Source organism: Nesoenas mayeri, assembly GCF_963082525.1.
Source record: "Nesoenas mayeri genome assembly, chromosome: Z".
In the NCBI taxonomy this organism is placed as follows: Eukaryota; Metazoa; Chordata; class Aves; order Columbiformes; family Columbidae; genus Nesoenas; species Nesoenas mayeri.
In genome coordinates, this window is record NC_137542.1 from 73,789,927 (window position 1) to 73,934,105 (window position 144,179).

A 144,179-nucleotide genomic window follows, 5' to 3' on the forward strand; every position below is an offset into this window, starting at 1 on the left:
TATCTAATGTCAATCATGTAATTTTATTTTTATTTTTTTTTTAATTAGTGTAAAGGTCTTAATACATGAATGTTACACCTTCTACTAATAACATTACTGTAACTGAAAGAACTGTGAGCATCTGGGATGAAATGCTGTATGCTGTTACATGTATATGAGTTTTTTAGGCCATTTTAAATTAAGGCAGGCTATCTTTCTTGTTTTTTACCAACCATGCAATGCATTTTCTTCAGGATTTTTAGGTAGGGTAATGCCTAGAGGCTGTGAGCACATTTAATCATATATTTAGTGACACTCTGGTAAGCTTATGAAAGACAAATAGGAGAAGAAACAGGCTCGGTGGAACAGGAATCCCAAAGTTCTCTATCCAGTGCCTGTTCTGTACAAAAATAAAAGACGCAATTTCATTTATTTTCCCTGTTTTCATAGGCTACCGTCTAGCATGCCATATTGCCATTTGAAATAATAAATACTGCATCAAATTTGTCATCTTTTAAGATGAGAGAATGAAAATGAGATAAAAGAGATTTGTATTAATGTCAGGCTTTGAAAAGGTTATTTCTTTAACATTTGAATTTAAGACTTAAATTAACCTGCCCCAGTCATTACAAATGCAACAAATGGAAAATGAAATGTAAAAAACCATTCAATTTGGTGATCTTCTGTATTTGCCTTCATTCAAAGGAGCAAAGAAGATGTTTCCCATAAGAGAACATCCCTCACAGATATCTTTCTGCCAGCTTAATTCTCTCAAATCCCTTTTCCTGTAAGGACAAGTGGTTTAATGTTCTGTTCAGTTTAGTTCCAGAGGGGTAATTAGCAGGGGTAAAACAAAGATAGTGAATGAATGGGAATACTAAATTCCTCATCCTCTTACTCCCTGGAGGCAGGTAAGCCTTACATGAAAGCACAAGAAAAACACTTCAGAGACAAAAAACACTAGTAAAACTGCTGAATTCAGCCCTTGGAAGACTTCTCCTGCTGAGAAGGATCCCTGAGCAACATTGTGTGCTCACAGCAGTTTCTGTGCTAGCTTTTCCCAGATCTCTCATCCACAGAACAGCACCTGGTGAAATCATGGGTTTTCTTAATCCTGACATACATGGACCATCAGGAAAGTTTTCAGCAGCAAATAGTAAACCACAACTTCTTAAAAACTGCTATATCTTATTCCAGAGGTTTGATAGCTGCTACCGACAGAAGGTCATGCAGGTAATTGAGCAGCGGGACGTCTTGCTGTCATTGGCTAAACACAGTTACACCCTTTTTTTTCGTTCCTCTAGGTTACTTCAGTGACCTGTAAGCCAGTTCAGAAAGCCCATGTGTAGTCTTATCTGGTTTCTGAAAATCAAGCAGAACCATATTTGTTGCCAGTTAAATAAAAAAAAATAAGCTTTTCATGCACACACAACCCTCACCTTCCTCCCTCAACAAACATCACACTTCATCATTTATGTTTCAAAAATTAGAGTCATGAATTTTATTTTTTTTTTTTCCCATTGAGTTTCTGTTTTGTGGAACGTCAAAACCTTATTTACTCAGAATGATAGGCTTACAATGATTTCAGATGGCATGATATTCATCTTTGTTTTCTGCTTTCAAACTGTAGCTCTAGGAATAATTATTAAACTTGTATATTTCAGAAAACTGACCCCGTTTTTTCACCCACTGTCTGTTACCTTCTCATCTCAGACTCCCATTTCTCTACCCTCTACTCTGTATTTTGAGCTTTTCTTATATATTCCTCTTCCTTTCTAGAGCTCAGTGTTGTCTCCTAACAGACATTTTAGTACAAAAATCTCTTCAGTGTCTGGATTACCTCCATGCACTGACACATGAATTAGAGAAGTAAAGAGAAAGGATTTTGACATGAAACACGAGAACAAGAATTTACCAATTGCTGTGCAGCTGTAGTGGATTTCTTTTGTTGTGCCTCTGGGCCCCAGTAGATTTTTAGGAAAAATGACATTTCCGGACATACATGTTTTTTAAAGCCTGCCTTGACTTGGCAGCTGTTGACTTCTAGGCAACTTTGGTGGCATCTTGCCTGTTCCTTCAGCTTTTCAGAATGTTTTCTGTGTTTTTGAAGAGCTTTTTCCATAGCTGCTTTGAGACATTTGTCCTGAATTCTTTCCTCACTCAGTCCTCTCCCACTTGTATATCCCTTGCTTATGAAAAGAGCTCTTTTTAATCTCTATCTTAAGGCTTACAAAAATCTTCCTTCTTTCTCAGCTGCTGTGAGCAACACCATCCTCTTCCCCATTAAGGAAAATATTACTGATTTGACCTATGTATGGTTCTTAGTGAGATTTTCATTCTACCAGCATTTGAAACACTCATGGAGATATTAATCATCTTGTATCTTAAATGTTGGTGCAAAGTTACACTTTTTTCCACTTTCTTCTCAAATTAGATAGGAGACAGTTTCCCTGTACGGTAAGAAGGTGCGTATTTCTAATATTTCCTGTAAGCTGGCTCCAGGCTAAAAGTCAAGACTGCATTTAATAGAGCATACACATGTATGTTTGTGAACTGAATTTTTGATGATTTTTTACTGAAATAAATCAACACTTTTTTCTTTTTTTAATTTCTACAACTTTTTTTTTTTTTTTTTTTTTTTTTTTTTTTAAGTCTAGGCAAGAATGACTAAACTGTTTTTCTGGGTTCTTTGCTTTCACCTGGACCAGCTCTCTGGTTTCATTCACTGTGAAAATGGTAGTGGGACCCAGAGTGGGATCCTGTGGACTGGGAAGACAGCCCTTTCCTAAGCATCATGCTTCTGGAAATAGTACAGGATAAACTGATCAGGGAACTATGGGTGAGATCTGAACTGAGAATGTGTTCATTAGTGTAAAATTAATGTGGTAATATCACTACCTGTATCTCTGTTCAGAGCCATATTTGCTACAAATCTGGTCCTTCAGGTAATCCCTGGTTGCATCTTTACAGTGTACTGTGTAAGACTCGGGGAGCAACATCTTTCCCTGCATCACATTTATTCTGGTTTACCTTGAGTCTGGATAACTGAGGAGCCAACAAAGCAGGACAGAGATGACAACTGCCCTGAGGCTGGGACTTGTCCATGGTGGGTCCCTAGGCTTTAGGTCTGCAAGTGTAGCAAGGAACACAGTACAGACACCATTAGCCTGCTCTAAACTTCCAGCAAAAATAGAGGTGTAAACAAAAGGAAGAATTAATAAATATAATTATTTAATAAGAACCTATTTAACAGGAAGGAGTGAAACTCAAAAAGTAATAACAAATACAAAACCAAAAAAACCCTACATCACAGCTTATTTGACTTGATGATCTTTGTGGATCCCTTGCAACTCAGGACATTCTATGATTCTATGGTAAATATTACACTGAGTAATCAAGAAATAGCAGGAGAAGAGACAGAATACATTCTTATGCATTTCTTTTACACCATGTCCTAAAGATAGAATCTCTATCTTACACCATAAGACAGAATCATAGAATGCCCTGACTTGGAAGGGACTCCCAAGGATCATCCAGTCCAACTCCTGTCCCAGCATATGACAACCCCACAGTTCACACCATGTGTCTGAGGACCTTGTCTAACCTCTTCTTGAACACTGTCAGGCTTGGGACTGTGACACTTCCCTGGGGAGCCTGTTCTAGTGCTCCAGCAACTTCTGGATGAAGAACCTCTTCCTAATGTCCAACCTAAACCTCCCCTGATGCATCTTTCTGCCATTCCCTTGGGTCCTAAATAGGTGAATGTAGAGCAATTTAGAATATAAATTTCTGTCCTATGGAAAGTTTAAATTTTTTGGAAGCCACTGTTTATAGAAGGAAGTGTGGAAAACAAAGGGTTTCTTCATAGCCAGGTACCATGGGAGATATGTGTCAGCCGAAGAATCAAACCTACATGAAAGAATGCAATAGAAGTGCTTCTGAATTATAACCCATATGAACCACCATGGAGAGAAATATATTGAACTTTGGCTTCAGTATTTCAGTCCTGGACCAGAATATTCTCATTTTCAACCAAAGGATGGAAGATTTACATTTTCATGGGATCATAAATTTTCTTGTTCACTTTTTTTTTTGGTTTAAATATTAAACACTTCCACAAAGCAGACCCTTGTTAAAAAAAGAAAGCCAAAGTTTATAGAAGTCTTTATAAACTCTACTGTCTTTTGCACACAATAAACTCTTTTTATCTTCACTGTTCTCTAGTTTTGTTGTTGTTGCTGTTCATTTGTCCAGCTGGTGGCTTCTTGTTACTTTTATTGTGGGTGATTTTCTTGGTCGTTTTTTTGCTTGTTTGTTTGTTGCTGTTGTTTTTTAGTTTTTGTTTGTTTGTTTGTTGCTTTTTGTTTGGGGGGGGGGGGGGTGATGCAGAGTTGAAGGAGTTGTTGTGTTTGACTCGATAGACCTGGTTTGCATTTATCTTGAAGATGAACACCAGAAATCCTTTGCCTGTGGCATACACATATAACTGTATACACACACATACAAGTGTATACACACACATACACTCTGTCTGTCACACACACATATTTTTCACAGAATCACAGAATCGACTGGGCTGGAAAAGACCTCAGAGATCATCGAGTCCAACCCTTGATCCAACTCTAGTCTGTTTACTGGATCATGGCACTAAGTGCCATGTCCAACCTCACTTTAAAAACCTCCAGGGACGGCGAGTCTACCACCTCCCTGAGCAGGCCGTTCCAATGCCTGACCACTCTCTCTGTAAAGAATTTCTTCCTAATATCCAGTCTAAATTTCCCCTGGCAGAGTTTAAGCCCATGCCCCCTTGTCCTATTGCTGACTGCCTGGGAGAAGAGACCAATCCCCACCTGGCTATAACTTCCCTTCAGGTAGTTATAGAGAGTGATGAGGTCACCTCTGAGCCTCCTCTTCTCCAGACTAAACAACCCCAGCTCCCTCAGCCTCTCCCCATAGGTCTTGTGCTCAAGTCCCTTCACCAGTCTTGTTGCTCTTCTCTGGACCCGCTCCAGCACCTCAATGTCTTTCCTGAACTGAGGGGCCCAGAACTGAACACAATACTCCAGGTGTGGCCTCACCAATGCAGAGTACAGGGGAAGGATCACCTCCCTTGTCCTGCTGACCACGCCATTTTTGATACAGGACAGGATACCATTGGCCTTCTTGGCCACCTGGGCACACTGTTGGCTCATGTTGAGCTTCCTGTCAATTAGTACCCCCTGACTGCTCTCCAGCCACCCTGCGCCCAGCCTGTAGCACTGCAGGGGGAGACATGCATTTATATGTACGTATTTCAACTAATGGTTTTCAATCTGTTCCAGGGACAAATATGTTCAAATGTTTCTTCTCATGGTATGTCCTGAAGAAGCCCAGCTTTATTAACAACAAAACTATTGCAATGTCTTAAAATTAAAGGACAAGCTTCAGGTGAAAAGATATATGTGCAGCAAAAATCCACTACTTACAAGAACATACCTGCCAGAAGGCAAATATTCCTATGCTCAAAGGCAGAATAGAGAAACAATGTATTTTAGTTCTGAGTCTTTTTAATGTATCTCCCTTACACAGACAATAAAGATTTTTGGATCAAGCTGACTGCTTTCTTTCTACCAGAGTAATCAAGCTCTACATCATTAACCTTTCTGTTTGCCTGGCAGATAATCTGGGTGAGTAGCGAGTGACTACTCCTCCGGGCTTTGGAGGCAAGCCAATACAATTACTCTCACTCTGTTCTTTGAGGTGGCAGCTGCAATGAGATCAGGATGCAGAAAACAACCACAAAATCAAAGAGTTACAGATTTTGGAGCCAACTCTTCATTCATCTGCCCATCAGACAGAGCTCCTAACTTGGACGACAAAATCTTGCAGCTCACTGTCTGTGCTGAATGGTTATGAACCATCAGTCAAGCAGAGTGCCCTCACAAAGATCTAATGTTAGCTCCACTGTCCTTCCACCTGTCTTAATTTGCCAGTAGTAGCAGCAGTAGTAGTAGTAGGAATGTGTAACAGAGCCAAAAGTATGCTGTCTTGCAGATTCTGTACTAATATGTCAAGTTGGATAGTGTTATCGTATAAAGTCTACTGACATTCTGCCAAATGCCAGATTATATTTTTTGAAAATGGTTTCTGTTCAGAAATTTGCACACAGGAAGGAAAAAAAAAAAACCTTCCTCACTGAAATGCCTCAGTTCCCATATCACAAATATGGCATGTCTTTTGTGTCCATGATGGGTGTTGTCAAGGAGAAGCTGGTTGCCTGTGAGAGACAGGTAGTGAGAGGGAATGACACCCAGGTCCCTTGCCCATGATCTGCAGAAGCATAGGAAAAAAATAATTTTATTTGAAGGATGTGATGACTTCAAAGGAGTTGCTGGAGCATTTGGTAAGAAGCAGAATAAATAAATGTACAAGAAGGAAGAAAAATAGGGAAAGGTGAAGCAATTTATCCAAGTCATGTTAATTGTGTTGGGCAGAGAAAAGATCCCAGACTCTCTGCATCCTGAGCCTGTATCCCAGTTGCTAAGCAACTGTCCTGAATATGAGGGTGCCCAAAGCACAGTATATTAGATGCTATAACATTAGGACTCTGACACCTTCTGCTTTGATTCATGCCATATATAAGAAAAGAAATGGGCCTCCTCATCTGTCTGTGATTTCAGCTCTTTTGTGTTTAGTCTCTTAAGTAAGATTCTCAAATTAGGAGGCCAGTTGTACTATAAGCTTTCTTACGAGCAGATATAAAAGAGCAATTCCAGTGGGTGACTCGTACAACCTAAGTTTTGAATGACCACGTAAAGGTTTCACTCTCTCATGTTTTTCAGAGGGAAAGAGGAGTGATTAAGCTCCTAGTTTAGGATGTATCATCCATAGGCATCATATTATATGAGTTGAATCTTGGCTTTGCTGTCTTAAGAAGCTGCTGGAATAAACCTTTCCTTATAGTAAAACTGGCTAAAATTCTTAATATCTAGGAAAAATGACTGGGAATTTTCTAATGGATAGAAATAGATTCTTAGAATTACGAAGCCAGTGTCTGGAACCCTTAAATGATAGCGTAATTACATGGCACATCTGCTATATCTGACTTCTGGATGATTTTCAATATGCAATATTGATGCAATATGCATCAACCAGCAAATATGACTCTTAGGCCTAAAATGATAGCACAGCCTTTTCTGAAAGACATCGAGACCAGGCAGGTGATCTCCAACACTGGCTTCCATATGAATTCATGAGTGAGACAAAGATCTGTCTGGGAAAGTGCTGAAGAACAAACAATGAAGTGGTCTGAGCAGTCTGCTCCCACTAAGTGTTCACCTAATGGCTTTTGTTGTCACAGTTCCCATGTGTTATATTCCTGAAGTAGTAACCACAGAGCTTTCCAGGGCACCATGCTGGCACACAATGAAGGTGAGTTAGATACTGAGCCCAGAAATCACCTGAGCAAAACACAGACCAAAGAACTAGAGCTAAGAATGAAGGAATTTCAAGGAGATGATCTGTCAAAGTCTGGATGAATTCTGATTCACATAAATTTTCAGAACTACCAAAACTTATGGGCACCTAAACTCATTGAGCATTTTCCTACACAGTCTGAAAAGACATTTCCATATATACTTCTCTATACATTACGATGAGATCTGTACTGGAGAAACTACCTGTTTTCCATTTTGGACTTAATCCTAGACTGGTGGTCTAGATGAAGTTGAGTGAATTCCACACGTTTCTTGCTCCAGAAGTTATGCTCATACATGTACGTAGACATAAACATACACCATAACAATAGACATACACATACACATATACAGATATCTATAAATTTAAATGAAAGTTGAAAAGAAAATGCAAAATTACATTCAGAGAGTTGAAACTGAAATTCTGATTTACCTCTTCACAGATAAATGTTCTAACTGTTAAGCTGCAATCAGTTTTTCACTTGGCTCTCCTGTGGGTCTCAGTACTGTTGCAGTTCTGGATGCAAAGAGACTCAGAGTCAGTGGAGTGGACAGGAATTGCTAAGGCCTTGTGGTTAAAGAGGTTTCTGAGTCACTGCAGGTCCAGTAGAGCCTACAAGCTGCACTGCCTACTTCCCGGGACATTGACAAGATGTTTTTTTGAGGGATTCTGTGTCTCTCCATAGGAAGAGAAACATGGGCAGGATTGTTCTTTGCTTAGCTTCAGAGATGTCAGTCTGCATACTCACTGTACCAGGGCAATCATGTTAGGCAGACACACTGGATCATAGCCATCCAGGATCAGGTATCTGGAAGACCAAAGGACATGATGACATTTTAGCTAAGTTATGTCACATTCAGTGATATAGATTCCCTCTTTGTGTTCTGTGCAAAGTTTTCACCATAAACCACGAGAATTTTTTAAAGATAAGGTTAAGGACAAGTAAGTGTTAAAAAAACTTCCCTAGGCTCTTTATCTGCTCAAGCCTCTAAGTAGAAACTTGATAGTTTCCTCAAATATGAGCTCATGAAAACATTAACGGCCTGATGCAAAATTCTTCACCACTCATCATGGAAAAGTCTCAGCAGATACTGAGAATAATTCCATTTACTTTTAATCTGCTTACGTACTTTACCTTAACTATGAAAGAGCTAATTGTCAGCTTCAGTGAATCTATGCTGCTTTCATCAACTGAGAAAGTCATCCATGCACTATGCATATATTTCTAACCCTCAGCCGTATAGAACAAAACAAAAACCATAAGGCTGAAGGTTAGAAAAACCCTGCAAACAGAATACTAGAAATCAGCATTTAAAATGACATTTTATATAACTAAATCAATAAATTAATAAAACTCCATGAGTTTCACTATTCCTGAGATTTTATATAGTGTTACAGTGGGTTTTCTTCATTGTTTAGATTTGTTTTTAAAGGCTTGTATTTTTTGCTGTTTATTGTTTTCTGCTGTCTGCTTTTTCCATCATGATGTAGCAACAACATAACAAAGTTGGCCGAAAGCCAGCTTGAGAGTAGACTGAGCCTTCAACAGACTCTTGATGCATGAATATTTTGAGGGGGCATTTAAATGATGTTTGTGCTTCTCACAGTGTGAAAAAACAACACTGCCAGGTTTCTTTGATCTACTGGAAACAGGCTATCATAATACAGAAATAGTTAGCTGAAATAAGTACATTCAGGTAGCTTCATTCTACTTAACTCTGTATCATTTGCTTCTGTGCTCACAAAGGAGGTTTTCATTCAGCTAGGGCAAAGTGCACACAGTTATTGATGGTTCAAGTATTTATTCCTTAAAATTACCATTCTGAAAACATGTTTCTCTCACCACACAGCAAGTGGGAGGGCAGTGGAAAGGATGAGATAATTGAGGAAGCTGGAAGTGAAAAGACATTCATGGCTGTCAGATGCCATTTCCATTTTAATGACTGTAAAGAGGGATCAGAGAGCAGCCAGACAGCGTAGGTCTGGGTGACCACTCACAGTGTCAGATGTTGGGGGACTCTGGGTTGGCATGCACGATTTGAAGGAATGAATAAGTCTCCTTTTCTTCTTCCCTGGCATGGACTGAGACTGCTCTGAGTTTTTGATGTTTCATAATTTTCTGACTAGCACAACCTCAGGCTTCAATGAGGTGGAAGTTGTGTTGTGTTTGACAGCCTACAAACACAAAGGCAATCATCCACTCCACTTCATAAACCTGCGGTCTGAAAGATAAATATTGATGATGTGGTGAAGCAAGCAGTCAAGGAGAGGAGGAGGACAAGCAATAACAGGCTGTGTCAATGTAGACAGCCTGGCTCTGTACATAGTTCAGAGATACATGCATGTTGCCACACTGGTTCAGATGTTTAATCGAACTAAGCTAGTGTCTTATCTCCATGACTAGCCAGAAACATGTCTTAAACAATTTGAAACAGTAAACACAGGGCATGACTTGGGTCCTTACTGTCCTTGCTAAATGCTTATGACTATGTCAAGAAACTCTGTAAAGCCTGTACTGCAGAATCAGTGTCTGAACAGCAGTTCATGAGTGTATTTACCTGTACGTACACATATCTTCCAGGCTGCTGAGTGTTTGGAAACAAATATTTAGTGCGTAGAAAAAGAAATATATTGTGTATAGAACATGAAGACTGGTGTTTAGCATTTGAAACCATCTCATATAGAAATCACATTACATGAACTAGCCCCAACATGAGCCACTGTGTCCTCAGGGCCTTTTTCCTCCTAAAGTTTTTGGATTTGGGTATAGGCCTAAGAGATTCCTTCAAAGGAGTGTTCAAGAATTCTGACTTTAAGAAAAGAGCTTTCTAATCCTTCCCAACAATATTTGGCTTTTTAAATTTCAACTTCAGCAGTCCTTGTTATCAGAAAATGTTTATTTGAATTGTCCTTTAGGTTTCACTTTCAGTGTCTCAGAAGGTTACCCAGCTTAATCACTCTTTGTAGAAAAAAAAAAAAAAAGCACTATTGCCTTTTATCTGTTTTGAACTTGCTACCCTCGTTAATTTTATTACACATTCTCTTGTCCTACCACAAGTTGAGGAGAAGAGAAGCACCTAATACATCTTCTCTAAGCAATTAATTTTTGTCTTTCCACTGTGTCTTTTTGTTCCTCTCCTTTCTAAGGTAAGTCTTCCCAATATTTTCAATTACTATACATGACAGATTAGTTTTTTTGTTTGTTTTTAAGGCATGGATAACTTTCATTTGTCACAGCTAAGTACTTTCTAATTTGATTTCATTTTCTTATTTTTTCTTATTTTGTTTTATGGTAGTGTAATAATACTTCTCAAAAATTTCCAGATGAGGCCACATTTTGATTTATAGAATGGCTGTGTAGTATTTACTGCATTGTTCTCCATCTCAGTTCTAATGAACATCTTGTTTGAATATTTTTTTTTCTTGAAAACTACAGCTGCATATGGTGTAGAAATCTGTCTTCATTGATACCCAGATCCCTTTCCTGAATTGAGACAGTGAATGTAGACCCCTGTCAGATGTACAAGCAGTTTAATTTTTTTTTTTCCCCTTCAGTTTGCCTTACTTTGCATTTATTGACATTGAACTTAATTTGCCCCCAGTTTAGTCCTCACATGGTTTAGCTAAGTCCCTTTGAAGTTCCTCATGGATCTCTCTGGTCAGTGCTAGCTAAATAACTTTGTGTCATCTGCAAGTTTTGCTAACCTCGGTATTACCCTCTTTCAAGATCATTAATACAAATTTCAAACACGAGATATAATGCAGAACAATGAGGCAAGGCATCCTACTGTTCACCTTGTGCCACTGACAATTTATTCCTTCCCTTTGTTTCCCATCTTTCAATGATTTTTAGCCCATGTTTGATGTACTCCATGAGCACATCAAATAAGTGAAACCATAAGTGTGGTTACGTATCAGTATGTTCAGTTTTTCTCACTGATTTGAATACAATTTGTGTGGTAAATACAGTATGCTTCAATTCCTTTCTCCAAGACATCCTCTTTTATTGATTTTTTTTATTTTTGACAGCTCTAGAAGTCCTTTTGCTAGTCCCAGTATTTGTCGTGTGACATAGCTCTTCTGTTCTTCTAGTCTTTCACTCTGAGGAGTAAACAGGAGAACTATGTCACAGAACAAATCATACTTACAGAATAAATGGATCAAACTCAGCAGTCAAAGGGTGGGGGTGCTGACTTCGGTGACACAGAGCAGCTGGACTGTGGAACCTGGTGCGAGTAGTGGACATGGGCCCCATGTCCTGCCATCTCAGGACTGTTACTACCTTCTGGTGCTGCTGCACTCACTGAAAGCTCCTTTCACCACTTTGTTGTGTAAATCAAGCTCATAAATGCAAGTTTACTACACTGTGGATACTCCCCATTATGAATATTAAATTCTCTTTCTTCTTCCCTTTTTCCAAATTCTTCATAGTATGAGCTTAAAAAATGAGCAAGTTCTGCAAATAGTATTTTCAGTTAACTAATTTGCTGTAATATCAAGAGAAAATGAGTATGAACGATGTATGAGCACAGTCAAAACAAATGTGTTTATTACTTGGAGGAATGCTCATTAAAAATGTTTGGTTATGTTCAAGAATCTCTGCTCAGAAGCCTTCACAATAGGCTGAGAAAAAAGGGAGATGTTAGCACTCAAGTATCAGAGTGCTGACACTGACGGTGATCTTACTTCCTGCTTTTATCTTGGACACATTATTTTACAGTAACATTTTACATTCTACAAACATTAAGGCACTGAATGAGTTCTTTGACATTGCCTAGGAATGTAGCTTTGCATACAATGGTGCTTTAGCTCATTATTGTTTGTTAACACAGAGTTTAATTTTTAGGTTAGTCACTGCAGCAGTATCCATAGAATGGATTTTGTAATCAGAATGAGGAAAATTGGTACCTTCTTAAGACAACCTGTAGGAAACGCTGAGGGATATCCCTATCATTTCAGGATTTTGCCATCTTAACTTTGTCTGTAAAGTGGAATCTACTTCCAGATGGATGTTTAATCATAATCCCTTTGTCTCTAATGAAAACAAATAAACAAGCTCATGTAAAACTCTATTTTTTAAAGATGGAATGAAGAGAATTAATTGTGTTTTTCTGACCAAGCAAGTCCTAGATCTACCTTCCAGCATGTAAGGGATCTGCGTTCAGCTCCCTCCTATGCCTGAGGAGGTTCAAATGTACAGTAGTTATCTCTTAAAGCAGAAAAATGTCAACAACAGTGATTCATAAAGTCTCATTTTCAAATACTCAATATGTCTGTGATGTTGACATTTTGCTAAAAAAACAGGAGAACTGAATTTAAACCCCTGCTTCAAAGTAGGCAGGATGAGCTTTCAGTAACAGACCTCCTCATTCATGTGAGTGCACAGGCACTTTTTCCTATCATATGCAATGGGTAAGGAGTACCTGTGATTCCTTTCTATGTGGGTTGACTTCCCTCAGACGTTCAACACAAGGAGAAGGTTAACTGTTTACATAACTATTTATAGTGGGGTTTAGTTTCTGATTTTTGCTTGGTATTTCTTACTAGAAAGTTTAGGGGACTCATATAAGGCTGATGGCTTCCCTGAACTTAATTTTAGTCATTTAACACTAACCATGGCGAAGTATAAAAGTTTCTCTACAATTCAGAAAATTAAGTGTGATTTGTCTTTGGAAACTTAGCTGTGGGTTGCCAAGACACTTCTTAAATCATGAAATAATATAATGACTTCTGAGACTCACTTCAGTCTTAGGCATCTGTGCTTATCTCCTATCTTGGACTTCATGAGAAACTGCTTGTATAACTCCATTCAGTTTTGGTTGAGAGTGCACTTTCAAAGCAAATCTCCTGATTTCCTCCATTATTACCTCTCAGTTCTCATCCCAGAGAGGCTTCAAGACCTTTAAAAGGAAGCAAAACTAAAAGGTGCTCTCCAAAAGCACACTTGATGCACTGTAACACCTATTGGCTCCTAATTCATAGGTCTAGACTAAAGCTAATCTGAAAAACACCCCTTTTAAATATAAAGTGGCCCTCAAAAGTAGTTGTTTCACTCTTTATCTGCTGTTGCACTGTTCTTCTTGTTTGTATAGACACAACCTTGAACTAAAATAAATACCCGCAGTTGATTTCATCTTTGTCCTGATCTCACTAAAGCACAACAATTTTATTCTTGCAAGAAGTGGATGACCCTGTCTTCTTCAGTGAAAACTTAACTGCACATCATTCAATTGTAAAAGAAAAAAGTTTTTTGTGCACACTGGAATGCAAAATGCCTTTGTGATCTTTACTGGGGCAATAAGGAAAACAAAGCGTTAAATAAAATACCAGAGGTGGACTATTAACCATGTACTTGCCATTAATAGTTCCTTTTCTACAGATTGAGAGTCACTTAATAAAGAATGAATACAACCAGTAACATTTGCAAAATTGGAAGGATTCATACGTGACAAGATTCATAAATATTCTTTTTTCCTCAGATACACTTTTTATCATAGATTTCCTTCCCAAGGCACAATTGTAAAATTAGGAAATCTAATAAAACATATGTAGTCATTTCTCTTTTCTCCTTTAGAAGTGAAACAAACCTCTGTGGGATTTTTTTTTTTTATTTTTATTTTTTTTTTTTTCTTTTTCCTTCTGGAGATAGAGAAATTAGACTGAACTAATCAGCATCAATTGTATGAGGAACGTTATGTGCCATCAGGAGGAAATTCTGCATCATCTTTGTTTAAAAAGAAATAAAAAATGAGGATTTTTAAAATTACTGAAAGAAAAGGAAGATTAACTGTGCTCTGAATGCAAGAGCTTTCCAGGAGACCAAATAAGTCTTCTATAAACTGATTTGCCTTTCTGACTGCGATTTAGTAGAGTGACACCTAATTTGTTCTGAGAGTCATTGATGCCTCCAACACAATGGAGGATGACAGCTTGCATAACCTCTCTTTCAGCTCTCATCTCATTTATTCCGTTTGAAGTCGAGTTCCGACAAGAGAGAGGCACAGAATTAATATTACCTTAGATCAGCTCAGTCTCCAGAGGGAGCAGCAAAAGCTTTTCTGGAAACAATAAACCCTTTAAACATGACAGGAGGAATAGGACCTTAGGAGGTATCTGAAAGTATCCATTATTAAAGAAAGAAAAAATATATATCTATGTGGGTCACTTTGATTGTGGTGGTTTTTTTTTTGTTTTGTTTTGTTTTGTTTGGGTTTTTTTGTGGTTATTTTTTTTTCCTTAAATGCAAAAGATGAACTACTGTGGGTTTTACATAAAAAATTTAAAGATTTTGTATAGTTTATGGTTAACTTCTATAGTATACACACACATACATATGTTTTCTTTTTTTGATATTGTAGCAGAGTCCCTAGCCATGGATGGTATTTGTTTTGACTTTGAAATTCCCTGCTTGTTTGATCTGGTTCCTTTCCAATTTAAGATAAAAAATCAGGAAGGGAAATTCCTCTCACATCTGATAGTTTATAAGGTCAAATTTAATTATTGCAATTTGCATTTAAAATTAATGTACTGCTTTTAAAGTGAATCAGAGGAAACCAAAGAGATAATTTGTGCAGACAGCTTTGTAGAAGGAACAAAAATAAAAAAGCATGACAATTTCTGTGTAGCTGTGTACACTTTAATCTGTGGCCTACAGAACATCGACTTGGGGAAACTGGCACAATTCCATTCAAACAATAATGCTGCAGTGAATTATGCCAACATGCCTTCAGACCCTATATATATGCATGTGTGATTGACAGATATTTGAGGGGAAAATATGTATAGGAAAACTAGAAATGTTGCTGTTTGTCTAAAACCTTCACATCAAACTAGAACTAAAAAAAAAGAAAAGAAAACCCCTTGGGGTTTCAACAATTAACAGTGGACAGATTTAATATAGGGGCTATCCATTAATAAATAATCTACTCAATGGATAAGCCTTGCAGCATTTTCTTTTTGTGAATTCTCAGTGGACTTCAGATTTCTATCAGTAGACATCTAATTTACATGTGAATCGTGACTTCATCATATCGTATCCTGTCATTCCACTAGGAATAATTTCCTGTCATTCCACTGTAAATCATTTCAGGAAAGTATAGATGACTTAATAATTTACAATTAAATAGTTCATGCCACGCTGGAGCAAACCAGGCAAAAATAATCGGTGTATTTGCCACACAAATGCAAATATCTTTGGGAGATGCAGGGTGAAGCAGATAAAAAAAGAAGGGAGAAGAGGTAGAGAAGAAGAAAATATTGTAATCTAAAGATGGACGGTAGAATGGTGACATTTAATGGGACTCTGGAAAAGGAACCTGACTTTAATTGAAGTCAGAAATGTAGAATCTAAATGCAGATGTTAAGTAGATTAGAGAGAAGGCAGAAGAGATACTGTGTTTTTGGGAAGGGTGATGTAAACCTTTCCCATTTTGCTGAATACAGGAAATATAGGAGAACATTTAACCTCAAGGGATGAGCTGTAGGCCTGAGATTACACTTGCATCCTCACCGAACAATTTAGTAAATGAATGGCACTTGTCTTCCCCCTACTCCCTTCTCTTCCATCTCCCCATCCCCATTCTTAATTTTTTTTTTTCTTTTAATAGGCTTTGATTTTCAGCATTTTGTTAGAAGTTCAGCATTATTTGTCAGCAGCTTTGAGCAGTTCTACATGTGGCTTTGTGTTAATCTATTCACTTTGGTTGTGCCTTTTATCTTATTTGTGATGTGTGGCCAGCACTGCTGTATTCCTCTCTGATTTGAAGAGCAGAGAGAGGAAACATATTCTTGTGGTCTTAGATATGCTAGCATTACTTATCATTTCTGGATGGGATTCATCTTTCTTAAATTTAGATAGTTACAATACAGATGTCCCCATCTGAGATACTCCTTATGGCTCTCCTTAAGACTTTCTTTATGGTCTATGAAAACAAATAGATGTTTTAAAGCAGGACTGATATGTCTTACATTAAATTGCCTAACCCAAGATGAATTGATTTCACTCTGAAATTGCCTGTTTCTTTCTATAGTGGAATGACTATAGAAACTTTCTGTAGTTTCTTTCTACAAGTTAGATGTTCAAAATTAGGTGTAATTAATGCTACACTGCAAGTCTGCTTATTTTGGTAATTCAAATAATGGAATGGATGCTGCAAAGAGTTTTTGAACACGAAGATTAATATACCTCTCCAAAGCAATGTCAAGAAACAAAAGGTGACTTTCTGGGATCTGAAAAAAAATTGCTTACCTACTAGACAAGCATCCCGTGGGAAAACATTCTACCAAGATGAGTCACTATGAAAAAGATCAAAACTTAGAACACAAGACTAGAGGACAGATAGAAAAAATTAGTCCTTTGTTGAAATGTAAAAGCCAGGGTAACTTAATTCCACTCATTGCATTAATTTACTTACAGATGATGAGAACAAGGCAAAAGGTGTCATATATCCCTACGACCAAACTTTGAACCTATTATTAAAAAAACATAGAGTGAAACAGGAAAAATAAGGAGTCAATGAAAAATGCAGGGTTTCACTATATTAAGCTCTATTGTAAAGTTTGTCTCTGGCTTATAAAGAACTTTGAACAATTCTATGCATAAATTCACAGTCAATGTTGGATAGTGGAAAAGTAAATTAACTCCCATGAGAGCTAACTTCCAATTTACACTATGCAATGTTTGATAATGGTCAAACAAGTTAGATCAGTAAAAGACCTCACATATTCAGTGGAATTTATATCAAAGATCACACAGTAACTAACAAATAGCAATTAAGCCTTATTACATCAACCCAATACATAATTGATAAAAGCTATTTAACCTGTTAGTGGACTCCCAGCTTGGAATGAAATAAATAAGAATAGAACAAATCCTGGCTCTCACAGCTGCATTTCAGAGGAGTACATATAGTGAATTGAAGTTACATTCTTTAAGTCCTTCATCTAGTTTCCCTCCAGAAAACAGAATTGAAAAAGTAATGATAGAACCTGTCCTAATAAAAGAAATTCTGTGGTTACAGCATCCCTCCAGGACTGGGAAAGCTATGTTCAATTCATCCCTGTAGGAATTTGTTCTCTTTTGCCTTCATACATCTGAAGAACCTTGAATTGTTTTTTTGCTAAATGACAAAGCTTCAACAGGGCACCAAGAAAGTTTTCCTGAGCTGCTCGGTTCATAATAAGAAAGTATCCTAGCCATTATCTTACAAATGAGATTAAGGTAGAAAAATTCTCAGTTCTGCAATCATTTTATTTTTATAGGAAGGAATTAAAGATCAGTTAATTGTGCTCAAGAACAAGGAATAAAAATGAGTGGGTGTAACCTAGGATGTCCAGACAGGAATGGACTGTAGTGCTCTAGTGCTTGTTCTTAATTCTCTATCTCATGTAGTTGATTAAAAATAAATAAATAAATAAATAAATAAATAAATAAATAAGTAAAGTAAGTAAATAAATAAATAAATAAATTGAGTTTATTCTGTGTATTAGTAGGTTCTCCCAGGAAGCTGAAGATGGCATTTGACTTATTGTAAGAAAAAGAAGAAGTTAAAATTGGGTCATCCACTACTTAAGGTTTGTTCTAATCATCAAACTTTCATAATAATGTCATAAAAAAGACACCTCATTCCTTTGGGAAAAATAGATAGATAGATAGATAGATAGATAGATAGATAGATAGATAAAGTGTTTGTAAATAAATATATTCCAGGGAGATTTAGGGTTGCAATCCTGATGTGTTATGGCACATCCCAGAGACTGAGTGAAGTACTTAAGACTCAGAAAAGGATGAGATCTGGAATATATATTCTTATCTTTCATGCCTTTTACAGGTTAGCTTTCTAGCTTGTTGGATATTTTTGATATGAAGTTGATCCAAATGGACTGTGCAGGTGGCCCAGGTACCTAACAAATTATTCTAGCTTTTACTGCTGTTATAGGATCTACCTAAAGGATTTGCATCTCCCCATTCCTGTATATTCCTTTCTCTTTTACCACACAATGAGAGGGAAAAGATAAAACCTTTATTTATTTGTGTGAATCTGAAGTACAGAGCGACTAACTTGTCCAATGTGACAAAGGGAGATGTATTAGAATATTCTGCATCAGGTTCAGTACTGTTATTGTCGTCTTCTGTGGTACTGGATCTCTTTTTGATATATGTGTATCACTAAGCATTATTCTCTAGCTAGAATGTTATCTCATTACCACTGCATGTTACACACAGGCTGGATAATTGTATTTCCTTCTCTTGGCAAAGCCTTGGACATACTATTTGTCTAATAAAATATATGTAGTATTAATTATTAGTAGTATTTCATGTCACTGTTCATTTCCTCATTACAGGGTGAAATACTAAAGTGCATGTAGCCACATTAATTTTCATTAATGATGCCAATTAGCAAGTGGTTATAAACTTATAATAATATTTTAACTATATAAATCCTTATTGGGATATTTTCATTAATTTTTATCAGTCACATAATCAGCTAAATAACTGAATTCTTCTGCTGTAAATTTGTCACTTCTACCACAAGTTCATTAAACAGTGTTTAGGGTCTTAGGTAATTTTCTCCTATACTATACAATTAATAAGAATCTCAATCCTTTCCTAGTGCCCTGAACTGCATATACCCTTCAGAAAATCCTGCCACAAGCAACCCAGAACTAGAAGGAAACCTTGTCTGTAAGGCTGTTTTTCATCCCACTTCAATTTAGCTGGCTGAATGTTAGGCATCTGATCACAGTTTTTCATGTAAGCTTTCTTTATATCCAAGCAGAAATGAGCAGCTCTAAATGCAGTTATTTGTTAACACCTGTTTTGAAATTAGGTGATTCATATTTGGCTAAACTGAAAACATTTGAGGAGTGGAAAGTAAAAAAAAAGGTTTGATTTTGTTTCATTTTGGAAGGCAGGAAGACATGGGAATGTTTTATCTCCCAAATCCCCAAAATAATCTTGGACAGAACAGAATTTTTCAGTCACCTCAAATGTGGTGAATTGTTTCAATTTTTGTAATTTATTTTATATATTTTTTCCTGTTTGTTTTTTTTTTTTTTTAAAAAAAAAAACAGCAACAACAACAACAACAAAAGGAAGGAAGGAAGGAAGGAAGGAAGGAATAAAAAAAAAAGGAAAATAAAGGTCATCTGAAACGAGGAACTGAGGAACTGAGATATTCTGGGTGGGATTATGCTGCTTAACCTTTTACATTATCTAGGTTTCCTCACCTGACCTGCAGCTGTCACTTTGCAAAGATGCAGGGCTTCAGGAGCTCCTAGGCTGAATATCAGGCCCATGTAGGTGTGTCAGACACCCCAAAGTATTTAAGCAAACTTAGACATCTCTGTTCAGGTGTCTATATTACTCTGATGAAAGGAAACACATCAGCTCTCTCAATAAAACAGCATATTATAGATTTATTTGAGAATTGTAATTTTTTACTCAGACCTTTGTTTTCCGCTGATCCAAATATGCTTTTTTTGGCGAGGTTGGTGGGGAGTTTACCCCTGAAGTTTCACCTAGCTCCAGCTGTGAGAACAACAGATTATCTAGAAATGTCTCACTTCAGGTGTCTGTCTAAGAAGTATGCTACCATCCAAAAGTAAGGATAGATACAGAATTCCCAAGGTTGATGACACGAAGGACGGATTAGAAAATTGCTACAGTCTCTTTAAACCTTAACATCTATTAACTACAATAATTTTAATAATTCTTTTCTGTAAAAACAAAACCCTGAAACAATTACTGACCATTACTACAATCCCAGAGAGATTGGAATAAAATAATTTACAGAAAAAAAAAAAAAAAATCCCAAACTTTGTTCTCTAGAAAGCACATGAGAGCAAAACTGGTGTTTAGCAAACACGGAGGCAGCTCTGCTTTATCTAATAATCACTGAAGCCATAGGTTAGTAAGTAAGTAAAATATTCATGTCAGAATAACTGTGGAGAGTCTTCTGGAAACATGCATTACATGAGAGATATTCCCTAAAAGTTCTTACACAGCACTGCCATATCCATGTAAATATGTTATAGACTAATCCTCTCACCACAGAAGGAGCACAAAGACATAATTTTATCATTATTTCTAACCATGACCACATTTTGTCTGTTAACTAGGTTTCCTATTACTCCCCCCACCCCTGCCAAATGTAATCCCCACATGCAGGTTTTGCATCCTGCCACCTTTCAACTGAAAAAGCTAATAATCAAAATTATTCAACTATTGACACTCTTTTGCATTCACTCAGCCCATCTGTTTAACACCTGTAATATGTTTTTACCCTGTGGCACTGTAACATTCTTGTTTGTTAATGGAAGAGATATCAGCTTCCAAATGCCTCTGGCTCAGCAAAGAGAAATGGAGCTATAGCAATTAGCATGAATCAGTGCATCCAGCACTGTTCCGTGTGCCTCATTTTAACCCAATAGTAATTTTAATAATAGGGTTATGTCTGCCTAAAGCAATTGGAGACATCCCTGAGTCAGTGCCAATTGAGATGATGTATACACTCAGGCCAGTGAAAAGCCATGCACAAGTACTCATTTATGCCCCTAAAGCAGGGAAGCTTCATTAGTAAAGATTTCCATCAGACAGGAGGACTCATTGATGTGGCCATAGTGGGTCTGGTTCCAAAGGTTGCTCTGCCCATGCTGCCAAGGGGAGTGACTGCTCTGTGGGGTTCGCTCAAATGCTGTACTTTTGCGGTTACATTTGTGATTAGACGTTAATTCTTCTGAATACATCTTGCAAAAACAAAGGTTTTAAGTGAGGTACTAGATAGGGAGCTTGGTCCCCCCATTCTTTTTTCCATGGGCAGTGGGAAGAAAGAGATAAATGTGTATAAACAGAGGCTGAGTCAAATCTCAGATGGAACACATCATCCTGGTGATGCTGAAATGACCTTCTTTCTCCCTCCTCATGGCTGAAAAGGAAGCCTGGGATGAACAGGAACATAAATTGAGAGCATAAATCAGGGTAAAGGAGTCCAGGCAAAAATGACTGAAAGAGCTGCCATTGGTTTCTTCATGTGACCAGGATTTTTTAAATTTGTTTGTATCTGCTTGCGGGTCAGCTGGCATTAATTAAAGTTTAGTAGTTTAATATTCAATGAAAAAACACGTAAGATGTCTTTTCCTACACTCTCACATTCTGCAACAGGACACTGCCTGTTTGTTTACCTCATTAGAAAGCTACATCCATAATTTTTAAGAACCATCCATTACAAATCACAAACTACTAGCACATAATTGTATGTATTTTCAGATCAAGGCAGAAGCGTGTGTGCTGGTACCTGTTAGATTTGATTGGAGAAGGTCACACAGGAGAGCATTAAGAAATAGAGACAGAAATGTCAAAGCATTTCAAACGGCAACAACTACCGCCCCACTCGTATCAACAGGGGGGAAATGGAAGCATAAACCAAATTGCATCCAAATGATTGCGATTGGAGCACATGTGTTATGGGAAAGGTTTGAAGTTAGCACATGTGCTGATATAGCAATATGATGATGAAGGGAAAAAAAAATCCAGCATTCAGTGTCTTTGCAGCACAGATGGTCGGGTTTGCTTTTCTGGCCTAGTTGTTCATTAAAATGAACCAGATGAATCTGGCTATCCCAAACTGTTAGTATATGTCTCTGCCTTATTATTCTGTGCTCTGCAACGATGATGGCCCATGGGCCAAATAATGCTTTGATATGGATCACATGATATGGCGGTGGGCTGTCGATATTTTAACTAACAATCCATTCAGCAGTGAAATCTAGGAAAGGGTACAAAGCACCAACTGGATCATATCTCTGGTCTACCCATGTTTTTAAAAAATCACTTAGTACATACTACACAGACTGTAAGCAATTATGTGTGATTAATTACAGCACCACATATAACACACATTTTTGGACACTTCTTTGCCTTTCACATTTTGACAGTACTGAGTGGTAAGCGCTAGCAGAAGCTTTTTTTTCATGTGGTAAAGGATCTGTATAATGCAAATAACACCAGAGCTTTCATTTATTTTTTTTTTTTCCTTTTCCTTCCGGAGAATGAATAACAGTTATGAAGAACATGATGATATATGGCTCTACTAGACAGCCATAAAGTGTAAATTTCCAACATGAGATTCCTGTGGAGAGGGTAGATTTTCCTTCAGCCTCAAAAGTCCTGGTGACGTTAATGAAGGAGGCATGTCTACAGCACCCCTCACTGAATAATTAACATCTGCACAGACAGAAAGTCAGACAGCAAAGCTGGAGACACAACAGAGAGCTGGCTTTAAATCAAGTCAGAAGTTTGCCTGTGTTTGTGGGTGGTTTATTACTATAAAGTGACAGCAATGCAAAGTGAAGTTAAACTATCTTTTCAGCTTCAACGGCTTCAGGATATGGGGACAGTGCAGGGTCCACTGGGAAGGGTGGGAAACTAAAAGATATGAGACATGACTGAAAGATAAAGAGGGGTTTAAGGAGGCAAACAAAATGTAAAGGTTGATTGAACAGCAAACAGTACTGTGAACTGAAATCCAAAGTTAGAATAGTTTTCTTGAAATTTCTTCCACAAATACATTATTTTGTTAGTCAATGCAGAGCAAAAAAAAAAAAAAAAAAATCCAGGAAGGTAGTTACAAATAATGGAGATTTGAGAATCAAGTATTATTTTAAATTAGTGGCTGTGATTTAGACAAGCAATTAGGATCAAGCTTTTGAAGGAATTTGCATGCCAAGAGGCAGACTGTCAGGAGCATCTGTAAGAACACATCTTATCAGATTAGGCTCTTAAAGGCACATAACCAAACAGAAATTCATGTGATGGTACCTACACCAGATTTGGCTGGACTAGTTGCCGTGCAGAAAGGTAATTACTCTGTCAGTGCAGCTAATTCTTACTGAGCTTAAGATGTATTTTCACTGAGTACCTGGCATTAGCATCCTGCCCAAGCCTTAACTAATTTCCAATGGATGACCCAAACTGAATACAAAGCACCGCAAATACGAGTTCAAGATCAGTAGGTGCACAAGGTGCAGATCCCCACAAAGTGGCAAATTCTAAAGGGCTGGATGCCAACAGTACAAATACTGTCTTCCTGGGTAGATTTTGAAGATCAAATAATCCAAATCAATTCAGCTCTTTAAGCAGTGGGTGATCTTGGACCTGTAGTTTCTCAAAAGACTTAGGAATCCACCCCTTACAAAACAGTTCCCTCTCAGAATCTAAACAAAACCAGACCAAGAGCACTCATGAGAATACTGATGCAGGATCAGGGGAAACCAAACTTTGACTACTGTAGATTAATTGTGTATTCACAACACAGTTTCAACTAGACTTAGTTTCTGGGCTGGACTCTTTTTATCCAGCTGAGAAGACTCAATATGCCAGAAGGCATATTGTTTGACCAGTCTTCGATGTCTGTCCCTAAACAAGATGAATCATTCTCTGGAGCTATTTTTCTCCACTGATTATAGAAGGAGTTTTGAATAACTAATCTAATATTGAACACTGAACTTTCAATAATTTTGCTAGAGAAAGAGAACCCAGATTCTGGAATCCTGGTGCTGCCAAACTGCTGGTTCTAGTTATACTTGTAGTTTTGGGACTTCATACTGTTGTCCCTTGCTCAGATCTGTCTTTTTCTGGGCGTTAATGTGTCCCCTAAGGTAACCACAAAGCCATCTGCTAAATAGTTCAGCCCCACCAGCTGCATTCCTGGAGTGCTGCTGCTGCTGTGTTTGCTGGTGCAACACCAGTCTTAGAGACCTGAACTGGCCTACAGAGTCCTAGACTGGGTTGCCTGCTGTTCACCGCTAACTCCAGGACTGATTCTAATGTTGGTGGTAGAAACATATCTGTGACAGTGATCTACTCTTCTTTTGAGGCTTTGTTTCCTCTAGTCTGTCCCTATTATTCGCCCTGTTCTAGCAAAGCAGAGTAAAAGTTTCCATGTCCTTTAATCTCATCATGAGGAGGGGAGAGCTTCATAATTTCTGTTTTCATTCAACATTGAGAAGCAACTGGATTAATGTAAACTGAAGAAGTGACCACTGTGGTGGAAGGCTGACACATCCCACATAGCTCTTCTCCCCTGTTAAACAAAGAGTTATCCATTCCCCAGTTAAGTCACAAAGTGATGTTGATTTTTTTTATTTATTTTTTTTTTTTAATAAGCTACAAAGCTTGGTGATACTTCAGTTGAAAAATGCACTATCTGAACAGATGGAGGAAAAAATCTTTCACTGAAAATACGTGCCTATCTCTTTAACTGATGTGTAATTTTTTTTTTTTTTTTCTGGGAAAAAAACTGCTGAATATGTAATGAGGTTATTGTTCTGCTATTATTGCTATACCATTATGAAATTATAGAGTGATTAAGAATGAAATAAAATAAAGTTCACAAAACGGTTGGGTCACTGTTTATGGTGGCAAATTGATTGTTCTTAAACCAGATGATTTCAATAGGAACTGGGCTGCTTTTCTTCAGTGCACTCCTTTTTCGTTCTGAGCAAGGAGCTGGGAAACAAACAAACAAACAAAGCAGAAGAAAATTGTGAGTGGTAACTGAGCTATTCCTCCCTAATTTACTGTCTACTTTTGATGTCAGTATCACCTAAGCAGGTTTGTATCCTGAGTGGAAAGAAAAAAAAAAAAAAAATCAGTGATAAGGAATTTGCGTGCATTCTAAGTGTAATTTGTTTTATTTATAAGCCTAACATGAAACAGTCAAAGAGCAAGCAAGATAATCTATTCCTCTTGGAATCTCAGCCCTGTGTTAAGTTTCTAGGAAGCCATTTAACATCCAGAGATAAATCTAAGCAAGACCCCAAGAGGGAGGACAATCTTTTCTGATGCTTTTATGTCTTCTTGCTCCTTCATGTCCCTTTATGATACCTCTACCTAATTCCAACCTAACAATATTTATATCTCCTCCAGAGAATCAAACTTTTTTTCAACTAAGTGCAGGAATTTGGAAGAGTACACTGATACATGCCTTTTACATAAGTATCTTCAGTGCAGGTACCTACACTTGAGCTAATCACTCTAGAGTCACTCTGCAGTTTATGGAGAAAAATAGCTGCTTGTAGAAGCAATCTGTTACAATCTATTTAGTTGTCAGGATGGGGGGCTGTCTGAATAGAAAACAGCTTTGCAGAAAAATAGCTATTTCTGCTGGACAAGAGGTTGAACAGAATTCACCAATGTGCTCATGCGGTGAAGGTGGACAGCTGAGCTGTGAGCAGGAGACAATTAGGGGAGTAGAGTCTGAGAGATTCCAGGAGAAGGTGGAAAATTTGGTTTATTTAACCTTAAGAGAAGGTTGATCTGGATATTACTGCTCTCTGCAACTACCTGATGCACTGAAATTTGAGTGGAAGTAACAAATGCCAGTTGGATGTGGGTAATTTTGGTTATATATTTAGAAAAAATTCTGGATGGTGATGAGGGTGGTCAAGTATTTATCAAGTTGTCCAGATGAATGATGAAATCTTCTTTACTGGAGATGTTCAATGCTCAGTTGGACTATGCACTGAGAAATCTCATCTAATTGGACATGCTTTGAGTTCTGGTTTGGACTAGAGACATCTATAAGTCCCTTCCAACAAACCTGAATCTATTATTTGTTTCCTACAAGTATGTATGGACTTTGTTATGATAAAAAAAAAAAAAAAAAAAAGCCAAAAGGAAAATACTCACTCATATCTATATCAGTTTTATGTATAAATCCCACTTTTAATAGTGGCTTTTGCAACTGCTTCCATCACTGTACCTTTCAAAGCCAAAATTAAATACTATTTTATCTCTACATTTATTGGTATGCTATTTAACAGTCTGCCAGTGTACATGTTTATCATATCATCAGTGCATCTATAGCACTTTAAACGTCTCTGTTACTGGTGTTTATTGTATTTGTTAGTCAAACACAATTATCTTAACAAGACTACAAAGAGAAAAAACCTATTGTGGTTGAGACATAGCCATTTTTATTTAGTCAAGCAAGAAAGAAAAAAAATGCTCAAAAGGAGCAAAGCGCTCCCTAACATACAGGACTACCCTGCCATCTCTCCTTTCTTCTGAAGAATTTATAGCCATCCATTGCAGCACTCCAACTGTGGGAATTATCCTACCATGCTTCCGTGATTGTAACTGTACAATAGTTTTCATGCTTTAGATGGCTTCCAACTCTTCCTGTTAGTTGCCCCTGCTACGTGCATTCGTGTAGATGTGCCTCAGTTGAGTTATTGATCCTTCCACTGTTTTTGGAGGTAAAGTCCTAATGCTTACATGACCATTCTCAGGTATCACAGAATCACAAAATCACAGAATGTTAGGGATTGGAAGGGACCAAAAAGGTCATCTAGTCCAATCCCCCTGTCAGAGCAGGAACACTTAAATGAGTCTACATAGGAATGTATCCAGGCAGGTTTTGAATGTCTCCAGGGAAAGAGACTCCACAACCCCCCTGGGCAATCTGTTCCAGGCTCTGTTACCCTTACTGAGAAGTTTCTTCTCAAATTTAAGTGGAACCTCTTGTGTTCCAGTTTGTACCCATCCCCCCTTGTCCTACCACTGGTTGTCACTGAGAACATTAATGAGATCACCCCTGAGTCTTCTCTTCTCCAGACTAAAGAGACCCAGCTCCCTCATCCTTTCCTCACATGGGAGATGCTCCACTCCCTTAATCATCTTTCTGGCTCTACACTGGACTCTCTCCAGCAGTTCCCTGTCCTTCTTGAGCTGAGAAGCCCAGAACTGAACACAATATTCCAGGTGTGGTCTCACCAGGGCAAGGTAGAAGGGAAGGAGAACCTCTCTCGACCTACTAACCACACCCCTTCTAATACACCCCAGGATGCCATTGGCCTTCCTGGCCACAAGGGCACAGGGCTCATGGTCATCCTACTGTCCACATGGACCCCAGGTCCCTTTCCCCTAAACTGCTCTCCAACAGGTTGTTTCCCAACTTATACTGGAGCCTGGGGTTGTTCCTACCTAGATGCAAGACTCTACACTTGCACTTGTTATATTTAATTAAATTTTTCCCCACCCAACTCCTCAGCCTGTCCAGGTCTCTGGATGGCAGCACAGCCTTCTGGTGTGCCTGCCACTCCTCCCAGCTTGGTGTCATTGGCAAACTTGCTGTACACTCTATTCCCTCATCCAAGTCATTGATAAAGATATTGAATAATACTGGCCCCAATATTGACCCTTGAGGCACTCCACTAGATACAGGCCTTCAACTGGACTCTGCCCCATTGACCACAACTCTCTGGCTTCTTTCCTTCAGCCAGTTCACAGTTGATCTCACTACCCAATCATCCAGACCTCACTCCCTCTAACTGTAAGGATGCTGTGGGAGACTGTGCCAAATGCATGTACTTTCATGGTTTCTAACACATCAAAAACTTCTGTGTCTTTACTAGTACATGGTTCCCCATCCCCTATCTTCTCTGAAATGGTAGACCAAAGCATTTCTCTAGTACACTGTCCATGGAAATCAGGCTTGCCACCCCCAGGCTTATCTCCAGTGAGCCTGGGTTTATCCCTTTCTCCCTTCAAATCTTGTTCAAAGCTCTTTCAATGAGCCTTGTTAACTCCTGTGTGAAGATCCTTTTCCCCTTTAAGACAGGTGTTCCCTGTCTGTCATCAACAAGCTTGGTGTCATGTAGACCAATCCGCCACCAAAAACCACAAAACTTTGTCAATGACAGCAGACTCTGAGCCAGGTGTTGGTCTGCTAGTTCTTCCTGTTTCTTCCCTCATCATTCTCTGCAACTGAAAGGACATAGAACACTACTTGTGCTCATGATCTTTTGACTTGTTGTCTCAAGGTCCTGAAGTCTCTTTTGATTGCACTCAGACCTCTCGTTGCAGCTTCATCACTGCCTAACTGAAAAATCAAGGATGGATAATAGTTTGAGGGCTGTCCCAGGGTAGGAAACTTTCTCCCCACATCTTATACTCAGGCCCCAATGAGGCAGCAGAATTCCCTAAGAATCCAATCTGCATATTTGACCTCTTGTTCACTCCAGAAGAGAGACTAGTATGAAGAAGACACACCAAGTTTTTTTTATGAAGACAGTTTTGATGCAGTGCATAGTACAATTTAACCTCAGTGACACCTTCAAAATAGCTGAACTATCCTCATTATTGTACGATTCCACTTGCAAAGCCTTATACCTATCATGCAAGGCCACCTGGGAAGATGAGGTAGTGTATGGGAATTGTGCAAGAAGGGTGAGGAGGCTAATTGTAAATAAATTCAAGCAACTGCAGTTGGGTTGTAGAAAAAGACCATATATTACACTAATTGTTTTACTGACCTTGTATGCTTGACAAGTAAAACCTGTGTTAGATAACATAGACCTATGAGAAACTCTAAGGCATCTTATGCTTATCATTTTGCCTGAGACTCCTGCTTTGTTGTGAGGAAGAGCACGAGGCTGTGCCTACTTGAAGCCTTGAAATACAGGTGAACATAGCAGGCCCAGCAATCTTCTACCAGGGCTGAACTCTGCAGTGTTTGCATCCCTGCTTGTGTCACCTCTGCCCAGGAGCCTAGGTGCTACTTCAGAGATCCCCCAGTTGCAAGGTAACTAAAATAAAACATGCTCTTTCCAAATGCATTCGTGGCCTTTGGCTCTTCTTGCAACATGTCTGTGTTGGTTCACACAGGTAGTCCCAGAGGAGATGCTTCTACTGTGCCATGCAGCAATTTGTCAACATTGTCCCCTATCCCTTAAGTTACTGTATTCAAGTACGTGGAGAGAAGATTGGGAATCATCCGTATCATGCATCTTGTCTGCCTGCTGGGCCTGTCCCAGGGAATGAGTGGACTGATTCCAGTAGTCCGTCTCTCTCTTGCGTTCCCTGATACTCCTCAGCATACCTTCCCTGGAGCTCTGTCACTGGGCGGAGAAGTTCTCCTACCTGGGTGCATCTCCCACAGGGATGCTCACTGCTGCCATCAGGAAATGGTACTGGTACCATTTCATATTGGTCTGCAGGGCAGACCCTGCAGCATCACACCTTGGTGACTACATGTTCCCACCAGAGGTATGTCTAGGAAACTGCGTCACCTGTGATGAGTGTAGAGCTTAGAGAAGCCATGGCCTTCTGCCAGGACAATACCATTGCTCCCTGGTCAAGCTGGTAGAGTTTCAGAGTCCTTCCTGAAGATCATGCCAGCACTGGAGCTTCTCACCTCTGTAACTGAATATCTTGTATCTTCTAACACAAAAAGTGTCAAAGGAGGTTGTCAAAGACAGGGTTTTGTAGAAACAAGAATGATTTAATCTTTGCACAACGTGCTCCTAAGATGTTGTGGGATGCTGTTGGTGCTACAATTTGATGTCAGTTCCAGGGCAGACAGGGCTCCCCAAAGCACTCGGTGAGGGGAAGTATATTAAATACAAGTAAACAGATCAAGATTTACAGGCACTGAAGTTTCTAAGTTTCTTACAGAGTTGGACATGTTCAGGCCAACCTCAATGGGGACTTGTCTGGTCTTGTAGCCGTTTCCTTGGTTTCTAGTCACCGAACTAGAATGACTATTCATATGACTGTGACTATCAAGAGGTTCTTCAAGTTGTGTAAAATAAATGTATGGAAGGAAATTGTTTTCCTCAGAAACAAATGAGAATCATGTGGGACAGATCATTGCCTTCATAATTTAGAGATTTGGCACAACCTTGAAACACAGCTTCAGCTTTTGAAAATTTATAATTTCAGTTATTTCAAAATCAGACAGCAGTGAGAAACATTTATTTGAAAAGTTTTAGCAATCCATTCTTTTTCATTTTCTGATTGCCATGGCTTCTTTCCATTCGATAAAACTATTATAGGGAACAATTGTATTGGGAAATTAGTATTAATAGCAGAAAATATTTACACATCACTGTGTAAACAAAAATGATAAATTGTTAACAAAAATGATAAAAAAAGGCTTTAATCTGTTGGTTGTGGAAACAAAGCCAATGCTACATCCACATTCTGCTTATTTTGAAAAGATAGATGAAAAGAAGATCTCTAAAATTAAACTTGTAAATCCATATTTAGAAGCCTATGTATGTGCTTTAAAAGTTTTCAGCACTTCACAGGTTACCCACAGAATTGGCAATAGCATCCTGGAAATTGGTACAGTACAGGTTTAAGTGGATTCCTTCTTTTCTAGGTAGACTGTGTCATTTCCACAGTCGGTCTAGTGGACAGCTCTTCCATGGTAGATGCCTTGAAGCTTATATCTGTCTTCAAAATAGCTAGATAATTTTTTTTTTTGCTGAAGCAGTATTTTAAGGAAAACTCATCAAAACATATATTCTGGTCATGCCATTCTCTTTCTGTTTCTGTTTCTTACTATTATTTATTTACTTGTTTATTCATTTTTAAGGCCAGACTCAAATTTCATTGATTTTCATATAACTCTAAAACCAAAATGTGTTGTTTCTGTCTTTTCCTAGATGCTTCTTTTATTTATGGCTATTGTAAGAAACATCAAGGATGTAAAACAATTCTCTTTTTTTCTGGGATGTAGCTTATGGAAAGAAAAAAATTAAACTTCATATCTATATACCTGAGTTAGTCACCTTAGGTTCCGTTGCTTTCAGTTTAGGACAAGTCAGACTAAGTTGCAGTTCATGTCGTTCTTTCTGGACATTGAAAATAGATCTAATTAATCATTCTTTTCAAATGCCCATTCCTCTCCATTTACTTTGTTAGACATCAGAAGTCATACTGAACCTCTGTATGTTCAATCCCTTGTCACCTTGTTCAAAACGAAACAATTTCACTTTGAATATTTAATATCTAATCTATTTTTTTAATGTGACATTGCAACTGGAATAATTAACACAAAACATTGAGCATAAAACATCCCAAATTGCATTGGAATTATGCTTCACTATTTTACTCCATTTCAACAGTACAATAACATCCTTTTCTTCTCACACAAGAGTAGGTCAGAACTAGAAAGGATGATAGAAGACAGTTGCAGCACAGAAGCTTTCTAACAGCAGGTCCAAGTTAGAAATAATATAAATAAGGTCTGAAATTTTACTGTTCGGCTGAAAAGCAATTCCTTTGCCAGAAAATATTCTTTAACACCTGCCATCTGTTGGTTATAATTTTTGTTGACTTTGAATGAAGCACTGCTGGCTGTAAAGGATTGCTGAATTCAAACATCAAAGGATTGATGCCTGAATTCAGCAATCCATAACAGACTGGACTCCTAACTAGTTCTTTAGAAGTGACTTGTTTGTTTGTTTTTTGTTTTGTTTTGTTTTAAATAATTGTATGCAAATATTATAATGGACTTCTTAAAACAAAGTCAAACATTTCTAAGTAGCTTTTTCGTAAGTCAGAGGTGTTGAGTTCATGAATGTGATTTTTACTTTAAACAGAGCAGTAAGTGACCTGCACTTCAGAAAGTGCAGCTCTCCAATCTGGATTTAATTTTGCCTTTGCAAAATAAATAGATGAATTGTTTTGTCATTTCCTAAACATTAAAACAAACAAACAGGTGTTGTTTTGAAATAAAACAAAGACTCTAAAGGAAACATTTCAGCAGCAATCTCTACTTTTTATATTTGTCTTTTAGTAACTCAAAAAAAACAAAACAAAACAAAACAAAACAACATTTACTTTCAAATGAGGATGAGGTAACAGAGGTTTCCTGAAAAACTGAAGAAACAACCCCAAATTGACATTTTCATGGAACAATTAATAACACTTAGAGAAAGGAAATAAAACTGCATGATACCAATTCCATTTCCTTCAACACTCTCACTTGTCTGCTGGCCACACAAGACTCCGTGTCAGCTGCAAAAGCCAAAACACTCACAGCACAAGCCAGAAGTGTGGCATACAAGTCCCAAATTACTTGTTAAAACTGGGCAAGAGGGACCTCTAGGCTTACCTTGTGTTCTGGATTTTGCCATCTAAAAGTCAACATGTCGAGCAAGTATTTTGTTTCTTTGTGTTCTACTGATAAAATGTTTTGTGGTTTGCAGGGGAGGTCTAATTTTTAGGTTGAATTAATGTTTTTAGAATATATTACAGAGACAATTCCTTCCAAATGTTTTAATATGATTTCTTGGTGTTATTGTCACTGATAATATATTCCTTTAACAACTGTTTTTCAGTTTACGTGTTCAAAACATCCTGTTTTTTAATGGAGCTTGTTTTTCAACACCCTATGTTCCTGAAACCCCTTACTGCAGGTCTGAGGTTTTTTTAGATAATTTTCACTATTATTCCTTTTTAATAATGGAGGTTGCTTGAATGGATTATTCTAGATGTGGAAAGAGTTTTCAAGATTCCAAGCCAGGTGTTTTTGAGACAACATTACCAAAAAATTTAAACTAACTTTTCACTCAGGTGAATATCTAACCTAAAATTCCGATTATTTTATTTTTAATGATTTTCTGTCTATCCTTTTCCTCGACCATAACAACCATAACATTTGGGTATGTCTGTCAGAGACTGAAAAGGATAATGTCTCAAACATTGTGGTAAAATCAGTTCATTCAGCCACAAGAGATGAGACATCCGTAGTAGCAGAAGATGAGACATTCAGGATAAGGTGCATTGCAATTTACATAACAAGAACAAACTCTTCAGGACCCTTCCATCTTTCACAATCACCTCAGAGTGATGCCTGCACAAAAGACCAAAAATTACACAAGCAGGCAATCCAGAGGACTATAAGAAGCCCACCTGTGCAAACAGTGGACTGGCGCACCCACCATCTTGAGAACCTCTCCATCCACCAGTCTCACCTCATGAACTGAACAAGACACTGGAGGACACTGCACATCTCTGGATCCAAGACTATGAACTCCATCATACACAAAGCAGAGCCATAAGGATGGTGAAATCTTTCTCTCTCTCTCCCTCTCTTTTATGTTTTTCTTATACTTCTAGTCTTTTGCTTTAATTCTTCTAAATAATATAGTAAAGTAAGATTTACAGCTCTACATGTGCTGCAAACTTTTTATGTTTACCAGTTGGACTAAAATAATGTAAATACTTCTGCCAGCAAATCATTTGCCAATTGGGCCAAGCTGCAGAATAAAACGATTTTGTTTACTGACCTTAAGTATAATGTATATGCTTTTTCTACCAAGAGGAGTAATGAACTTAAGTCTGCTCTCCCCCTACCCACACCTCTGAGTGGGAAATGACAATGTCACACTCAGGCACAGATTTTTTCTTCACAGAATCTCTGACATAAGAATGAACTATTATCTCTTTCCATAACTGAATAAAACATGGTGGACCACTTGTCTGTAGTCACATATTCCAAAGAGGACACAAAAGGTCAAATCTGTTGTTATCCATAATAACTCAATCTACCTAGTAGCCAGACAAATAATAACAAAAAATTTACATGAGTAGCTCTTTAGAAGTTTGTTTGTTTGTTTGTTTGTTTGTTTGACAGGTAATATGCCCCAAACACTTTTAATATCAAGTGGTAAATAATGTCCTTACATAAACGAGCTGGCTGGATTCTTTGCACTGATTTTGTTTGGTGAAAGACACAATCCTATGGAGACTGACGATTGTGTTCTGTACAAAATACATCTTTCAGCACTAAAACAGAGCCGTTTGTATCAGTGCAGGGTGGCGTGTCTACAGCAGGGATCCTGCAGAAGTAACCGGTGACATAATTGCAATGATACTTATTTCCTCAGTCTAAATAACACAGGCAACTTTACAAAAATAATCCCTATAGTTTGAGGAAAATTTCCACATGAGTAGTGAGCTGTGTATCTGTGTTCACATGTGTCAGATTCATATCTGCAAATAGGTGACACATTTTGAGACAGCCTTTTCTAGACACAAATCTAATTTCCTTGGATGCCTTTGGATATTTGTACAGATGGATGAAACACCTGAAAGTGTTTTCCCAGGTTGAAATTCCACCTACATAATTTGAGCTACTTAAAAAACATTTATCTGGTCTAAATTAAGTCATACGGCTCCTTATTTAGTCCCTTCATGAGAGCAACTCATGCCATATGAATATCTGTCTGAGACATGCAGGTTGAACTGACCAATCAAGGTCTTTTCCTTGGTGGGAAAATATTTTCACCAAACTATTAAGTAATTTTTAGGTGCATAAAACTTAAAGATGATTTTTGTTTTGGAGTGGCTTCAAAAATTTTGGCCTAAAAGTCAACTTGGATCTTGCAATCAACTTACTTGGTAAAAAATAACTTTCTGATAAATACAGTTTTCAACAAGACCTGCTATGAGGCTCTTTCTCCTTAGGAAGCAGCATTCACAAGAGAACATACAGGTAACATTTTCATAAAGTGTATTTAAAAGATCCAGTTAAGAATTTTGACCAAAATAAATTCCAAGGTTAAGAAGCAGCAGAACATCTTAGACAAATCTGCTTGAGCATTTTTGTTTAGTCACGGGAGGTGTTTAAGAGGATATAACTTCAATCTCTACTTCTCTGTACCAAGGCAAATACAGATAGAAAACAGATTTTGCAGGGAGGTGGGTGGAGAAGGGAAACAGGGAGCTCGTTTGTTTGCTTATATGTTTTTAAAGCCATTTTTATTATAACTGAAAACTGTTCTATCACGCTGCATGCTCCAGAGGTTTTCTTTGAATATTTAGTCCTAAAAGTTTACTCGGAAGTAGAAATCAATTTACAGGGTGGATAGTACACAAAAATAACTTCTCTCTGATACACTCAGTCTTTTAAATAACATCCTCTATGAGGCACTAAAGCTTTAATATCAACAATATCCCTGAAATTAGGAGAGCTAAAAAACAAAACATGAAGAGCAGAAACTGCTATCAATTCCATTCACAGTGGCAGAATGACTCTAATAGCAGAGATGTTTATGAGTCATAAATTACCATTTATAAATGCAGTGTTTAGCATTCATTTCAATGGACAACATATGGTAGCAACATTTCTAAATAGCTTGAACTGATAAATAGGCCAGTGAAGTGGCTCAATTTGTTAAAATGCTAACACATTAACAACTGCATGCGGTGGTGGTATGTCTGCATCCCTAATACTGTCTGCCTGCTTAGGCCTTATGGAAATAGACATTTGCCTTGAATTTATGAACTGGCACAGTCAGTCTGTTTTTCATAATGATTTATGAGGAATCACTGTTTGCAGACTGGGTGATCCATCTATGACTGTGTTAACCTCATTCCTAGCACGTTATATAGCATGACCACTTCCCACATGTTTTAGCCCTGGTGCCTTGTCTTGAGAGACTGCCTGATTTCTTAGGGATCTTTGAATGTTATATTTTGTCCTTTTAAAGGAGATATACAGTTATTTGAACCTGATCATTATTACAGTGAGACTGATTAACACAAACTGTTCAGCCAAAGACTTATGTGAGGTCACCTCTGTTCCTATCACAACTGTGGTGTTATATGCACATCATTTACAGCTGCTTCATTTTTCACCTTATGTAATTTTCATCAAAATACACAAAAATTAGAATAAAAATCAATCCTAGGTCTCAAGAAAATAAAAATGTGCTAGCAAGTGCAAATTATAGTAACACAAATTTGACTAACCTTTATGGGAACTTTGAATTAGTTTGTTTCCACTTTATCTGTACCTAATTAGTTTTCTTTGGTCATGTAAATGAATTCTGAAAACAGTCTTGATACTTGTATAAAACCAAAGTAGCCCCTCAGGCTCCAAAATATAGTGCAGATTGGTGGGTGCAGAGGCTCTAGCACAGCTGAACCATAATTACCTAGGAAGCTCAACATAGTAGTTTCTTCTTTTTTCTTGTTCTTGTTCTTTTTCCTCCTTCTTCCTTTTCTCCTTTTTCCTATCTGTCTTTTTATTTTACCACAATTAACAATCACCTCCAATGTACAACTAGCTGTTGTAAAGGAAGAGAATGGTCCTTCATAGTTTCCTTTTTTCGTTGCTGGTCATGTAACTACAAAATCACAGTGCTTTTCTATGATAGCTTAATAATATATGTGCTGTGGTTTATGAAATCAGAAACAGAGAAGAACAGTTTTCTGCATCCTGATAACATCATAAAGAACTTATTTGATGGGTTGTACAGGACAAAGTGGTGTAAAATAGGTTTATAGAGTTTTCTTTGGAAAGAGACTGTCACCTGGAACTCATGGGTGGGATTTCTGTTACCCAGGAGAAACATCTACAGTGGAGACCTCTGTCTCCCAGCTTGCTAGGTAAAGATTAATCTCATTATCAGGTCAGGTGAATTTCTCTTCATTAGATAGAAAGACAGTCCAAAATTCAGGCCAGGTACTAACTGAGCACTTATTCATTTTTTCTTACTGAGATTTTTATGCTGATAATGTTCTGTTTTGGGATGAGGATGCTTTAACAACAATGACAACTACAAAAATAATAGCAGGAATGGTGATGATGATAGTGATAATGATGATAATGATAGAGAGGTAGATGCATCATAGGCAAACTCGATCCTATTATATTAGGTATCATGGAAACTTTAGGGGTTAATCAAACATGCTAAGTTAAATCAGATATAGAAAAAACACACTAAACACACTAAGCACAATAAAACATGTGTTTATTCTTCATATCCAAGGATGGGAAGAGAAGTTGAGTACATGATTGCAATGACTTGATAGGGTCTCTGGTTATATTTAGATTTCTAATAGGGAAACTGTTGGCATCTAATCTCAAAATGAGTCAACCTAAAGACCTCTGACCATGTCTACATAATATCCTTCAAGAAGACTGGCTCTGTTAAACTTGTTTTTTCAACTTTTTCCTATGAGGGGCTGAAAGGCTAGGGTTTATTGAGTGTTTATGGTTTCAAAACCTTGGAATATGTAAGGATTGGATGAGCTATTGATTTTGAAGCTGTAACCATTTGAGAAGCAACACTGTTCAATAGCTTAAGGAAACAGCTTAGATAGATAGTGTTTCAATCTCAACTGCTAGACAGAATAAAATGAGTAGAATTCAACCATTCACACTGGAATTACTAAAGAAAGCAAAACGGATGTAAATTTTGCTCTGCAAGTATCTACAGACTGCTCTTTGTGTTTTATCTTACATTTAAAATAATTCCTGTGGAAATTCCAAACTTTCATGAGTTGTTACTGCTAAGATAAGTGAATCAAACAACATTTGAGGATGAAAATTTCTAAGTGAGAAAGAAGAATCTGTGTTTGACCATGTTCAAGTTCAAGCATGATCTGAAAAACAGCAATATATGACAACGTGCTCTGAAAGAAATATTGCCTTCAAATACAAGCTTCTCAGCAAGCTAGATCTCCTCATCAGCTTGATGTCCAGAGAACCTGAGCAGGTTTACCTTTAAACAAAGCCTTTAGGAATAATAGCTGGTCAAGACCTAAAAAATCAGACTCTGAATAACTGATCTAAAACCTGTCAGAATGAAGCATTTGGAAGTGTATTTTATTTAAGAAATCTCAATATCTCTTCATATTGTAGTTATATTTTTCCTTTATGGTTGCCAAACAGTCAAGACAGGATCATCTTTGCTGATCATAAGTGCCTCAAGGTGGTGCAGAGCTGAGCTTAACCCAAATGTGTGATCAGGAGCAAATGGCTACAGAAACAGGACTTCTGTCTCTTTTATACTTCATAGATTACCCTATAGAGTCCTTTCACATTGGCATAACAGTTTTACCACTATACAGCTCATTAGTTCTTGTTATTTCTTAACTGAACAGCTGTGTAAAACATGTTTAATTTATGCCCAGCTTAGGACTGAAATATATTCTCCATAAAACTTTAAAGAGGAAAAAAATAATATAAAAAATATTCCCTCCAGCTTAACGTCACTAACAAATAATGAACTTGTTTATCATTCCTATTTTATGTCTGATACTTCAGGCATTTCAGAGCCCTTTTCAGACTATTATCTACTGCCCTTCAAACCCTTCATGTTGTTATCCTCTCTTTTATATCAGTAATAGGTTTTAAGACTCATAGTAATGAATGCAAATATATTACAGTTTTAGGCAATAAAATTGTTCTTTAGCAGTTAACTACACTCTTTGCAACAGTGAAAAGCATTTTAAATTAGCAGTTGGAGAAAACTAGGACATTGGAACACAAAGACAATATAAGACTACAGCAGTCTATTGGCTGTTACCTAATGGAAAAGTTAGTTCATTAATGCACAAGTCAGTTGTTGATTACAATGGGCTGCCATGTGAATTCTGACCCCTGTCTAATGTCTTGTTCTCAGCTGAAATGGTTTTCTAGAATTCCTGGATAGAGTTATTCACAAGTTTTAAAGAAAGGAGATTTTTTTGTGGCATTGAGAAGGCCGTTTGTCTAGAAAATGAGTAAGCATTTTTTTCAGCTCCCCAGAAATCTCTATCTGTAGTAACATCTCAGCCCCAGTTATAGGAAAGATCCGAGAATGTGCTTATCTCTAAGCAAATACATAGATAAGCTTGATAAAGCAAAAGGAACTATCTATCTAGCTCCTTAGAGACAAGTAGTCCATCCAATAAGATAATAGTGTTGAAGTCATAAAGCTAGATTCAGTATTGCCATACACTGGGAAACTGATAGGTAACCTAATCAAAGATTCTTAAATCTACACTGCTTAACAGAGAACAACCATTTCCAAGTTAGCATTACTCTGAGGTGGTGTGTCCATGAAAAAACAAACAAATTAAAAAGTAAAAAAAAAACCCAGTGCTACACTATGCAGGAGCTCTATTTCAGGGCTCAAAGCAGCATTACAGCATTAGGATGATGCTGTGCCCAGGCTATATAAGCCCTGTTTACAAGCAAGCTCAGCTGGCAGCAATTCAGATCTCTCTATACTGTGCTTCATTGCACTGTGCAGATCTATAGCCCAGGATCCTAAAAAGAACAGAACTCTGTGGGAATTAGAAACCTACTCTAAATGTGTTTAAGTTCCCTTCTGTAAATCAGGAATAATAAATAACACTTTCAACTTTGTGATGGCAAGAGTAAATACATTAAAACTAGGAAGCTACTAAGTTTCTATCACACTGAGGGTTATTTAGTTCTGTTTCTGTGATGGATGGATGAAGTTCAGCATATGTTTTAATTCTTTCCTTGAACATAGTCAGTGCTATTGGAAACTCTCTTCATAACTGGTCTGTCAGCAGTTGATCTGTTTCACAGACTGTAATGTTCTATAATATTTTTTTAGTGGGAAGATGCATATGAAGCAGCTTTTGCTTCATTTTCTTTTGAAGACACCATGCTGATGGATGTTTTAATTCAAAAGCCAGTGTGTTCTTAAAGAAGTACTCCATATTCAGACTCCAAATCTTGTCACTATTGCCTGTTTAATATCTCCTAAATGTGCATTTGTTTTTCCCTCTACCTTTATTGCTAGAAATAAAACTGGTTTAGTCATCACTTCCATTGATTACTGTTCTGCCTCCCTTGTTGGTCTTTCAGTTCTTCCACTCATAATACAAAAGCAATCATTCATCTTCACTGTGCTGAGACTTAACTCAGTGTAACAACAGATCTATTTCGTGTATATTTTTGTTTGAATTGCTACTTTCTGTGAAAAAAAAAAAAAGGTGTTTTTCATTAAGACAGACCTTTCTATAGGGATAAAATATTTTATTTAAATGTTATTTGTATTGAAAACATTTGCCCTCTGTTTTGCTCTCAAACTTAACAAATAAGGGGGAAGGGAGGAAGGGAGGAAGGGAGGAAGGAGGGAAGGACGGAAGGAGGGAAGGAGGGAAGGAGGGAGGGAGGGAGGGAGGGAGGGAGGGGAGGAAGGAAGGAAGGAAGGAAGGAAGGAAGGAAGGAAGGAAAGAAGGAAGGAAGGAAGGAAGGAAGGAAGGAAGGAAGGAAGGAAGGAAGGAAGGAAGGAAGGAAGATGCATTTTTTTCTGACCAGCCTTCTCCAAAAGCATTTAGTAGGTAAATACCAAAGAAAATTAAGCTTAACAGGTTTGGGTATTCAATAAGCAATTCATACAAAAATCTCAGCAAAAGCAAAACATTATTCATGCTGGGGTTTGGTACTTTTTTTTTTTTTTTTTCCCCACATTCATGGTACAGGTAATAATCAAAGTTTTTCAGAACAAAGTACATAGGGGAGATTTTGGTTTTTTCACTTACTCAAAACTCAATGTTCAATCTTGAGCAGGTTATTTGTTTGAGTAGTAACATTACTGTAAAGTAAGGAGGAAAATTACCTCCACAGAGTGATTGTCGATAATTGAGATTTACTGTTGCTGAGGATAGGAATATGTATTTCATATTAATTAGAACTGGCTTGTAATGGTTTGGGGTTCATTTCCTTGTAAATTTTTAAATGTGGGTTTTGCAGTTTCCTCAAAATCTTGATTGAGAGAGTGTGTCATGGCAGAAAGAATTTCAGGAACCAAATGAAGTTATCTGGAAATGGAGATATGATTTGCTTTTAGACAATTCAGTGATGCACTGTCATTGCTGAGAGCTCAAACTGGCCAATTTCAGCACTAAATGATGCACAGTGAAGTGGAAAAATTATTAGTCCATTAATGACAGAATTAGGAAAATAAAGCTATGATCACTTCCCGCATGTTTTGAAAGTCATTAGTCCAGCTATCAAGTCTGTGGATTCCAAGAAAAGGTCAGATATGACTACTGCTTAGTCATGGCACGGTCTCAGTAATTTTATTCCAGACTCAAAGGGTCTGCTCTAAGTTTTCTTGTGTACCATATGAATTACCCATGGAATTTCTTCATAGGCAGTGAGGTAGTAATAAAAATATACCATTCAGCCTATTCAGGCAGGTACTCCAAGTAGTAGGTCTGGCATAATATAAACAACAGAGAAAATAAGCATCAAAAACACTGATGTCTCCAGACCTAGGCTGTTAGCACAAAAACAGTTCCATCAGCTCTTTATAGATTCAAGAAGTGTGACTAGCACAGACATTTTGTTGTGGAAGTGCATGAAGCAACACAATTTCTTTAGAAATATGGAAAGAAGACATCCACAAGAAGCTCTACATGGAACCAACTCATGCACAGCAAGGTCAATGCTATGCTTGAGCACAAAGATAATGTTAAACCTAAGTTGCTATGCCTTGCCTCTGTACCAAAGTCCCCAGAACTACCTACTTAAAGAGAAACATGCAGAGATACCCTAGTTTTGCATGGGCCCAACTTGTGCCCTCCATGCTAATTAACTTGGGCTCTGAGCATCACAAGAAAGTGGCTATCTGGTCTTGAAATTGCCTTGGAAGCAGTATGGTTTCATGTAGTGCTGTGCCAGAGCCAAAGCTTTTCTGGACCCAGGTGGCTGTCACTGCTTCTGTCAGACTTGAGCTGTCTGTAAGAGTGGGATTCATCTCACAACATTAGATGTCTGCACTACAGACATCTACATCTCAATTAGTCACCCTTGTCTCCCTTTATAGTAAATGGAAAGAAACAGGCATGATTCACCTCATCCTAAAACAGACATCTCAAATGGGGATGAATCATCCCCCTCTGGTGTCAGTTTTGCTCAGGAACTGAGAGGAAATGATCAAAACACAGGGCTGGTGTCAGGAAATACATTAGAGCTTGAGACTTAATGAGTTACAACACCTCTTGAGATGGGTCTCTATGAGACATACAGGTAAACAGAGACCAAAAAAAACCAACCAAACAAAAAACCCCTGCTTATTTATGGTCATGTGGCAACTGGTTGGGAAACCCAGGAAGCAGAGCATTAACTCCCAGCCAGGAATAAAGATGGACATTTTAGCCTTGGTTTCAATATTAATGGTGATACTACTGTGTTCAATCAATGATCTGTATGCACTTGCCCACTCCCAAAGCAGGTCGCTAAGTGTGTTGCACCTGTCCACTATCACAACATTAATTGAGCTAAATGAGATGCATAGAATGTTGTAGGCTATAGTGATCAACCTTAGTCACATTTCTTGTTCATTATTTCTTTCTTTTCTTTCTGGTAATTTACTAAAAACAGTGAAGCCTAGTGACAGCAGCATCTCATGGCTCCTATAATCTAGGCAATTTATTTCATGTCTCCATTCACTGATTTTACAGACTCAAAAAGTGAGTTAACAATTCTTCTTTCTTTTTTGTACAGCAATTTTTCCATTAAAACAAGTTTTAGAAGAGAAAGGTGATATATAATACTGTACTGCAGCTGGTCTTTCTCCCCAAATAGCAGCAAAGTGCATTTTTGTTCTATCCAAATGAGAAAACTTCTGCAATTAAGTCTGGATGTTCACAAACTTCATGTTTTTGGGCAACATTTGCATCTGACCTATGTAACATCCACCAGAAGCTTGTGGAGTCCTGTTGTCTAAAATAACAAAAATCAATGTGCAGTGAAAAAGCGTCTAAATGTGGCATTCTTCTACAGCTTGAAACATGAGCAGTTACTGAGGGATGCACAGTGTGATGCCCTCATTTTCTCAAACTGCAGCTCTTTAAAGCTTGCATCTCCTGCCTTTGCTGTTGACATTCAAATTGACTTTTTGCATTTCATAATGGAAATTCCTGTCTTGCTTTCCACTTTATCTGCCAAACTTACTGTTGGGTCTTTCTCAGAGGCACAAGAGTCAGGGGTAAAGCTGACTGAAAATGCACCACTTATTTCAGTCATTTTGCTAAAGTACAACCCAGTATCAGCAAAGCAAGACAGGACTTGGACTGCCGTTGTCATTTACTTTCTCATCAATTGCTCAATTTTCTGACAAGCCTGAGTTCTTAGCTTTCAGCCATTAAAATAGTAGTAGTAGTAAAAGTAATAATAATAATGCAGTCCACTAAGAGAAATGGCAACTTTCCAGCCTTTTAGACAGGAAAGTATCATGTTATTGTCAATGAAGTCTATCTTCTCCACGTAACTTACGGAAATGTCCCGAACACACTGCTCCCAAGCTACAACACTGCCAGGGTCTCTTGTCTGCTTATTCTCCAATACCCTTACTTCTGCAGGATTGGCACGATCTCTTTTTTTAATCTCAGTATCTGATCTCAAAATTCACTGCTGTCAGTTGGAGAAAGAATCAGACACAGAACAGGAAGTTTTTTGAAATCCAAATTGTGTGGGAGGAGAGGCTGCACTCTTACGCAGTGAACACTGTCCTGAAGGAACAGGTTTCTACTTTGCAATATCTAGCAAAATTTGTTGTTCTACAGAAACACCTGCTGGCATTACAGTCCCTGGCTCTGCACATCTGCCAGTCTGCCCTACCACATGGTTTCTTGGGGCAAGAAACAGTCCCTTTCATGTAGCTCAAAAATGTTGAGCTTGCCTGGCTCTACAACAAATAACAAATAGGTAGATTTGGGATCAGAAACCACACAAACGCTATTTTTGCAGATGAACCAGGCCAATTGTCGTGTCAACACCACCACTCTCTAGACAAATAATCCCATTGACCTCAGCAGAGTGTAACTAAGAGGAGAATTCAGCTTCAGAGCCTATCCCCTATGGCTGTACCACAGCACACAGTTATTGCTGTTTGTTATTTTATATTGCAGTAGAACCCACAGGATCAAATAAGGATTGGGATCCCTACTGTGCTAGGTGTAATGCAAACATATAAGCAGTCATGGTGCTTGCACTAAAGAGCTTACAGCCATGTCTCTTAGGAGAACATTTCTGCATCTAGAAGAGACTTCTCTATTAAGAGCTGTTAATTGCTTAATTCAGCCTAATTTTTTTCTCTGCTTAGTTTCTTCTTTTACTCCTGCCTAACCCCCCTAGACCATCCTTAATAATTCTCCTTCCTTCAAAGTATCAGTAGCTTTCCTCACAGTGCAAGCAATTATTATTTGCCCTCTTGCTTCTTGATTGTCTCATCAGACACTTCTTTCCCCATTACTTTCTTATTTTCAAACATTTTCTTACAAACAATCATTTCTCTTAGTTCTTTTTAATTGTAATATCTTTGGATCATTTCCATTGGAGTGTGGGTGAGTGACATGAGAGTTGTGCCTCCTCCCTGGGCCATGATGTCGCATTTCCTTATAGGACTCCCCAAGAGCACATTCACACTCTCTGTTACTCCCTTTGCCTGTTTTTTACTACCAGAGAAATGGTTCATTGTCACCCCACCAGTTTCCTTCACTGTTATTACAACGCAAATATCACATCTTCCATTTACTGAATGCCTGTTTCAGATTATGCCCTGGTGCATGCCTCTCAAGAGGCGTTAGAAGAAGGATTTTTTTTTTTCCACTGTTACAGACTAAATCTCATTTCACTGTTTCCTGCTCATATTTCTGAAGTCTTTAGATCCCTTTGTATAACTTCTCCACCTCTGCTGTAATTTGCACACAGAAATCTCAGCAGACCTTGCCTTTTTGTTGCAGCTACAACTTCAAAAGATTACAAGCTTATAGGAGAAGGTTTGACTCCTTTAAGTTACATGTAACTGTAATTGCAATACTCTACTCAATGGCCAGCACTAGTGTCTACTCCACTGGTTTACTGCTGGTCCCGTTTTAAGGGGATTTTTTAGAAATACAAGGCTTAGGTTGCTTTCTTCTTATGGCATATACAGTGCTGAAATAGCAGTCATGATAGTCCATAAATAAGTTAATGTTATGTTAAATTAAAATTCACCATAAAAATTTCTTTGAGAAATAATATTCTCCAAACACAACTGCTTTCTAGTCCCATACTTTGTAAGGATAGAACGGGGCAGGATAGGAATGATGCATTTTTTCCCTTCTTTCTATAGATTTGCAAAAGATCGAAAAATTGTCAAACAACCTTAGAATTATAGATTTATTTAGGTTGCAAAAGACCTTTTAGATCATCAAGAGTAAGATGAACATGGATTGTGGCTCTGCTGATGGGCAATAATAGTTAAGATAGAGTAACTTAACCCTGAACCTCATCTTTTAGAGTGTCTTGGCTTCCAAAACACCTGGGATAAACAGGCAGAGAAAATTAGATGACTGGTATTAGGTAGGAAGATTTTTTACAGTGCATGGTAATAGAAAGAGATTGTGCCAAGATATTTTCTCCTACTCTACAACGCCACTAGAAAAACACAAAAGCAGTGACTGAAAGTAAATCTCATCTTGCCTATCTTCAGATAGATCGCTACATAAGTCCACTACATTCTCCTTGATGCCAATGGCGACAATTGAGTATGTTATTGCGAGATTGTGACTTCTTAAAAACATGAAATAAATCTGAAGGAATTGTCTAGTGAAAGGATGCTATTTTTATTTCAAGCTAGTAGACTTAAACTAAGTTATACCTTTAAAAGAGCTAGTCAACATTGTGTAGCTTCCTATGTCTTTGGGCATGACAAGAGAAATTTTCTCTGAGATACATTAGTCAATTCTATATGACTTGAGTGTTATTTGTAATGATTAAAAATAAACTTTATTAACCGTGTTTACTTATACGATCTCTTCTGTTATCTTAAGACTCAGAACACAACAGCAATCTTGTGCTGGGAGCAGTTTTGAATGTATTGCTTCAAGAAAGATATGGTCTGGATATAGGGAATTCAGAAAAGATAAATAAGAAGTGACATCAGAAGAGATCTATCAAAATGACCTAAACAGAAAGATTGAGTTAATTCAGGTTGTTCAGTGTAGAGAAGATAGCCTAGGGGTGCTGTCGATAGTAGCATACACATTCGTAGCAGACTGTTGCTGAGGAAGAGGGAACAATCTGTTCTTGATGTTCCTGCCAGGTAGGGCAAGAGATAATTTCAGTACTAAGTTAAAATGGGATTTGAAGAAACTTGTGCCAATTAAGAGAACAAAGCAATGGAATCTTGTGAGCTATGAAAGGAGATGAAACTACCAACGCAAGTACGCAATAGCCATATGGTGCCACCAGTAAGTAATTTAATTCATAAATAATGTCATAAAAATTTGAGATCATTTTCACAGTAAAGAATTGTATATTGTAAATAGCACTTCAGAATCTGCCCCAAAGTTGACCGAGTGAATCTATATCTACCTTTGTGCATTGTTCCCTAATATCTTTATATTAGCTGTTTATTCACTTAAATGCATTCACATTAGACCTGACCACCTTTTGCCACAACTTTTCTTTTGGGATTTTTTAACTTACTCTTCAAATCCTTCAAATTTTTTGTTTCAGTAGGTATCACTACATTTAGCATAAAAAAAAAATAAAAAAAATAAAAAAAATCTTGTAAGCACACTGACTCCCTATCCAAAGATGCAGTCCTTCTCGGCCTGGTTCATGGCTACCATAGTCTCCTTTTTTGAAGATGAAATCTGAAAGGGGGAAACAATGTGTTGCTAGCTGAGAAGCTGACAGAGAGCAACTGAAACAACAGATCCCCTGACAAGTTTTTCAGGTTCAAGGTCAATCAGATATTTTGCAGTCAAAAAGGATTTTGAGTCCCTGTGTGCAGCCAATCAGATCACCCAGTTTTCTTATCTTCATTCTGCCTTTGCTTTAAACAGCATGTTAGTGGATACTGCAGTGGCCCTTTCTTCAAGAAAACTCTGGGGAAGAGTGTCCTTCATCACAATGACTCAGGTTCATTTGTTTTGTCAACAGACCACAGTGTTTTTGAGGCCGCTGTGGGAACCACAGGGAAGATACTACAAACACAATAATGTATTATCTGGGGAAGCATTTAAAGATAGCGAGGGAGTCAGATGTCATCAGGACATGATGCTTCTCATTTCTATGATGAGGTTGAGCAAAAGAAAATAATCCAGGAAAGACACCCAGGTGCACTCACTCTTTCCCTTTCATTATTCTATGCATCAGTTATGCCAAGAAGGAATTTAAAATAATTGTTTAAACTTTATGAGTTTTAAAACAGCTTACTGCTGACAAATAGTGTCATATTCTCCCTGTCTGTCTGCCTGAATTTCTAAAGCTTCTATTTGCACAATATCTGTTTTGGCACCTGCATATTGACAGTAATGGAGAGTGATAGTTATCTGCAGACAATGCAGAGGCACTATGAAATTCCCCACTGTCTCACCAGCCCAGGTAGATCAGACATGAAATAGACTGGTCACCTCTTGGGGAAGGGGGAGAGGGTATCTCACTTTTCTCTGTCTTTCTATAATTGGCTTCTTCACTGCCCCTCCTGATTTTTCACAAGTTATATCTCGTTAATGGGCACAGTCAGGGAAGGAACGCAGCACAAAACGCAGCTTTATTGTGCTTTCTAACATTCACCTTCTGGTGTAAAATGTAGATTTTAAAGCAATAATGATGCTTTTTCATTTCTGCTTGGATTTTAAACACAACTGTCACTTTCCAATTATTAAAATTCAGAATAATACTTGTTTACAGTAATATCTGAACTTCAGCCCTGGAAACAATTCTTAATGGACAGTTTTATAAACAAAAAAATCTTTTTGGATGACTGAACAGAATCACATTAAGCAAACTTTTATAGTCAGAAATAACTTTTTTACTAAGGCAGATCTTCAAGTCACCAACACTCTTCTAATTCAAGAAGCTGAGCCTCTGGCCTGTACAAAATAATGTTGCATCACAACGCTTTTTCCCCTAGTTCTGTGTAGTCATTCTGTGATTTAAACATCACACTTTTATTTTTTATTTTTTTTTCAGTAACATGGATTTTTGCTGCCCTTGTGTCTTACCCCACATCATGTTCTGTAAGCCCAATACTTCTGTTTAGTTTGGACTATGTAATGAAGGACAAACTATTCAAATTACCAATCACAATTTTCTAAAATTATGGCAGAGCTAGTAAAAGTCCCAGTGCTGATTCTCACTCACAAGTGTTGGTGTGGCAGAGAAGAAAGGAATTAAGAGATGCTTATTCTTAGTTTTTGTCCAAGAGAAAAAGTATATTTCTGTATATACCTTGAAAAAACCCCACACATTGACGGATACTATCTAACTCAGTCACTTAAAAATACACAAATGCAAAGATAATCACACAAGCTTGGAATCTACATATGTCAGACCATCATGTCAATTTGTTTTCATTTGCTGTTTTTTAGATAATATGTGTTACTATCATTCTTTATAGTGTTAATTATTATACTTGTCAGCAATTATTCTTGCAATTATATCCAGTTCTCTCCAGTTTTTTAGGTAGCTCCAGTTCAATCAGAATTTAAGAAACTGATTTCACAGTAATCCCTCTGTGAGCTTGTCACACAATATGCAAAGCAGTTTAATGTTCTGATCTTTATGATCGGGATGTCTCATGGTCTAATGCACATTATGTAAGAGTTCTGGTTGGTACTTTATAACCTTTTTCTTTGGGTACCAGTTTATATAACGACCTCTGAAAGATCGGTATCCACCTTATCTCCTTTTATTCTGGGTGGAAAGAATGTTTATTGGATCTTAGATTTCCTCTGCTCTGACAAGTTGCATAGAAATTAGTATATTTTTATGAAACAAAAATTAATAAAAGAATTACTGAAAGGTTTTTTGTCTCATATGGTGAGAAAACAACTTGGATAAATGCATAGCTCTCTGACTCAGGTGCTACATGATGAGTCAGGATAAGATAATACAAAACAAGATGAAACAGAAATCAGATGAACACCAAGAAGTTTGTCGGCTTCCCAGTGACACAGTCATTTCCATCTCACATCCGTTAACCTTTCATGAGCCACAAAAACAGGCTGAAGTCAATCCACCCATGGATTTTCAGCATATTTGTGATTTTCATACAGCTATGCAAAATGTAAATACATTGTAATGTCTATGTAGAAAATTTGTGAAGAAACAACATTTGCCACTGCCTGGAAAACACAGAATTAATGTAACATGAATCCAAGGTTAGAGCTTCATTCTGACAGAAATGATAGACTTCTATAATTATAATAAATAAATAAATAAATAAATTGAAATAAGTTGTCTGACTGGCTCACAAAGACTGAGGTGGAATTTGTCATTATTTCAATACTAAATATTCATTTAATCTAAAATTCCCATTGGATTTGTACTTAGTTATTGATACAATTCTTATCAATGCTAGAACACTGCACAAGTCAGCCTTTCTTGACTTATTTATGTACTCTAAATACAGCAGTCATGCATCAAATTAGAAGTACATTTATAAATAATTTATAAAGGATGAATAATGGATTCTTAGATGTCTTAATAAATGACTTATCAATCATTATAGAATCCAAAGGTCAGAGGTTGCTTCTAAACATGGCAAGTAAACTGCATGAATAATAAGCTGTCCAGAAACCATCATGCTGGAAGGTACTTGTAACTATACAGACAACCATTTATATCGATAACATGCATATAACTAGACTTGGTGAATTATACAATAAGAAAAAAAAAATCAAAACAGAGACATTTATTGTGTATGTTCCTGTAAACAGTTAAACTGCTTCTTCAACGTATTCTAAAGCAGGCAGAAAAAAAAAGAGCTTGAAAATGATCAATGAACACAGGGACAGAGCTCTTCTGAAAAACATATTTCTATTTTTCAACTAATTTATGGAAGACACCCATCATTTGCAAATCTTTTATTAGCAACTTCTTAGTATGTGATTAGTGTGACAGGTGATATAGGTTATTTTTGCACTGTTACTACTCAGGATTCCTTCAGAGATCTATGTATATCAATAAATGAGGAAGCCTGAGTTCCTTATCAGGAATTTCTTATGCTATGTGAAACTTATTCTTTAGCACATATAATCAGCTGATTCAGAAACCTGGGACTAATGACCAACATGAAAAATTGCAGAGAACTAAAAAGTCGAATAAAGACTGTTGTAGGATTGCCATCTGATCCCAGATTTTCAAGGCATGAAAGCTGTTGCATATCTAAGAGATATTTTACATGACCATCCTGTAGAACAATATGATCTTCAGTGTATCCTTGCCCAGCAGAGGAAAGGATGAATATTACACTCTCTGGTGACCTTCAAAGCCTTGTCCCTGAATGGCAGGTCATATATATTGCATAACATTGATTACCTACTCTTGAAGGTCTCATAAGAACCCAGTAATGAAAAGAAAAGCCAGACACAGACAGCAAGATGTACAGTTTTTAGAAAAATTGAAACTTTACAATTATGGTTGGTTGTTCGTTTTTCTTTCTAAAATAGTGAAGTAGCTATAAGATTAAATTTGTTTTATCATGTGTTTTTAAGAAGATGACAGAATTAATTAATTGTCCAGTCTTCCATTTGTTTTTCTTAAACCATGAGCTGTTTCCAAAAGACTTTAAAAGTCAAAAAGTCTTTAAGACTGTTTCAGCTCATTAAATAATCCAAACGAAAAAACTTGAAAGACAACTGGATGTGTCAGCTAAACAGTTTAAGCTCTCCAGCTTCTAGTCTCTATAGGCAGCAATTACATTTTGAAGGAAAATGTTTTACAATTGTAATTACACATAATAGGAGGAATGTATTTTTCCCTTTATCCTACTCCCATGGTGAGTCAATTTAATTTTTAAATACAAGAGACATAATTGATTTTAGCCCTAGATTAGTACTGAAAATGATCTATATGTGCTCTCACTAATGGAACAAGAGAATTGGCATTCCTCAGGGACCTTAACCCAACCCCATTCATGGCAACAATTATTAGACCCTGACAGGTTAGCTACTAGGAAGAGGGGGGCATAGAATACCCTGCTGATTAACAATCTAGTGAAATAATTAATGTTATGCTATTCTCATTTAATTATGGATTATTCAAAAATATATTATTACTAGAGACCACAAAGGGAAGTAGCTGTGCAGTTTTGACTTCATCTGTGCTGCCCAAAAGGGCTTTTGTAAAGGGTTTAGGAAAACCTCTCACTTTGACTTACTTCTGAGCATATTTTAAACAAATGGGGAGATTTTATGCTTTTGTTAGGGCTTGGTACAACACTTTCAGAAATAGAAAGTTTTACACTGATTTCAGTAGTATTATATCAGGCTTGAATGTATAAGACCGTAGTGCAATACCAAGGCTACAGGTTTGCTTGATATATTAAAGGGTAAATGATCAGCAACGATGTACATTCTTCAGTTTCCAATACACTTTTCTTACTAGGTGTCATAACAGTTTAAATCAATCAAAACATGTCCTTTTACAAGGTGTTGTGAGAAACATGGAGAGAGAAAGGAGTCTACACTCCAAGTGTATTTTTTTCCAGCTGCAATAACACCAGTCATTTTAGTTGTCAAATAGTTTATTTTAAATAAAATGAAAGTGAAGTGAATGAGGAAACATTCATGGCATTTGGGAAATGCCAGCCCCTGTGGTTCACTAACCAGCCAGATTATTCATGGGTAATTTGATCCACCTTTAATTTCAAGTGACATACACACATGGGCATATAAACTAAACTACCTTGCTTTAATGACAAAAATATGCTTAGCTCTGCTGGATATGGGTATGTTTGCTGGAAAATAAGATCTCCCAAATCTCACTTGAGTTGCAGTTGTTCCTCTAGTTTTCAGTTGGTTGATTCCTGAGTTTCACAGAATCACAAAACAATAGAATAGTTTCTGTTGGAAAGGACCTTCAAAGGTCATCTAGTCCAACCCCCTGCGATGAGAAGAGACATCTTCAACCAGACCACATTGTTCAGAGTCCCATCCATCCTGGCCTGGGGTGTCTCCAGGGATGGGGCATCCACCACCTCTCTGGGCAACCTGTGCCAGTGTCTCACCACCCTCACGCTAAAACATTTCTTCCTCATGTCTAGCCTGAACCTCCCATTACCCATTGTCCTATCATAACAGGCCCTGCTATAAAAGTCTATCCCCATCTTTCTTATAGGCCACTTTTAAGTACTGAAAGGCACAATAGGGTCTCTACAAAGCCTTCTCTTCTCCATGCTGAAAAACCCCAACTCTCTCAGCCTCTCAGAACCTCAGAGTGGGAGAGACTTTGCTCCCACAGTCCCTGTCATGCAGTTAATCCACTCAAGAAGTGTTGGAAGAGATCTTGTCTGTGAAGACTGAGGCAAAGAAGTTGTTGAGTGCCTTAGCTTTCTCCTTAACTGTTGTTACCAGTTTACCAGTCTTGCTCATTGTATGGGTACACTTTCTCTGACCTTCCTTTTCTAGTTGACATACCTCTAGAAGCTCTCCTTGTTATTCTTTTTGTCCCTTGCCAAGTTCATCTCCAGCTGCATCTTGGCCATCCTGACCTCATCTCTGCACAACTGGGTAGTGTCCCTGTACTCTTCCCAGGATACCTGTCCCTGTTTCCACTGCCTGTGCATTTCCTTATTATTCTTTAGTTTGACCAGCAGGTCTCAACTCAGCCATGCAGGCCTCTTGCCCTTTTTGCATGACTTCTTACACCTGGGGATTGAGAGCTCTTGTCCTCAATGGAAAGTGTCCCTAAAGTTCTGCCAGATCTGCTCTTCTCCCTGTCCCTGAGGGCAGTTTCCCAGGGGGTCCTGTTGACTAACTCCTTGAAGAACTGGAAGCTGGCTTTCCTAAAATTCAGGGTCCTGACTTTACTTTTTGCCTGTCTCAAATCCCTCAGGACCGCAAACTCCATAAGCATATGATCACTGCAGCCCAGGCTGACTCAAATCTTGACCTCACCAATTATCTAACTTGCACTGGTGACCATCAGGTCCAGTATTGCATCCCCCCTGGTAGGACTGTCTATTAGCTGGCTTAGGAAGCTATCCTCAATGAACTCCAGGAGTCTCCATGTCACGGGAGCACCCCAAGGTTAATTTAAGGGACAACAGGGTCCAAAACAACTTTTATTAAACTGGTGAGAAACAGGGTTTTAGCACTCCAAAGTGACTTAAATACAGTTCGGATATCAGTTGAGGAAAATTATTTAGGGGCAGCAACCAATACAACAGACGATCCACAGAGTGCATGCACGTGGCTTCACTCAAAACAATGCCGGAGCCGGCCCTGAGTCCCGGAGAAGTACACACTTGCCTAAACACGGTGCCGGATTATTTTTAAAGAGATACACGTACTCGTAGTGAGTACAGAAAGTGTACACTCGCGATTCCGTGAGGGTAAATTTATAATACACTTGCAATCCTGCGAGGGTTAATTTACTTACACGTGCAAATGTGCACGGAATATTACACGTGCTTACATGGAAGGAAGGGAGGAAAATACACTCGCGATTGTGCGAGGAAATAATTTAAAGTACGCGTGCAAATGTGCACGGAAGGAAAATACACCTGCGATTCTGCGAGGATTAATTTTACACGTGCTCATATGGAGCACGGAAAGTTATACGTGCATATAAATATACTTGCAATTCTGCAAGAAGTTTTACTCACAGCCGTGGCGGCGAGGCAAGCGTAGTGTCCATCCCAGGGTGGGGGTGCTCTCGGCGGCAGCGGCTAAGCTCATGCTCCGAGAGACTCCGCAACAATGGACGGAGTTTCGACGAGAATCCTGGTTTTTTGTTATCTGACCTGACCTAACTGTAGGCATTCTTCTGCCCCCGGAAGCCTCCCAAAAACATCCCCCACCCTGGGCGTGGGCACCTAGCAGCTTCAGCACTCCCTACCGTTGCTAATGACCCTGGTCAGGGTGCTCTGGGGCCAGACAAAAGAAGCTGTTAGCCCCAAGCAGCCAGGAGAGAGGGAGATGTGCCCACTCCTCCATACTGAAGGAGGGAGAGGGAGAGTGGGAGCAGAGAGGGGTAGGGGGGGGGGGGGTTGCATTCTGCCACACTCCAGGATTGCCTATAGCTCTCCTTGTTACTTTTCCAGCAGACATCAGAGTGGTTGGAGTCCCCCAGCAGGACAAGAGCCTGCAACCATGATGTCTCCTGTAGCTAGAGTATGAAGGCTTCATGAATAGTTTCCCCCTGATGGGGCAGCCTGTACACATCAACTGCAAGGTTTTCTTTGTTGCCTTGGTCACTGATTCTTACCTATAAGCTTTCAACCTGCTCGTGGATGTTCTCCAGAGAGAACTCTTCACACTTGTTGTAGAGGGCAACCCCTCCACCCTTTCTTCCTTGTCTGTCCCTTCTGAACAGCCTGTAACCATCGATTGTCACACTCCAGTCATGGGATCTGTCCCATCAAGTTTCAGCAAAGGCCACTATGTTGTACCCTTCTAGCAGTATGGTGGATACTAACTTCTCCTGTTTGTTGCCCATGCTCCATGCGTTGGTGTAGAGGCACTGCAGCTGAGGTGTTGACCACGTCACCTTCTTAGAGGAACACCCCTTAATTCCTTTGAATTATTTTAGTGGCATTTTCCTGTTGGCCTCTATTACCATAGGAGTCCCTGGCTCATCAAGTGTGCTCCAGTGAGATAAGCACATTTGAGGGCCACGGGCCATTGATTAATATTTATTTTACATTCTTCACCCAATTTGCACCAAGATTTAGATATGTCAGGGCTAGTGAGAAAAAAACATCCCAGACTTTCAAGTCTCCTAATAAGACTAGGTATTTGTAGTGACATGCAATTATGTTGTAGGTCTTCAATCCCTTCCACCAGACAGAAAAGAAGGCAGAAAAACAGTCTCTGAAGAAGGTGCACTACAACATTTATTATTAAGCTGTGACTTCAGGATGTTCTTGTCTCTCTTGTCTCTTGTCCTTGACACTGCACAGAGTTTTGTGTAGACAAATTCATGTGGAGTCTTGATGACTTCAGGATAGACAGGACATACACTTTTGTTCAACATGAGACTTATAGACTATATCTCTACTCCTTTTCCTGTATACTGTTCCACTCTTTTTTTACCTGACTTGCTGTTTCTATTTCACTTCTTAATGTAGAATATTGATACTTTATAGGCACTTCCTTGCTGAATAATGCAAGTAATGGTGCCAATCTCATTCCTTCAGAGTGATGAGACCTGTTATTTATGAAGGAGCATGCTGTTGATTATAACAACAAAAGTGTAAGAAATGTGACTTAAGCCTAGCCACAACATGTGAGAACCAGTGTTGAAGATGTCCTAGCTCATTCCAAGGGGGTTGAACTGGATGATGTTAAAAAATATGCCAACCCAAACCATTAAATTATTCTGTGATTCTGTGACTCTATTAATAAAACAGCAAGTACTGTCCTTCAGAGGCATTCTGCATTGTCAGTGAGCACAAATATACAAAGAAAATGTGACATGTTGATGAAAGGGTAAATAAAACCACTTTACATCAAAGACAGCATCTAATATCTAATTCTTCTTTCTTTATCCTCAAGTAAAAACTCTGTAAGGACAGAAAGATACATTGCAAGCATGTCTTGTGGTGTCTGGCTGTCAAAAAGGCTATACATGGCATTTTCATTCAGCAGTATTTTTCTTGTCTTCTGTGACTTTACAGTTGTAACTTTAGTGCTCTATCTGATAAAAATCACTCTGCATCTTAGAGTAAAACCAACATGTTAGTAAAACCAACATGAAAAATGTGCTCCCATCTGGTCTGGAATATGATTAGCACTGTTCCTAGCCAAAAAGAGCCAACGCACTATTCTGACTTGTGAGAGCACAGAAAGAACAGATAGAGGCAAAAAAGTCTTCTCCAGATGAGCCAGCAGTATAGACAGTGGGCCACACATCTTTTGTATCACTGTGTAAGACTACATAATACTGGCAAATGATTGAACAATGGTACAGTCTCACATCTACTCAACATTTTAAAGTCTGTTGAGGAACAGCCATTTTCTGACTTCTTATATTCACATTTTGTTACCTCAACGTGCATTCTAATTGGAGTCAAGCAGCTCCACAGCATACATATCAGCCAAAAAGTGTAACTCAGCAGGAGGCTCTAGACACAGCAAATATTAATTGATAGTAATGTGTATCAATAAAACCCAACATTAGCTTTGCCAAAACAAAAAAATGAAAGACAATGAAGTGTATTTAATGGATATCTACTTGTTTGATCTGTAACAGAATTGAAGAGGTGGAACACTGAATCAACTGAGAGGACAAATTTCCAAACATCCAAATATTACCTAAAGAAATGTGGACGTGTCTAATGTGGGAGATTTTAAGCTAGTCAGATTCACAGAATATTTATTTTGAGAAATTAGGTGAGAGATTGGATGTTAGGGTTTTTCTCCCTTCTTTCCCTCTTATACAGATTCCATATCTAGTTATATAAACAGGGAAAAAATCTTCTCCTATGCGACTGCACTACTGACTCCAATCAGTTACCCCAAAGAGTGAATCCCTGAATGTGGCTCTCCTGCTATTCACCTGTTTGTAAACTTGTTGACTTCATTTGGATAGATGCAGGTGCAGTGCTCTGACTAGAGAATTACTTATCTGGACATTCTTTCTACTGCCATGACACATGGACTACCTGCCTTGCCACCTGAATTCATGGATTCAGACCCAGTCCCTCATAGTAAATTTTCACTCTACAGAAAATTAAGTGATTCCTACTTACATATATGGGGAAGCACCAGTGCTGCTTACTCTGTTCCCATTGGTATATCCTTACTGCCTTGACCTCGAAAGAAATGCAAGGTTTCTGTGGCATGTCAAGGCTAACCAGCAGAGTGCAGCAACCATTTGAGTAGAACCACTTGCACAGTACTCTTTCTATCCCTTGTCTTGACAAAGAGAACGCCCATGGAGACTCATTTCAAGCTCATATGCACACATATGCCAGTTACCAGCACTAGAAACTCCTTAATGAAGCACTTCCAAAATGCTGCAATGGCAAAGAAATGCAGTGCTTTTTTGTACCTAATTGTGTGTTAAGCAGTCTAAAAAAGAAAAGAGGTCATCAGCTGATTATGCAGAACTGCAGAACCTGAGAAAACAGACAATGATTGCACTTCTATATATATAAAAAAACAAACAAGCAAACAAACAAACAAAAAAAAACACAAAAAAAAAACAACTATGAAAAGGGTTAAGTATGCTACTATGTAGTTCTGCATTACATGGACACATTTCATTCATTTTTTTGAGAAGATGATGATGAGGATAATAATGGTCAGTGACTTTTTATAGTTCCAACATGTAGGGACTTCTACTAGGTAAGGGAGGCTCTGCTTCTGGGCTGATGGCACAGGATAGGTCCTGAGTTATGACTGCTGCATTCCAAGTGAGATGGACACACCAAGAGTGGAAGGGAAAAAGCATGTTGAAAACCGAAGGAACACCAGACCATTTATTCCAGTGAACGCATGGTAAACAAAAAAGATGAAGTAACTTAAAATTAAGTAGGCTACTGCTTTCTTTTTATGTGACTGAAAATGGCTCAGTAAATAATTCATGTAAGCTCACAAAGGCTGTACAAAGACTGATAGCGGGTTGCATATATTTAACTCCATCACAACAAAAGCCAACCTTCCCATCTTTAAAGAAATCACGTGCAATTTTTAAGCTGAAGCACAAAGCTGAGCTATATCAAGGTGACTGGTTTAAAGGATGATTCAGGTGGGTGCACTGAATGTAATTTCCCAGAGCTGTTGTATGTATTGTGAGAAATAATGGAATTCCCCTAGTTTGGTTCCACAAACTTACCTAAATTGTTCTTCAAACTGGAGAGGATTTGAAGTACTGTAGACAGGCCATAAAATTAAAACCTCAGTCTTCCCTTATATTTGTTTAACAATTGAGCTTGATGCAAGTTTAACAATGAGAAGAAATATAGATGAGCTTTTCAGTATATTAGGACAAAGCTGAAGTCATTTAACAATTCCCAGTGTATCTTGTAAATCAGTTTGTGTGGAGTTCTGGATGAAAGGTTGGATAGTATTCAAAGGTTGCAGTTCTTCAAATGCAGCCTTTGAAACATATGGAAGAAAAATAACTGTTTGGTATAAAAGATCTAGTACATATTGTGGTACCCAAGATTTGTTTTCTTAAAGAGGGATGATTCCTATCAACAAAGTTAACAAGTAGAGAAAGAAGTTCTTAGATCATAAAGGAGCATATATGAGAAAAAAAGAGTTCAAATCTCTAGACTCTTTATCTGCAGTCCTTTTGATTAAACTAGATTGCCCCCATTCACTTAGTGGTGTAAATACCAATTTATCAGCAAAATTTGTAACTGAATTTGGTCAGAGCCGTTTGAAGATGTTCACATAACAAATTCAAGTAGTTGGACCAGTGCTTGCTCTTCTCCTCTCTACCTAATAATAGCCTTGCAATTTCTCTACTTGCTTCTACCTTACTTGAACCAAGCTCCATAGGAATGTTTCATAGCAGTCAAACCTCCTGTTTCTATAACATTCACAACTGGATACAGCTAACAGGTGAGTGCTAGACTGATCTCATGATCTTGCCTCCAGAATCATATGCACTGCCAGGAACCACCAAACGAGGTTCTCTCCCTCTTTTTCTTATTCTGTACACTTGCCTGTCACATTATCAGATCTAACCTCGCTTTTTTTTTTTTGAGTGAATCCTGGAGTGGTATGTTGCCACCTACAGGCCAAGAATATAAAAAAAAATCGGTCCACTGTGTTAATCGGGAACCCTGAGTGTGAAAAAGTTTGATTGAGAGCAATAACACTACCTATTTACTTAGTACACAAAAGCCTTTATCTAAGATTCAGTAAAGTCCTACTGAATTGTGACTCCTCAAGTGACTTTCAATTATTCTTTACCTGGTACAGATATTTTGTGGTCGCATCACCTAACCTAGTGATTATCTGTTTCTTTTATTGCTAAGTAGAACTGCTTTCTGTTTACCCATTGATGATTTTTAATTATAATCAGAACTCTGTCACAAACTCTAATCAATAAAGTGCCAGGAAACCTCAGCAGTTGAAAGAGGGGGAAATAATCATTAGATGTTATTAAAGTGATGGCCAATAGAAGCACAATTCTTTGAACAATGGCCAATGTTTCAAGTGCTTATTGATTTGCTTTTATAACAATTATACTGCACTCAGGAAAGCTGGGGAGGAGGAGGAAGAAGAAGGAAATATCAAGGAAAAAAAAAAAAAAGGAAGCAGCAAATCTCTAGCTGCTATTCATGTCTCAGAAGATAAAAATGTAGAATATGCTTAGATGGTGATCTGCTCCCTTAGACTTTTAGAAAGAATCCATGCTTTCTAAATGTGTTTTGTTTAATCACTCGTGTTAAATATTTTATTTTAATACTCCCATTGCCTACCGTGGGCTTAGGGAATACAATGCTAGCCATACCATGATATTCCGATTCCGTGCAATGCAATAATTCTTCAGACAGCTTTGCTATGGGAAAATGTTTCCCATGCATGATTTATAATAGTTTTACAAGGTGAAGTAATTACATTATCAGATATCCCTGATGTGTTTGAGCAATAAGGCACCTTCATAATAACATACGACATCTTATAATTACCGCAAGGCAATTGTACTCCTGGGGAAAGAAGGAGGCCAAGATACATGTCTTGCCTATGCAATGCCCTCAAGGATGTTATTATCAGAATATAAATAAATAAATAAAATGAAAAGAAGAAGAAGAAGGAAGAAAAAGCTGATACTGGATAATACTGAGATGTGTTATAATGCAATTCAAGATTTATAAGAAAGGGCAAAAGTGTACTTTCATGCTAAGATATGATGTGACAGTTCAGAATATCTAAACAGCAATTTTGAATGAGCAGAGCTATTCACAGAATGCAACCTACCTCCTCAGAAATCACTTTGGCCAATCAAAGCCATTTTGTAAAATACTAGACTGGACTGAGAAATGCATTAAAATTTTAACATGCTTTTATTGCTCACAAAACAGTTATAGTATATATTTCTAGGTGATTTAGTACATTCATGATTCTTATTTTATGGTTCCTTTCTCCTCCCAAATGTTCTTGCAGAACTGCTAATGGAATCCTGAGCAACTGATAAACCTACTATGGTTTTGGTGTATTTTATTCATTTTCGTTTTCTTGTTTTGTTTTGGTTTGTTTGTTTGTTTTGGTTTTTTTAGCTGGTTGCTTTTGTTGTTTGGTTTTGATTGGTTGGTTTGTTTTTGTTGTTGTTGCTGTTTAGTTAAAGGCAATTGTGGGGATATTGTTGTTTCTGTTGATTGGTTGGGGGTTTATATTTTTTCTTTTTTTTCGCTGCCAGAAATCAATGAAGGAAAAACATTTTCTGTCACCAGCATCTAGCATGTCATTTGTCTCTAACTGATTGATTTACTTCTGGACATAATATTTAGACAGATCTCTGGCATCTGTTATACTCAGAGATCCCTTCAGTTATCTTAAATTCCTCTATTTTTAAAACTTTTTTAAAATTTCATGCAAGGCCTCAAAAAATTAAGCCAATGACTAATCCAATGAACAACTGGATGGGCAACTATTATGTATGGTTTTGTCCTCCTCAGCTAAAGAAGGATGTTGAAAAACTAGAGGAAGTCCACTGGGGAGTTTTCAAGATGGTCGGGGTCCTGGGTTACATGACCTATAACAAGCTTGATAGCTGGGTTTGTTTATTTTGGGGAAGAGAAAGCTGAGAGAGGATCCAAAAATATCCTATTGGACAGGAGTTACAACAATTATGTTGTTAGAGCTTTCCAGAGGCAAAAAAATCATGAGATAGCGACAGGCTGTGGTGTGGGAAGGCTGTGCAACACTGGAACAGGTTTCCTAGACCAATTTAAATTCTCCAAGGATCCACTGTATTGTCCTTTTCCTCTACCACCCCACACGCTTCTGGCTGAAGTTAGAAGTACAGGACTGTCGAGGTTTAGATTGCAGGGTGCCAATAAAACCGTGGCAGATGTATTGTTAATACCCTCTTTCCCTGCTTCCCCCTTCAGCCCCTTCTTCTCCCGCCTTCCCACTAAAGACAGGCAATCGGGAGGGAAAGAAGGACAGAGAGAAGAGAGTTGGAAAAATCAAAAGACATTTTACTAATGCTACTAATAAGAATAGAGAAAATGATACAAAATATACAAAACCAATCTTGAAAGTTCCAGCAACTGCAGAGCTAGCACCCAAAGTCCTGGATTGGATTCTGCGGACAACCGGAGCTGGATTCAGTCTGTCAGTAGGCCTCAGTTCACAGGAACAACTAGCAAGATCCTCTCCTAATGTCAGCCATAAGGAAAAGGGACGAGATACTCGTGATCTCCCACTTTTATATGAAGTATTCACGTGAATGGGATGTTATACTCCGTTGGTCAGTTTTTCTGGTCACCTGTTTCTTGTTGCCACTCTCACGAGATGTCCATCCATTCTTATCAATAACTTTGAATTCCATTGCTATGTTTACCAAAACATGTATCTCGTTTTCCAAGAAAATGCAGCTAATATGAAAGCTTTAGCTGACAGGCAAATTCACTAAAAGAGAAACTTGTTTTTAACAAAACCAGGACAAGGACATGGAAATCACTTTTTGTGTCTTTTCCTGCCCAAGAGTCACCTGATGTTTTCTCTCAGCTCAAAAGGATTGTGTGTTTCTGTTTCCATTTTACAATTAAACTTGAGTGCTTAATCAAAGGAAATCATGTCTCAGCAGGAACCCAGAAGTGGGTAAACAGGCTGGAGGGGGCAGGGAGAATCCATAGTGTTACCAAGCAGTGTATGTGGTTCACACATCACCCAGATAATCAAGAAACCAAAGAGGTTTGTTTGCTGCTGTGCATCAGGCAGAGCAGGCCATTAACTCACAATGATAAATAGGGATTGATGGATTTCAGTTTCAGTTTTCATTCCTGAGGTGCATTTCAGGACACCCTCCTGAGTTTCACAGTACGTTTTGTTTCCCATAAGTACTTCCCTCACAAATGCTAGTAAAGCTATTTGCACTTCAGGAAACTTAATGTGGAGGCAGTTTACCTACCTCACGCATGGTATCAGAGCTGGAGTGTAATACATGACCAACTACAGGTGTCACAGCAAACTCTTGGAGGTTTGTGTGAGAACAGATGAAACTTGTGTTTGTATGTCCAGGAAAAAAATTGAGTAGTATTTATTCATCCAGTACTCCTTCCTTCTAGCTCCTTCTTTCATTTTTGTTTTGTTTTTCTCTTTTCTTTTTGTTTGTTTGTTTTATGTTCGGTTTTGGTGGTGGTGGTGGTTGGTTGATTTTCCCTCTTCTCTCTCCTTTGCTCTTTTTTCATGCCTCTTCTCTCTCCATTCTCCAACTTTATTCTTTTAATTTGTCCTTCTTGTTAGAAAGGATCCCTACTCTTTGTCCTAAACAAATACCTTTCCCAAAACAAAATTAGATTTAGAAATGCCAGCAAAAACCACTTGATGACTGCTGAGTATAGAGCAGATTACTGAAATGTATAGATTACCCTCTGTTTTGATTATCATTACCGGGTCCAACTTATGATATAATTCAACTTGTTGCTTAAAGTACATAAATTTAGACACTGGCATACAGGTGACAAAATGTGGCCTGAGTGTGTAAGTTCCCGTTAGTGTCAGGGGACTGTTTAGTAACTTTAACATAAGCACTGAATACTCTTTGAGATGTCCTTGGGCATCCAGTCAACCAAAAGTATCCTGAGGATCCTATGGAATGTCTGCCTTAGAAAACTTATATCCCAAACATATTTTGAATGGTAGTTGGTGATACTTGTAAGACAGAATCAAGCTCAAAGATATTCAGTGATGTCTAGAGATCTACTCAACCTGACCTTAAAAAAAAAAAAAAAAAATGCAGTTAGTCAGCTGAATGACTCCAGGCTTCATTGACTGCACTGGGTAGATTTCTAATGACCACAGTGCAAACTGATGCCAGAAGTATGTTTGTAAAAACCTATATTAAGTCTCCTAAACTTTGATATCCTAGTTTGTAAGTAAAATCTCACCTTGTTTGCCTCCTAAAACTGGGTTTAAACTTCAGTAGTTGTGTAGGTACAACAAAGAAAGCCATGTGAAGTAAAGGAATTCAGTTTTGTTGATTTGGCCTAATTTTTCCAGCAAATTAGTCTATATGTACAAACCGTAGTGATTTAGTCATGTGTGAATAGGAAAACCAGATTCTTTTTACTCTTCTGATAGTTGCAGGCTTGTGTTAAACATTCATAATTTACAGGTCAGTCATTTTACAAAATCTAACCCTCCTTGAGGGTTTCATTAAGTTGTAGGTCCCTACTCAAAACAAAGAAAACAAAACAAAACAAAACAAAACAAAACAAAACAAAACAAAACAAAACAGAACAGAACAGAACAGAACAGAACAGAACAGAACAGAACAGAACAGAACAAAGCAAAACAAAACAAAACAAAACAATCTTTTTCAAGCTTAAACTATAGGGGGTTTTTTTGCCATTACAAGGACATAAATTTATTTTTTTGAAAGTAGCATTTGCTTTTTCAGCTCTCCTGAATGATATTGATCTTCCACATATATACACTTACAAATTTGGGCTTAATTACAGATGGAGATTGCAGATATACCGTAAGTAGTTTTGGTTCATCGTTGTTGTTATTGTTTGAGAAATAAACAATTAAAATACATTTTGTCCTATTTTTGTACTTTCTTCCTGATTTTGCTGGTTTATTCATCTTTCACATTCTTGAAATAATGGGATCTCAGTACCAGTTCAGTAAAAAATATTTTACATTATCTCTCAGCTTCCTGCAAGTTACTGGAAGAATACACATACAGAGAGACTATAATTCAATCATCAAGACGAATATATCTGTTAACAGGTTTATTTGAGAGAATATTTAGTTCTTTCAACTGATAAGGTTGAGGGAGGTAGAAATAGTTGGTCAAGATGCTAGTGATATAACAGAAGAAAATCTGTAATGAAGCTCATAAGACTTTAAATGCTTCATAGTTAAAGATAGTAAATAAGGATTCTCACAATACAGCCAAAAGAAGACAGATGCTGTATTCAATATCTGGTCAAGGAGTTATTCATTAAATCAAAGCCAGCATCTTAATATGTAGCATGTTATCATTAAACTCTAATAAAAGCCTCATCCATGATAAAACCCATGAGACTTTTTATCTTACTAAATCCTATCAAGAACTTTTGTTATCACTAACACATGTCATCCACATAACTACTCCGAAAGAAGGTTGAATTTTCTATACACCGCATCACTGTTTTCTGTTAAAGTTCATTCTTATTATTCTATGAAAATAGCATTATACAAATAAAGCATCTAATAAAAATGCCATTAAAGGTGTTATATAACTATTAAAGATTGCATAAAATTAATATCAATTAGATTCCATTAAATTTAATAGGTTTTGAGTTATTTGGTTTAATTCAATTTCAATAAATTTCAATTAAGCCCAATTTGTTCCTATTTTTTATTAATTCCAGTCATTATCAATTATCTTCAATTAATTTCATCTACTTGTGCTACATTTTCAGGTAATTCTCCATTACTTTCAATTAGCTTCTATTAATTTCAAGTGGGTTTCATGACTGTTACCTGATTTCATAAGAAACAAATGTCCCTCTTTAATGTGGCTCTGTACTCTCACTACTTGCCCTCATGCCATAAATCAGTAATTCAGGGCCAGATCCTCATATGATGCTTGCTGGCATAGTCCCAATAATGTCAGTGTAGCACTGTTGAGCATGAGAAGTCAGAAAACTGTCTTTTCCAGAGAACTAAAGAAATCCTGGGAACTCAAGTCAATACAAATTTCATCTTAAGCTACCATGAGGTAAGGATTTCACCCCAATTTTTCCAAACAAGTATACTAGTTAGCATGCCTTTTCAGTGAAGAACTGAGGAAAACTAAAGGACACTGATTCTCTTGGCTCCTTTTCAACATATTAGCTAATGACTTGGTTAAACTACCTAAGCACAGGTGTCTAGTACAAACACGGACATCTAGTGTAATTAGAGATGCCCATTGGGATCTCCTGTACAGTGTGGTTCTCCTACAGGTTTGGTTTGGTTTTGTTTTATTTTCTTCTGCCAGCCTATGGTGCTATCTCAACGGTCATTACAAGTATGTATTTAAGCAATTAATCCAAATTTTAATCAGTCTGGTCAACAGAATATAACTCATTTCACCCTAAAATAAGATGACATTACCTGTATTGGTGAACGTCCAGTGACTTTAAGCCAGCTTTAAGCCATATTACTATATTGACTAAAACTCCATTGTTTACAATGAGAATCAAGATAATTAGTTTGGATGTAGACACATACACAGTAAAAACATAAAATTATGTGACATGACCATTACTTCAAAAGTTTATGCTCTTTGGTGGTCTGGAGATTAGCTTGTTTTCCATGTGGAACAGATGAAGCTTGTTACCCATTCTGGACTCAGATTCAGCTTGTGATGACTATAATTAAAATTTTTGGTATTCTGAATACATAGCTATTTTAGGTAAAAACAATTCTTAGGCGGGAAAAAGTTAATATGGTGGAATAACATATATGCCATTTTCTTGGAGAACACAGATAAGAGATTCACGATGGAGTTTGTAATGATGTATTGATTGATTTGCTGTCAAAATAGCAGTCACCTTCAAGCAAGCTCCGAGACATTTACCTTGCAACTGAATCAAAATCATCCATGACAAACTTTTAAGTTGTGATGTCAAAAATAAAAAATATCCTCTTCAACATTTCTGCAAAACATGATTCATGAAATACATCAGGAGGTTTTATACCCTAGAAATGAAATCTCCACAACATTAAAAATTGAGGGAAAAGCGTAATATAGCTTAATACCTGCAATACATTCAACTGGGTCTGAGTTTCTTCTGTCCACAAACCACCTCTTCTATAATATGAACCAGACATCAAAATCTGAGGGAAGAGCCAAGGCTGCTTGGAGTCATTGGAGGCTTTACATTTTACTTCACTGAACTTTTGGAGAAAGTTCTGCAGCACAAACAGTACAAGACCTTGGCGGTCAATCTTCTATGTTTACTTTGGCTCAATATGGTACTTCCAGGAAGCAGAAACTCAAAAGGTCTCTTCAAGCATAAAGTGTCTGATCATATTGTACAAATTCAGTTACACTTATGCAGGGAGGGTTGCCTATTTATTGTCACCAGAAACATAAGCAAAACAATAACATCTCAACCTAGGAAGAAGTTTCATTATGTAGCACTGACATCAGTTCTTACCTCTTCCAAAATCACCATAAGCTACAGATTTCTTAGTTTGGTGAACCACATCAAAATAGTTCAAATTTTTTCACCTAGTAGCAGAATCTGCTAGGGATGCACTAATAATGTTAATGACAGCAGGACTTTTCTGGACTACTATATTCAACAACATTTTTTTGCTTATACAGATTAATGCTCAAAATAAGGTACCTTATTTAGACCAATTGAAGTAGCTTTAGCTTAGCACTTCTTTTTGCGGAACTCTTCCTTTGTGTAGTTCAATTCCATTATTATTTCAGAATGTACAAATCCCAAGTATGGAGAGGACTGCAAAATGATTACAGATATGTACTGGAAATTTGTCTTTACAGATTAAGGTATAACATTGGACTGCTGCTGCGAAATAGAATTATGAACTCGGCCTCACAGGGAATAATTCTGCTTTTGAGGATGTTTCTGTTATAAACAAAATAAATCAAACCAAACATGTTTAGAAACATGTTCATTAAACGTGAAAATGAAAGGAGGAAAGATAGCATGTTATCCACTGTTGTATCAGCTGACACTCAGGAAGATAGTGAGTTTTACTGAATATATACTCTTTTGGAAAAAGGTATATCCATTTGCTTTAAAAAAAAAAAAAATAAAATATACATATATATATATATATATACAATGTACTTTGGGTTTAAAACCCTGTATGTTGGCTGCTGTACTAGTATTGGTTCAAGTAAATTATGCCTTGGCTTAACTAAATGCACATATCTATTTCAGTTAGACTGTCCTAATTTGGCAACAGGTACTGTATTATTTATTCTGTGGTATAGATCAGGTTATATAAAAGTAATGTTTTAACTTTATTCATATGATCTGAATTAAAATGCATTGGTCAGAATGGAAAAGAAGGAGAGAGAAAAAAGAGAGACCTGCATTTGATTATATTTAAGTCTGTTCCGGAATCAGCACAGCATAGTGATGAACAAGTGTTGGCTGCAGTTAATACAAATTAATTCCAAAAAAAATAAGCACTGGCATTTTTTTTTTCTCATGAAGGTTTTAATTTACAACACATTGGTTTTTTGCAGATAACAATTTAAGTTGTTTTAAAATGTCCAAAGTATGCAAGTTTCAGGCAAATGTTTTGGATGACCTAGTCCTGTTGCTCCTCTCCATAAAAAATGTTCATGCGTAATCTTGTCAGTGTACTTAGTTCAGAAATTTTCTCTGGTTCTGGACTAACCAGCTCCACCCAGTAATGAAGTTCACTACCTGCCAACATCCCAATCCATCCTTACCACCGTGGCAGAAAATTTACCCATCAGGCCTCTGACAGGTTTTTAGGACAGACAAGACTGTCTACAGAAATTAGTTGCATAAAAGATAAACATTTGCTTGTTCCTATGGCAAGTCATGGACAGCAATCATTTACAGCACAGCTGTATGGGGCTTGACACCTACTGCAAGTCTTTGGAGTGACTCTGTAGCTGTTGGTGATTGCCATTAGCAATTGTGCTGCAAAGTATGATGCTTGACATCCATTCTTCCAAGGATTTACATTGTCTGCACCCTTACATGGCATAAGTGAGCTGAGATTCTGCTATTGTCCCTTAGATGGTGGAAGACCACAACTTGGTCATATCTCATGCTTTCTTGTAACTACTGATTGCCCCTTTCTATCCAGACTACATCTGTGCATACTTCCATTTGGGCCCTGCTTTCATCTTCATCCTGTTCAACCTCCCTGTGAGGTGAAGACTTTGAGATATAGTGAACAAAAATGCTGGATATATGTGAGCGGGTTTTCCCAAAATATGCTCAAGCTGCTTAGTCTTTTGGATTCACACTTAAATGGAAAAAAAATTTGTTCTGGCTAGAGCTGAGAAAAGTGGAAGTGATGTTTCCTTTCCAACAGTATTCTCACTCAATTTAAGATTACTGCTATTATTCACATGTCTAAAGAGAAGATGTTTCCTCATACTCCCCATGTGCACCATGGGCACCCGAAGTGGCCTATGTATTTCAAACTTGACCATGATACTATTGCACTTCATCTTGTGAGCTCTGGCTGCAGCTTAAAAGAGTGACACATCTACTTATCCACCCCCACACCTCCTGGTCTTGATGACTATATCAAAGTGTAGATAGTCAAGGGCTAGCAACTTCCAGGCTTAGAACAGAGACAAACAACCAGAAAAAAACCCAAAACACACCCTCCTGCTGATGGACACCATAACAGTCCATCTGCTGAAGTAACTGATGAAAACAAAATATTTGAGATTATGTTGATGATTTCTTATGTGAAGTCAAGAATTTGCTTCTCAGTCTCCAAGAATCCCAGTTCAATGTATCACTGTTCTTGGAGAGATGACAAAGGGGAGCTCCACTCCTCATGAGCAATGTCTAGAAGGAAGCTTGTGAAAGCAGGAGACTGGGGTTTCTTGGCTGCTGGTCCACATTGTGATAGTTGCTTCTGGAATATATTAGACGGACTGTAAACCTCAGCACTTTCAGAACAAAATGTAAAACATTCTTCCATTGACCTCACTTTCCCACAATAACACCACATAAAATAACAGAGCATGGAAAAAATACAGTGAGCTTTATGAGTGCACTTTAATAAATCAATAAGGGGTTTAGATACCACAGTGGTAGCTCCTGTACAAATACCCAGACAGGAAGATCCTGTCCTGGAAAATTAGAATAGGCAATTCCTGAACCTGTTATTGTCCAGTTTCACTTGAAATAGGAGAGTGTTATTTTTTCCCCACTGGCAGAGAAAAGCCTGTTGTCTAACTCTCAACAAGTATAAATAAACATATCTTTGTGTCACTGGTCTATACCACCCGAGATGGTGATCCAGCCAAAAGAAGAACCACAAGTTGCTTATATTTCTGATCATAAACAGATATAGAAAGAGCACAGTAGAGGGAAAACTATCTTTCCTGTCTGCACATAAGCAAAGAAAAAGGAGGAAAATAGGCAAATTGTGTGAAAAATAACCAAACATTAGCTCTGACTTTCACAGAAACTTGCAGAGATGTTTTAAACTCTTGATGATTTCCATTTTTTTACTGGTGCTTTTAACATGTTACAGTAATATTCTTCATTATTCTCTTCTGAGAGGATACTGTGTGTGTAGCTAAATTGACTGGTTATGGGCTAAGACCTAAGGACTGATTATCACATAAGGTCTGAAAAACTCATCTCTTAGAGCACAGCAAACAGACTGCATTACTAATGCATCTCCTTATTACCTTATGATGCCCTCTTTTAACTTTGCAAAGGAGAAATGAGTGCGATTTACATACACAGACTTAGGAAAACAACCTTTCCTTCAAAAGAGGGGTTAATAAAAAAACACTTGATTAAGCGAGGAGAAGGGATTCCAAGAAAGCAATATGTCAAGAAAGAGGACAAGAGAAGCAAATGTAGAATGCAAAACCTGAAGCTTAGAATGGTGTGGAGAAGACTGAGATTACGCACAGACAGAGAAGAGTGGTATTGGAAGGTTAAAAGCCAATTAAGAGCATGATGGAGTAAGGACCAGGTTTCTTGCAACAGAGTGATAATGTCAGGAAGGCACTAGGAATATCACATCGGAAAATTGAAGAGCAATAATAGTATGCGGCCAGGAAAGGAAGCTGTGAAGAATCAAATGTAATTGAAAGTAGAAACAGAGATGCAATGAATGAAAGGGGGAAAGAGAAATGAAAATTAGATCTCTAGCAATGGATTATCCAAAGTCCATCTTTGCAGGCTGAAAGATGAAAGAACAGAAAAAGCTAGTCTGGGCCATAATTGTCATTGTCATAGCCAATGAATTATTAACAAGTAAATTAAGAAATCCAGTAAATCCTTCCTCTGTCTCAATCAGCTCCCACTTCTGACAGTCACTGGTGAAATATAAAGTCCTTTTTACAATTCCTTTCCTTTCCCTTATGCAATGGCTAGCAAGTCACCGTGATTTGACAGTTTCCTTTAGATCTGTTAGAACTTCTCCCATGTCTTTTTATTTTTGGGTGAAATTCTCTCATCACAGACTTGCGCAATATGAAAGACTCTTGATAAAGATGTGCTGATCACATATGCACAACAGTTTCTCCAGTCCTTCCATTGGGTCAGTCCAGGCTTTAAGGTCATCTTGTTTATTATTAATGTATTTGAAGCTTGTACCCTAAAATCAAACTCAATGGTGTCAAGAAGTGGGCGCTACCTGCAAGTTACAATGTTGAATTCTGTTTCCTTGCTTAGAAAACATCCCATTCAGATTGTTCTGGAGCAAGGAAGGGGCACACAGCTAGAGCTAGGAGCATGGTTTTAAAATTTGCACCAAGAGTTCATCCTGAAGTGTCCAAAAAATGTCAAATTAATAAAACATCCTTGCCACATCTTGAAATACAACTGTCCATAGCATCGCTTTAATCTCAGCGATGAGCATTGCATAGACTTCTGTCCTTTTACTGTTGTACAATAACTGTCTACAGTTATTTTGCTCATTTTAGTCAAAACCCCTTTTCATTGGTAAGTGTTTTCAACAAACATTTACTGATTATTTTTGGCTTAACTCTAGGGACATATATGCCTGCTGCCATGAGACTGGTATATATATTATGTGTGCTTGGCAAACATTTTGTGCTGAAAGAATGCACAGAAGTTGTCATTCAACTGGTCCTTGAGGTAATACAGGCAGAAAAGACAAATCTGCAGAGTCTACTACAAAAAGCTGACCAGAATAGACCACAAAAAAAAATATGTACTTCCAAATTTAGAGGACATGAGGAACTTCTGGTAAAGGCATAAATATGGGGATAATTAACCCAGACTAAGATCAGCACTCATGGATCAGCAAGCACCAAAAGGAAGAATCAGAGGTTCTGCTGCTGCTCTGTCTGGCCTGCTGGGATTTGTTGTGTTCTCTTCAAAAGCAGAGACCAGAGCCCTGAAGCAGTCACTATCTTATTATGTTGACCAGAAACAAATCATTGTTGTTATCAGCTACAACTGTTCTGTATTTTCTTTTTGCCTTGCCAGCTTTGCAAGCAGCTGTTTGCTCTCTTCCCTGGTGTAAATCAGGAGTAGCTTCAGTCAACACAGTGCCATTTCTCTGTCCATCATGTTATTACTCCTGGGAGATCAAAAAGCAGACAAGAATATATGTTGGCCTTGTTTTTCTTGTTCTTGCACCAGCATGTGACTGTTAATGTAAGAGAATTATTCTTTTTATGAGTAGCAATGCTTATGTAGATGAAAACAAGGAAGAATCAGACTGATACAGTGCATCTTTTACGCAAGCACAACTATGTCAAAGTAATATGGGAAATAGAGTGGATTTAGGAATTCAGGATCTAAGAATACACTTCTCGATTATCAGTGAGACTTTCAATTCTGATTGCAGATATGGGGGTTAGCTTACACTGGGACTGAAAAGAATACTTCTGTACTGAAAGACAAGTAGAGCTGACTGTGCTCTCAAGCCCTCCTGCAAATGGCCTGATCAGTGGTATCTGATCACAGGCACCCTGAGTACCCACGTCCTGCAGCCGAGGTTGCCTCTCAGTTGTCTCTCTGACAGTTGTCTCACAGACAACTCAGAGTAGTTTGCCACTCTGCTATGAAACAAATACCATGTTAAGCACCTCTGAGTACTGCCATAATATATGATATTGCCTCTTCTGGCTTGAAAGACTTCAAAAATCTGAAGCTTAAAATTCACCCTCACTTAACTAATTTTATGTCAAGGTGTCAAGTCCAACCTGATCTTTATCAGCTAGAAGACAGCACAGCTTCAGAAACTTTTCAGAGGCAAAAAATTTCTGCCTAATTTCAACACTCATTTACAGCAATGTGAGGGAGATCGTCTCATGTCCCATACATTAGCTGGTGTACATATACATACAACTGATGTTGAGGCTATGGGATGAATTGTTGACCAACTCATCCAACATTTCCATCAACTGTCCCAGTTCAGGGGCTACTGAAGTCTTAGCATGCACTAGCAGACCTAACCATGGATGATGCAAATTGTCTCCTGCTCTGTCACAAATATTATTTACTTGAACCTACCTCTTTGCTGACTCCTTGGAGAAGAGGTGCAGGTGCCTTTCCTTTTCCATTGCAGGTGGGTTGATAGCTCTCTGTGTGGAGCAGAGATGAGAAGGCAACACTGCCCCAGGCATGGGGCTATTGTAGGTAGAGTTGTCAGTGGTGGGCAGCAAAAGCTGGTGGAGACCTCAGTTCTCCCTGTACTGGGGACACTTGCTGCTCTCCCAAGGCAGATTACTGAAGTGAAAAAACTCGCTACTCTGCAGAGTAACACTATAATTCCCCGGTAGATCCAAAAGCTGCTCTTGCAAGGAGCACGTTGTCATAATCTGACTGCTAACAGAAAAGTTCTCATTTTAGGGACAGTTAAGAGATAAAACAAATACTGGGAGCACATAATTTATTTTTGCAGTGAGGTGAAGTTAACAGATGGTTTCCCTATAAGCCATACTGCAACTGCTGTTCTTCATGGTATCTACATGTAATCTAAAAAGAGAACAACATTTGCAGGTGCTAAAAATCATTCAGGTTTGTCAAATGTAATACTGACTGCTAAGAGTCACGGGATTATCTTGCAGTACTGTCTGACTGGGTAATGAAATGGCTGAGAAAATTTAATTTATACTAATGCGAGGTAATGCACATGTGGAAAAATAACCCTAACTATATATATTCCATGGTGGCTCCAAATAAGATTTGCATTACTGTACCTCATCCATGTATTCTAAACAGGATGTTCAATTCTGATCACATTGTCTCAGAAAGGATATAGAAGGACTGGAAGAGGTTTATGGAAACTGACAAAGATGATCAAAGGCATAAAACATCCTCTAGAAAATGAAAAGGAATGGTCATGGTGGATATAACAGAGACCTATGGAATCAGGAATGGTATTAAGAAAGTGAGGAGGGAATATAATTCACTTTTTCACAATACAATATCTGCAAGACACCTAAGGAAATGATCAGACAGGAAATTTAAAAGTTGTAGGGGTTTTGCTGTTGTTGTTGTTTGTTTGTTGTGTGTGTGTGTTGCTCTTTTTGGGGGGTGGGGGAGGTTATTTGCTTATATTTTTGATTTTGTTATTGTTAGGGTTTTTTTGTTTGATTGGTTTGGTTTTTGCTGTTGTTTAGTTGGTTGTTTGGTTTCTTTTGCTTTGCTTTGCTTTGTTTTGTTTTGTTTTGTTTCTGTGGTACACATTGAACTGTGAAGCTCTGCCACAGAATTTTCCAGTAGGCAAAAATTATACATGAGTTCAAAGAAGAGATTAAACATACGTGGAAGTCCACAGATCCAGCAGCTATTAAACATAGTACTCCATCTGTGGTCGCCAGCTTAGCAGTTCCTACTTACTGCTGGAAAGCAGAGAGCTATCCCAGGGAATCACAATGTCCTTTTCTCACACCCTTAGGCTGTTCTAATACTCTTCTGGGTATCTGTTGTAGTTACTATTGCAAATAATGTCTTGATAAATGTTTGTCCTCACCCAGTATCTTACATCTCTATGTGATGGGGAAAAAAAAATTAAAAATCTGACTAGACTAGTATATTAATTTAGCCAGATCCTGTTGTTTTGCTTCTCGTAGAAATTGTCTAGGCCCACAAAAATCCTATGACCAATTGTAAAAATAATTTGCATAAATGATCACACTCATTTGCATACAGTTGCTTCCTTCCCTCAGGGACTAACAATCTGTTCCTATTGCAGTAAGTCTGGGATTGGTTTACACCTAATTCTCTGAATTAAGTAATTTCACTGTCCTTCCCTAGTGTTTATTTCTTATATCATACTTCCTCTGAGACTGAGATGAGTCTCCACTTTACCATAGTTCTACCTTGGCTGATGTCTCTTCACTCTTTCCAAGAAAACGCATTATTTCTGTTTGATGAATATTTGAATACTCCTTACAATGAGCAATATTACAACATCAACAGAAAGCAGTAAGAACTCTATACTTCTGATGGATATTAAATCTTGCCCTAACTCTAAACTGTAAAATATTTACAATGTATGAAACTGTTTGGTATAACGCAAGTATCCTCTTGCTTAATTGACTCCTTAAATCTTTTTAATGAAAAAATAACATTAAAATTAGTCAAAATGACCCAAATCTTAACTTTTAGGAAAATTAGATTGGCAAGCACTTTAAGTAATTTGTTCCCTGAAAATAAACTTCTCAATTCAAGTGGAACAAATGTTCAAATCAAATTTTGTATTGTCTTTTAGTGAGGAAAAAAAAAAAAAAAAAAGAAAAGAAAAATTCTTTCTGATCAACTTAGCCCTTTTTTTCAGTTTTTAATTTGACTATCAGTTAAAACAAACTAAATAATTTTTTCATGGGCCCCTACCAGGATTATCACTAACAAACAGACCATTATTGGTCTGTTCTCCACTGTCCATAGATGGCTGAGAAGGATCAGAGAACAGATTTATTTTCTTTCCATCAAGACAGTGTTAGTCTTGTGACTGCTATCTTCTACTCAGCATGATTTTACATCTCTAGATTACAGATGTCCTAAAAATTTGATGAAATTCCATAAAATGTTGAATTTCAGGCTGAAAACTCTAAAATTAGCTGAAGCTGCCCATGTTTTCTTGTGCTATCAAAAGGCATTCACTGGGAATAAGCTTAGCAATGCTCAACTAAAGATTAAAAATTCTTGTCAAAAAGAAAAAAACAACAAAACACTGTTCTGGGTCACTCCAGATATATTTTTGTCGTCAAACACCCATCATAGAGGAGATAAAGTAATTTACATGGGTGAATACAATTAAAGGGCACTTAAATCATAGGAATACACTTTTTTTGGCTTCTTTCCTGATGTGAGAAGATTATGGAGTTCATGTGACTTTCACACACTGTTAAAATTTGTCTGAGGGATATTACATGAAGCTTTAATTGAGGGATGGACTTTTATTGAATTATTGTTTCTGTGTTCCCATTCATTCCCTCCCAATGACAGCAGATGTGAAGCTCTTGGGCTGATCTTTCACTGCTTCAGAGCATGTGCAAGTGTCTCCAGTGAGACATTACTCTAGGAATAAGCATCTCATGGAGTATGTACCCAGAGCATTCTCCTCATGTGCAGGTATTCTGGCAGTACTGGGACATGTGCTGGGGTGCCTTGTAAAACACATGCAAGAAAAAAGTCACATACAAGAACAGAGTGAGGCAGGATGCACTTCACAGGCACCATGAGTGATGCATGAACTAACTGGTCATGTAAGTCTATGGAAAAGTATGGAACAAATTTGATTTGGCTAATAGCCAGCTGTATATTTTAACCACCAGGCAACTCCTTCCCTTATTAAAGGGTAAAGTCATCACCTCTGCGAAGCTAGAGTGTCACTTGAGGCACTAAAAAGAGACCAGCTGAGCTTCCCTTCTGTTTCCTCAAGATGTGTGATGCTGTGAAAATACTACAGGCAGTGTGAGGTGGTGCAGGAATGGAGCTAACAGCACCATGAATTAAAACACAGCATTCATTTTAGCTCTGGTGCTAGAAGCCATTGCATAAAAAGGAAAGCCACAATGATAAATGGACTCCTTCTGTGTAAATTACTGTGGCAGAGGGAGAGATTATTAAAACGTGGTAGCCATTTCGGATAGCATGGTCAAAATTGGACAATGTCTGGTCAGGTACAGTACCAGACAAGTGAACCATAGTCTCATTTTCAGTTCATCTCCAATCAGTTCTGCATATCTTCTACTGAGTGTTATTAGTTCATGATAATCACACTCTCTGCAGTTCCTTTACTGCTATTATAAAAATGCTTTTATGTTGGGTAGATGTGTTATTTATTACATGCTAGGAGGAAATGAAGTTGGTAGTTCTGAATGTTGAACAGCAGTTGGAGCTGAGTTGCACAGTTCCAGGTCCCAAGAACTCTGTCTCCTGTTTCATTATAATAATAGTGATTTATCCTCTGTGTTATTAAGCTGTTTGAATGACTCCATGCAGATCTTGGGGCCAGCACTTTATTTCTGACATCTATGCTGAAGCTGTAACAGCAAGGGCTCTTCTTTCTTTTTCTTTCTCTTTCTTTCTCTTTCTTTCTTTTTCTTTCTTTCTTTCTTTCTTTCTTTCTTTCTTTCTTTCTTTCTTTCTTTCTTTCTTTCTTTCTTTCTTTCTTTCTTTCTTTCTTTTTCTTTTTGCCTTCCTTCCTTCCTGCTTTCCTTCCTGCTTCCCCTGCCTTCTTTCCTGTCTCTCTCTCTCCCTCTCTTACATTAAATGAGACAATTCATTCCATTGTTAAATGAAAAAAATCCCATATTTGCACTTCACTGAAACCATTCAAGGTTTTATGCTGCCCCTAACCACACTGCTCAGAATTCTTCCAATGATTTGTATGCCTGTGAAAGACCACATTGATGTGTTCTTGCCTTTCATTTAAACTCCTTTTTTTGTCTATTTGGTGGGTAAGTTTACCACAAAAATACAACAAAGTGATAGAGAAAACACCTTCCTACGTTACTTCTTTGCAAAATTTTAGACAATTTACACAACCATTACATTTTCCAGAGAGGTCTTAGACTGTAATGGTTTTCACAGTGTTGCCTTATCTTCTCCAGTAATTTATTGCACCCTTTACCTTAAACCTTCAGGGAAGTGTGTTTGTTTGGGTAGGTGGCACAGTTAAACATCTGCTGTCTCATGTTGCTGTGCTGGAGTCCTTTTGAAATTATTAATATGCATCAATTGAAAATTTATTTTAAAATTGCTTGAGTTTATTTAAATAATCTGTTGTAAATTATGTTGACTTAATTAATATTTCTGGCCGCACACTGATGCAGCTCCACTGAAATGAGACTTCCACTAAATGGCAAGGAATTTTTTCAGACCAAGATTTTTGAACACCTGAAATCCCAAATATTTTCTGATTATTGATCTGTGGGTTCAAACACAAAGTGAGAAATGGAAGACTGCAACGTTTTACTTATTAGTGAAATATGTTGAGTTTAAATTTCCAAATTTTCACTCAAAAATATAGCAAAGTTTATAAATAATAAAAAATAACAACCCTAGCAGGTTCTCCTCATATTGTCTCTTCTCTTGTATTTGATTTTGAAGTGCTCATAGACAATTTATAATAAAATTATTGGGTTAAAGGTCTCAACAAATGTGTATCTGTCTACATATAAATTGCATGTTAGTAAACAGAGGTCTGATGTTTCATTTGGTTGCCCAGACACCATGAGAAGCATATAGCGGTGATATCTGGAGATGTAGGTGGGATAGTTTCTTCTTTTGAAAAGATTGTTTTCTCTATAGCAGAGGAACAGAGATTATTTCATTCTTTCAATGTATATGCCACCAACTGTGCAACAAAAATACTTAAATTATTATAAAATTGCTCATTTCCTGAAGTGAACACAACAAACTAACAGACACAGTAATTTTTAGTAGATTTGGATTCAATTCAATTTTCCAGATGTTCGCCTGTAATCAGCTTAGGAACTCAAATCTCAGAACAGTGCTATTCACACAACAGCTGTTGCAAATTTTTCTTTTGAATCACACCAGTCTAGAAGTGGATTTGTTTACAGGCAGCCTCAGAGTTACATGAGGAATAGAATGATTACACTAAAAAAAAAAAAAAAAAAAAAGAAGTTCTTCTGACCATTAACACAGTTTTGATTTTATTATATTATAGTTCCATTTTTTGAGTAATTTTTCTCAATAATTAGTAAATTTCATTTTCTTCACCAGTCAGTGACTTCTTCCATTGAAATCAGTTTAGTGAAAAAAATCTTTTTTTTTAAGACAGCTTCCTAATAGGAATGTATTAGAAGGAAAACACAGAGTAGATCTATTGTCACAAATATTTGCACAAGCTGTATGGCTTCCAACAGTATAATTAACAGATTCAGACCAGCAAAGGCTACTATGACCTTTATTTTGACTCTGTATAATATACATCTTAAATTGTCACCCTACATACAACTCAGTATCCTTTATCTGATTTGGAAAAAATTAAAAAAAAAAAAAAAAAAAAAATCCAATGGTTAACTATTCTGTGTCCAACCTTCTGTTAGCTTTCTGGTGTTTTGTAAATACAGTTTTTTCTTATGCTTGGCTGACTGAAATGGCCATCAAACCTTCCCTAGCTCATCCACTTCCTGTAGCTGGAGAACAATGCAATATATGAATGTTTATTATGGGCACAATTAATGTCTAACTTTTTCATCCTAAAAGTGGTTGATCTGAGTTTGATCTATAGTCAATGGAAAGAAAGATGTGCTTGGGATTTCCCTGCACTTGTCCCCTGGTCAGGAGCAGCCTCACGTTCAGAAGCCCTGGTCCTCATGGTAGGCTTCAGCCACCCTGATACCTGTTTGGAGGGACAACACAGCAAGGCATAAGCAATCCAGGAAGGTCCTGGAATGTATTCATGATAGCTACCTCCCACAAGTAATAGGGGATTCAAAGAAGAGAGGTGCTACTTTGGACCTTTTTCACACCAACAAGGAGGGGCTGATGGGGAAAGTGAAGCTCAAAGGCAGTCTTGGCTGCAGTGACCATGAAATTGTGGAGTTCAAGATCCTTATGGCAGCAAGGAGCGTTCACAGCAAGCTCACTGCCCTTGACTTCAACAAAGCAAACTTTCACTTCTTGAGGTAGAGTACCATGGGACAAAGCCCTTGAGGGAAGATGTGTCTGAGAGACTTGGTTAATATTCAAAGATCACTTCTTCCAAGCTCAGGAGTGATGCATCACAACAAGTCAGGCAAAGACATCAGCAGGCCTACATGGATGAACAAGGAGTCCCTGGACAAACTCAAACACAGAAAGGAAGCCTACAGAAGTAAAGAAGTAAAGACAGGCAGATTGAGAGTAATACAGAGAAGATGTCTGAGCAGCTAGGGATCAGGTTAGCACAGCTAAAATCCTGATAGAGTTGAAGCTAGCCAGGGACATCAAGGGCAACATGAAAAGCTTCTATAGGTATGTTGGTGATGAAAGGAAGAATAGGGAAAATGCAGACTCTCTCTGGAAGGAAAAGAGAGACCTTGTTACCAGGAATCTGGAGAAGGCTGAGCTATTTAATGAATTTTTTTCCTTCATTCCTCACTGTCAAGTGCTCTGGCCACACTGTTCAAATTGCAGAAGGCAAATGCAGAGACTGGGAGAATGAAATACCACCCACTGTAGGAGAAGATCAACTTCAAGACCATCTGAGGAACCTGAAGGTGCACAAGTCCATGGCAACTGATGTGATGCATCCACAGGTCCTGAGGGAACTGGTGCATGAATGGATTAATGGTTGGATTTGATGATCTTGAGTATCTGCTCCAACCAAAATTATTCCACTTTTCTATGAAGTTACTAAGCCACTGTCCATCATATGTGAGAACATGTGGCAGTCCAGTGAAGATCCCACTGACTGGAAACAGGAAAATATAACCCTCATTTTTAAAAAAGGAAAAAAGGAAGACATAGAGAACTACAGACCAGACAGTCTCACCTCCATGCCTAGCAAGATTATGGAGCAGATCATCCTGGAAACTACACTAAGGCACATGGAAGGTAAGGAAGCAAGTGATGACAGCTAACGTGACTTCACTAAGGGCAAGTTGTTTCTGACAAAGCTGGTGGTCTTTCATAACAGGCTTACAGCATTGGTGGATTAAGAAAGAGCAACTGACATCACCTACCTAGACTTGTGCAAAACGTTTGACCTTGTCCTGCACGGCATTATTGTCTGTCAATTGGAGAGACAGGGATTTGACAGGTTTACCACTCAGTTGATAAGGAATTGGCTGGAACATCACACTCAAAGAGTTGTGGTCAACAGCTCAATGTCCAAATTGAGAAAAATGTTGAGTGGTGTTCCTCAGGGGTTGGTATTGGGACCAGCACAGTTTAATATCTCTGTTGGTGACATGGACAGTGAGACTGAGTGCTGGAGGAAAGGGAGGCCATCAAGAGGGACATAGACATGCTTGAGAAGTGGGCCCAAGCAAAACTCATGGAGTTCAACAAAGCCAAGGTCCTGCACATGGATCAGGGCAATCCCAAGCAAAAATACAGGCTGAGTGGAGAATGGATTGAGAGCAGCCCTGAGGAGAAGAAATTGGGGATGTTGGCCAACGAGAAGCTCGGCATGACCTGACAATGTGCACTTGCAGCCCAAAACCCCAACTGTGTCCAGGGCTCCATCAAAAGAAGTATGATCAACAGGTTGATGGAGGTGATTCTGCCCCTTTGCTCTGCTCTGGTGTGACCTCACCTACAGTGCTGCCTCCAGCTTTGTGACCCCCAACCTAAAAGTGATATGGACGTGTCGGAGCAAGTCCAGAGGGGGGTCCAAAGATGATCAAAAGGCTGGAGCACCTCTCCTGTGAAGACAGACTGAGACAGTTGGCGTTGTTTAGTCTGGAGAAGAGAAGGTTCTGGGGAGAACTTACAGCAGCCTTCGTGTACCTAAAGGAGACCTATAAGCTAGATTGAGAGACTTTAGTGACAGAAGAAGAGGTATTGGTTTTAAACTGAATGAGGGGATATTTAGATTAGATATAAGGAAGAAATTCTTCATTGTAATGGTGATGAGGCACTGACACAGGTAGCCTAGAGAAGCTGTGGATGCTTTATCCCTCGAATTGTTCAATGGCAGGTTAGATGGGTCATCCAGCCTGGTGCCTTCTAACCCAAACCATGCTATGGTTCTATGATTAATGACTTAGGGTGCAGTTTTAAAGCTACCTGCAAAGTTATTGTTTGTCAATACTGTTTATCTGTTTATATTCTAATGCAAGTGTCATACTAATTGGTAGAAAATAGTAAATTAAGTAGAATGTGAAGTGCAGAATCTGCGGATTTGTTGGAAAGGTTATATATAGAAAGAAAAGCTCAAGCTACCGAGTTATACAGGGTCTTCAATTCACCTTGCCTCAAAGCCAAAGGTGTAGGAATATGATAGCAAATTATTCAGCTCCCTAAGAAACCTTGGTTGCATCACATCTGGCCCCATAGACTTGTGTAAGTCTAAGTGACATAGTAGGTGGCTTACCCTTGGATTACAGGAGATCTTTTCTACTCCAAGTCCCTGTTTTCTGTCTCAGGGAGCTCTGATACCCGGAGAACAACAGGTCTTACTGTCAAAGACTGAGGCAAAGAATGCATTTATTACCTCAGCCTTTCCCTCCTTCTCAGTCACTATGTTTCCCCACACATCCAATAGATGATGGTAATTATCCTTAGTCCTCCTTTTGTTGCTCATATATTTACAGAATTATTTTGTATTGACTTTTATGGCAGTAGCTAGATAAAGTTCTAGCTGGGATTTTTCTCTGCTAAATTTCTCCCTATGTAACCTTGCAATATCTGTGTACTCCTCCTGAGTTACCTGCTCCATCTTCCAAAGGTCACAAACTCTTTTTTTTTCCTAAGTTCCAATCAAAGCTCCTTGTTCAGTCAGGCCATTCTATTTCCTCACCAGCTCATGTTTCAGTACACAGGGACAGCCTGGTCCTGTGCCTTTAAAATTTACTTTTTGAAGAGCAACGAGCCTCCCTGGACTCCTGTGTTCATCAGGACTGCCTCCCAAGGCACTCTGCCAAACAGCCTCCTGAACAGGTCAAAGTCTGCCCTTTGCAAGTCCAAGGTGGCAGTTCTGTCGGCCGCCCTCTATCGCTATGTCAAAGTTGACCTCCAACCAACACGTCACCCATTAGTCCTCTGTTCACAAATAACAGGTCCCATGTTAACAGCCTTCACTAGCTGGCTCACTAACCAGCTTAGTCAGGAAGTTGTCTTCCATGCACTGCAGGAGCCTCCTAGACTGTTTCCTCTCTGCCGTCAGTCCTATTATCATCATCATCCTCAAACTCCAGACAGTCAAAACACTCTCTGACATACAGGGCTATCCCACTGCCTCTCCTTCCTTGTCTATGCCTCCTGAAGAGGTTCTAGTTGACTGAAGGTTAGCAAATATACAAAAGGCCTGAAGGAGGATCCAAGAAGCTACAGACCTGTCAATCTAATTTGGGTACCAGAAAGGTTGTAGAACAGATCATCTCGAGTACCACCACATGGCACATACAGGACAACCAAGCAATAAGGTGTAGTCAACATGGGCTTATGAAAGACAGATCTTGCTTGACCAACTTCTTCTTTGAGAAGGTGACCCGCTTACTGGATCAGGGAAAGGCCATGGGTATTATGTACTTATACTTCGATACTGTTTCTCACAGCATTCTCCTGCAGGAACTGGCAGCTCATGGCTCAGATGGGTGTACTCTTCACTGTGTAAAGGAAGTGGCTGAATGGTTAAGACCAAAGTTTTGTGGTGAATGGAGTAAAATCCATTTAGTGGATGATTACAAGTAGTATTACTCCAAGCTCAGAACTGAAGACAGCTCTGTTTAGTATCTTTATCGATGATCTGGATGAGGGGATCAAGTGCACCCTCAGTAAGCTTGCAGACAACACCAAGTTGGGTGGGAGTGTTCATCTCCTGGAAGGCAGGAAGGCTCTATAGAGCCATCTGGATCAGCTGGATTGATGAGCTGAGGACAATTGTACAAGGTCCAACAAGGCCAAGTGCTGGGTCCTGCACTTGGGTCAAAACAACCCCAGGCAGTGCTACAGGCTCAGGGAAGAGTGGATGGAAACTGCCTGGGGGAAAAGGATCTGGCGTGTTGATTGATAGCAGCTGAACACAAACCAAAAGTGTGTCCAGGTGGCCAAGAAGGCCAAGCATCCTGGCTTGTATCAGCACTAGTATGGCCAGCAGGACCAGGGCAGTGACCGTCCCCCTGGACTGGGCACCTGTGGGACCCCACCTTGAATCCTGGGGTCAGTTTTCAGCCACTCACTACAGGAAAGACGTTGAGGTGCTGCAGCAAGTTCAGAGAAGGGCGACAAAGCTGGTGAGGAATCTGGAAAGCAAGTTTTTTTAAGAGCAGCTGAGGGAGCAGGGACTGTTTAGACTGGAGAAAAGGAGGCTGAGGGGAGACCTTATTGCTGTCTACAACTACCTGAAAGGAGGTTGTAGCATTGAGAGTTTTTGTCTCTTCTCCTAAGTAGCAAGTGATACAACAAGAGGAAATGGCCTCAGAATGCAGTAGGTGAGGTTTCAACTTGATAATAGGGAAAATGTCTGCACAAACCTGTAGATGAACTTCTTAGGGACATGATTTAGCAGCGGACTTTGTAGTGTTCGGTTTACAGTTATGCTTGATGACCCTGTAGGTCTTTTCCAACCTAAATGATTCTGTGATTCTATAATTCTACTTAATTTTTTACATGGAGAAGTTTACAACATTGAGGATTTGGTTACTATAGTTGTTTTAATTTTAAACACATGCACGTGCATAGAAATAACCGGAGCCTGTTTTAAAAAGCACTGGAGTAATTAAATCAGACTAAGTTGATAAATGTTATCATATGCCCCCTGGCTGCTACTTACTGAAGTTCTACCTTCATTTAGTATCGTGGCGTATCGATCTTAAACTGAATATGATGTTTTCAATTCAGCAGGCAGAAAACTGAGCAATCTAAACTCATTCCACAAAGGCAAGTGTAGGGTTCTGCACCTGGTGAGGAATAACCCCAGGCACCAGTACAGGTTAGGGGTTGACCTACTGGAAGACAGCACTGCAGAGAAGGACCTTGGAGTCCTGGTCAGCCTGTGGCTGACCAGGAGGAACCCATGTGCCCTTGTGGACAAGAAGGCCAATGATCCCTGGGGTGCACTGGGAAGAGTGTTACAAGCAGGTCGAGGGAGGTTTTCCTGCCCTTCTACTCTGCACAGGTGAGGCTGCATCTGGAGTTTTCTGACCAGTTCTGGGCTCCCCAGTTCAAGAAAGATGATGAATTACTGGAGAGAGTCCATCAGAGAGCTACAAAGATGATGAGGGGTTTGGAGCATCTTTCTTATGAGGAAAGAATGAGAGCTGGGTCTGTTCAACCTGGAGAAGAGAAGCTGAGAGGGGATCTTATCAATGCTTATAAATATCTCCAGGGTGGGTGTCAAGAAGATGGAACCAGACTCCTTTCAGTGGTGCCCAACGATAGGATGAGGAACAACAGGCACAGACTGACACATAGGAGATTCCATCTGACTATGAGGAGAAACTTCTCTACTTTGAGGGTGACAGAGCTCTGGAACAGGCTGTGCTGAGAGGTTATGGAGTCTCCTTCTTTGGAGACATTCAAAACCTGCCTGGATGCATTCTTGTGTAACCTGCTCTGGGTGACCCTGCTTGAGCAGGTGGGTTGGACTGCATGATCTCCAGAGGTCCCTTACAACTCCAACCAGTCTGTGATTCTGTGATTCTGTGAAGAGATCAAGAAAACTGTATGGCTTGTGTAATACATATGTTTGTACTCACATCACACTCCATTCAAGAAAAGTTGTCTGGAGACATCATCAGTGCAGTAGCATAGTTTCACTCAGATATAATATACATGCACCATATCCATTTATGGTTACTGGCAAAGACTCGTTACAGCTGCTAGGATGTGCTTATGCCTCATAAAAAGAAAAATATCTCTAAAAAGGTCTGTTAGCTGCTCTTTTTTCTCCTTTCCCCCTTCTTCACTCATTCTCTTTTTTGTTGTTTCTCTCAACCTTTTTCTCCATTTCTGTTATCAGATCTCCTCATGTTTTTTTTATATTCAAAATTAATCAAATTCCCTTTTTCCCTCATATATTCTCACAGACAAACATCCTTCCTAAAGAATATCCCCACATTTTCTTTCTTTGCAACCTGATTCTGCAACTGCTCTTGCTACTGCATATTCTGACATAGCTTACAGGCCCTTTCCCTGTGTTCTTATATTTGCTTTTTTACTTCAGAATGACAAATAATACTGTTAGAAACAAACAGTATAATTTTTATGTCTCTGATATTTCTCAGGTAATGAATGTATTTAAATATCATAAATTGCATTTACAGTCAGTATCTTCCTTTCCACTGTTTAAATGTTAGAAATGACTGGGGCTAAATGGAACCTTTTTGACTAAACAAAGCCATGTTACAAACACTGATTTATTGATCATAAAACTACTTTATTTGCAAGATTTGGGGTCTGACAGACTTTTGCTGTATCCCACATATCGTTTCTGCCAGACTCTGTGCAAACACCAGGTGGAGAGACAGAAAAACAGGAATCTTTCTTTCTCATATTCTCTGCTGTTTGATAGGTCTGCTGAAGGGTCACATACCCTGAAACCAAATTTTTTCAACAGGGGAAGAATCTTCACCCCCAAGTCTGTAATCATGAGTTTGAGTCATCAAATAGGTAGAGACACTGAGGTTCCAAGTCCTGGCAGGCCCCCTTAAGACACTTGAACTTGTAAAACTCAATTTGGGTCACATTCAAAATCCAAATAGTCAAGATTCACCTCAAAATAGAAGTCTTGCCAGTTCTGGTGTACTCTCAGTCAAGACGACTTGTATTATATGCACAAAATGGTTATTTTGTCCATATGGTCGATGTGTGCTGTTACCATCTACAACAGCAACTGAGTGGTTAGTGGGCGTAAATTTAAGAGATGAACTGTAAAATCTCTGACATGAATGGAAAACAAACTCTGATATATGTCAGAAGGATTTTTTATTTGTTTGGGTTGGTTTGTATTTTTTTTTTTTTAATCAAATTAATATCCTATTTATTCACTAAAAAAAAAAGAGTGGCAAAATTTTCAGGATTCCTCAGTGCATAAGTTTACTTGAAACTCAGGCAGGGTGGAGGGTATTTGCTGCACAGTTGGGAAAGGAAGTGGAGCATCTCTCGTGTGAGGAAAGGCTAAGGGAGCTGGGTCTCTTTAGCTTGGAGGAGACTGAGGGGTGACCTCATTAATGTTTACAAATATATAAAGGCTGAGTGTCAGGAGGATGGAGCCAGGCTCTTCTCAGTGAAAACCAATGATAGGACATGGAGTAATGGGTTCAAACTGAAACACAAAAGGTTCCACTTAAATTTGAGAAGAAAATTCTTCTCAGTAAGGGTGACAGAACACTGGAACAGGCTGCCCAGGGAGGTTGTGGGGTCTCCTACTCCGGAAACGTTCAAAATCCACCTGGACACTTTCCTGTGTAACCTCATCTGGGTGTTCCTGCTCCAGAAGGGGAATTGGACTGGGTGATCTTTCAAGGTCCCTTCCAATACCTAACATTCTGTTATTCTATGATTCTATAGACTCCCTGTCTTGCATAAATAATTATTAAATAATTCAATGTCTCATTTTCCCCTTGTGAAACAGGAATAGCAGCACTTCCCTTACTACGATAGTGAGAATGGCAATTCAGAGAATAAATAGTACTTTTAAGATGTTAACGAGGGTTAGGTACATATTTTGGATAGGCTAATAACCTGCCTTTAGCCACAGGGTCTAACCATTCATCCCTAAGTGGCATCAACATTTTTTCAGGGATTTTTTTTTTCCTGTCTTCTTGTTTGAATGGCAGACTATTCTGCACAAAATGACCACCAGAAACACCTTAGACAAAAGATTATTTTCAAAGCTAGTGGGAAAAATAGAAATAAACCATAATGCCATTCCAGGAAAGCCTACTTTTTTGATAGGAGTGACTTTCATAAAAAAGTCAGAGTGGAGAGGAGACATGTAATATATTCCTCATATCAATAACTATTTCTTCTGCTGACACATAACAAAAGAGATTTTAATCACCGTGGTAATCTCTCTCTTTGAGACTAATATCTCATACTAATCTTTGGGCAAAACTGAAGAAAATGAGGGTAAACTCTACAATATAAAAGTATCATCAGAGTTCTTATTGAAAATAATAAGGATTCTTATTGAAAACATCATATTAAAGTTTCTGGTTGTTTATTTCTATTTACAGAAGCTCCTTATTTTATGTGTTGAATAGTATTTCCCTAAATAGAATTGCACCATTCAAAGTGCCATTATGATTTCTAACATACATTTCCAGAGGGGGTCCTGTTAATCCATAGCCATAACTATGATGAAAAGGGACTGCGGACAGCCCATTGCAATAATGTCATTTCCTCATCTATCAACTCAGCAGATTATAGGAGTAGCATCTCCTTAGAATAGAAACTCAGAGATATAATAATCAATGAGATCTGGCATGCTGAGTGCCCACACGAATCTATTGCTATAAAGGATGCCAAATTGTTACTGCTGTACAAAATATATGGAATTGTAGTCAGCAGGGCTGAGACCAGGAAGAAAGGCATTAAGGATTGACTGAATCTTTTGGTGACAGTCTCTCTTTTTAAAGTAATATATGCCATTAAAGTGCATGTTTTGGAATTTCCTGCAAGTTTTATGTTGTAATTTCATAATTCAGGAGCTTTAGGGGCCAAATCAGGGCTAGAAGCAACTGTGTCTTTTCCACATGGCTTTTTCCTCCCTAGATATAGGTCAATTATTGACAGTACCTGTGAGCTGGATTAGGAAACTGAGCTTTCTGCCTCTAAAGATGAATTTCTTGCTATTTTGTTATTGTTGTTTGTAGTATTGAGGTGTTTTGTGTTTTGTTTTGTTTTGTTTTTTTAATCCAGAGCCATTTATTCCTGCAATGTGAGTGTAAATACAAGCAAAGGCAGAAAGAAGTAATTGTATCTCCTTAGTTTGATATTTCCTCCAGAACTCTCTGATCAAAACCCTTCAGAATGTGGAATTTGGTCTTTTCTTAATCAGCCTAAGATCCAACTTGTTCTCATAGGCTCCTGTCACGCTGGAAGAGAACAAGGACGAGTAGGATCTTAATTTAACAATGGCTGTTGGGGGCCTCAATGAGGTGAGATGACACAAATCTGGCCTCTAGGCAAAGGTTATCCAGCTACTCAAATTCTGGAGCCAGGACTGCCAGGTTTGGACATAGATACACTAATCAGTAGTATAATAAAGATAACAACATTCACACATTAGAAGGCTACAGGCTCTTCAACTAACTGCATTTTTTCCATGGAGAAGACAGTTACGTGCATTTTGGCCTTTTCAAGCAATTGCTGGGGGAAATCCCATGGGCAAGACTGCTTGAAGGAAAAGGGGCCCAAGAGAGCTGGATTGCATTCAGAGATTGCTTCTTCCACGCTCAGGATCAGAGCATCCCCACACGTAGGAAGTCAAGGAAGGGAGCCAGGAGGCCTGCGTGGTTGAATAGGAATCTATTGGGTATACTCAGGCAGAAGAGGAGAGTTTACAGGTCATGGAAGCAGGGGCTGGCCACTTGGGAAGAATATAAGGCTGCTGTTAGAGGATGTAGGAAGGCAGCTAGGATAGCCAAGGCCTCCTTAGAATTACAGCTGGCGAGAGGGGTCAAGGACAGCAAAAAGAACTTTTTCAAATACATAGCAGATAAAACTAATACCAGAGGCAATGTAGGCCCACTGAGGAATGGGGTGGGTGCCCTGGTGGCGGAAGATACAGAGAAGGCAGAATTACTGAATGCCTTCTTTGTCTCTGTCTACTCTGCCGGAGGCTGTCCTGGGGAGCCCTGTACCCCTGAGACCCCAGATGAAGCCAGGTCAATGGAGGAGCTTGCTTTAGTTGATGAGGACTGGGTTAAGGAGCAATTAAATAGACTGGACATCCATAAATCCATGGGTCCAGATGAGATGCATCCGCGAGTGCTGAGGGAGCTGGCTGAGGTCATTGCTGGACCGCTCTCCATCATCTTTGCCAAGTCTTGGGAAACGGGAGAGGTGCCCGAGGATTGGAGGAAAGCAAATGTCACTCCAATCTTCAAAAAGGGCAAGAAGGAGGACCCGGGTAACTATAGACCGGTCAGCCTCACCTCTGTCCCTGGGAAAGTAATGGAACAACTTATCCTTGGTGCTATCTCAAGGCATATCAAGGATAAGAAGGTTATTAGGGGCAGTCAGCATGGCTTTACCAAGGGTAAGTCATGCTTGACCAACCTCATAGCCTTTTATGAGAATGTAACAAGGTGGATGGATGATGGCAGAGCCGTGGATGTGGTCTACCTTGACTTCAGTAAAGCCTTTGACACAGTCTCCCACAGCATCCTAGTTGCTAAGTTGCGGAGGTGTGGTCTAGACAATAGAGTAGCGAGGTGGGTTACAAACTGGCTTAAGGAGAGAAGCCAGAGAGTGGTAGTCAATGGTGTGGAGTCTAGTTGGAGACCAGTATCTAGTGGAGTACCTCAGGGGTCTATACTGGGGCCAGTATTATTCAATATATTCATTAACGACTTAGACGAGGGAATAGAGTGTACTATCAGCAAGTTTGCTGATGACACTAAGCTGGGAGGAGGGGCTGACACGCCAGAAGGCTGTGCTGCCATCCAGCGAGACCTGGACAGGCTGGAGAGTTGGGCGGGGAATAACCTAATGAAATTTAACAAGGAAAAGTGTAGAGTCCTGTATCTGGGCAGGAACAACCCCAGGTTCCAGTATCGGTTGGGAAATTACATATTAGAGAGCAGTGTAGGGGAAAGGGACCTGGGGATCCTGGTGGACAACAGGATGACCATGAGCCAGCACTGTGCCCTTGTGGCCAGGAAGGCCAATGGCATCTTGGGATGTATTAGAAGGGGGGTGGTTAGTAGATCCAGAGAGGTCCTCCTTCCCCTCTACTCTGCCCTGATGAGACCCCATCTGGAATATTGTGTCCAGTTCTGGGCCTCTCAGTTCAAGAACGACAGGGAACTGCTGGAGAGGGTCCAGCGTAGGGCAACCAAGATGATTAAGGGAGTGGAGCACCTCCCTTATGAGGAAAGGCTGAGGGAGCTGGGTCTCTTTAGTTTGGAGAAGAGGAGACTGAGGGGTGACCTTATTAATGTTTATAAATATATAAAGGGTGAGTGCCATGAGGATGGAGCCAGGCTCTTCTCGTTGGCAAACAATGATAGGACAAGGGGCAATGGGATCAAGCTGGAACACAAGAGGTTCCACTTAAATTTGAGAAAAAACTTCTTCTCAGTAAGGGTGACAGAGCACTGGAACAGGCTGCCCAGGGGGGTTGTGGAGTCTCCTTCTCTGGAGACATTCAAGACCCGCCTGGACATGTTCCTGTGCAACCTCACCTAGGCGTTCCTGCTCCAGCAGGGGGATTGGACTAGATGATCTTTTGAGGTCCCTTCCAATCCCAAACATACTGTGATACTGTGATACTGTGCATAGTAACTGACTTACAATTAACAACTTACTATGAGCTCATGTCTTTGGCCACCTGTGGGATGTTGTTATAGGTATGCCCTTATTTTGTTGTAGTGCCCCTGAAAATCTGTAGATCTTCTTCTACTATCTAAATGAAGCAAGTGAAGATGACAATAATACATCCAAGAGTGCTAAGTTCTGTGAAAAAAGTTATCTTCTGTATTAACTGCATTGCTTACCTTCTAAGTATTCTAAAGCTTTGCATATCTTTCAGCACATTAAATAATACTAGAAGCAAGCTCAGTGATGATCCAAGATTCAGTCCTACCCCAGCCCTTAACTTGAATTTTTTCTCAAGACACTGTAATTTTCTGAACGGACTGCTGAAGCCTCCCATTTCATTAGGAACTGCATTATGTGCCCCACATTGCTACCCATCACTATTGAGGATGGCAGAAATTTGCATTACTATGGCACCTTCTGTCCTCAGAGATACAAATATGACATGCAGTGTTTTGTCTGTAAAGCGGTTTTCAGACCACTAGCTCATTCACTGACCCATGTTGCCTTTCATAAGGAGCAAAATATTAGAAGGCATTTCAGCCCCATCTTCACAGTCTAATATTAGATAAGAATATTTAAAATGCCTAGGAAAGGCTTTTGTCCTTAGTCTGAGGTTGAGTTTTGAAATCTTTGCAAACTCTCTCTCCAGGGAGACTGTGTAGAGAGAGCCATCCTTTCAGCTCACCCTTGAATGCACTTTGAACAAGCAGCTGCTTTTACTGTAAGCATGTTATTAATGGTCTCTTTTCAAAAGCAGAGATAGTACCCTGGAAAATGTTCTATTGATTTTTTCCCTTTCACTGTCCCTGTTTCAATCACACTCGTTTGAATGGCTTTCATTTTTAGCAACAACAAGAGATTCTTCGAAGAAAAGTGGTGTCTAGATACAGCGTTAAATAAAATCACTGCTCAATTTAAGCTCTGAAAAATACTATTGATATTTTAATAGAAGATTGGAGAACTGATTGCTGGTTCAATAATAGCTACAAGGAGTTTATACACAAGAATCATGCACAAGAATCATTTTATTTCTCTTTCTGTACGTGTTAACAGAAAACAGCATTCTAAATCTTGACTCACTTGATTATTACATGTCAAGGATCTCAGGAACATGGAAATATTTCATTCTAATTTTCTGAAGTGGAAATGTGCACTGAGATACCTGTGCACAGAGTTCAGAATATAAAACTGTAAATAATACTCTGCCATATTTTTCTATATAATAATATTCATACAGAAGAATCTGCAAGTAAGAAATTGTCCAAACTTGTAAATACGATTTCTCTTCCCACTTTGGTTATGGTGTTATTAATTACTTATACCACAAATGACCAAATATGTTTTCTAGACATTTTTGCTTGTAACTGAAAAAAGAAGCCATGACTACGGGTTTGGAAACCTCTAAACTGAGGATCCAAATGGCATAAAACTCACACTGAATTTTGTGCTGCACTAATATCTAGGGAGAATTTCCTGATGTCAACTGCCATGAGTGAGTCTCAGAATGACAGATATTTTATAAATCTGAGATGCAGGAACTATGGGATGATGTGAGAGGTTCTCCAAGAAAGGGCATGAACATAGGTAGAAAGGCAAGGCAAGGTGGTTTAGCATTTGTGGAAAGAAGCTTGGGGATATTTAATCAATACACTTAATATTTAATTCCTAAATCCATATAAGATACATATTTTTTAATATATTTTGAGAGAACTCCTGACTTCCAAAAACACATCATTTTTTAATGTTGATATCTTAAAAACTCTACCTCTTAATAAGAAGCATAGTTTTTCAGAGACAGTGAGTAAAGAAAATAACTATCATGCATACCAGAAGCTGTAAGACATTAACCAGAAGAACAATTTCTAACTATTGAACCAGAAGGACAATTATAGTACTTATAAAATTTACCAAACATTTCTCATAATACTCATTTGACAAGTTGTTTGGTTCCCTAACATCGATTGTATTGCACTAAGCACTGAAAATGTAATTTCTTAGTTGGAAGCCAAGACATGAATTTAGGTATAGGTAACTACTTGAAAATGCTGTCTTGACTGTCCAAACTGTTTTCAACCAAGAATATTGATTTTTCCTTTCATGTGCAGGAAAATCATCAACTAACTGAAAAATAAAATAAAATAAAATAAAACACATGAAGTGCAGTCTTTGTGTTTTCAACCCTTTGCCCATAAAGACTTAGATATTTATCTGATGGCTGCTTGCCTTTTTTAACAGGCTATGGTTATCTGTGTGAGCTTCGACAGGAGAGCTGTTACATTTTTATTTCTACACTATGTCCTACATAAAATTTGGCAATAAGAGAAAGTACTCTATAGGATATGACTCCCCCATGGATTTTTCCTTCACATGCTGACATTTTTTACATGTCAACAATGCTCAAGTGAAGTTATCTTACCTAAAACAAAAAGAAACAAAAGGGGGGGAAGCAGAAAAACAAACAGGAAGGGAAAAGAGAATAAGAATGCAGGAGGGGGAGAAAATGAAACAAACTCTAGCATCTTCTGGTCACAATAAGTAATTCAGGTATTCTTCATGGCTTTAACTTGGAGATTAGTTTCTGAGAAATTCATTCAGATGTAATATGTAAAACATGAATATGTGAGTTAGGTAGCCTGTTGCAGGTATGAAAATTCAGTTCCTTAGCAACATTCACTGTTGAAAGCCCCTTTGCTTTGTCTTGACTATGCTCTTGCCAACTTGATCACACCTTAGATTTTCTCCCTGACTTCACTCATGATCACATAGGTATTTATATTCATACCTGCACACTGCCTCTGTTTTTACCTGTTTCCCTTCTGTTACCAAAATTGGTATTAAAGTATATTTTTTAATTTATCAGATTTTTAATAAGATATATTGTCTTTTAAAATATGATTCTGCCCAGGCCTTCAAAAATATTCCTTTCTCTGAACTGATAATTTATAAGTTATATTTTATTGTACTATACTCATCATTGATATCAGGAATATCAGGGTTGAACTCCACTTCCTCTGGACTGTGAACTGCTGATAAATACACTATAGTAGTTTCATATTGTGCTTTTGATTAAATAATTTCTAGACTGGGCTTAAATAGGTCCCTTTTGCTCCTGATGAGATGCATAGCTCATTTGGATTTCTTTGCAGAGATGGATAGATGTATATAGTTTCAATCCTATTTGTTAGCTGTTATGTTTTAAATTGTAATAACATATCAACTATTTTCTTGATACACAAATGAGAAGCTTTAATGTTTGCTCACAATAAGCAGCACCTCTGATTCAATTTTTTTGAAAGAATATAATATGAGCCTATTTTAAACTACAGTACAAAGTTTTGTAGTAGCCAGTATTTAAGGTATAGTACTTCCTGAATTTTTATCCCTGATTATTACCTTATGCTTGCTTTTATTGTCTTAACTGTTCTATCAGATGATGGGTTTGTGCACTATTTTTTTACCATCCCTCTTATTAATAAAACTTAGAAAATATTTAAAGCATTTCATTTGACTTTTACTCCAGGAAGAAAAAATGACTCAATCTATCTGCAATACAATAGCTACTGACATTGGGGGGGAGTTATCTCATTGCCAGAATGAGGGAGGACAGGCAGAGATGCAGGAGCAAAGCTCCTGAGGGCTGGCCTTGCTTTGTTTGCTATGAAAAAGTATGGCATAAAGGACACTACAATCTTTGGCAAAGACGATCTAATTTGTGAGTTCTGAGAAACATTTAATACTGGGCTCACTGAGGAAGTTTGTGTTACGTCAACAGGGTGAAGTGAGAGACCACAGGAGCTGCTGAGGACCTGTCACTGCCCAGATATTGAAGAAAAAGGATCATTCAGCAAATAGAAGTTTCGTTTTGCTGGTTTTGGCTATTCCTGGTGAAAGATTTTTTGCACCGAAAGTAAATATTGCCTGCCAGTCACCACTGATAGTGATCTGTGTCTTTTTGCATGTTAAGTATATTTAATTGCTGATAGCTACATCAGACACCATGTAGTTGGTTCAAAACCTGCTTTAATTTAGGTCACTTGAAATCTGGAGAAAGTCCACCAGACTCAATATAAATTCCCCCAACTTTATGAGAAATGTCTGCGTGGTGTATTTGGCTCACAAATAGAGTGAGTGAAGGAGGACCAGTATCGCAGTTTTTTTTCACGTTTTCAGCTTGAACTGAATAAACAGTTGGAATATTAAAATGTCTCATGGCATGAAATCTTCCTAGAAATTATATGAGAAGTGAAAAGGTTAATTTCTTGTAGTTTTAATGTTAGTTTTCATCTGTTCAAACAATAGGAGTTGTCTATCAACAGCAGAACATCTCAAAAACCATGGGGCCTTCGGTCCTCAGCTGCACCGTGTCTGTCTTTAGGTAGGTGTTCATTTACACAGCCTAATTAGAGCTGGAAAAGAGCAAGTCTGAGGATAAAAACCATTAGCAACCAAAATTATCTATCTCTACTGGAATTATAGGCTAGTATCTATTTATGCTGAATTACACTCAGGCTGGGGGAGCTTGTCAACAGCACTATTTTTTTTAGGACATATCCTGTTTGAAGGAGCAATCGCGGTGACTCTAAACTATTTCATTCTCTTTCCATTCCCTGCTCTGCTAACCTTTGTGAAGGCGTCATGAATCACTCTGTGGTTAGATACAGGAGTTGCTAATAAGGATGGCTGTTGTGATAAAGTTGAAGAGCTGCGATATAGACAAATGACACCTCTGGAATGCAATCTCAGCTAAGCTCATCAGCTCATTTTAGAGAAAATTTAATTTTAATTGGGTGTGTGAGAACAGTCTCAAAGCTTTTACGTTTAATACTGGATGAAGGAAAAGCCTTTAACAATGAAAATTACAGGACTTATTAGCTGAACATGTTACATGAACAATGAACTTAGTGGTAACTCTTACCATCTAATACTGTTTGATCCTCACATGTGCAACTGAGCAATGCTTGGCTGAGAACAGGCTGGTTTCCAGAATGGCTTGTCCTTTACAAGTCACCTTTGCAGGGATATTTCGGTCCCATCGAGGAAAAAAAGTGGTCAGTTATACAAAGGGTGGGAAGAATTCCGACTCTCTAGTCAGTAACAAAACACAGTGAAATTTTAGCTGAGCCAGCATTTCACCTGTTAGCTTTTAACTCTCAACATTAAGTTTGTTCCTGTGCCTACAATCCCTGTCAACACCAACCATGAGGCTACACTTTGGCAATCAGGGAAGCTGCTCATTTCCTTTAGTCACTCTTATCTGCTGCCAACATTTTCCAGAATAACAAACAATGCAGGACAACTTGTGTTTTACTTCTTTTCAGTTTCAATTGGAAACATCAGGCTTATAAATTTTTGTATCCATGTACAGCAATATCAATTTTGATTTGGCTTGCTAAATCCCACATGTTATTGCCTTGGAAGTAACTGCTCTCTCTTCCCTTTGCATGCACTTCTGAAGGTATAAGAGCCCTATACTACATCTGAACTTTTCTGTATGCACCTGGTGTTACAGCACCTTCACTTACACCTCTCACAAGGCTTTCGTAGACTACGTGTATAAACACAATGCACAAACCAATACTCTTCTGATCCAAAGCCCATGGAAATCAGTGTCTTGTAACCGTGTTAAAGTAAATAAATGTAAATTTAGGGTCTAAGGAAATGAGATATGATTAGTTTACAGCAATACACAGAAGGTGTTTGTTTCAGTGAGCAGGATTTGAAGTGAGAGTATGCTTCCACAGAGTGAATGAACTGTTGCATAATGAAGACATGCGTAACCCTGTGGGTGAAAATTAATATTGTTTTATTGACTCAGACTCTGGCACAGGTTCACAGACTGTGTAGACAGGTTTGGTGCTTCTTTAAAAGAAAAAAAAAAAAAAGTTGATTTCTGATTTGTGCTATCTGGCCTTCTGATTTCAGTGGCAGTGAAGATTTATGAATTTCTTCAATTGAAATTCCTCAGTGGCAGTGACAAGTGGTAAAGAAAAAAGGTGAAGCAGCAGAAGGTGAGATACTATTTCTCAAGACATGTTTTTTACCAAAGAAGGTTGATTTATCCTTGTGTTCTTCTGCAGTAACTGCTCTAAACCAAGACACTACATTGCATTTTTACACAGCAAAGTCAAGGACAGATTTCTTAAAACAAAGGAAACAAGACTAAATCTGTGCCAGGACCCAATTTCTGTCTCAACAGCAGAGAAATCTGACCTATGTCATCATTAAAGGAAGAAACAGCAAAATACAGAAACCTGTGATCTTATGGTAAATGTTGCTTACTGTTTTTCCTCCTGCATTCCTGAAAAATGTCCTCTGAGTCACTGTAATTCTGAGGAATGACACGTCATGTATGTAAATTTAATTAATGTTCCTTTTAAGAAGAGTAACTGCTGAATAAAAGCAACAGATGGAAAGCATGTATCTGAAATACATGGTTTTTTCCCATAAATATCACTGTGATTTTGGTAGAGTTGAAACTCATCTCTTCCCCAAAATAATAACTGATATGGAAGTCATTTGGTCTCTTCACATTTTAGAAAAATGCTTGATGCTGAAATCTGTAGGTTTAAGTCCTCCTGGAAACCCATATTGGGGAAACACCTTTTTTTGGGTGTTGTTTTTGTTTTTTTCCCAAAGAAGGACCTGATCATGAATGTTCAGGAAGAACCTTTCTCATATAAAGAAAGCCTGAAATCAAGGTACATGGGAAAACCACAGTATTTCAGATATGACAGCTGTCCTGTCTTAGAAGTACGTAAAAAGAGCCTGCAGCATCTCCATGGAGCACTTATATTATTGGAGCAACATTAAAGAGGCTGAAGCATAGCACAAATAAAATTATTTTTGTTTGATTGAGTATGTCTTATAACCTTCCTACTTTGGCGCAAAAGTACCATTTTAACATCACAGAAACTTTACCTGGATCAATGTCAGAACTGGTCAGATCGTGTTTCACCATTATGAAGCTCAAAAAAAAAATATTTGGACTTCATCACTATGCTATTCCTTAGTGCCTCACCATCAGGTCCAGGTATGCGTAGTGTTAACTAGGGAGCTGCCTGTGTATATATAATGTTTCTTAGGTACTTTGCCTTAACATTTTGCAAGTGCTCTGCTTTCTGAAGAGCTAAGCAGCCAGTTTGGCCACTGTTCAATGTGTCCATATGCACATATACTTTCCTAGTAGGTTTTGCTTTCACAGCTTGTCTACATGGAAAAGTTATATTAACGTATGAATTTACAACACACCAGCTACTGCGTATGGTTGAAGCACGGGCTCCACTGAACCTCATGAGCTAAAACTTTCTGTGTATCTTCCTTACCACCAGGAAAAGCTAAAATTAGGATAACTATGGGAAAATCATATCATGTTAAGTCTGTTCTTGCTTAAGCCTGGTCTATCAAGATTGAATGGAAAATGACTTGAGCTCAGGTTGAGATTTCACATTGTTCCCCTTTCTTGAGAAAACTCAGGCTACGATTGTAAATGTCTGCCAGGGCTTAAAGAGGGTTTTCAAATGACGTTGAGGACAGTGATGTAAATAAGCGAGGGGGCAATTACCACTTTCCACTCATAGAAAAAGTCATAGTTGCATTGCTTTGGGACTTGTGATCACTAGTAGAAACTGCATGGGAAATACTACAAAAATTCAGCAGTGTCACTTTGAAGAAGGACTATGTAAGGACAAGATCTTCCATGCAACACACACAAGAGAACCCTGGAGCTACATCTGACTTTAATGATAATATCAGCAAAACATCCACTTGAGCAATGCTAACAAAATAACCTGGAATAAAATATTTTTCAATCTCCAGCCATTCTGCTATATACATGGCAATTACTATATGCACCACTCAAAATCAGATCTTCATTTAAAAGACTTAAATAATGAAAATATGTGTTTTGTTTTTTTTTGTTTGAATACATTCCCATTGTCCCAGATAACAATTCAAAAGCTCTTTTAAGTCCTATTTATTTCACAGACTATCTATGAAAGTCTAAGTGAGCATGGCTGAAGAATCACTACAGAATAATACCACATCATTGCTTTCTGGCCCATTTTCTAACCTCTGTAAAACCGTGAAAGTGAGAAAGAGATGAAAGTCTTTATCTGTACCTTGTATAAATGGCAGTACCAGCAATGTTTCTTGAATATTTGACTTTGCAAAGCTCCAGACTGGATACACAGAGGCAGCTTAAATAAGGTTAAAACAAATAAACAAACAAACAAAAACAAACAACAAAAAAACCCCACAAAACAAACAAAAAAACCACAGTGTAAATGGACTTGTTAGATGCAAACTTCCCAATCTTGCATTTCAGTTATCACAAGCTGCCTGCCTGTTGTACAGTGGTGTGATTTCAAGCAGCCATGGATTTTCAGAAGATTGAGGACAGATGGTCTTACTGTGATATTATACCTTTTTCATTATAACTTCCTTAAGTTTTCAGAAACTTGCAGCTTTTTCTCCAGGCTTTTCCCCACTTCAGCCTTTGATTTTCAGTCATTGGGAAAAAAGTGTCAATATTCCTTAGCACAGCTGAGCTGCCATATACCCAAGGAATTGGCAAAGCTCCTTATCCTTTGGGAGATGAAGACAGAGGCAGGTGGAAGGAGCTAGGCTGTTTCTGACAAGGAAAGAAAGAGCTTCTGTACCAAAAACTGCTTTTTGAAAAAAAAAAAAAGGCAAACAAACAAACAAAAACCCCTCCAGAGGCAGGTTCTGTAAAACACAGAATACCATGACTTTGGCTAGGTGACTTCAAGCCTGGCAAAGAGAGTAAATGAGAGATGGGTTAGCTCTTCCATGGCAGATGGTAAAGAAGTGGAATGTGCATTTTGTACCCCAGCAGTGGAGTGAATTCTCCCAGACACATGAATTCTGGAGAACTACCAGTGAAAGCCACTGAAAAGTTGACTGTAGCAAATCTGTTCAGACTCAAGAACACTTACCAACAGTTGAAGGACAATACAGTCAATTGATTTGTCTAGTGTAGACAACACCTGAAAAAAACCCTGGCTGGAGTAAGTTGTTCTGTGTTTGTTAGTTTGTCTTTAGTTACTGCCTCCTTTATATGCCCTTTGTGTATTGTTCATCTGGAAGCTGAGTACTTTCTTGCTTACTCTGTCAGCTTTTTTTTTCACCTCATTACAGGGTCACCTATGAAAAGCTTTGAAGGTTTGACTCATAGGCATGGAACAAAATTTGTTTCAGGTGATAATGTTTCCCAGTAGGAGACTGTTTGGATTGTTGGAAAAGTAGTTTGTTATGAGAACATAAAACCAGTTTCCAGGATGAACAAGGGAATAGTTTTATTCCTTTGCAGCACAGAGTTAGTGAACAATAGCCTGAGGGGTTCAACTCTAAATCAGGCTGGATAATTTCTTGCTTTCATTTCTATATCCTTTTTGCTTACACCCAGCCCATCACTACAAAATTATTTTCCTTATTGTATATTTAACTGGAATCTGGAAAACTAAGGTCCATATTGCAAATGTGTGGTCTGGAGATTTTAAATTGGCTAACCATGTGACACATGCAATGCATGAAACTGCCAGGGTGGGTCATACAGGGACGGTGTTCCCCACTGCATGATCAGGCCAGGGTGGTAAGGGCATGACAAGCCTCCAAACGAGGGACAGGGAACAGTGTCTTCCCATAATTCCTACATATGAATGTGATAAATATGATCTCTAGGATGGTTCCTTTAACTAGGCACCATGACCCCTGCACAGATATGGGCCTTATTTGAAGCATATGCCTACCTACACAAAAGGCTAATGTTAATAGACTTACAATAATGCTTGCTTACAATGCTGAACCTGGGGTTATACTTGGGTAACTGAAGTTCACCCTCTTCTCCTCAGAGTGTTAGAAATTTCACCTGTTTTCTTTTATTGCCTTTCCTGAAATGTTAACTTGGTGAGCTTACTAACTTTCAAACTTACCAACATGAATTTCTGCTTGCCAGAGGAGATAGATTGATTTTTTCCAACATGTTCAGCTCAGATGAAAAATGTACTATAATAGTTGTTACTAGCCTGTGGACAGACAGTGAACTGTGCAGATTCACTCACACGCCACTCACCTTCAAAGGCCAAATTTTTAGCTCCTCCAGCTCTCAGGATTAAATGCAGAGTCTAATTCTACAACTAGGCCAAAACTTTATTTAAATCAATGGAATTTTTTTTGGATCAATACATGCAGTGAGCCACCTCATCTCTCTGGCACAGATGCCTCTTACTGAGTAATGGTTTAACAAATGCAGTAGTAACTCGCTTCTGTGTACCAGCTGCCTTACTATTGTCACCCGGAAGCTCCTTCAGACAGACAGTACTTCTGAAGAAAAAATCTGAAACATTGAATCCTTTTTACTTATTTTTTCCAGAAGAGAGTTTTCCCCCTAGATATTGCTAAAAGGAAAATACCCTTCTGTTTAGGAGTGAAATAGGAAAGAGGTCATAAAAGTTGGCATTGCTGAGACAGTAAATGTATAGCTTTCAATCACTAGGATTCACTTCACCTAGATTCACTTCACTTTAGATTTGTATGGTCTGCTTATAGTTAAGCTAATCACCTCTTGTCAAAGCAGAAATAAATATACTTCTAGTGCGATTCATCTCATCCTAGTATAGACCACTAAAAAGTCAAAGTCAAGTTGATTAGAGCCTAAAATTTTCACTTGATACTCTGCAAAATGCACCAAATTTGAAAAACTCATTCAACTACCAGTCAAGCATGCACACCTTTCCTATGCAAATCTTTTACGTTCTTACAGGAGAGATTCACTAAGCAACCTCTCCCACTACATTTGACTTTTCAATATAACCCATTTCTATGAGTAATTAATAATTGTATGGTTGATGTTTTCAACAACTAACAATCCTGCCAGTAACACTGAGGTCAACTTTGCAAACCATATGGTGACTGCCTACAAGATTGTCTTTGAGCAGACTATCATACTTCTAGGCAATATTGGAAAAAATGTGTTATCATGGTCCTGTAATGAAACTACTTATTAAATATGAGGTATGCACTGAGCAACTAGAGTCCTACTGGGGTTCATTTCAGATATAGCTATGTTTCTCCAGTTCTTTGCATTTTCTGGGTCTGGATTCTTTGAGCCTTCTTAAATAATCAATTAAAAATGAGTCTCAAGTGTCTTACCTTAGATACACTCTGTATTTGACCCTCCAGAAGATGGAACAGAAAGGAAAGGTGGAAATGTTAAGTGACGTTCATAATCATGAATCTGAATCTGCAGAGGTTCTTTTAATAGAACTGCTTAAACTGCAATTTAATCACTGTACTTTTTCTCAGCAAGGTAGGGTAGATAACATATAAAAGTTTTTTTGAGTAGGACATGGTTTACATTAACTCAAGATAATAGAATGTATTGTGATGTGAATTCCACAGGCATACAACATAATGCACAATCGAGTCTCTCTCTAAGGACCTGTCTCTGGAAGAAGCTGGTGGGCTGTATATTTGCATAAAGCTTTAAAGCTATTTCTGGAAGTATAGTGCTTGGATAGAAGTAATATTACTGAATTTACATGTGTAAAAGTTAAGACTATAAGTTCAACTGTTCTTCCTGGTTCCTTCTATTACTAGTAGATATGCTGAGTTGTCCTTCAGAGACAAATAAACTTCTATCTTGAGAAAGGACATATCTACACAGTACCTGTTGAAAGAGAGGAGACATTCAGGCTGAGTACAAATTTGTTGTTCATAAGCTACTCTGCACTAACAGTTGTGTTAACGGCCAATAAGGACGAACCAAGAAAAGAAGTCCATATGATCCCAAAAGAACATAAACCAAATATTCATTCTTCTGTCAGGCCCTATTCTTTAGCCAAGGAAGACTGATTTGTGTCATGAACATGTAGTCTAGAAGCAAAGTAAAGCATCTTCTATCAATAACACATTGTAGCATGTTTGTGTGATCTCTTCCTGGTTCCAATGGGAACATATTTGTCTTCTTTCCTGTTTAGATCCATTAGGTAATTTGCAAAGACTGTTTTATAGCATTTACTTTGCACTTCTGACATGTGCCCGATAGTGAAAACATAAATTATGATAAGAGATGGAAAATCCAGATCAAGGCTTACTAGCCTTACTAACCTGAATCGTATGCCTATGAACATACATATATACCTATATATATAAACACACTGCAAGCAAACAAATAGACGCACATAATGTATAGACTTGCATAACCAATAGACATAATTTCTGCTCCTGAAACATTCTATTCAGGGTACGTGTACATCTATGTTTCTTTATTGACTAAACTTATATTTTAGTAGAGTACTGTGTGATACTATATAGACTACCAATTCAAGAGGATGCTAATATGGATTTCAGTAATATTCATTTGCCACTTAAATGTGACCTTTGTAACTGTGTGGACCATTAGACTCATTACAGGCCAAGCCCATGTTTGTTAATCCTCTGGGAGATGAGCTATAATATCTTTTGTGGATAGGCATTGGATTGCTAATGTAATATCTGTAGAACATGATCCATCTAAAACTTCTTGAGCTTTGTTCATCATTTCAAGGGGGAAAAATACTAATTAAATCTGACAACATTTGCATATATAGCCTAGTAATTAGAAGAAAGATTTCCCTATGTAATTCTTGGGGGCAATAAGACCATTATTAAAGAAATTTGAGAGCTACCTGGAGTAAACAGTCACCAAGATACTGAGCAACCATAATATTCAGTGTTTTAATTTGCATATATAAATTGCTATAAAATAACTTCTCATGAAAACTGGAGATCTAAGTGCAACTTTTACTCTGGGCTTTCTCCAAAGCTTACAGGAGTCAGAGAATTTTTTTAATTATTATTATTTTTACTAAAATGGGCTTTGAATAAGGTTATAATAAAAATTCTACCTAAAAGTGAATGAAATGTGTGATAATTGTGAAAGCTTCTCAGAATCTGGTTCTAGAAAGGTCTCCAGTATTCACACGTTTCAACATCTCCAGCCAAAGAGTACCTCTCATTATTCCTTTTCCTCTAGATTTTTATCTTTTTTTCATTTAAGGTGATTACGGTTGTCATCCAATTTCTAAGAAAAGCATATTAAAATTTCATATTAGTTCTGGTTTTAAGTTCCTTAGTTAGGGACATAATCATGACCATGATTCTATTGTGAATGCTGGGGCTTTCTTCCAAAAATTTATCTAATCTAGTTTTGGTACTCCAGAGCATTCTACAGCACTGAATTCCAATTACGGTTGCATTCTGTATTAAAAACAAATAAACAAACAAACACCACAAAATAAAACAAAGTAAAACCACACAAAACAAAACCAAAATTAAACAGAACCACAAACTTTTATTTTCTTGCTTTATATACACTGCCTGGTATTTAATCATGTTCTTGTACTGTGATAAACAGTAGAAACTAATTCAGCATTTTGCTTCAGTAGTAAATAATCAATACTGTTTATGTTTTTAAACCCCCTTAATTAACTCTTTTCAAAGAAAAGGTGTCCTGGCCTATTTAGTCTCTCATATAGAAGCTGCTACAATTCTTACTGCCCTTCTTTGAAAAAGGTACTGCAATGTGTGTGTATGACAGTTGAGACATTTTAATTCATATTAGATTTTTTACCCCCAGCTTCCTATTTTATTCATCCATTGGTTTATTCCTCATCCAAATAGTTACAAGTGAAAAAGTATTAGCTCCTGTGGTCATGCATTATTATTTACTTAGTTTATAGAGATTTTCAATAGATAGCAACATTGGTCCTTGTTGTTACTGTAGACATCCCCTACACACAAAGCACAGGATGTTACCCTAAGAATGGCTGTTCAATGAAAATGAGTGAGCATTGAAGGATGGAAAAATGAAAGTTGATATAGCCTCGCTCAACACGATTCATGATTTTGGGTGAATGGCCAAAAACATAATTAGTTACTAAACAGAAAATTCTTCATAGGTTTCCAAAGTAGTGTGTGTATAGATTCTTCTTTCAGACAATAGCAGATACTAGATATTAATCAACCAATTCGGTCCTTCCATCTGCCAAGGTAGAATTATTCTCTGCAGTGTATTTCTGAGGGATCTGATACCTGCGCAGACACATATTTTGGTCAAACCTCTCTATATCAGTTGATATACAGTTAGTTTTACCATGGCTGCAAATTTAAAATATCCTTCCTTTGTCTAGAAGCTCAGTTCCTGATGCTTTTCTGTCACTTTGAAAAAGTTAGTTTGCACTATTCAGCCTTCCACCTGAGAAATAAGAATCTGACCTGAGTTTCTTGTGGTTATAGATGCAAATGACTGTACTCCTGCACAAAAAATAAAACAAATAATAATAAAAAAGGTTAAAATTAATCTTCTGTGTTTTCATTGTTAACACTAGTGAGTTTGAAAGATGGCCACTTCATTTTACAAAAGAAAGAAGGTCTCCTTTTCAGGCTGCAAAGCTAATCTGCTGCTGCTATAGGAATGAAGGTCGAGGTTAATCTGATAATAGCCTAAAAGTCACAGTAAAGCTCCTAAAAAATATTTATCTGTGTGCCAGATGACAGTATCCTAAAATAATTGAGATAATCAATGTACCCAGATTACTCCAGGAACAGTTGGATGAACATTTTCCTTAGAATATATATAGGAAAATGTGCTATCAGAGCACATATTTTTAATCACTCTGGTAGTCCTGTCACCAACCTATTACATAATAGGTACAGGTAGTGATGTCTCTTGCTGTCCTTTCATAGAAGGATTAGGAAAGCAGTTCAGATGTAATTAGAATGAGACTTTGTTTTGATCATGGACCTAAAATCCTCAGTTCCAAAGAACCTCTATCTGCCCCTTATCTGAAATCATACTTACCGAAACTCTAAATAAGCAAACAATATTTACTTTTAGTTTTTCTACTTTGCACAAAACATTCTAGAAAATGTGTTCTGTCTTTCCTAAGAGTTTCAGTCTACTCAACACAGATATGCATCTGCTTCTTGGTGTAAAAGTACTCAAAAACATGTCTTAAAGCAGATGACTATTTTAACACTCTTCCAGCACTAATTTATGTGTAAATTTCACTTTCTTGCTCCATAACAACATATATTTGTACAACTATAATGTTGTAACACAAGTAGAGAACAGGAAAATAAACATTTTCATGTGTGTTAATACTGGAGTTAATCAAAATCTCAAACTTGTTTAGATGAGCCCAAGTGTTTTGGAATACATTCACATGCTGTAATGCTAATCATTTAAATGTTAGGACTCTAGCCTAAGCTATTTACATGCTGGTTATCCTCTGCGGTCAAGGGAGAAAAACAGACACGTGCAGAGATGAACTCATCATCCTATGAGAGTCCAAAAGTTCTATCTGTACACCTGTCTTACTACACTGATGATGGAGAGGAATAGGTAAGCTCATACTAGGTATCTAACACTGAAATGGCCAAAACTGAAGGAGATTAATCTCATTAAAAAAAAAAAAAAAAAATATATATATATATATATATATATATATATATATATACTCATGATCTCTTAATTAAGCTTTTACACCCTGTTAGTATAATATTTGGGTTTTTTTTCTTTTTCAACTGTCAATTTCTTCAACTATATGATAACATAAAACAAAATATGTAGTTTCTTGTATGAAAAAGATAGTAGATTTCCAACATTCTGTTGTCTTTACTGCTTTTTGGATGACTACTTTCTCTACTTCCAGCTTTACATTTAAACAGAACCTTGCTTATAGTAGGCATTATCACTAAGCCTATTTATCTGAGTCCCTGTGTGGTGCACCTTTTGGGTTCCATATCTGTCTGAAGCTTCAGAAGTAAACTTATGTTGTCAGACGTGTATGGCAACCATGCACAGGGAGATGGTGCTACCTCATAAATATAATTTAGAAAGATCTAATTGGTGTTCCCACCTCAGACTTACCTTTTATAACAATTTTGTTAGACACTTTAAAGTACTTTTATTTCACCTTCATATTTATCTGGAGGGACAGATGTTTCTTTAATCAAGTTATTATTTCACCACGTTTATTAATCATCAAGTTTGTTCTACATCATAGGACCTGAATAACAAATTACACTATCACTAATTTTTGAAGAGCAGCAAGACACCAATGGCTAATAGTGAGTACTGATGATTTTTAACTTGCTATGAATTAATACTGCTTTCCTAGCACTGCATGGCATATACCAGAGCTGTTGCACTAATAAAGGTGGTATGAAGTAAGAATGACCATATCACAGGATACTGCTGGACTGTTTTTACTCTAAATCATGACTGAAACTCCAAATGACTACATCCTTGCAGCAAAGTGTACAAAAAAGCCGTGGAAATATCAAACTAATAGCTTTGTGCTCTGTGTGACTTCAATGGATCTGAATCATGTCTTAACACCGTGCCTGATGATGTGTGTAAATTTTCTAACCTTTTCCTATCTCACTTCACAGTGGGCCTGGCAGCAAAAATAGACTGTAATTCCCATATTGTGTTATGAGACTCCATTAATGCACTGTAGTTACATGTTGTAGGAGTAGCTGCCATGGAAGAGAGACATGTTCTATCCATTCTTCTGCACGCCTCAGGTAGATTATTTTCAAATGTTTATTTATAAACATTTTAATTCTCCTCAGCCATTGCAATTTCAATACAAACATATAGAATTCATATCTAAAAATGTGTGAAAATGAATAGAAACAAAACTTTTTCCTGCCACTCCCCAGAGAGAATATTGATAACTTCAGTGAAATCAGATTCCTCATAAAAAGTTCACCAGACCCACACAGACTTTAAAAGATATGAGTGAGAAGCAAAGGCAGTGAAATTCTACTAGAGGTGCCAATGCAAGCGATACGAGTTTGATTATACACAACAAATTCTTGTCAGGACTGAGGAGGAGGCTATCTATACTCTTCATCACCCTCTTGAACTCAGACATAAAAGACAAGACTTGTCTGCTTTTACTTAGGCGGTTACAAATTAAGTGTTTGAAGTCAGTGAGTAGATCCCCGAGGTCCGTTTACGTTTTGCGGAGGAAGGAGGCATGTTCAGAAAGCAATTCATTGCATCTTGTAAGAGGAAGCATGAGTCACCCACTCAATGTGCCAATTTCTCTCTGTTCTCTTCAAATAGAACCTGGAGTGACTGGCTTAAACATGTATTTCTAATACTCAGATAATCAAATTTAGGTAAAGAGTACCCTACCAAGGCAGACTGTGACACCAAGAGTTTCTAAATCAAAAATCCACAACAGTCAGCCTGGATTGACCTTGTAGTCACTAAAAAGATGCTTTCATCTAAGAATCTTTTTAATACTCCAAAACATCTGAAATCATTAACAGCCACGGGTTTTCAAAACACACAAGATCTTAAACTTGGATTGTTCCTTCATTACTGGTTGGTTTTAGGGCTGTTGCAGATCCTATTTTTCCATTCCACTGGCAACAACATGGGTCTCTAATGTTTCGCTATGTTGCTTTTAAAATTACTTTCCAGGAGGTGAGTTTATTAAAATACTAAAAAACAAAACAAACAAACAAACAAAAGTTTAGCAAATTAAACAAGTAAACAAATTTTAAAACCATGACATTTCTGAATTAAATGGTTCAAAATAGCATTAAGAAAAATATCCACTTCTAGTACGCATGATTTCTGTTTCCTCATCACTTATGCTTGTCTTCCCTGTGTACATCAAAAGGCAAATCCATAAGACATCAAAAATTTTACATCCAAGAGGAATTTTTTCATGAAAAAGACAAACTTAACAAAAATCAACAAACCAAAACAGTGGGGGTTTGCTCAAAGGAACATTATTGTCCTTTTCTGAAGACCTTAATAATTAATTAAGACACAGTCAATGTTTATTTCAGTACTGTGGTTACTATAGTGCATCTAATATCTGCAAATTTTCCTTTAAGAATATGATTACTGTGTTTTAGTGTAATTATGAGTACTCTAGAAGCACAGCATTTTCAATGCCTCCTCATCACTCTGATCACATACATGTATTTTAGGATGCCTGTCAAGAAAATTTGAGCAATGCATTTCAATGGCAATAACCTTTTGAACAAAAAAGCACTCATGAAAAGGCAAATAAAAAGCCAACTTTTTAAGTACTCAAATCAAAGAAGGTTAAAGAATTATGCTGAAGCAGTCTGTCAGAGTTTAAATAAAGCACCTTGTCTGGAGGAACTATTTGTTTCTCTGTGTTTTCCTACAGCAGTGAAATCCTGGATTAAAATTTTATTTAATGAGAAAAAAAATATATAATTGTTCTTAAAATGATTTTGAACAAGCTTCTGCTTGTTTTAGTATGTAGAGGCTTCTCTGCTGAAATTTCTCAAACTGCTCTAAGAATCAAGTATTATTACAAGATAGTCACCTCTGGTGGCTACTTGTGTTGGTATCATGGCCTTGGTCTGAAGAAGTGAAGATGTGTGATGAGGCTCATGTTTAGGTAGGGTTCAGGCCCTGCCACCCTGAGTCCAAAAGGACACAAACATTATGTTGGAAGGTAGCTCATAACTAGTTATTCGGAGCTCCACTTTGACCACTTACCATCATTGCCTATGGCTGAAACTTGTCCCGGTAGTTTTATCTGTTCTTACATCGGTGTCACAATTTCTGCTTTCTGGTTCCAGACAAAGTTTCCTTGGTTCAACAGGATTTATTACCTAGATTAGTGCCATCATGCCATCCCTGGCTAAACTCATGGATAAGAAGTGTGATTCAGGTACAGAATCAGAAAACTAAGTTTTGATGTCTATTGGTAAAGATAACAACATCTAAGTTCTGTGTGATATCCGTAAGTCACAAGTAATTCAGTTGATTAAATATAGGATTCAAGTGCTATTTGAAATGTCTTATAGTATGCTAAATATTTACAAGATATTGCTAGATATTTCAAATAACATTCATACTCTCATTCACTCCTACAATGTTGTTTGTAGGTCATGCAATACATCTTAAATCTTCTGAAACAGTAGAAGATACCTGCCTTCATGAGTAACTGAGATGACCCCTGGAGACCTGTGCAGCCCACTGGGCCATTGACTGGCCACTAGGGACAAGACTAATGCCTAAACATCCGTGTTCAGTTTAATCTGGTTTATTCTTGAAGCTCTATTGAGTTTATTGTCTAAATTTCCATCAACTCTGAGTGCTCAGGCATCTAAATAGACGGCACACAAACTTCAATCATTTTTTAGGTTCCCAACTCTGGTGTTGCAGAATGTCTTATGAGTCTCTGCAGTCCCTTCTGAATTATTTACCCAATGTGAACATTAATCAGCTCATGCTCCCATGGCTTAGTACCTCAACCCTGTGAAAGCAGCTGAGTAACTCCTGGATATGGGCAAGCTTGGACAGCAAGACAGCTGCATTTACATAACATTGCATCTTGGCAAAAATCCTCCATCTGACCCCATCTTCACACAACCATCTCAGTCTCTGATAATATGGTCTGATTAATGCTTACTGCAACAAAACCAACCAGGGTACCTTTTGAGGTTAATAGAAGGTGGTGTTAGAGGTGTCAGATGTAATGGCCCTTCGTATTTGAATTCCTATACCTATATTTCTCTCTTATCCCTGTTCTGCAATTATGGGTATGTGAATTGTTGCTTTTTACCTGCTTGTATGAGTCTGGGTGTCTGGCCTAAGTTCCAGTAGCAGAATTATTTTATTAATGAGAAGAAAGAAAGCAAAGCACAGAAGCAATGAAAAAAGACAGATGGAGACTCAGAAAACAGTCTATAAAAACTTCAGGTTTTTTTCCCCAAACTCTAGGCCCATGTTCTAACATCAATTTTATTTTACATTGCATTTATTATATTTCTGGAAGTACATGAAAATAAAATTCTGTACATATATATATATATGTGTGTGTATATATATATATATATATTTTTTTTTTTTTTTTTCTTAAAATAGGGTTAGAGTTGTTTTTAAAGAATGTTTTATACCTTCCAACACTAGTTAGGCAAGAGCAATGCTTCCCCCATGATTCATGGTTAATAGCATACTTCCTTTAGACAGCTTTATTTATGCTACAATAACATACAAAATATGCCCCAACTGGCTTTATTTTTAGCTAGTTTTATGTTGGCATTTCTTGAGCAGCACATAGAGGGAGGGGTACAGGGGGAGTCAATAAAGAAGAATGTGAAAATGTGTCCTTCTATAAAAAACAAACCTGAAGTAGCAGTTGGACTTTGGCACGTGTGGCCTATTATTGCCTTCTGTCATAATCAGCCTTCTGGCAGAGCAATAACATCAAGGTGTTGTTTATACACTATAAAACGCTAAAATGGCATTGTAAAGATTAGCTGCAAGGTGAGGATTGTTTTCAGGGCTTCTTTTTTTTTGTTTTCCCTTCTATTCTTGCAACAAAGAAATACTGCACATGAAAATTGCTTTCCTCAATACTTTCAATGTCCCTTTAATGGAAAAAATGTTACCTGCAGAGAGGCAGTATGGCCCATGGCCTAAAGAGACTAAGAAGAAAAAGCCTTTGCTTGCATCCTTGGTTCTGCCACAAATATGTTTTGTGACCCAGGTTCACGTCACCTCTGTGTGCATCTTACCTCAACCAACGTTTGATGCAACTAAGTTCAGGCAGTGAGAGCCCCAACAGCACTATTAGGTCCCTGCACTACAAACAGCTAAAGGTAAGAAAAGTATCTATGTTACAGGGTTTCTATTTTGACCTGTTTTCACCTAAGGGACAGAGACAGAAGACCATCAAGTAGTGTCATCAAAGTCACCAGTTTAAATTTCCTGAATGAGAAATGTGTTCAGTGTCTCTGAGTATGTTCAGTCCCTTGTGCATACATAGGAGGGGTTCTTTATGACCAATTAGCATGAGTGGAAAAAACTGTGTTCAGAACTTCTTCAAATCAACAGATGTCCCGATGATCACAGGGGCAAGAAGATCATTACATGTAAGCATGAAGAAGACATCTATTTTCATCTTAATTCAGATGCCCACAGATTAGTTCTATAATGTTATTTGAGATAATTTAGGGAGTTCAGAACAACTTTGCAGAGTTCACAGATATAATGCAGAAACTATGGGAAGTCTTCATCCTCCTGGTGTGGCAGTTGAAGGAGAACTGGGATGCAGATTCAAAATAAAATTAATTACACGTCTGTGAGTCGAGCCCCTTATTTCTCCTCAGTATTTCACACATAGTGACTGCTGCCTCTTTAAGGCTTTGTATTGACAGGTTGAAGGGTCTGAGCTATATTTTTTGGAATAATTTATCAAAATCCAGAACTGTGAGGAAGAAATAGAGTTGGAAAGTCACAATATTGAAGTTCTAGACATTGAGTACCACTTTCCCAGCTCTCCTCAACATTTTCACTCCTCTGTTGTCAATTTGCTTGGTCCCAGCTGTCTCCTGGAGACTACCAGGAAGTGGGAATGTATTTTAATCCTTAGTTGCTTTTCTGGGGGAAGAAATTAAGGATACCTTTAAATAATCTCATGGGAAAAGATGTTCTATTACTTCAGTGATATTTATTTTCATTATTACATTATTATGTGCTGAATATATCCGATGATTTGTAACACATGGTGCCAAGATACTGGTTTCAAACTCTAGGTGTTTCCCCTGTTTTCAAAAATCCCTAAGCTGCAGACCAGTGAAAGCTGGGATGATGTACCAGTTAAGCAACCCCTCCACACTTGTTCTGCTTCCTATATTGTCTCCCAAAACATCTGTTACTGATAACTGTCAGATGCAGGATACTGGGCTAAAATGAGCTTTGGTATGGTCCAATGATTATGTCCTGTGTAATAAATAAATATTTCCATGACACGACGTACTTTCCTATGAGTGCTTTTGATTCCTAGTACATTCTTCTGACTGGTTTGGGAAGGAAATTAGATCCAGGGGAGAACCAAGGGGCAGAAGAGGTCTCAAGAGATTCTTTAGTTAGGTCCAATTATTTCCAAATCATTCATGACAGCTATTCATCTAACCAGTTTGTAACAACCTTCAGCAATGGAGGCCCACTGTCTCCCTGGTGTTCATGGCCTCAACAGCTGGAAACATACATCTCTAAGCTGTATCTCTTTTCCTACAATTTAAGATCAGATTGACTCTCCTATTCTTGCTAGATGTGGAAAATGGCTTATTCCTGTCTTCTTTCCAACTGCTTCTTTAATGTTTAAAGGTTCTCACAGTTCTTGTCATGTCCTCTCTGAACTAACATCCTTATGTGCATTGGTCTTTTCTGACAGCTCATGGTTTCTACCTCAGGTCATTCCTGTGGCTCTCTTTTTGATTTTTGCCTCTTGGTCCACTCTTCTCCCAAAGTCCAAGACCCCAAATTGGTGAGAGTATCACGACAAAAGTTTAATGTCATTTGAAGGTGGCATACTGTTCTTTGTATGTTTGAGTATGAAGTTTGCGTTTTTTCAGTGGGTCTAATTGTGCCACTAATATCTGTGGGACTCTTTCTTTCAGCAAAATCAACTCATGCTAATGTTTTCAGAGAAGAAATCCCAAGTAAACAGTGACCACATCAAATAAATAAACTAAAAAGCATTAAAGAAATGATCAGACATCATTTATTTTATTAGCACGATCATCACAGGGCATCAGATTTTGTTTCACACTTCCGTTTTGCAAAGGGTGAGTTACGTTTTATGACTTACATGTACTCCAAGCAGCAAACACTAAGAGAGATGACAGAATTTTAGTTAAAATTGGTAAAGCGTCTCTGAAGATCAGTCTGGGGGAAACACATCTTGTAGAATACAGATCTGCCAAGTTTTGGCTGGAGGCTCAAGCAGCCTTTGCAAGCACTGGGAAGAGACCATACAGGGCCAATGGGAGACTGGGAGAAGTCTCACACTGGTACAATCTATTCTCCTGAACAAAAGGCACTCAAGGAAAGAAAACATCTTTAATTATCCAAATTCCATCATGTGCAAACAAAAAGGCATTGAAGAGCTGGCCTCCTATGTCATATCTGGAAGGTACAAAAATCCTTACCTCATTTTGCATGCGTCTGAAGATAGAAGATAGCTCTCTTGGAATAATTCATTATGTAAGATTAATGTGGCCTAAAGTGTCACTTCTATCTACCCAATGTTCTAACTGGGGAAGTCTAAAACTAGTGGGGAAGAATGAGGTGGGGGCATTTATCTGCTACCATGAGTATGAGTTTGGGATAGGGCTGTGAGGGAAGTATGTGGAAGGGTCTCATAGCTATGAATTAAATTACTCAGCCTTGGACATGTCACCATAGTCTGGAGTTTTTTCAGCTGTGTCAATGTCTCGTGTCTTTTCACCCCCAATGTTAGTTGCTCTGAAGATATTCCTTTGTCCTAAACATCCTCTAAACTTACTGCAAGTCCTGGCGTTCGAAAGGGACATCTTTGTTATCTCTTGGATGCAGAAAGCTGCAGGACAGTAATATGTCTATAGATCTATCTGCACTGCCACCTGCTGATGTCCAGCAATGTTAGTCCTACAGCTGTAGTACACATCAGGTGGTGCGTAGGGGCTGGGGAGGGAAGCAAGAGGAGAGCTGTTTTGCCATCCTTGCTGCCTCCCTGGCTCCACTCACGTCAAACATCCCTCTGGCAGAGGCTCACAGTTGCTGTGCAAGACTGTAAGACAGGAGATGTCTGCAGGAGGCAGAATATTGGCAGGCCAGAATCATCAGCTGTTCTGTAAAAATTATACTATTGTGCCTAAATTGAGTTTATTTGGAAATGACTTATTCACATTATAAAGGTCTAAGTTTCTTGGGTTTTTTAGCATTTTTGGTACATGTGCCTCTTTCTCCCACCAAGCTTGATCTTGATCTGGTTCCTGCAGCTTTCTCCTGCAGACACCTGGAGCCAAGTGCAGAAGATGGGCTTTGTATTAACAGCAGCCACAACTTGGCAGGAATAAACTACCTGGCCCATTAAAAACCTGTCAACTCTGCTGTCAGTTTTACGGAAAACTTAAATCCCAGTAAAATGAAACACTAACAGCTGCCTGTTATTGCATATTGTGTCCTGTATTGTTTCAGCTGTATTATAGTGAAGTTTACTGGGGAAAGGAAAAAAAAAAAAAAACTTACATTTCTTTCCTTGCCAGAAGCAAGATGCACATCTGGAGAAATTTTCCCAGTGAGCAAAAATTGGATATATTCCCCATATTATTAAGAAATTACATTTTATCTCATGATTCCAACTCTGCATGAGCAATTATTTGTATGGATGTACGAGCTTTTTAGTCTGCATGTGCCTATGTGTTTGACTGCTTGTGACTTCAGACCAGTACTGGTTTTGTGCAGAATTTGGTTGTAGAAAAAGACATTACATTACATTACATTACATCACATAAATAAATAAATAAATAAATAAATAAATAAATACAAACACATTCACCCAGAAAAATTATACCATCACCAAGAGAAAAGGCCCTTTTGTCATTGCATATGTGGTAGCTCTGCAGAGAATAGCCTTTTCTTTGTTGCCATCCAAAGAGACATTATTTTATTCTGCACCCATGGAGCTGCACAAATGAGAGTCAGCAGGCATCAAGCCGTCCTCTCAGAAAAAGAGTTGGCATCTCCCTCACTGGCACATCTGGTGAGTTTGAATGGCATTCATTGGTATGGCTTTGCAAAATTAATTACATTCCAAAGCCTTGTCACAAACAATAAACCCTTGTGCCAAACTCTGATCTTTTGCTTTCTGCCAGATGTAATGCATCTGCTTCTCTTTATCACATTTAATCCTATTTGGCATCAGCAGTGCAGTAAACAATGCTGTGGAAGTTGAAAATGAAAAGTGAAAGAATGCCGGAAAGCACTGAAGTAGAGACAGAGGTGCCATGTGGTTAAGATACTTGGCCTGAAGCAGCTGGATAGCATGATGGCATGAGATTCAGCTATGGCGAGGAAAGCTTTTCCTCCTTAACCATCTTGCATCAAGAAGCAATGCGGAGATAAACCCACAGCAAGCTGTTACTGTATGGGTTTGATGTTGAGTATCTTAGTTTCCAAGCCTGATTTTCTCAATGATTTCACTGTATGATCTGCTGCAGAAAGATATCTCTCTATGCTGTCCCGCAAACCCACAGAGTGCTCAGTCCAGAAGGAGAAATTAGGTGCAGGTAAGCTCCTGTCCCATTTTCCTTATTCTGTGCTTAAAACTTCCACATACTAAAACACCCATCAGTAGACCTAACGATGGCTCATGCTGTGCACTTGTCTCAAAGTACTACCAGACCTTAACATCTCTGGTGGTCCTCAATGGTCAGCCAGAATCAGCATCTCAACTCTGACACAAACCTGAGGTGTCTCATCTTCTCCGCATCCAGTAAAATGCCCTAGTGGGACTCCAAGACAGTAAACAGACTGAACCCAAAACCAAAAGTGGAAACCAATTAAAATCATTATTTTTCACCATATCAGAACTCATTCAGAGCAATCATTCAAAGTATTTGTTAAATCTAAGTCAAACATGAATGGGCTCAAAATCGAACTGAATCCCCCTGCCTCTATGACCAGACAGTGTTTAAATGATCTGTGATTCTGCCCCATTGGAGGACGCAGTGTTGTTATTTTTGTTACTCAGCAGGCCTGTGAGTTGTAGCTTCTCTCTCAACCAGCCTCATGTACCTCATTATACAGAATTACCTCTGTCCTTCTGCTTCTGTGCTAAATATATTTTCAGTGGTGCACATGGCTGAAAGCCTGTGATCTTCTTCAGTCATTAAACTCCATCTTCCACCGTCTTTACTTTTGCTCTGGTACAACGAGGATGTGAACTCAAGAGTTCAGTTTCTCTTAAATTCCTTAAATTCAGCAAGCAGTGGTACAGCTGGCACTTCTGGGAACAAAAGCATTGGCTGGGCTTTGACTGAAGACAGGGAAAAAGTAAGTTGATGTGCCTTCCAGGTGGGGTTTATGCTCTCTAGTAATGCTTTTGTCACATACATTTTTCATTTTTAAATATATAGTTCAAAGGGAAGAATGCCTAACTAGTTCAAGGTTAGCAGTTTCTGACTGATATGAATTGGAACTAAACCAGAACAGTTTCAGCCACAGATGAGCTGGAGCAGAACTAAAATTTACTGGTTCAATGGTCTTCCCTCCAGGTGTATTGAAATCAAACCGTATGACTGAAAAATCAGGAAGAACAATGAGTGAGGGAGCAGGAGACTGGATTTCAGTTTTCCTTCCTAGTTTGTGGTGTTTTCTCTATTTCAGTTCAAGGACATTAACAGCCTCAACTGCCTCATGTATTGAGAACTTTTTCTCACCCAGGTCAAAACTTCCAGTAAAATATCAATGTATGGGCACCATTTTGGACTCATAACAGTTATACATCACCACAATTTTATCTTTATTTAAGCTCTAACAGTGACAGGATATTTAGGCAATTGTTGATTCCTTGATATCTCCTCTTTCTCTTCCCATGCATTTCAGGGATTGGTCACACCTTGGTTATCTAAAATAGCTGTTGTTGTTGAGCTAATCCAGATGTCACCCTGGGAACAACCCAGGTTATACCATGTGCCCCGGAGAAGAAGTAGGTGTGAATGAAACATCTCTGAGGGCCTCCATCAAAAATGTTTGTCATCAAAAGGAAAACACGAATTTAAAGGATAGCAGGAATTGGAAAACCAAGATCTAAAAAAAAAAAAACCAAAAAAACCTAGTGAGAAATACCCAGAAGGTGCAGGAAAAATTTGTTTTATTTTAAGTGTCTTAAAAAGGATATGAGAGTAACTTTAACTTTTCAAAGGTTAGTTTTGGAAGATAGCTGAAAGTTTGTCAGGGATTATTGCAAATTAACATCTTTGATAATTGAACACAATTAACTACCACCTGAATTCATTATTGCCTTGACAATTTATTTTTGGTTTGAAGTTAAGGTTGGTGGTCCTTAAGCCGCAGTCTAAGACTCCAAAGGTCCGATCTTTGCTATTACCTCTGTGACAGTGTCAGTAGATACAAGTCAGTCTATTGCTGTGAATTAGAGCTTCCCTCTCTGAAACATGTAAACAATAATGATTGCATCCTCAGTATTTTGCTCTGAGATCTACAGGTGAACAGTGCTATATGACAGTGGCACTGTATGTAATAGCTTTGTTGGTAACACCTGCAGCAGTCATGGTCATGACCTATGAGGGTTATTGAATCCATGAGTGTGTAAATGTTATGACCATGGAGTTTTTGAGATCTGCAATAAATACACAAATACACAGAGGTTATATTTCTGATTTTTTTTTTTCATTACACATTACATTTCCATGCACATTCATTAAAAATTACTACAAAACTATTCTTAGTAAAATTAAATATATATATAAAATATGCGTGTGTGTCTGTGACTGTCTATATTACACTATAAGCTACTAGAAAATTACCACTAGGATAGTAAGTATGTATATTACAAAGGTAAAACAAATACCTTAGAAGTTCTCACAGAATTCCAGCTAGTGAAGCAAATACATACTTATGAACCTTTACCTGTGCGTGCATTCCTATAAATCCTGTGTTCGATCAGGAGATTATGATCTGGTGACAGTTACAGAGACATGGTGGGACAGCTCACATGACTAGCATGTGCTCATGGATGGCTATGTCCTTCTCAGGAAAGATAGGCCAGCAAGGGGAGGTGGTGGAGTTGCTCTTTACATGAGAGAGCAACTCCAAAGTATTGAGTATTGTCCAGGCATGGATGAGGAGCAAGTTGAGAGTCTATGGGTGAGAATTAAGGGGCAGGCTGGCAGGGATGATACTGGTTTTGGTGTCTTTTACAGGCCACCAGACCAGGCAGATGAGAGCAGCCTCACAGTCACAGGCCCTGGCTGTGGTGGGGGATTTTAACTTCCCTGATGTTTGCTGGAAGGACTACTCGGCCAGCCAGGTGCAGTCTAGGAGATTCCTCCAGTGCATTGATGATAACTTGCTGATGCAAATAGTGGATGAACCAACTAGGAGAGAAATGCTGCTGGATCTCATTCTCACTAATAAGGAGGGTCTGGTTGAAGAGGTAAAGGCTGAGGGCTGTCTTGGCTGCAGCAACCATGAGATGGTGGAGTTCAGGATCTCATGTGGCAGGAACATAATACCTAGCAGAATTGCAACCCTGGACTTCAGTAGGGCCAACTTTGGACTTCTCTAACAATTGCTAGGGGAAATCCTGTGGGAAAGGGTACTTGAAGGTAAAGGGGCCCAAGATAGTTGGTTAGCATTCAGGGACTGCTTCTTCCAAGCTCAAGATCAGAGCATCCTGACATATAGGAAGTCAAGGAAGAGAGCCAGGAGACCTGCGTGGTTAAACAGGAACTGCTGGGTAAGCTCAAGTGGAAGAGGACAGTTTACAGATCATGGAAGGAAGGGCTAACCACTTACGAAGAATATAAGGCTGTTGTCAGAGGATGTAGGGAGGCAACTAGGAAAGCTAAGGCCTCCTTAGAATTAAACCTTGCAAGGGTGGTCAAGGACAACAGAAAGAGTTTCTTCAAATACATAGCAGATAAAACTAACACTGGAGGCAATGTAGGTCCACTGATGAATGGGGTGGGTGCCTTGATGACAGAAGATACAGAAAAGGCAGAGTTACTGAATGCCTTCTTTGCCTCTATCTACACTGCCGAAGGCTGTCCTGAGGAGCCCTGTACCCATGAGGCCCCACAGGAAGTTGGGACAATGGAGGAGTTTGCCTCAGTTGATGAGGACTGGGTTAGGGAGCAATTAAGCAATCTGGACATCCATAAATCTATGAGTCTAGATGGGATGCACCTGCGGGTATTAAGGGAGCTGGCTGAGGTCATTGCTGGACCACTGTCCATCATCTTTGATAAGTCTTGGGAAACGGGAGAGGTGCCTGAGGACTGGAGGAAAGCTAACATCACCCCAGTCTTCAAAAAGGGCAAGAAGGAGTGCCCAGGTAACTATAGACTGGTCAGCCTCACCTCCACTCCTGGAAAGGTGATGGAACAATGTGGCAGAATGCAACCCCCTCCCTCCTCCTCCCTCCTTCAGTATGGAAGGAGTGGGCACATCTCCCTCTCTCTCTGCTACTTGAGGCTAACAGCTTCTTTTGTTTGGCCCCAGAGCACCCTGGCCAGGGCCATTAGGAGAAGGGAGTGCCAAAGCACCAGTGAGCCGCTGGGCGCCTGCGGCCAGTGTAGGGGTGCAGAGTAGCTTCTAGAATGCCTACAGTTAGATCTGATCAGACAACATGAGAACGGGACTCTTGTCGAGACTCCACCCATTTCACGGGTTTCTCGGAGCACGAGCAAGATGCTGCCGCCGAGAGCCTCCCCGGGATGGAGACTCCGCTTGCCTCGTCGCCACGGGTGTGAGTAAAACTTCTCGTAGAATTGCGAGTATATTTATACTTTTCGTGCACATATGCACGTGTAACTTTCCGTGCTCCATACGAGCACGTGTAAAATTAATCCTCGCAGATTCGCGGGTGTATTTTTCTTCCGTGCACATTTTCATATGTAACTTTCCGTGCACATTTGCACGTGTACTTTCCGTGCTTAATACAAGCACTAGTAATTTTCCATGCACATTTACACGCATAACTTTCCGTGCTCAATACGAGTACGTGTATAAATTATTTCCTCCCACAATCACGAGTGTATTTTCCTCCCATGCTTTCATGTAAGCACGTGTAATATTCCGTGCACATTTGCACATGTAAGTAAATTAACCCTCGCAGGATTGCGAGTGTATTATAAATGTACCCTCGCGGAATTGCGAGTGTACACTTCCTGTACTCACTACGAGTATATGTATCTCTTTAAAAATAATCCCGCATTGTGTTTAGGCAAGTGTGTACTTCTCCGGGACTCAGGGCCGGCTCCGGCATTGTTTTGAGTGAAGCCACATGCATGCACATTGTGGACCGCCTGTTGTATTAGTTGCCGCCCCTTAATAATTTTCCTCAACTGATATCCGAACCTTTATTTAAGTCACTTTTGGAGTGCTAAAATCCTGTTTCTCACTGGTTTAATAAAAGCTGTTTTGGACTCTGTTGTCCCTTAAATTAACCTTGGGGTGCCTCCGTGACAAACAACTTATTCTTGATGCCATCTCAAGGCATATCAAGGATAAGAGTGTCATTAGGGGCAGTCAACATGGCTTCACCAAGGGGAAATCATGCTTAACCAACCTCATAGCCTTTTGTGAGGACGTAACTGGGTGGATAGGTGATGGCAAAGCAGTGGATGTGGTCTATGTTGATTTCAGTAAAGCATTTGACACAGTCTTCCACAGTATACTTGCTACTAAACTGAGGAAGAGTGGACTGAATGATCAGGTAATGAGGTGGACTGGGAACTGGCTGAAGGAAAGAAGCCAGGGAGTTGTGGTCACTGGGACAGAGTCTAGTTAGAGGCCTGTACCTAGTGGAGTGCCTCAAGGGTCAGTACTAGGACCAGTACTATTCAATATATTAATCACTGACTTGGATAAGGGAATAGAGTGCACTGTCAGCAAGTTTGCCGATGACACCAAACTGGGAGGAGTGGCTGACACGTCAGAAGGCTGTGCTGCCATTCAGAGACCTGGAGAGGCTGGAGAGTTGGGTGGGGAAAAATTTAATGAAACATAACAAAGAAAAATGTAAAGTCTTGCACCTGGGCAAGAACAACCCCAGGTGCCAGTATACATTGGGGAAAAAACTACTAGAGAGCGGTGTAGAGGAAAGGGATCTGGAGGTCCTGGTGCACAGCAGGATGACCACGAGCCAGCACTGTGCCCTGGTGGCCAGGAAGGCAAATGGTATCCTGGAGTGTATTAGAAACAGGGTGGTCAGTAGGTCGAGAGAGGTTCTCCTTCCCCTCTACTCTGCCCTCGTGAGACCACACCTGGAATATTGTGTCCAGTTCTGGACCCCTCAGTTCAAGAAGGACAGAGAACTGCTGGAGAGAGTCCAGTGCAGAGCAACGAAGATGATTAAGGGAGTGGAGCACCTCCCTTATGAGGAAAGGCTGAGAGAGCTGGGTCTCTTTTCCTTGGAGGAGACTGAGGGGTGACCTCATTAATGTTTATAAATATGTAAAGGGTGAGAATCATGAGGATGAAGCCATGCTCTGGCAACCAATTGTAAGACAAGAGGTAATAGGTTCAAATTGGAACACATGAGGTTCCGCTTAAATATTAAGAGAAACTTCCTGACAGTGAGGGTGACAGACACTGGAAGAGACTGCCCAGAGTGCTTGTGGAGTCTCCTTCTCTGGAGACATTCAAAACCTACCTGGACACCTTCCTTTGTAACCTCATCTGGGTGTTCCTCCTCCGACAGGAGGATTGGAGTACATGGTCTTTCAAGGTCCCTTCCAATCCCTAACGTTCTCTGATTCTGTGATTCTGTGAAGTGTTACCAGTACAACACGCATCAAACGATTCCCAGAAGCTGGGCTAATCAACAAGAGAAACCTCACAGTTCAAAGACAACCTGCAGGTTCTGGTCTGTCTTGGGGTTCTCATATCCTGATGTTCTTGCAGAGAAGCTTATTTTAGGTACTGGATTTTATACCTTTTTGGTGTAGATACGAATGTAGGTGTAGGACACCACTTTCAAGAATAGTGATTGCTCAATCCTGTTTTCCTGAATTTTAGTTTGTTATTAGTTTCTTTGTCCTGCCAACTATACCAAGATCAAGGAAGTTTCTGCTGAGCTTGAGAGGGATGTCTCACTCTCCTGACTAAGGAGATATCTTTGCCTGTATGTCTACCTGCTGGCCTGTATAGAGGCTCCATCAACACCTTCTTGAGTTTGTGGCGCCTTGTGAAAATAAGTTTGATATCTTTCCTGTTAGGAAAGTGTTTTCTGGGCCTGCACCTCTTTACACTGTCTTCCTAATGTCAACAGGCGTTTTTGAAAGCCCAGCTCCTTGCTTCAGAGCTCTGTGATAGCTGCATGTTCAGGGATGATGTGCACAAATAAAAGTTTGAGGTGGTTCATGTTCTGTTTCTCACTGGCCTTCCATGAGGAAAGAACAACCATGAGATTCTGAAGGGAAAGACAGTCTTGTAAGTCTATAGTAATACTATATGCATAATACTGATCTCATGGACTATCACTGAACTGATGAAGACTATGGTAATATGCAGAATAACAATGAGTACAACTTCAAAGAGAAATCTTACCCATCTTAATTCCTACTTCTGCTAATGCTAATAAACAAACAGATGAGGACACTGTAACCCACTTTGTGACTTTTTAACTTGATTAGTGTTAATATTTCCATGCAATTGCCATAATCAATTTGCATCCATAAAGTAACTCATAGTCAGTCATCCTACAACATCAGGGTCAGATGAGAGCCACAGACACCTGGGCAGGAGATCTGCTTCCAAAAAGAAAAAGCAAAACATCTGCGTAATCTGAGGAGTTGTAGGCCCACTTCTTCACACTTCTAATTTTTTTCTTGCACAAATTTCCCGTTATATATTTTTAAATAACTGCATCTGTAACCAAGTGAACTGTGGCCTTTTCTTCTTCATTAAGTCCTCTCTGGCATTTTCCAGGGCCAGATAATTAAGAAAATCCATACAACACAATTACTAATAACTAATATATTGTCAGGGTTTTCTTCTGTCTGTCATCCCCTTCACAGGCTCTATTTACTCTCTGCTTGTCCTTATTAATCTACCTGCATGCCTACAACATTTTGTCCTGGATAGCCTGTTGCACTCGTCAGTTTTACAAGTTAATGAAGAATATAATAAACAGTTTTTTCTATTTTTCATACTTTTACATTAGAAAGAAAGAGTTCTGATGCATTCTTTAACTTACTAAATTTGTCTCCTTACCTTCTTTAGGTTTAGATTCAAAATCTAATGAAGAGCAGAAGACAATTAGATTTCACCAAAGTCAGTAGATACTCATAATCTGTAAACTGCAGACTGAAGTAATCTGCATAACTCAGTGTATCAGTACTTGATTTCCCTGTTGTCACTTCCAGACCTCTATTTTTCACTCAGCATTATTAGCTATACAATTTTGTTGCAATAACTGGATACCTATAGGAGTTTCATGGCACAGCACTTATGAGGTTTGAAGATTTCCTCTTCCACTGCAGAAAGTTAATTGCACCGAGGCTGTGCTTTGCCAGCATCAATTAACACAGAATCTGAAACTACAACTTAACATTCTGGTCGTGTGCATGTAGTTTGATTTGTTGACACATCCTCAAGTACCTTCCCTCCTGTATCCCTTGTTCCTTCCTGAAGCTCTGTAGAAGTTGTTACTACAGTTTGCAAACACCAGAGTTTTGTTTTACTACTACAAAGTAAAAGCATTGCAAGTGGAAGAAGATTTCAGTGTTTCTATAAATGTTTACAATGGAAGAAGTGCCACCTACTTCTATTAAATTTGGGCAGCATGAGACCCCAAACCTAATTCCTCAACTTGCATAAACCTGTAGATGGGTATCAATTGTTCTGCCTTGCAGAAAATATTTGCATCTGTATAATTAAAAGAGATTTTAAGAAAATCAGATGCTTTCTTATTATTTTAATATCCAATTGTCAGTTTTTAAAAGAGAGGCTAAAGAAAGTAGCAGGAAGGAGAGTGGAAGCGTCCTGAGATTTCTTACACTTGATAGTAAAGATGGAACTGATCAGTTTTCAGCTCTGAAACAAAGAAACCCTTGAAACAAACAGCATGTCAAAACCCAGCAGCATTGCATCTTACTGGAACAACTATCAGAATCCATATCCTGGTGGTATGGTCAGATCAGGAGGAGAAATGGACAATGCAGTAAGGTACCTGTGATAGTTTTCTACATGCTTACCAGACGTGTTTTGCTTTCCTAAATAGAGCTGAAATCAGCTGGGCACTCTCATATTCACACAACAACGTCTCTTTTAGGCAGCATCTGTATTTTTGCCTTCAAAATGCCTTGGAAAAAGCCTTAACAATATTTTTCTTTATACTAGAGACAGAAAACTGTATAAAGAAAACTAGATACAAATTTACACGGGAAAGTTAGCTTTCATCCCTCTAATAACTGATTTTAAGGTACCTTTAAGTTGTTTCACACATCTGCAGGAGCAGACTTTCATCAAATTAATCTGTCTCACCATGTTATCAGGGTAGGATGCTAGGTAGCTACATAAGGGAACTATTCTCTCATACATTTCAGACTGGTATGTAAACTCTTACGCTTTGATCCTCTGTTTTCACTTTTTCTGGAAAATGCGAAAATGCACCTGTGTTTTAAAAAATACATTCTGTCTCAAGGATAAATACATGTGTGTATATATTCTTATTACTTTTGTTATTTATGCAAGAACTGCTACCTAACTATTACAACAGCTATAGTCCTAGACCCTACTCTTGTGGGAATTTCACAGATTTTAACCCTTTCAATCTTTTCTTACTATTTAACTTATATTTTCCCGAGTCAAATATTTATTAAATACCTGCCACAGTCAGCTTCAATTATACTTGGTTAACACCTTAATTCCTTTATCTCCTTGGCTTTCTAATGTCATGCATCTGATTTTCTTTGTATTCATCATCCAAAATCAGTACCAGTTAAACCTTCTCTTGTCATAAAACTAAGAAATTTTTATGTCTGAGGAACAGGTCAGTCATGTACCCTGCTTAACAGAGCAAATTAAAATGTCTTGAAGCACTGGGAAATTTGACTACAAAATCTTTGCTTAGCCCACGAGACCATTCTTTAGGAAAAGGTGTGTAAAGTGCATTAGCTCCATGAATTAAAAGCACAGCTTATAGCAACTTGAGTTAATAAGCTGTTAGTAAAACGCAGGACATTGAAAGGACAAGTCATCACTCACATGTTTGTCAAATTCAATGGAATTAAGTTGCTAACTTTCACTTAAGCTTTTGCAAATAGTCCCCGAAACTGCTATGTAAGCAGCACCATGTCAGGTAGCCTGGACACACCACAGAGGAACATTCAGGTTAATGCCAAGCAGGCAATTGCAATGTTTCAATTGCATAAACCTGCAGTAAAATATAGAACCAGGTCTTCTGAGCTCATGACAGGATGTAATATCAATGTTTCCACTGAACAAGTCATAGTTTATATACTCACACCTTCAAAAGTGAAAGAAAAAATAAAACTGCTGAAAAAAATAGGATTCTGTGGACAGAGAAGGGCTATGGAGGACTCCTTGGTGATTAACAACTTTTGGACAGACCCAAAACCCAAAATGATCAGACAGAACAGTGTCCAGTAAGTGACAGACCATATAATTACCAAATTACAGAGCATAAAAACCACTGAATGCTTCCAATTATAATGTGAAAGGTCAACTTCACAGTTGTGCCACTTAGCAGTGCTGGGGAAAGGCAAAGGAAAATGTGTTAAAGGCCTAATGAGGTGTGTGGGTGGAAGTTAGTGCTATAGCTTATGGCTGTTCAGGTTGTTAGTTCCTCTAATGTGTCACTATTTGAGAGAGACAGAAATGGAGGGAGGTAGACATGGGAGGATTTGTGTGGGAAGACATTTTCTCACTGGACTAACTGCAAACAAAGACTTGCTTTCCCTTATTTCTTCCTGAACAGATCTGACAATATATTTTAAAACAGTCATTTAAGATTCCCAGACAGCTCCAGTGATTGATTCAGCATTCTTACAATCCAGGAGACATGTTTATTTTACCAGGCTGGGGAATTGTTCCTTCAAAGCCCTTAAGAAGAACAACAGGGAATAAAAGAGATAGGGCCTTCACTATATCAGCAGGAACAGAGCACAGAGGGACTGCTTTATAAAATGTCAGACGTAAACTCAACCTCAGTGACAAAATTTCAGCTATGACCACTCCCAGAATGGTTAACTGCTATTCATGTAGGAGAGGACTCACACAACAGAGCCTTTATGAGCTTCCGTCTTCAGGGAGCATGTGTCTCCTACAATGGGGTAGCTCTGGGGCAATACCATCCTCCACTTCATTGTGATTGATGCTCACATATTGCTAACAGGGAGGATTTCTTCCTAGACATGAGGAAGAAATGTTTTACAATGAGGGTGGTGGTAAAACACTGGCCCAGTTTGGCCAGAGAGGTGGTGAGTGCACCATCACTGGAGACATCTGAGGCCAGGGTGGACGGGGCTCTGAGCAACCTGATCTGGGTGAAGATGTCCCTGCTCCTGGAAGGCATTGAACTGGATGAGCTGCGAAGGTCTCTTCCAACCCAAACTATCCTATGATTTTATGATTGTATGATTCTTCCTTGTCACACACAGCTGACATAGGGAACTCATCATAGTACATGGCTCATTTGACAGCCCTGAATTTAAAAGATACGTCAGCTCCTGAGAAGATTCACTGGGTTTTCCAAGAGATATTTGCAGGTTATTCGGGAGGCAATGGGGCTCTCAGCACTGCCTTTGCCCCTGCTCTCCAGATGTGTAAAGGTCAGCAGCCTTACTTCGTGCAAACAGACTGTGTACTCTGTTCAGAAATAGTAACAAATAGCCATTTGGTAGTTTGTGATGATGCCACAGTATTAGCTCCTGGATACTCCATTCAGACTATTCAGTCACACATAGTCCTTCCAAGCCTGCCATACTGGAGAGGCTCCAAATCCTGAATTATTAAGAAGTATCTGTGATTAAAGGGAATGGCAGCCATAAGAAAAGAAAGGTATGTAAAGTTATTGTTGCTGTTTTCTTACTTTTCTAGAAAAATAAGACCCTGCAAACCCATAACTGTATGTTGGATGAGAAAAGAGTGTCTTACTTTTACTGATAAACACAGATATTACAGAATTTCTACTTCCTGGAAAAAACAAACAAACAAACAAAACAAAACAAAACAACACAGTTTAGTTTTGGTTTTGGTTTGGATTCAAAATACCAAATTTTCTGCAGGATGAGCCAAGAAGAGAAGCAGAAATGATTTAGGGGACACTTAAATACAATAGCAACTCAAAAAACACTCTCATAACCGTCTTACAACTTCTGTATCTGACCAGCTCCTTACCTTGATGATCCTTACAGCTCACACTGACCCCAAGGAAGGTACTCAGCAGGTTTTTAAAGGGAAATACAGGTTTTAGACCTACCATTTCCTACAGCTTCAACAGGAGCCAGTAGCATTTTAAAATCAAAGTTAACTGGCACCAGAGCCCTGAACATTGAATTATGGTTCACTTCTCTATGGTCACAGTGCTCTTTACGTGAATTGAAGAAAAGGATTACAGCTTTCACATCACATCTCCCCTTCCTGATTCAGATGTGATTCCACCACTTTACACCAAAGTTTCTTAAACACATGGTTGTAGTGAGCAAACTCTATAATTCATGCTCCCTTCTACACAGAGAAAAGCATAAGGTACCTCAGAGGTGTCTCATCCAGGGAAGCTCCAGGGTCAGTGGCAGCTTCAAGAATACTTATTTAATTTTATCACGAGTGTTAAATATACGATGGAATAAAAATTCAAAATTAAGAAAAGTTGATTTCCCCCATCTACAGTGAGAGAACTCTACACTTACTTATTTTGCAAATAGTGGAACAGTTCCAAATCCTTCTCATGAGCCATGCAGAGTTCAGTAGCCCACCAAAGCTGCTCAACTTGAATCTGCCAAGGCCTTTTCTGCGCCTCTCCATCAATCAAACATACTTTTACACACTTTTATCATCCCTGAATGTAAAAAACCACAACTATTTCCCTAATTACTACACAAACTACATATTCTTTTTCTTCTTCAAAGTGTCACAGATTAATTCCTATACAAATGAGATTTTTTTTAATCTAGAAAAATTATATTTTTCAGTCAATAATGCACATGTTTAGACAAGCCTTTTTCTGCTTAAATTATTTCCCAGTACGCTGTGGTATACCAATTTGTGCACTATGGCTATCAGTACGCCATGTTGTAACACTACAAATGACACTAGAACTGCTATTTAGCTACCAATAAATCGTATCTTCAAAAAAAATCAAGTGAAATTGTAAATTTAAGTGAATTTTTGAAGTTTGAAGTTTTGCTCTGATTTCTTTCTCTAGGCGATTGTTGTCTTCATGGAAAATTCTTTCTGTGGAGGCAGTGTGAATATTTTTTTTTATTCTAGGTTTGATTAAATATATTTGCTTGAAATAACTATTAGAAAACAACAACAACAACAATAACAACAATAACAACAATAACAACAAAACAAAGCCAACCAACCAACCAAAAAAAAAAAATTAGCTTCTCTCAGCATAAGAAGCACATCTTAGCAGAAAAGAGGCCTTGGGCATCAGCTGGGATGCCCAGCAAGGAGTAGGAACCATGCACCAAGGTACCAGAGCCACTGGTATCTCTAAAAACAGTTTAGGGGATGGTAGAGAGGGCAGGAATAAGGACTCAGAGGACAGTTGCTAAGTATAATCCAGGGAAGATAACAAGCTAAGGGAAATGTTTTGCCCACGGGGTAAATCCTTCAGATATACTGAGTGTGGGTTCTTTTATAGACCCTGATGAAAAATAGTACAAGGTGTTTGTTTGTCTTGGCTTCGGTGCCAGAGGTTAGCGAGACACTTCTACTTGTTGTGACCTACAAGGCACCGAGAACTTTTTGTTTCTTGTTCTTCAGAGAGGTGCACTGGAAATAGGTAAATCATAGATCTAACTAAAACACCTATGTAAGACATTTTGCATTAACAACTGCAACATTATAGTAATACAAACTTTGCCTAAACTTTATGGAAACTTTGGATTGGTTTGTTTCTACTCTCTCTACTTAATTAGCTTTATTTAGTGCTGTCAATGATTTTTGAAAACAGTCTAGATTCTTGTATAAAGCCAGAGCACCTGTGCAGGCTTCTAAAAGTACACTGCAGATTGGTGAGTTCAGAGATGCTAATATAAAAATTACCTAGGAAGATCAACATATTAATTTCTTTTTCTTTTTCCTATTTTTCAACCTTTTCCTTTTCATCTGACTTGTCTCCTTAAAGTAGAGGACTTTGTGACTCTGCTCTGCAGCTGGAGAAATGGTACCATGCCACATATTTGGAGAAATGATGTTTGAATTGCTTGCATGTACTTTCAGAGGAGAGAGAGGGAATTTTCAGTTTTGTGAATGTCATGCAGAAACATATGCTCTTCTTTGCAAAGTTTTTGGCACAGGCAAGAATTTTGAGGTAAAGCACCAAAAAAGCAAAACCATTACAGCTGGAAAGGAATGATTTTGTCATGAGACTTGAATCACACAGACGTGCAGTGTAAGTCACTCTTTCCTTGGTTTTTTTTTTTCCTTTCTTAAGTGCTGTAAGCCCAGAAGAGATCTTGTGCAGGGAATGGAGGTGGCTTTGTTGTCATGAAAACTGCTTTATTGGAAAAAGGAAGAAACATTTCATAAGGGAGTGTCTTCAATAGTAATTCTTCAGACCCTTTGAACTACATCAAGCCACTATATTTTGTTTTCTACAGGGAAAGAAAGCAGCTACATGTGATTGACTTTTGCTTTCATAGGACACTCACTTGTTGTATGTTGTAAATGACAATATTCCACACTGGTATATCACAGAGGAATACGAGTACTTCCCTCAAACCAAAAACACAGAAGGAAAGTGGTCAGCTAATTTTTTTCACTCTCTCTTACCAAAAATTCTGAAATCTCACTTTGACCACAGCAGAATGTATCACGATTTACACCTTCTAACATCTATTGTTCTTCAGTATAGTAGTCTTTGAAATTTTCACACTACTGAAACACACATCACAGCTCACATGGCCTAGTGATATGGTATCACTTATGGAGGAAAGGTTGTTCTTAGAGCATGACCCAGAACAAGAACTAGGACTTGAAATATAAAGCAAGTCCTGAGTGTCTAAGAGGCAGAAATGTTGACCTCTTTAAAGTCAGGGAAAATAATGTCTATTTAAGCTTGTTTGTCTTCCTCTTGTAGATTAAAATTTTATGTGTGCCTTTGAGACAGGCTACTATCTTATCTGCTTTCAGTCACAGATAATAAGATTGTCTAAAAATACATGTACAAATTCCACTCTGATATTAATTCTCCTTAACTGAAAGGTATGGCACATTCTTTTCAAAATAAAAGGAAGATTTCTTTGTGAGGCATCAACATATCTCTTGACTTCAACACATATGCATAAATTGCACTACTAGTCAGATATTTTGGCCCTAGTGTGTCAGAGAAATCTCTAACAGCCTGGCCAGAAGAGATAAAATTAACTCCATAATTCATATAGGTATAATCAAGCAAAATATGTTGAATTCTTTTTTTGATATATATAGGGAGTTTCAAAAAGATGGAGTTAATTTGTGCTGCATGGTGATGATGGATTGTGTCCATCGTTTTGAAACACCCTGTATTTTTTCTACCATAAACAAAGGTGAATTTGCCCCTATTTTCTGTTTCTTTGACACAGAAGATTGGACATTTATTTCTCGATCTTTATGTAGCTCTGGGCAGTCTCAGCCACTGATTATAGCTAGAGTCTATAGCTTATTCGCCTTTAACAAATATGAATACCAGCTGCTCACTAGTCCTGTGTGCACAGGGGAAAAGATAGAGACTATTCATAATGCGTATTTAGACAGAATGGACCATAATGTCACTTTTTCCTCTTATATGAAGCTTCTCCTAATGGTTACCAGGAAGGCATGATCTAAAATACAGGTATATCTGGATTTCTTACTGCATAGAGCTGGAACATTGACTAGTTAACACTTAAGTGTTTTGGTGGGATGTAATTTTTATTTCATACGTGACATAAAAATTAGACCTGGAAAAGTCTCACTGAGCTATTCAGACAGCCTTTTATTACAAACAAGAAAAGAAAGGAACCAAAACAAACTACATGAAGTTTCCACAGGAAGCAAAGAACAATCCTGAAGGCAGCAAGCCTGCCAGAAAAGACTCAAAACATTTGAAACAAAAATAAAGATAAAAAAGGCAAAAACTCATTTAAAGAAATGTGCACCAATTAATTTCTAAGAAGTCTAACATTCTCCTGGAGCACATCAACAGCTTGATTAAAAATAATGGCAAATACAAACCACTGTGCTGTAGGTGGGCTTAGACAATATGTATTTGATTACTGCTTATGTCAAAGAATATGTTAAATAAAACAAAACTCAATAACTTGTTTTTAAGAATATATTTAAAAGTGAAGCTATAGGGAAAACAGCTGAGAATAATCTTAAAGGTATTAGGCCTAAAAGTGGGAAAATTATCCTCTTTCCATCTATGCCAAACACAGCCTTTTGGCTTGTGAGTGAAGAATTTACTCTCACTGTGCCTCAGTTTCCTGTATTATGAACGTATATTATTTTTAACATCTGGCCTTCAAAAATATGGTCTCTGAGCCATTTGGAGTAACACTTGTAAATTATGCTGCAACTGTATAGTGACAGGGACATTGAGGATGTTTATAATCATTATTCCAACTATGCAAGACCAAAATAAGAAGAAAAGATATATTCAAATTTCCTATGTCCACATTCCTTCTAACAATGTAGACCATTCTGTTCCCTAAGAAAATGCATCACTTGCAGTCATTCACATAGTGCATTTGAGCTATCACTCCCAGGAGGCAACAGTACCTCTGTGGAGTACTGTACTTTCTAGCATTGCTTTCTCAGATTTCAAATAAAATTATCATGAGTACTATCAGCACTTTGGCAAAAGCTTCAGCAAAGCTGGAAAAGAGTAGTTAAAAAACCTCTTAAAACTTTTGAAGCTGGTGAATTTGAAGTAATATCATCATCTGCTACAAATATACACTTGCTGTAAATAGATCGGATTTGTTTCCCACAGCTCTTCAACATATTAGCATTTCTTAAGGTATTTGCATAGATGATACTCTCCATTCTTTTCTAAGAGAAAAATCTCAACAGTACTTTCTGGTCCACTGGCAAAATGCAATCTGTAATAGATACACCCAGCCTGATTTCATTTCCAGTCAGAAATCCATCTCTTCCTAAGCACTGGGCTCTTTTTATGGGTGCAATTCATCTATCTTTCTGCATTTTCTCTTCCAAACATTCTCACTTCCATGAGTACATTAGAAAATGAGGTAGATGGATAAGATGACAGAGCAAAGTTGCCTCAATGCACGCTCTATTGCTTGAGTTCTTCATCTCCTCTAGCTCAATGGTTTCTAGCATTCCTCCTTGTTGTGCAGTTTCAGCAAGGGTTTGGTGATCGCCCTCTCTTCAATCTGTGCCATAGCCTTTTAGGTCAGTCTCCTGGGTTAAAGGACTTGGCAGTCTGTTTCTCCTCAGCTCACAGATGCAAAACTGTGATCTGTTCCTCCCCTAGAAATCTTTGACATCAATACACAGGAAAGCTATTTGCACCACCTTCTCTAGAAGTCCTGTTTTAAGAGAAAAGCCCTGTCCTCAGCCAGGTTTTGGGAAGAGACAAAAACATCCATCCTTGAAGAATGAATTTGAGCTCTGAAACCAGGTCAGAGGGAGATAGTCACCTATAAGCTTGAGCCAGGTTTCTGCAGCCTGTCCTGGCACAACATTGACATTGAGGGGAGGCTGTTCCACTTGCCGTTAGTGCATTCACTGTATTGAAGGACCTAAATCTGCCAGGCACCTTGTAGGTGACTCATGGCCATCATGTAAATGCTCTCTGTGTTCAGGATCAGCTTGCATTATGTTGGTCATGTTAATTTATGGTCTGGATATTGCATCACTTCTTCCAGTAAATCTGTGCATATAGTAGGTACCTAGGTTTTGAACCAGATAATCAGGGCCTAAAATACCAACCTAGCACAGCATCAAGAGCCCAATTCTGCAAAATGGGAATTCATCTCCTAAAACACTGCAAAGTTCTTGAAAATGTTGTCTTTGACTTCTGTTTTATGCATGATATCTATTTGTAAAGGCTGTCAAGGTATTAACACTTAGATTACATTGTCCGTCATGAATTGTGCCATTTGAGTTGTCTAAGGTGTGTTGCTATTTTTATAACAAACCTTTTTTATTTAAATGAAGATACCAATCAAGATCATGAAATAGGGAGGCTCTAAAGATGCTTAAAAGTGATCCATTACTAGTAGGATAAGGTACATAAACTTTTGCAGAAGTGCTTTCACTCAGACATCAATTATTGTTACTTGCTCTGTACAAAGTAGAAAAACAAACAAACAAACAAAACCAAACAAAAAATACAAAAATGAAAAATGAATAAGCAATGAAACGACTGTGAGAAAAAAAAATAAATTATTGTTTGTTATTGTATTGTTTATTATTTACCCATTTATAAAGATGATGAATACAGAGCATACCCCATCTCTGGATTTAAGCAGAAATGGGTCTGAGAAGTCATCAAAAGAATTTAACCCCTGCAAAGTTTACTGAGACAATCTGTAGAAAACTGAGCTGAAACTGGGTCTCTGCAACTTACATGTATCTCCATCCACTTATTTTCTAAATTGAAAATATATCCTTGGGGCATGAATCAGGGATAAGAAGCGATAATTAAAATGTAGAAACCTGAATTAGGGTCAAGACTACACTCCTGAACATTTTGCAAAAATGTAAATAGAGGTAATTCAGGTCTTTGCCTGCACATCCACTCTCTTTTTTAGCCTGAGATTAAGGGGGTATCCACTGAAGGTGGACTTGGAATCTAAAAGATGTTAAAGAAAGTGTATTTCCATACAGAGCCCTGAAATTGGTGGCAATAATTCTCTAGTGTATCATTAAAGCTAAGAATTTGAGAGTGTCATGGTTTGGTTGCAGGGTGACAATAAACCATGGCAGATGCTTTAATGTTTTACTAATCCAACTAATAAAATAGAGAAAATAATACAAAATATACAAACCCTGTCTTGAGTTCACTGGCAAAGCTCAGAACTGCTCCAGTAACTGCAGGGCAGGCACCTGTCAGTACTGGGCTGGACTCTGCAGCAAAACAGAACTGGATTCAATCTGTCACTAGGCCTCAGATCACAGGAACAGCAGACAGGGTCCTCTCCAGATGCCAGCCATAGTCAAAGAGGAACGAGACCCTCGTGATCACCCACTTTTATATGGTGTTATGATGTGGATGGGATGGAATACTTAGTTGGTCAGTTTTAGTCACCTTTTAGGTTCGTCCATCCTTGCTTATGGGATGTGTATTTGTATTAGAGACCTTGCATTCCATTGCTATGTGTACCAAAACATGTATCCTACTTCAGAAAAGTGCAGTAATTAAGAAGAACTTAGCTGAAAGAAAAATTCACTGAAAGAGAAACTGGTCTTCTTTTTAACAAAACCATGAGAGACAATTACAAAGGGTCTGGCATACATTTAGATAGAATATCCACAATTCTTGAAGCGTTGAAGCTCTTTTATTCATTGATGTGCACCAACTTTTCACTACTGACAATCAAGAAGAAACTTCCCATGCCCTCTTAGTAGATTCTGCTCTAATTGCAAGGTCTCTGGCCTTTCAGAGCAGGTGGCCATGGCCTCCACTGGATGATCATACAGCTGCTGTTTCTACTATTCTTCAGTTTTATCATCCTTGAAGAAGAAATTGTTTTCTTGATGAGGATTCAACCTTTTAAAACTGCATGCTTAGGTACAATATGTTCTTCTTTGCTGCAGGGATTATTTAGGCAAAAAGTGAGCTGGGGCACTAACAAGATATTTGCACCCATAACTAGATCGCTAGTATGCACATTTTTATATACGGCTTGAACCTGAGCCTGACAACTATGAAGCATCAGGTAACACCATTTTGGTTGAGTTCCTCAGGACTAGTATCAACCTCTCTATGTTTCTGAAGATAAAATCAGTATCTGCACAACGGTCTTTCTAGCCAAGATCAATAAAGACACAAAGACACACTCAAGCTTCCAGCTACATCCCTGTTTCTGGTGCTTTTGCTTGATGAGGTATGAGACATTCCTAAACTGGGGACATTAATTAAAGTTTTGAACTCTCAGATGTTCCTGTATTCTGCTCTGACTAAACCTAGGGGTTAAAGTGGACTGACTAAGACTCTTTAAAGTATAACCTTTAGAGTAACGCCCTGACAGAGACTGGTCTCCCACTAACACTCCCCAGAAAATATTTGTTCTCCATAGGAAATCTTGCACCTTGAAATGTGAGTTTTTTGCAGTGTGCCTTCTGGGAACTGGCCCTCCACATTTAGAAACAACCAAAAAGCCATTAAGAAATGGCTGCTTTGCAAACTGCTACAAAGTCTGCTCAGTTTATTGTAGTCATGCTTTATACTTGCTTCCCATCACTTTTTCCTTCTAATTTTTTTAAGAAATGGCACACATTGGCTCAAGGAAGCGATGCAGCCTACAAGGCTGAACATTAAATGAATAAAAAGGAAATCTTGATTTTCTTCCAGGGCTTCTGTGTGTTATGAGTCACTTCTCCAGGCATCTATTTCTAGCAGTGGAACGGATGATTTTATATCATTTTCAAAGCACATTTCAGATATCTTGATGAAAAGTGTTCTTTAAGAATTGGGTAATATTTCTGATTGCATCTGCAAGCATTTAATGGAGTAAAACGAAAGTTAACCATGCATAGTGTTTGGCAAAAACCATTCTTAGAAGTCCTTTGTCTTCTTGCATTAGGAAAACAATTAAATCAAGTCATTGACCTCCTCTGTGTCACTGACTTGATAATGTGCTGTGATGTTTTCTTTTCTTACTGAGCTGAACTTTCCTAATAATACTTAATTTCTCTTTATAGGCAAACTGTATTTAGAGGTCTAAGGATTTGTGTTGAACCTTTAGATGTCTGATATAATAAGCAAATTAGATTAGTGAGAAGATTCCAAAGATTTCAGTAGGTTTTAGATGAATGTCTCATTATTTTCCCCTCTTTTTTAGGGGAGGTAGAGAGGCAGGGAGAAGGATCTTGCATTCATACTGGAAATTTTAAGATTACTTGGGAGATTTTTGTGGACAATATTTGGACTGTGAAACATCCTGCTACTTCAATTTCCATCTATTATTTGAAAACCTTTCCAAAGGATTAAGAATTTCCACTGGTAGATTAACAGACACTGCAATGTAGGAAAGGGGAAAAGTCTGTTTCTCCATATAAAATAGCATGAGCTATCTGTAATAAAACTGGACAAATTGCAGGCAATACTTTCTTTCCTTCAACCGAATTTTGAATTGGTAACTTGCTCCTTAACTTCTTTCTTAATTTTGATTTTTTCATAAAATAATTAATCCAGTCTAAGTCACTCTAAACTCCTCCAAGCAAATTTCTATTTTCACTGAAAAAAAGTATTTATTTTGTTTAGTAATATTTATTCATATTTGTTGGGCTGATCAACTTCATTCCATTTCTGAACATCCCAAAGTCATTGTGGTTGGAATATATATAACCTCTACTTGTGTGAGTATAAAATGTGTGGATGTAGATGAAGAAATACACAAACGCTCACTGTAATTCTATATATAAAATAAACCACCCATCTGAAACTATTATTTATTAAAAGTACATAGGAATTTTCCATAGAGGTGATAATAGAGGCGCACATGCTCTTCACATCAGAGGATGAAAGCAAAAAGCCTGTCAGAAAGATGAAAACGTACCTGTGTCTTAACATGTATCTTTCATATAGGTATGTTTCCAGGTTCCTAATAACAACTCACTTTAGCAGCCAACCTAGACCTAAAAATTCCAGGGGCTGGTATATGGTAACCCAGTCCTCTTCAGTGTTCCCTTTCCTCTTTTATTGCCATTCTCCCATTAAGAAATAAGTATTATTAATATAAGCATGCAACAGTATTTCTCAGTCATTCTCTGAAGTGGTAACCTTCCTCTCCTAGAGGAAGCTCTCATGAATTCAGCTGCTATGATGCTCTGCATCACCTTTTCCTTTGACACTGTCTGATTCCCTGGCTTCTCCAACACCTCTTCTCTGTCTTATTTTGTAAACTCCTTTCCTTGTTTTAGAAATTGGTGAAAGTGTGCTGCTTCTTTTATGCATTCGTTGTTTTCTACTCCCTTCATCAAAGCAAACCTGTAGTCAAGCAGTTGAAAAGTTTTCAGTCATGTGATCCTCTATGGGATTTTTGCCAGAAACTTGAACTCTCTGTTTTTGACATAAACCATCTTGTGACAGGGAAGCCCAAGCCCAAGCTTCTCTTAAACAATATTTTAGCTCACAAATGTCTCTGGGATGTTGCCTTGTAAGTTAATGTTGTCAAGTAGGAATCAAAACTTGATTCCTAAACCTTCTAAAACATCATTTTAACATGTTTTTAAAATTATTTTTCATAATACCTTTAGATTGTGGCTAAGGTTCCAAGTAGGGTTTAATATTACAAACATTTAAACTCATAGCAATGAAATTGTGGCCCCTTGTCTGTCATTACCACAGTTGGTAGCAAATATAGATTCTACACCTGAGATTAAAAGTTCAGCTGTGTTCTCTAACAGAATACTAGTTCTGGGTAAGAGAAATTATAATCCAGAACCAGTATGTCATTTTGTTCAGCACATCCAAACAAATCTATGCCAACTGTGGACCATAGATCTAATTCTACAAATACGTTTAAACTTTCTATATCAGAAATGTATTCCTCCTTTATTTCCCAACTTTTTTTCATAATATAGTTATCCTTGATGTAAGTAAGACTCATTGATCTGTTTCATCTGTATTAAATTTAGCTTTGGTTTTAGCTTATGTTTCTCTCTGCCTATCTTCATATCTATTTGATCATAGTTTTGTTCTGAATGTTCATCACATCATATGCTTGCAGTTGAGTTATATTTTGTATATACTACTTTCTGCACATGTGTTCAATATCATCTTTTTAAAATTATTATTATTTTTTTGTGAGTAAACTCTGCAAAATCAAAGGAACTTTATCATATTATGTGCAAATGTTCAAACTAAAAGTCAAAAGACATTCACTTGTGGTTAAGGGAGTGCTCTGGTGGCTGGATATAGCTGTCTTGAAGAACAGATATGGTGTAGCAGCTTCTGGGAGTGCTACTGATCACTTTGAGTGCTTCAAGAACCTTGCTGCTGAAATCTTTGTATATCAATATGCATGTTTGTGTGTCTGTATGTATGCACACTTTAAGGTTTTGGTACTTTCCTACAATGGATTTCCTTTACAAATAAATGAAACTGTCTAAAAACAAGACATTGTTTTGATATATTTCTTCCACACTATATTTGATATTTCACATTGCTTGAATTCTATTTGCATTTTTGAAGATTTATCTTCAAATAATTTGCATTTATTTATCCTGCATGTATATCTATGAGTCTGTGTTTTTCTCTAAAACTTTGTATTTATTCTGGTTATACTATGCATCTATTGAAACAGATTATTTATTTTTTTTTTAAATTTTATTTAAATCGGAAATAGAAGAAAAATGTTTTCTTCCTTTAGGAGATCTAATCTAAAATCTGATTTTGAATTGGGGATTAGGGATTACACAAAGCCTGAAGAGCTGCAGGGTTTATTTAACGATCCTGAATGTATTACAAATCTCAAAATTTTCTTCAGGTTCTGCATTCTCATGAGAAACTGACACTTCCAAATTTCAGAACTTTTCAAGAAGTGTGGTACTCTTTAAATATAGTTAACACACTCAGGAAACTTTTTTGTCTTGATCACCTTGCTAAAGGCTACTAAATGCATTGAATCCTCTAACCCAGGAGTGTCAAACTCATTTTCACCAGGGGCCACATCAGTCTCGCCTTCAAAGGGCCGAATGCAATTTTAGGACTGTATAAATACAGGAACAGTTATATATATTTATATCCCTGATCTAACCCATTGACAATAAAAGACACATTTGGAATTTCAAGTCAGACTTCATAGTTCTCAATGTCTACAATAATCTAAGTTAATCAGTTCTGGAGGAAAGACTTTCAGATAAGAAGAGGAAGATTTATTGAAAGGTCACCTTTCCCTGAACATTGTTGCTTTACATGGATTTGAAGATTTTATTCTTGATGTAGTTCTTCTGCAGAAACTTGAGATTTTGTCAAATCTGTCCATCACATTTGCATGCTACATTTATGGACTAAAATATCTATCTCTTGGACCAATGCTTAAAAATACTGCAAACATTTCAGACCGCTGTCTTGAGAGGTTTTGTCTCTTATACAAAAATCTTTTAGATAGCCAAAAACTCCTTGTCACGGAGGCACCCCGTAGGTTAATTTAAGGGACAAAAAGGTCCAAAACCAACTTTTATTAAAGCCGTGAGAAACAGGGTTTTAGCACTCCAAAAGTGACTTAAATAAAGGTTCGGGTATCAGTTGAGGAAAATTATTAAGGGGCAGCAACTAATATAACAGGCGGTCCACAGTGTGCAAGCATGTGGCTTCACTCAAAACAATGCCGGAGCTGTCCCTGAGTTCCGGAGAAGTACACACTTGCCTGAACACGGTGCGGGATTATTTTTAAAGAGATACACGTACTCGTAGTGAGTACAGGAAGTGTACACTCGCAACTCCGCGAGGGTAAATTTATAATACACTCACAATCCTGCAAGGGTTAATTTACTTACACGTGCAAATGTGCGCGGAATATCACACGTGCTTACGTGGAAGCACAGGAAGAAAATACACTTGCGATTGTGGGAGGAAATAATTTATACACGTACTCGTATTGAGCACGGAAAGTTATGTGTGCAAATGTGTATGGAAAGTTACTCATGCTTGTATTAAGCACAGAAAGTACGCGTGCAAATGTGCACGGAAGGAAAATACACCCGTGACTCTGCGAGGATTAATTTTACGCGTGCTTATCTGGAGCATGGAAAGTTATATGTGCATATGTGCAAGGAAAGTATAAATATACTCGCAATTCTGCAAGAAGTTTTACTCACACCCGTGGCGGCAAGGCAAGCGGAGTCTTCATCCCGGGGAGGGGGGCTCTCAGCGGCAGCATCTTGCTCGTGCTCCGAGAGACCTGCGAAATGGGCGGAGTCTCGACGAGAGTCCCATTTTTTTCTGATCAGATCTGACTGTAGGCATTCTAGAAGCTCCTCTGCACGCCCACTCACTTGTGCCTTGGCACTTCCTTCTCCTAACGGCCCTGGCCAGTGTGCTCTGGGGCCAAACAAAAGAAGCTGTTAGCCTCAAGTAGTAGAGAAAGAGAGGAGATGTGCCCACTCCTCCATACTGAAGGAGGGAGGAGGAGAGAGGGGGCAGAGAGGGGAAGTGAGGGGGGGTTGCATTCTGCCACACCCCTACATAAAGCAGACCCTGTTCTCAATTTGATAAACAAAGATGCCCTTTCTACAACTCTTACGGTAAATACTGAGAAGCTGTAAATAGATATATAAATAGATCTCGAGATAAAGCAACTTGGTTTTATTAGAACTAAAGGGTTGTTTGGAACTTCTTTCATTTATTAATAAAACCACCAACCTACAGATAAAAGCTTTGATCACTTGCTGTTCTGACAGAATGTAGACTTGATTAGTTCAGATTTCATTCTTTCTCATGAATTCTGAAAACAATAAATTGCAGTTTTCTGAAAACAAAACAAAAAAACACACACAAAAAAAAACAAAAACAAAAAACAAACAAAAAAAAAAACAAACAAACAAACAAAAAACAAAACAAAACTAAAAGCTGCTGCCTTGATACTAAAAAATGACCTATTGTTCAGGTAATAACAATACATTTCTTGTCATGTTGATCTCATAAATAAAACCTTAACAATTAAATTCTTTGATTACTCCTTATGCTGATATTCCTACAAGGAGAAGTCACTCAGTAAAAGCACTGGATTTGTATGTCATTCCAGGTTTTTGTATAAAATTTCACATTAACCTTGGACAATCCCAAATCTGTAATATTTCTTTTATTTTTATAAGTCTTTTGCATAACTAAAATCATAGGGGTTGGTTCTATGCCTAGGTAATGGAAGAATTAGTACAATTTTATAGTAACAGAGTTGTTAGCCTTCTTACAAACATCCAAAGCTCTCTAGAAAATATGTTTTTACATCGGATTAAAGCCAGCCCAATCTCCTTCTCTCCAGGGGGAGAGCAAATGTTTCATAGAAATGAATCAATACTTGTTGATCTAAAATGTTTCTGCAATGGAGAGGAATTCCTTAGGAAGGAGGAAAAAGAGAATGTTGGTTTCCTGTACTATGAGACTTCAGGCTAATTTCCCATTTTATAAGAATCTTGCCTGTGCTTTACTCAGCTTTTTTTACTCAGAATAATTAGGACAGATAGACTTTCAGATGACATAACTCTGTAGAGCTCCACTGAACACTGAAATTTGGTCCCATGCCATCTTAAAACAACTTTAAGACAGAGCCTTCAGATGACAAGTTGTTAGTGGTAACTTATTCTCATGGCAGAAAGATTTCTCGCCATTAACAGAACCTGTACTGTTATTGACTTGTATTGTCTTTCCAAAATTATATTCCTGTTACAAAATTAGTTATTGCAAATCATTTGAAAGAGACATATAAATACGTCTGAATGATATGCTCAGGAAACCTAGTCAACATGGTGTCACATTAAACAGTAAAGGGAATCTCTAATTACAAGGAAAATACCAATAATTTTGTGCAAACATGTGGAAAAGTGTGGTGGTTGTCACATAAATAACCCAACTGTAGGAACAAAATTACAATATTTTTTCTTCCCAGTTGACAAGAGGCTGTACTGGCAATAGATCTGGCCTAATTTTCACCTCTCTGCTTGTCTGCCAACTGATTAGACCTTGTAGTCTATTTCTGTTTCTTTTCTACAAGTCAAACAAACTTCTTCATATATCAGAAGCCAGTCATGAGTGTCCTGTCACACTCAGCATGGTAAGGGCAGAGTTAACTTTTGAATACTCTGTGTGGTAACCAGGAGTAACAACAATTATCCAAGAGGTTCAATTAAGTCACGACTTTACTTAAAACTCAGAGGAATTACAACAAATAGTGGCTTGGCAAAAGTTTGTAACTATATCACGAAACTTAATAAAACTTCAACAAAACTCACAATGGTATTACCCTTATGTGCCCAGAATAAAATCAGAAAGAGAGAGAAAGAGAGATAGATTAAGATATCAAAACAAAGGTAAGATTTCACCACTCCAAGGATCTGTCAATCCAGCAACAATCTTTGTAGCTCTTTTGGTGGTGGGCATGATGAAACTTCACAACTAGCATCCCAAGTGAGAATTTTTGTATACTTTATTTCATTTGCATGCAAGATAGAAGGGAGTGGCTCATCTCCTCCCTCCACACATTCCTCATGCTAATTAAGGAGATTGTTCCAGAAGTCAGTGGTCCCAGAAGTGCCCAGAAGTAAGTTGACTGGTCCTCTAGAGGTAGCTGGTGATCCATTATTTCCCCTAGCTGATTAGTGATCGCTGAATGGCCCTGCCTTTGTTCAAGCCCAATTAGTGAAGACTCAAGGAAGAGATACTGTTAATGAGGCCTTTGTTTTGTAAAGTACAGGCAGACCTGCAGGAAAAGATAAGTCCTATAACCACAGCACTCATCTCTTCCTCCCTGCCAGTAGTTCCAAAAACAGCTGTTGAAGGCATAATAAGATGCATACCATGTACATCACAATGAGGTCAGTACTTACTGTAGTGTGCATCTCACTTAAGCTGGTTGTCTTGCACCATCTGCAGACCAGGTGACAAGTCCTGTGGTAGTCAGTTTGTCCTACATTACCATCAACTTTAGAAAGTACTAGATACTCAGTTTGTGGTAACGAAAATCTAGCAGGGGGATACATCAACTGAATTCAGATCATTTTCAACTGCTGTGTAAAATTAGGACAGGGATAGGCGAGAGGAGTGTGGATGAGTTTTGACTAGATTCACTGCCCCTCTTCTGTCCCTTCACAGGATATTTACAGCCCCACATTATGGAACTGTAACAAAAAGAGAGCCCTGAATCCCTCTTTATTCATCCATGTTACACATGCCCCAACCTCCATAGTTATTAATTTAGCAGATTGCATATTTTTCCTGTTACAGGATCTTTTCTTTCTTCCCATCAGCCCACTAATTCCCCAGCTGTGTCATTTTTTGTGAAACCCACAGTTGTTAAACACTGTTTTGCTAGGACCTGTTTTCTGTAACACTAAGTAATCAGAGTTGAGATCAAGGCATCCTTCTTGTCATAGACAAGACGGAGTGAGCAACAGCATGTAAAGATCTGGGCTCAAGGGTTTATGTAAGAAACAGTGAGACAAGGGTTTGATGTGAATGGATTATCTCCTGCCCTCACTTGCTCACTCTTCTGACATTGTTGAGACCACCAGGTCTCAAATGCCCTTCCCCAAAGGGCTGTGGCCACTGGCTGGGTAAGTCTGGGCAGAAAGACATGCTGGACAATGCTGTTCCATCAGTTATCTCTCTAGTGTCCCTGGATGAGTCTCTGGGCATCACCCAACATCCATCCATACATGTCCATGATCTGCAGGATCATCCCCCAGTTCCTGTGTATAACCTTCAACAGGATCTCTCTCTTTCTGAGGCTGCCTCTTCCTTTCAGGAACATTTTTTTTTCTGTTTTTCTATTTTGGCACCACTTCTTCTTTCCAGGCATTCAGACCCCAGCTTTCTCAGTCTAAACAATCTGTGTACAGAAATGCATCACATGATCAGCCTCCAAACTAGTAGATCTGTCTCGTCTCCATATATACTGGAGGACTCAAGAAGCACCACTTCTGTTTAGTGTAGGTGTTATCAAAGTTTACAACTAGCCTGTACCGGGTGTAGCTAGTAAGTAACAGACTTCTGCCTGTGGGTTTGAGAGATCTTTGGATGTCGCCTGCACACACGTGTGTATATAGTTATATATATATACCCAATTATCTCTCACTTGTATTCACAATTGAAGCCATTTTTTTTTTCACCAATCAC